The sequence below is a fragment of the Panthera pardus genome, unplaced genomic scaffold (assembly GCF_024362965.1).
Source record: "Panthera pardus isolate Hobbes unplaced genomic scaffold, ASM2436296v1 HiC_scaffold_11, whole genome shotgun sequence".
Lineage (NCBI taxonomy): Eukaryota > Metazoa > Chordata > Mammalia > Carnivora > Felidae > Panthera > Panthera pardus.
The window spans coordinates 17,230,627-17,374,805 of NW_026526666.1; the positions used below are offsets into that span (position 1 = coordinate 17,230,627).

Here is a 144,179-nt window from a genome sequence, read left to right on the forward strand (position 1 = left end):
TTTGAGGAGTCATAAAAGATATTTTGAAGGTAAGTACAGCTAATAAGATTTTGAAATGAATTTTTAAAAAAGAGAATAAAAGAAGACATAATAAGTCTTCAACTGCTTAAAGGACAGTCATATGGCAAAATTTAACGGACTTGAATTTTTAAGAGAGGACATGATTAAGAGCACCACAAATGATCATGACTGTTATTTCCACACAATGCAAGACAAAATTTAAATTCTAGCTATGAAGCTTCACCATAATATGTCTTGCCCTAGCAAGGGAGTTAGGGATTAGGTTATTTATATAGGGGACTTTTGACCAATTACTATTTGGTGGGGTTAAAATAAATGTGGTTCAGTGAGGATAGATCACAAAAGGGATGCATAAACAATAATATCTATTGATCTATTTGTCTGAAAAATTTATAAAAACTGGTATAAAAGTTGTTCTGCCACTAGACTAAAAGATCGTTCCTTATAGGGATGAGATCATATTCAACTCTATGTCTTCAACATTGCAAACAATTCGAGAAAATGCCATAAAATATTTGCTGAACTCAATTGTACTTGAATGTAAAGTAGCAGTTTGTATTGTATTTGTGAAAGAAGCTTCTTCTAGAAAGCTTTATTCAGACAAAAATCAGGAATTCAGTCTTTCCTCAAAGGTCATACACCCATGCTCTTTCAAATATAAAGATCCCAGATGAACATCTTCCTGGATAACTAATCAACTCTGATTAACTAAACGAGGAACAAAATTTAGTATTAAAACCAAATAATATGAGTTTCTTTGTTAAAAATTCACAGAAATTGTGAGATATACACAGGTTTTAAATTAAATGTGTCAGGGGCACCTGGGTGGCTGAGTGGTTAAGAGTCTGATTTCAGCTCAGGTCATGATCTCACAGCTGGTGAGTTTGAACCCTGCGTCGGGCTCTGTGCTGACAGCTCAGAGCCTGGAGCCTGCTTTGGATTCTGTGTCTCCCCCCCACTCTCTCTCTCTGCCCCTCCCCTGCTCATGCTCATGCTCTGTCTCTCAAAAAATAAATAAATGTTAAAAAAATTGTTTAAAAAATATGGCAAAACATTTTTTCCAAATAATTAGGAACACTTAAAATATAAATTTGCAATATTTATTTCCTAACATAATAGAAGTGTTCAATTTAGAGTGAGAACACATTGTGCTCACTTCGGCAGCACATATACTAAAACTGGAACGATGCAAACAAGATTAGCATGGCCCCTGCGCAAGGATGACATGTAGAGCAAGAACACATTAAGTGGTTCAAAAAATATTCATTCACAGAATTAAAATGTAAAAAATCATACGTATATTTTATTTATACCATCATTTAAAAATTCTATATACATCTAACACTTCTATATACATCTTGTAATATATATACTATTTCATTATGGAATTATATACATGAATTTATAAATAAAACTATTGAAATTTTATATCAAATTATTTATATAGTGGAGCCCACATGAGAGATTACAAGTCTACTGATTATGTATATAAATGTAGGTTAAAAAAATCCATTTTTTCCCTCTGAAATGGAACAAGAATTATTAATCTGCATCCATGATTTTGGAGAGATCTATGAGTAGAACTGAATGTGTCCGGGCAATTCCTGACAAAAATATGAAAAATTCTCTTTGTATATTTTTTGTTAATTTTTCTGGGACAGAATCCATAGTCTCAGTCTAATTCTAATAAATAATAAATAAATAAACAGATAAATAGCAAGTGAAAAACATAAGTTATACATTACAGAATGCCATTATTCAGTCATGGCATTTGGGTACCAATCTAGTGCTTCTGCGGCAGAGTTAATATCTAGTGACAAGGTTACTGGCTGGCTGCATTGCTAGCTATTCAAAATACCCCTCTGAATTTGAGAAGGAAAGGAAAATATATAATTAGCAATCATTTTAGTAGTCATTTGGGAATTTCCTAAAGACAATAAAATGAATTACACAAAATATGCCAGAGACTAAAATTTTGACTTTAAAGATTTCTCTAGTAATCTAATCTTCAGTGACCGAACTGAGTCAGTATTTTTATGTTAACTAACCATTCCCATCTTAGTCAACTGAACAGTTACGGGAGAATAGAACGATTGCTCAACCAGAGTAGTGAAAATGTGAAGACTAAGTTCAGAGGCAATGTGACCTTATAAACTGATTTCTCTCTATCTCGAGTCTCCCCAAGTTTTTCTCAAATATAAAATACATAGTCAGGGGCACCTGGGTGGCTCAGTCAGTTAATCGTCCAACTTCGGCTCAGATCGTGATCTCACGGCTCGTGAATTCGAGCCCCGCATCGGGCTCTGGGCTGACAGCTCAGAGCCTGAAGCCTGTTTCAGATTCTGTGTCTCCCTTTCTCTCTGCCACTCCCCTGCTCACATTCTCTCTCTCTAAAAAATAAATAAACAGTAAAAAAAAAAAAAATTAAATACATAGTCAAGGGAACACTGGCAGCCTAGCTCTAGTTCTCCATTTTAGTAACCGCTTTTTTTTTTTTTTTTTTTTTAATTCTCACAAGATATGCGGAGCTCACATTTCAATATGTGCCTTTTTATAGTTAATCTCTGATTGTTTTTTCCTCCTCACACTCAGGCCAAAAATATACATATATATCACATATTATATATACAATTGCTGCCATCTTCAAATCTCTCTCACTTAAGAGTTATATCTAAAGCAGCAAATGTTTCCTTTTAAATATAACCCTTTTTATACTCATTCGCCATGCACTATTCCTAAATCACTTTTGAAAGCCATCAATAATTGAATCTTCATAATTCTATAATTTCCTATTACCCTTTGGAAAATGGCCACCATAATATTTATTTAGTTATAAATACATATATAGGTATTAATACTGTGAGACCTCCAACTTGTGATAAAAATACTTTCAACTGCCCTACTTATTATTAAAAAATATTTCCTCATTCAGTATTTACAACATTGCATGACACATGGAAAATGTTAAAAAGGTATCTGGTACTTTATTAAAGGCATTTTTGCAGGATCTATATCTGATCATTTTTGAACAACTATTATGTGCAAGACACTACAACAGACAAAAATTAGTATTTCACAGCCACGTTTTGAAAAGATTTTACAGCTTATTGAATCTTATTTCTTTCACTTAATTATCCCAAGAGAAAAGCAGAATTTATTCTATTATTAAAACAGGGCTTTTAATATATTTTACATATCCCACATTTTTTCAGTATTCTGACATTTGTTTACTTATTAGATATTTTAAATTATGCCCTTTGCTTCAAAGCCTCAGAGCACAAGTTGGATAAAACTTTCATTAAATATTTAAATAAGGAGAAGAAACAATCAAACAGCAACATAATAATCAAACAAAAAGGCTCCCAGCATAAAACCACAGATCTCACTTATTGAAACAGACTCTTTATTTAGAAGAATAGTGTGTGGTTTCTTTAGCATTATGTATTATTAATGCTAAAATTCAGTACAATGCAATCTGAATTTTGTACAGGGGACAATATCTTCAATAATTAAAGAAGTAGATCAGTTTGCCAATCCTTGGCTTATCCCTTACCCAACTGGTTAAATTATTTAGGCACTTTATCTAATTATAGTTAGATAATTGGTACAATTCATTATCCTATGATGAAAACCTGTTAAGCAATAAATCCTTTCAAATAGAGTTTTATATGTATACAGCAAATTACCTTTACCAGTGTTATTCATTGGTATACTTACCAAAAGAAAGACCCTGTACTAAGACAAAGAGGTATAAGAAGAAAAATTGTGTAACATTATAAAAGTACAATGCTCAAATGCCATTCTGACTAACATGGGCAATTGTTATTTTAGAAGAATCCCGTTTTGTCCTAAAGGCTTCTGAATTGTCTCGTGAACATTTAGATTATAGCCTGGCATACACTAGATTTTCAATAAATGGAGAACTCTTTGCATTGGTTCCAAGAGATATTTTTCTGAAAGAGTTTTTATTTTAATAGTTTGTGATGCCCATTTCCACTCTTTCACTTAACATCTTTGTATCTAAGGCCTTTGCATAGATAAGCATAGGAATCATGTTTAGTATCAGAATTAAGGTTTATTTAATTTTATAACAAATTAACTACATTTAACTATCTTGAGGTAAAAGTAAGATATTTGGTAAGTAATACTGGGTGAATTTGCTTCTGTTCTTCATTCAGGAGCACACTGCAAATGGCTCCAATAAGCAGATTATTTCTGAAAACGTGTTCAATACTGTTTTTAGTACTGATAAATGTATTCCTCCTCTAATAAAAGCTTTTGAACATATGAGACTCACATTCCGAGTCAAACTAACGTAGGGATCACATGAATTGGACAGTCTAGGAAGGGTTCCCTACTTTATCAGGGACATTTTGGGACCCAATGATGGTCAAGTGATCCGATTTCATTTAAAGAGTTCTTATACTTTGGTTCAAAACAAACATACTTAATGTTGCATTATGCAGTCTTTTCCATTTTTATTCATTTTATAATTCCTTTGGTTGTTGAAATAAAGAACCCTGGACTGTGATTTCAAAATTATAATTTATTTTCCCTTAGCTTCGAATTTCCAATAAACCAAATAGAGTGTAATATGTTACAATCTTAATTAAAATAAATTTCATTTTGCTCCACAGGCTATACAGTTTTCTTTCTTTAAAAAAAGTTTTAGGGGCGCCTGGTTGGCGCAGTCGGTTAAGCGTCCGACTTCAGCCAGGTCACGATCTCGCGGTCCGTGAGTTCGAGCCCCGCGTCAGGCTCTGGGCTGATGGCTCGGAGCCTGGAGCCTGTTTCCGATTCTGTGTCTCCCTCTCTCTCTGCCCCTCCCCCGTTCATGCTCTGTCTCTCTCTGTCCCAAAAATAAATAAAAAACGTTGAAAAAAAAAAAATTAAAAAAAGTTTTATAATAAACATATATTTTTCCCATTCATCTGTATCAATTTAATCTCTATAAAGTATTGCCAAACAAAAAAAAAAACAGAAAAATCATTGTTTAATCTCACTTTATGTTCTAAGCTGAAAAACACTAATCTATAACTTTCCAGTAAAGTCTCTGCTTTATTTCAAAACAATTTCTCCCAACACAAATCAGAATGTTTGTGAATTTATTTAGAAGCAAGAAAAGATGGCTTACCTTCAAAGTAGAAAAAATTGAAGGTTTCTTTTTTTTGTTTTTTTATAAAGTTCGTATTTTTATGACTATTCTATGGAAAAGAGGAATAAATTGAACTCAACAAGCTAACTAATCTCATATAAGGATAACCAATTTCCAAGTTATAGTTCCATTGTACATAAATATAATATTAATACTCATTTTAAAATATATTTTAACATTTATTAAAAGTTAAGACTATTCAAGCACTGTTTTCTTTATTTAATTTTTTTAAGTAATTGCTACACCTAACAGGGAGCTTGAACTTACAAACATGAGATCAAAGGTCAAATGCTCTACTGACTGAGCCAGTCAGGCACCCCAAGCACTATTTTCATTGTACAAAAGTACAATTCTTCTTTATATTCCAGTATTTAGGTGTTTACATTCTAAATTTTCATACCCTAATCCCAACACTTGGAATGATAGGTCTATGGAGAACCTCTCTGCTGTCCGTGTTTCCTCTACTTCCCCAGCATACCTGTATCCCTCCTTGTCTCAAACTGACCAATGAAAGGAAGGGGGAAATGATGATTTTTTAGATGGCTAGTTCTCTTCATTGTTGGATTTCTTTTCAAAAAGGGATTAGAACATAATATCTTTAGCCAGTAATGAATTACCTGCTCTCTTTGATCACACAGATTTACATGTCTCTTGGGCTAGCCCAAATTCCACCTCCAAGAGTCCATTACCAGCCACACACCAGATAGCTGGGAAAGCAGACATGCTAAAGAGACCTGATCTGAGAATCACTGAAAACTTGAGTAAAGGATTCTGTCCATATATGAAGGCAGCAGAATGGAGAAAAACTGCACTAGTCCCTTCAAAGAAGGAAACAAATGAGGTGAGGTATTAGGTTGACAAACATCAATATAGGAAGAGAAACCAAATTAATATATACAGCAGTTCACATTTTTCTTGTCTCGGTATGAGGAAAATTAGCTCTTTCTATTCAGTTCACCAGCAAAGCTAATGCCATTGAGAAGCTGTTAGGGTCTCTGGGGTAAGCCACATGCCTTTCTTGCTAGCTCGTATTACTCACATAAAGGCTTCTCTTCCCTGTGCACTAGAATGCTTTCAGTTTACAACCCATAAATGGGGGTGTGGACTGGCTACTGCATGGAATTCTGCAACAAGTGATTTTGCTCATTAAATGGAGTAAGTGCATCGGGGTCCAGAAGATCACCACATAAAGCAGTATGGTGGCCAAGGGAAGCTGACTTTCTACCACCTCCCAAACTATTGGAAAACTAAGGGAGTAAGAAACCCACCATGAGAGGTTGCTTAGGGTAATATCTGAAGCCTCTCTCACTAACTACAAGTAAGCTGGAAGAAATTGCAGCTGTGTACCCAGAAAATACGTGGATTCTTCACTGATTTCCTTCAGCAGATTGTTGAGGCTTCCTTAGAATTCACTGTCAGTGACCCAGGGGCAGATAAAATCTGCCCTTTGGTCTTAGCAAACTTTCTCTGGCTTTTTTGGCAACTATCCAAAATCAAGTTAGGAAAAAGGTGGTAAAATGGCAAGGACATACTATTACTCAAATTTAATAGCAACTATTCAGTTTGGGGACAACTGAGAAAAAAAAAAGAGGAAGAGAAATTAGAATGTTATGCAGGCTGCTTAGTTAGAACTCTTTGCTAAAGGGAATGATCTTTATTCTGACTAACCCACAAAAGGCAAAGTGAAGAAAGGAAACTGTATGTCATTATTGAAAAAAAACAACAAAAAAAACCCAGGATGTTGAAAAAGGAGTTGTAGAAAGAGACTCTGGGGGTGCAGGAATTAGTAACAAGGAAACCAAGAAAGCCCAGAAGGTTAGGGAGTGATTGACAAGTGTCTTAAAATGGACAGATTTAATGAATCTCGGGGGGTTGGGGGGAGCAGGGTGGCAACTGGTGATATTGGTGATACTTATTATTCTGAAATTTCCTCAGAAATTTCTTGCTTTCCATTTGGTGATAGAGCAATACCGGTTGCTGGTATTTCAGATCGGCCTTTTATCTCTTCCTTTTCCTCTGCTTTTACCATACAGATAGGTCCTCTTGCTGAGAAACATGTGCAAGTTATTTTCTCTTGATTTTCCTTTAAATCTACTAGAGAGATACCTACCATGTAACTTAAAGGCTACCATAACCCTGTATTCCAGATAGTCTGTGGAGCAACTGGGTAAAAGACACCTAAATTGATCAACGATGTGCCTTCTGAAAGTAAAGTGTTCTGATAGATATTGGCAGACCATTCTGGAAAAACACTCCAAACCACATAGCTTTGGGATATGGCAGAGAGTGGAATTTTCATACCTTTTTGGAAAAACACTGAGCTGAATAAATCAGTGTGTCACTTTGGAGGATGTCTTAGTGACATGTAATCTGAGATAAAGAACCATAAAAATCATTTCCCAAAAGAGTAATCCATGGCCATATGTAAAATAATATCCTTTGTCAATATCTCAATTAGGGGGAATAAAATAGTTATAAAGCAATAAGAAAAATAAAGAGTAATTTAAATAGTGCACTCACCTGTAATACTATGCTTCCAATAAAGGAGGAAGGTAAATTTGATAAAGATGATTAACCAGTATACATTTTTGTGCAAAATTTTTCCATTAATCTCTGTAGTTCCCAATGCAGTAACTATTCTCACTTCTGCCTTGAGTAACACTGCCTGTGCAATATTTCTCTATAATTCATCTATGTTCTGATTTTTCTCTATTTCTTTCTGTTTCACTAGAGAAAGGATCTAAATTATTGCTTACTTTTCCTTAGGAATGAATTCAGTATTTATGCTAAAGTATTCCTTGGGGCACCTGGGTGGCTCAGTCGGTTAAGCATCCGACTTAGGATCCGGTCATGATCTTGCAGTCTGTGAGTTTGAGCCCCGCGTCAGGCTCTGTGCTGACAGCTCAGAGTCTGGAGCCTGTTTCAGATTCTGTGTCTCCTTCTCTCTCTGACCCTCCCCCGTTCATGCTGTCTCTCCCTGTCTCAAAAATAAATAAACGTTAAAAAAATATATTTTTGGGGCGCCTGGGTGGCTCAGTCGGTTAAGCACCCGACTTCGGCTCGGTCACGATCTCACTGTCCGTGAGTTCGAGCCCCACGTCGGGCTCTGTGCTGACTGCTCAGAGCCTGGAGCCTGTTTCAGATTCTGTGTCTCCCTCTCTCTCTGACCCTCCCCCGTTCATGCTCTGTCTCTCTCTGTCTCAAAAATAAATGAACGTTAAAAAATTTTTTTAAATATATTTTAATAAAGTATTCCTCAAGGGTCTTGAGACTTTCCTTTGCTTTTTTCTAGACATTTACAGAAAAACTTAGAGAAATTTGTCTCACCAGAAAAATTTGTAAGTATTCAAAATATAGATGAATTGCTGGTGTCCTCAGAAACTTTAAGAACATTGCAAAACTGACACTTGGGTCTTTGTTACAGTTGTTTGCTTCACAGGACATGAGTCCTCCCCAAAACTAACTGCAATTATTGCTCATGTGAAGTCTAACATTTACAGCATCTGTTGTCAGCTGGTAGGCCACAGAGTATTATAATCTAGAAGTTAGCTCACTTTGCAGACCAAACAACCTACTACCCCAAAACCCCAAAAGACAAAAATAAAACCCAAAAACCAAAGCAACAAATAGACTATTGGGATGGGGGGGAATACAATATTGTGGATACTGGGTTCAATTTTTTTTCAGAAAATGATGGAAAAGTTTGTGATAATTAACTATTTTGGTTCTACTTTTATAATCTGAGGTGGTTTTGGGGAGCCTGGGTGGCTCAGTCAGTTGAACATCCGACTTGGGCTCAGGTCATGATCTCGTGGTTCATGGGTTCCAGCCCGGTGTTGGGCTCTGTGTTGACAGCTCAGAGCCTGGAGCCCGCTTCGGATTGGATTCTGTGTCTCCCCTCTGCCCCTACCCCACTCGTACTCTGTCTCTCTCAAAAGTAAATAAACATTAAAAATAAACTGAAAATATGAGAAGGTTTTTTAATAAGTGAAATTGGGTACATCTCTACCCTGTTTTAAAAAAATTGGAGCAATTCTCTTTAATAAACATTTTTTTTTTACCTCAACAAAAACTACTGTTTCTCAGGCAAAATTGTTTGCTGATTTGTCAGAGATAAAAATTTAAAATTAACTGCTCAGATAGCAGCATTTCACATTAGAGTTCATACTGGGCAAAATGACAAAGTTTCTAAAGATCCTCCACAGATTAGATGATCCCTACTGACACTGGGGAGGTCCAGATGCTTTACTCAACCCACAAATTCAAATGCTATTCTTTTTTGGAAACAACCTCATGGACACAACCACAAATCACATTCAACTAGAGATATCTGGGCATTCCTTGTTTCAACCAGTCAAGTTGACACATAAAATTAACCGTGAAAGTTAAAAACAAAAACAAAATAAAAACTAGATTCATGTTTCTCATGAGAAGCCAACTTCTCAGGAAAACTGGACGATGGTTCCGATCCAGGACTTAAAATTTAAGTTGTCTAGAATAAGTGGTGTTGTTTACTGAATACAACTTAAAGGAGCTCTTCTAACAAACGTGTTTCTATTCTCAGACTGCTGTGTTCTGCTATGCACAGAATTATTTCCATTACTTTAAAAAGCACATTTTACTAAAAAACAAACATGTTATTTGTTACATTAGTTTGTTGTTGTTGTTGTTGTTGTTGTTGTTGTTGTTGTTGTTTCTGTATTGCCCACATGTTGAAGTCCACCAGTACCTCAGAATGACACTTTATTTGGAAACTGGGCGTTGCCAGTGTAATTAGTAAAGATGAGACCATGTTGGAATAGGGTGGGCTCCTAATCCAGCATGACTCATATCATTATATAAGAAAGAGATATATGGACACAGATTACACACACAAGGAAAATGCCATAGGGAGATAAAGGCAGAGATCAGAATTAATGCTTCTACAAGTTAAGGGGCACCAAAGATTGCCAGCAAATCACCAGATGACATGTAAGAGGGACTAAACAGTCTCCCTCATTGCCCTCAGAAGGAACCAACCCTGCTTTTTCATATTTTTTTAAAATGTTTATTTATTTTTGAGGGAAAGACAGAGACAGAGCAAGCGGGGGGAGTGGGGACACAGAGAAAGGGAGACAGAATCCAAAGCAGGCTCCAGGCTCCAAGCTGTTAGCACAGAGCCTGACATGGGGCTTGAACCCACGAACCATGAGATCATCACCTGAGACAAAGTCGGATGCTCAAATGACTGAGCCACCCAGGTGCCCAAACCCTGCTGACATCTTAATCTTGGACCTTCCAAGCCTCCAGGAATGTAAAACAATAAATTTCTGCTTTTTATACCAACCAGCATGTGGTACTTTGTTACAGGAAACCTAGCAAACTAATATACCCAGTAATGGTTCTCACAGTCTCATTTCCTATCATTTCTAAATTGTACTCCCAGTATAAACAGGATCTGTGTTTACAACTCTTAACAATGTGATGATTGACACAGTAAAAGTGGTACCATCTCCATTAACAATTTTTTATAACAACAAAGTAAAAATAATTAAATGTATTCAGGTACTCAAGCCCTAATCTCTCTCCCTCTCTCTCTCTCATATACACACAAATGTACTGGAAGGATGATGTAGAAATAAACATCTAATTAATGCACAAACAAATCTGGCATTCACAGATAGAAACTGCAAAAGACAGGTCTAATGTCATTTAATTAACTTTGGGATGCCGGTTCACTCCAAACCCAATATAGGTAGATAAGCAAAGGTGAATGTCTATTACTAATGGAGATTTAGGTGGCTGTTATAATAATGTAACTGTTGATTTAGACTCATTGCCAAAACAAAAGAAAACAACAAGCCTGCAGGTGGGTTTGTCCTTAAGACTCAGAGCTATAAGTAAACACTAGAAGATTAATCTCTGCCTTTCAATGAGTGCCTCATTATAAGACTTTAGATTTAGATGATGGTGGTATATATCAATGCATTTCACACTTGGGAAAAACTACTGAAAATTATAGAAAATTACTAATGAGACTAAATTGTCATATCAGTGTGATGGCAGTTACGATTCACTGACACTCAAAATTTATTGGACCTTGCAAGAGAAACTTCTAATTAAAAATTTAGACTTTGAGTCTCCAGAGTTGAGTCATTCCTTAGGTTTGGAAGAGACAGGACTTTATTTATTGGGCCTTACAAGAGAAACTTCTAATTAAAAATTTAGACTTCGAGTCTCCAGAGTTGAGTCATTCCTTAGGTTTGGAAGAGACAGGACTTTATAATGAACCACTGAATTGTATTTTCATAATAATTTGAGAATGCAATATTGACAACACAACAACTGATAAAATTAATGTATGGCTAAAAACATTTCTGTAATGTAGATAATAACCAAGTATCTGATTTAACTGCTTACCACTGCAATGATATACTAAAAGGTTATTCCCCCAAAGTAAATAAAGTACTGACTTTTAAAAAAATTCAATAATTCTGTTATTTCACCATTCTAACTATCTCTTTTCTTTATATTTTACTGTAGATTTGCCGGATATTTAGACTGCTGTAACCTGCCTAGAAAAAGACAGGAACAACAAAGGAAATAATAATTAGAAATTTTAATGTTACTATTTTATTAGTGAAAAAAAAGGAAGAGGCTTCCCCTCCTTCTTTTTCCAAGAGCAGTAACTTTAAAGAACTCTGTGAGTTCCTTCTCTCTCTCCTTGAAATATGTGTAAATCTTTTTTGAAACTAAGTACAAATCTTGCCAATTTTAGGACTCAGGAATGTGTTTCTCAAGGACCTAGGCACTGTCTCTTTGAAATGCAAACATCAAGGAAGATGTGCACATCTCTCCCAATTTCTGTGAGAAAATAGGAGCCTCATTTGGTCAGAAGCCTCTCCAAGTTGCAGAACTACCTCTTGACATAAAGAAATGAGAAGTTTATTTTTAAGAAAAGAAACTAACATTGATGGCCACTCCCATCATCAAGTAAATTTGAAACGATGTTGTCATTTTCCCATATTTGAATATAGTTATTGTTTTTCTTGAGAACATGAATGTAATGGATTGTATCTGCTTGGTTCTGTCTTTGAAGTCTCTTAGTGGATTGCTTTTGATGTGCATCGTATGTTGGTTTAATGTTTACTCAATAATAAAATTGTTTTTTTTTTTCTCTTCTAATTTTATGGGGAGATTTTCTGGGCTGGGAAAAGATTTCATTTTTAATTATATTTACCCAACATATGATACCAAAACTTTACATAGTTATTCCAGAAGAGCAGAGAACAGACTGACCTCACTTATAGACATGCATACAAAATCCTTATATAAATGGTAAAAGTAAGTGATAAAAATATGTACATGGATATCCAATTGCATTACTTACAATAACAAAGAGTGCAAAAACTCTTCAACAACAGAAGGAACTTTAAATTACAAATCATTCATTTTAGTAAGTATGCAGCCAATAAAGAAATATTTTAAAGAATGATGTGGGGCATAGAAGTTATATCCAGTTTTTAACCTGTGATCTGATTTTGCCTTTTTGTTTTTCCTCATCTACTAATGCTTTGGGTCTAGTCCACCTGATTTTCATACCACATTTTCAAACTGCCTCTAAAAGTTTGAGCTACTGATGCTCTCAGCCTTCTGTTATGCTGTGTCCTCTGGCAGTGACACCCAGACAGACGATGATCTGACTTTAAGCCTTTTTGCACAGTTTAATGAAAAGTATTTTTAAAATAAAGCAGGACTCATGTTGTGATTAATGGAAGATCCACAAGTGATGGTGTAGCAGGATTCTAGCACAGAGAATCGTGACACTAAAGCTTTTCTTTCCAGGAAGCAACTTTATTCCTGCCAGCACCGCTCAGTTGGGTGCCTACAGAAGAACTGAGCCTTGAATGCCACATGGCTTAGTTTTTTATACATTTTTTTTTTTTTACTTCTTTGTCTCCCATATAAGGTAACAAACACAAACACACAGCATGCAGTCTGATTAAGTGGTCTCCTGTGACAAGGTCATGAGGGATACTGTCACATACTTGCATAGCCAGGTTCCCTGGAGGTCCCCCCCCTTAGGGAGGGTACCCTACCATAAGGGAAAAGAATGTCTGCCTACAGAATTTCACAAAATATAACCATTATACATATTTTAAATCTTTTTATCATGTCTGGATAGAGTATCTGGACATAGCTCCCTGAAAGGAAATCCAAATCATACCTTACCTCCCATCCTTTTGAGACACTGAGCATGGTGAATATTAATTCATCAAACTAAATAGAGCTAATGGTTGTTAATAAGGCCCCTTCTTCTACTTCTCTCAGGAAAGCTGTTTCCAATCTGATATTTCCTTTCTTCAACTTTTTGTTTTTTTGACCATTTTACCATAAGTAATGTAGCTCCATTTTAAGTTGCCTTTGTATTTGTTTGAGTATCCAACACTCCCAACATTCCCTGGTTAATTTGTTTTAGGGCCGGTGTTAACAATTGCATACCTCCTGTTATTTCTCAAAATGCCAGGCACACGGTATATCCTTAATATTTCTGAAATAAAGGAAGGGAAAAAAGGTATGAAGGAAAAAGAAAAAGCAAAGAAGGGAGGATCTCTAGGCAAAGACTTAGGATAGATTGCACTAAAACTATAAATGAGGAATACTCCATGTCTTCAAGGTTTTTTTCTACATATTTTCCCTAAATTTAGGTAAATTATAAATTTATCCAATGGCAATCTCTAGTCTAACTTCAAATTAAAACATAGACAACATATAAAATATACTTCAGTAGATAATTTGAATGAATTGATAGCATTTCCATAAATAACTACCATGCAAGATTTTTACATGGAAGACTCAAGATATAAAGAGTGCTAAAAATGATGGTCAAGAAATTTTACTCAAAGAATGCCAGTTAACTAAGATAAATATTTTTAAAAACTCATGCTTCATCTCCAAGGTATTTAGTGTTTGAACTGACTCAAGTAGGCTTTTGGAAATCTTTTTTTTTTTAAATCAAATTTGCCATTCCAGTAAGTTTTTATAAGTATTAATACATATTGTGTGCTAGCTTCTCATGACAAATAGATTAAAATTCTTTTTGAGATATTTCTTCAATTTTTAAATAATTACATTAAATAAAGATAAAAGTCTGATTATTAAATTGATATGAGGACTCAACTGAAATGCATGAAATATGAACTATTTCAGGAACTAGTTCCTATTCATTTGGCAACAGATAAAATTAGAAACTATTCGTTAGTTGATTTGAAGGTTCATTCAATTTATCTTTTGTGAATCCTTCTTTTTATGTTATAATTAATGAATAAGATTTATTATATAATTTTTAATGTACATACAATGCTTGATAACGGTCCCAAAATCTTGTGTATCTTCTGTTCCAGACTACTCCATTTCTCTATATTATTTTATTATGTAAAAAATTTAACATAATTTCATTTTAATAATTAATGGATAAATACGAAGTTGTCAAGAAGAATCCCTTTCCTCAAGGAATTCATAAATTAGCTCATGTGACAAATAGATATTTAACATTATCTGAGAAGTAATATAGCATTACAGTTAAGAGCTTGAATTCTGGACTCAGACAACCAGTTTCAAAATCGTTTTGTGGTTACATCTTGGTGAACAAAATCAACTCCTCCCTCCCCCAAAACTGGTTCAAATATCAAGACTGATGATGCCATAGTCACACACACACACACACACACACACACACACACACACACACACCACAGAGGTATGATGTTTTATAACTCATATTATGAAGGTTTTTCAGGAGAGGAAGGCACGCATCCAATTTTATCTCAAATTTTTGAGCCGAAGGGGCTTTATGGCTTTGGTTATTTTTGCAGTCAGGGTGTGAAGGTGGGGTGAAGATTTCAATGTAAGGGCAAAGGATTGTGCTTGAACCTGTCACTATTGCCAAAAGACAGATCATGTGGGCTTTCTTACTGAGTGTTGTCCAAATGTGGAACAAGAGCGATAAAGAGAGGGTAGAGGCCTCTAAATAATGTCAGTTAATCAAGCACTAAAATGGAGTCAGACTCTTAATTAGAAAAAAACTTCATCACTTCCTAGTTATGGGACATTGGGCAAATCACTTTACTCACTATATAATCAGAATATCAAACTCTTCCTCATAGATTTTTTTTCATTCACTTTATAGATAAAATGGAGATAACACTGGTCCTTACCACATAGAGTTATTGCAGGGATTAAAAAAGAAATATGGTTATTATATTCCTTAGAAACTTTTTGGGCACAGAAAATGATCTCAGAACCAGTTGTTCTTATGGAACTGTTATGTGATAGACCCTTGTGTTAAGCAGAGTATATGGCATTTATCTGCCATCAAGAGCTCACACTGTCAATGGGAAGAGCTAAAACATAACTCTAGTACTTATTCTATAAATTAGAGAAAAGAGATGGTTTAGATTTAGAAATGGGAGAGCTTAACTCTAATTCTGGAGCAGTTAAAATTTGACATCTACATTGAAGGCTGAGTAGTGGTTTCACATGGAGAGAAAAGAAAAATATTTTTCACACAGAAGGAACAGTATAACAGAAACACTGAGATACAGAAAATGTAAGGTAGGGAACAGAATGACAATTAGAGAGTAGGCTTTGCAGGTAGTACTGGATATCCCCAAGACAACCAGTGACCTGTGAAAGAATTATACTAAATTGCCAAACTGTGCATTCCAAATAAAAATCATAGGAGATTTCAAAAACAGAATTGAATGACAAGAGAAACAATAGAAGAATCATTCTGAGAGGTATGCAATTTAATATCTACATTAGTGGAATTTTTCTATATCAAGAAAGGAAGTTAAATACATTCCATGTAATGGTAAACACAAAGAGTATATATAGCTGGATATCTCTGGAAAAGACTTACTAGACCAAGTCAGAAGGTAGATGTGCAGAGACTGTGATGAATAAATTAGTAAAAACCATGGTATAGTATTTGCAACATTCAAGTATATTCATATAAACATGGGAAGACTTTAGGACAATGGCACATAAAAAGATCAAAAGATATGGAAATACTTTGCCTATGAATGTAGTCCAAAAGTCAACTGTCTATAGAAAATCTACTGTCTACTGTATTTTACTAACAGTTTTTTTTTTCTTTTTTGCTCAGTTTACAGTAGCAAACAACAGAGATGAGGCCATGGCTCTCACAAAACCTGTGCTCTAACAATGAAGACAAAAGGTAAATGAATAAAGAGATAATTTCAGTTGTAAATGTTATGAGGTAAACAAAACAGAATGAATGATAGAAAGTGAGTTGTGGACATGTGGGGAATTTTAGAAAAGATCTTCTAGAAGTTTGATCTGAAACTTCAATGACAAGGCAAAATCTATGCAATGATCTAGGGAAGAATATCCAAATACAACATGGTTCTAGGAGAAAATGGGTATGAAGTGGTGATGGGTTCAATTAGAGTGTGGGAAATGTGAATAAAATAAGAAAGGGTAAATAGAAGCTTGAAATCAAACACAGGAAAAAGTCTGGAAAACCTCCAAAAGCGTGGAGGTTAAAGAACACCCTACTAAAGAATGAATGGGCCAATTAGAGAAGAAATTAAAAAAATATATGGAAACAAACGAAAATGAAAATACAACAATCCAAACGCTTTGGGAGGCAGCGAAGGCAGTCCTGAGAGGAAAATACATTGCAATCCAGGCCTATCTCAAGAAACAAGAAAAATCCCAAATACAAAATCTAACAGCACACCTAAAGGAACTAGGAGCAGAACAGCAAAGACAGCCTAAGTCCAGCGGAAGAAGAGAAATCATAAAGATCAGAGCATAAATAAACAATATAGAATCTAAAAAAACTGTAGAGCAGATCAACGAAACCAAGAGTTGGTTTTTTGAAAAAATAAACAAAATTGACAAACCTCTAGCCAGGCTTCTCAAAAAGAAAAGGGAGATGACCCAAATAGATAAAATCATGAATGAAAATGGAATGATTACAACCAATCCCTCAGAGATACAAACAATTATCAGGGAATACTATGAAAAATTATATGCCAACAAACTGGACAACCTGGAAGAAATGGACAAATTCCTAAACACCCACACGCTTCCAAAACTCAATTAGGAAGAAATAGAAAGCTTGAACAGACCCGTAACCAGCAAAGAAATTGAATCAGTCATCAAAAATCTCCCAACAAATAAGAGTCCAGGACCAGATGGCTTCCCAGGGAAGTTCTACCAGACGTTTAAAGCCGAGATAATACCTATCCTTCTCAAGCTATTCCAAGAAATAGAAAGGGAAGGAAAACTTCCAGACTCATTCTATGAAGCCAGTATTACTTTGAGTCCTAAACCAGACAGAGACCCAGTAAAAAAAGAGAACTATAGGCCAATATCACTGATGGATATGGATGCTAAAATTCTCAATAAAATATTAGCAAATCAAATTCAACAGCATATAAAAAGAATTATTCACCATGATCAAGTGGGATTCATTCCTGGGATGCAGGGCTGGTTCAACATTCACAAATCAATCAATGTGACACATCACATTAGTAAAAGAAAAGATAAGAACCATATGATCCTGTCAAGAGATGCAGAAAAACCACATGACAAAATTCAGCATCCTTTCTTAATAAAAACCCTTGAGAAAGTCAGGATAGAAGGAACATACTTAGACATCATAAAAGCCATTTATGAAAAGCCCACAGCTAACATCATCCTCAATGGGGAAAAACTGAGAGCTTTGTCCCTGAGATCAGGAACACGACAGGGATGTCCACTCTCACCGCTGTTGTTTAACATAATGTTGGAAGTTCTAGCATCAGCAATCAGACAACAAAAGGAAATCAAAGGCATCAAAATTGGCAAAGGTGAAGTTAAGCTTTCACTTTTTGCAGATGACATGATATTATACATGGAAAATCTGAGAGACTCCACCAAAAGTCTGCTAGAACTGATACATGAATTCAGCAAAGTTGCAGGATACAAAATCAATGTACAGAAATCAGTTGCATTCTTATACACTAACAATGAAGCAACAGAAAGACAAATAAAGAAACTGATCCCATTCACAATTGCACCAAGAAACATAAAATACCTAGGAATAAATCTAACCAAAGATATAAAAGATCTGTATGCTGAAAACTATAGAAAGCTTATGAAGGTAATTGAAGAAGATATAAAGAAATGGAAAGACATTCCCTGCTCATGGATTGGAAGAATAAATATTGTCAAAATGTCAATACTACCCAAAGCTATCTACACATTCAATGCAATCCCAATCAAAATTGCACCAGCATTCTTCTCGAAACTAGAACAAGCAATCCTAAAGTTCATATAGAACCCCAAAAGGCCCTGAATAGCCAAAGTAATTTTGAAGAAGAAGACCAAAGCAGGAGGCATCACAATCCCAGACTTTAGCCTCTACTACAAAGCTGTCATCATCAAGACAGCATGGTATTGGCACAAAAACAGACACATAGACCAATGGAATAGAAGAGAAACCCCAGAACTAGACCCACAAACGTATGGCCAACTAATCTTTGACAAAGCAGGAAAGAATATCCAATGGAAAAAGGACAGTCTCTTTAACAAATGATGCTGGGAGAACTGGACAGCAACATGCAGAAGATTGAAAGTAGACCACTTTCTCACACCATTCACAAAAATAAACTCAAAATGGATAAAGGACCTGAATGTGAGACAGGAAACCATCAAAACCCTAGAGGAGAAAGCAGGAAAAGACCTCTCTGACCTCAGCCGTAGCAATTTCTTACTTGACACATCCCTAAGGCAAGGGAATTAAAAGCAAAAATGAACTACTGGGACCTTATGAAGATCAAAAGCTTCTGCACAGCAAAGGAAACAACCAACAAAACTAAAAGGCAACCAACGGAATGGGAAAAGATATTTGCAAATGACATATCGGACAAAGGGCTAGTATCCAAAATCTATAAAGAGCTCACCAAACTCCACACCCGAAAAACAAATAACCCAGTGAAGAAATGGGCAGAAAACATGAATAGACACTTTTCTAAACAAGGCATCCGGATGGCCAACAGGCACATGAAAAGATGCTCAATGTCACTCCTCATCAGGGAAATACAAATCAAAACCACACTCAGATATCACCTCATGCCAGTCAGAGTGGCCAAAATGAACAAATCAGGAGACTATAGATGCTGGCAGGGATATGGAGAAACGGGAACCCTCTTGCACTGTTGGTGGGAATGCAAATTGGTGCAGCCATTCTGGAAAACAGTGTGGAGGTTCCTCAGAAGATTAAAAATAGACCTACCCTATGACCCAGCAATAGAACTGCTCGGAATTTACCCAAGGGATACAGGAGTATTGATGCATAGGGGCACTAGTACCCCAATGTTTATAGCAGCACTCTCAACAATAGCCAAATTATGGAAAGAGCCTAAATGTCCATCAACTGATGAATGGATAAAGAAATTGTGGTTTATATACACATTGGAGTACTACGTGGCAATGAGAAAGAATGAAATATGGTCCTTTGTAGCAACGTGGATGGAACTGGAGAGTGTAATGCTAAGTGAAATAAGCCATACCGAGAAAGACAGATACCATATGGTTTCACTCTTATGTGGATCCTGAGAAACTTAACAGAAACCCATGGGGGAGGGGAAGGAAAAAAAAAAAAAGAGGTTAGAGTAGAAGAGAGCCAAAGCATAAGAGACTCTTAAAAACTGAGAACAAACTGAGGGTTGATAGGGGTGGGAGGGAGGGGAGGGTGGGTGATGGGTATTAAGGAGGGCACCTCTTGGGATGAGCACTGGGTGTTGTATGGACACCAATTTGACAATAAACTTCATATATTGAAAAAAAAAGGGTAAATAGAATACTCCTTTACAGGAGAAACAAATTGGATTGGGGAAATGAATAGGAGATGAAAGAGAAAGAATGTGCAAATAAAATGCCAAGAAGAGAAAGTAGGAAAAGCCTAACAATATTGAGGGTCTATACGCTTTACAGTGCATTTTTCAAATAAGCTGTATAGTAACAATTCAAGCTACATGGTAGAAGTCATTTAACATATGGAAAACTGTGGTTGTAAACTGTTACGGTCTTTCTTAGAGTCACACTTCAGAATTTAAAACCAGTCTCCTGACTTCAAAGCCCAGGGTACTGGCATTTTACCTTACTTTCTCCACAGGTTTAAGTGATGCTTGGCAGTACCACTGGCACAGAGAGGATATTTAGAAAAGAAGGTTTATATACTTAGAAAATGGGTTTTATTTTAGATATCTACATGGAATTATGTCCCAGACCTTTGGAGTTAGATAACAAATAAGGAAAGGTTCCAGGCTATACTGATTTGAATACACTCAAAAATGAGAAAGTTGGAAATTAAAAAAAAAAAAAATTGGTAATACTTTTCCTCATCAGTTTATGGGCCTGAAAAAAATACTGATTTGATTAAAACATTATAATTTATTTAAATTTATTTACCATTTGATTATGACCATGAATGGCATATTAGTGAAACTTCAATGCCAAACTTTCTGAAAAAAACTAATATTTGCCTTATTTGAATGCTAAACACTCAGAAAAATCTCTATTGAGGCAATCCATTTCAAAGCAAAAATCTAATTAATTGTGAAACTCTGGTTTTATTTTATACTAGTTCTAGAATGTAAAGACCATATGAATAGTTAAATGATATTCAGAATAAAAAATATTTGCAAAATACCACAATTTAAATAAGTTTGAGTAATTAATGAGGAGAATGATACAATGAAAGAGCCTACAATATCATGGGGAAGAATTTCTTCTTTTTTTGATACATTTAAACTTACTCAGAATAACCTACATGGAAGATAAAATGGAGGACTGCAGGACTCTGGGAAGATGGCAGAATAGGAAGCACTCGGAATCTGTCTCCCCACCCAGACAACCATTGCACTGACAGAAGGTACTGATGTAATTAGTTTGGAGCTCTAGAGTCTATTAAGCCTTGCAACCTCTAAGAGAAGGCTTGGAAGATAAACTGGATTAATTCAGTTACTTTCAGCTTTTAGTTCAGCAGCTACTACCCATCCCCACCATCCAGCCCCCTGATAGGGACCCATACACGTTTCCTAGAGGAGATAATACACAGATTACAGAAGCCAGTGTAGACCATAATAACTTTATTCTCAAAATATCAAGATTGCATGATACAAAATATTTTTATTTCCATAAAATAATCTTCTGTGAAGAAACAGAATTTTAAGGATGAGTTTTCTGAATTGGTCTGAGGTATCTGGAATTAGCTTTGTAATCTGATGGAAGATGTTAATGATTATTTCCAATAGTAGAAAGGGCACTGATAGTTTATGGCATGAGCTTACAAAAGAGATAGGCAAATGTCTTCATGGATTACTCCTAGTGGCCTACTTATCATAAGCCAATTTTAACAAAAACTGAACATTTTTATTCAAACATTTGTTTTGAACATTTTTGGAAAACAAACCAATATAATGAAGTTGGTGATTGCTCCTGTTGATGGACAAAGTGGTGGGGAAAAAATGGATGTTTAGTATTCAAATTCCCACCTCAAGTGCTTTATAAATGATCTGAAGGTGTTTATTTATGCCCTAAAGGATACCTGATGCCTTGTAGCAGGTGAGCGAAAATTTCTGAAAATCAAACATGGACTTCTATCAGGTGACTGGCTGAATTACAATGCTTGACTCCTAGATTTCCAGGAAGTGTCTATTGTTAAAGTAAAAGTACTGATTGGGAAAGAATGGGATACTGTAAATTGGGACAGGGTTATGTGAGAAAACTCTAATGAAACTGGGAACACTGAGCTCTTAAATTCTGATGAGTCTTCTCTGCCAGTAGAAAAAGTCTCTCCACCTACACTGAACATGGCTTTTGTATGCCAAGAGGAAGCAATGCCCCCCCCATTCCTACTTTCCCAGAAAGTGGCTTCTCTTTCTGCAATGAAAGTAGCCTCCCTACCCCCAGTATGACCTCACTACTTCCAATGATATCAGCCTTTCCACCACAGTCTGAGGGAATTAATAATTCACAGGCTAAGGCAATTCTAATGCAGTTGCCATGTAAGATGATGCTTATTCTTCTTAAGACCAATCTTTACCTCCCTTCTATGCTTCTAGACCTATAACCAGACTCCAGCCCCAGCAGGCCCAGAAAGGTGACATACAAAGTATGACCCATGGATAGGTGTGGTATACTCCAAAAGAACTACTTGAGCCCTATTTCTTTCTATTTTAATTCCAGTGTAGTTAACATATAGTGTTATATTAGTTTCAGGTATACAATATATTGATTCAACACTACCACACATTACTCAGTGTTCATCAACAAAGTCCTCCTCTTGGGGTGCCTGGTGGCTCAGTTTGTTAAGCATCCAACTCTTGATTTTAGCTCAGCTCATAATCTCACAGTTTGTGAGATCAATCCCCACATCAGGCTCTGTGCTGGTGGCACGGAGCCTGCTTGGGATTCTCTATCTCCCTCTCTCTGCCTCTCCCTGGCTCATGCACCTGTGCATTCTCTCTCTCTCTCAAAACAAACGGACATTAAGAGAGAGAGAGAGAGAGAGGGGCACTTGGGTGGCTCAGTCAGTTAAGCGTCCGACTTTGGCTCAGGTCATGATCTCGTGGTCCGTGAGTTAAAGCCCCACGTCGGGCTCTGTGCTGACAGCTCAGAACCGGGAGATTGCTTCTGATTCTGTGTCTCCCTCTCTCTCTGACCCTCCCCCCATTCATGCTCTCTCTCTGTCTCAAAAATAAATAAATGTTAAAAAAAATTAAAAGAGAGAGAGAGAGAGAGAGAGACAGAAGCCTACTTTTAATCCCCTTTACTTATTTCACCCATTCCGCCACCCACCTCCCCTCTGGTAATCATGTTTGTTCTCTACAGTTAAGAGTCTCTTTTTGTCATTTGTCTCTTTTTTCCTTTATTTTTGTTTTGTTTCCTAAATTCTACATTAAGTGAAATTATATGGTATTTGTCTTTCTCTGACTTATTTTATTTAGCATTATACTCTCTAGAGCCATCTATATTATTGCAAATGGCAAAAATTCATCATTTTTATGACGGAATAATATTCCACAGTGTGTGTGTGTGTGTGTGTGTGTGTGTGTGTGTGTGTGTGTGTATGACCTTCTTTACCCATACACCTATCAAAGGACACTTGGGCTGCTTCCGAAATTTGGCTATTATATATAATGCTGCAATAAGCTGGAGTTTTATAATTTATGCAGACAAAAATCCAGAAAACATGTGGGAATGGACACTAGGGGTGAGATGATTGTGGAAGGAACAAAAAGTTGGATATGGCTGAAGTTATTGAGATGAGCTAAATAAATAGAGATTCTGTATTTAATGTTGCAATTCTGAGAATTAGAAAAAGTAATAGCTGGTTGGGTGATTGTCTTAAACATGGACTGAAAGGTGGCTCACAGTTAGTGAATTAAAAATGCCTAACCAATCTTGGTTTAATGTACAAGAAAAACTCAAAGGCTTACAAGGGATTGTAACTTACAAAGTTAAAGTGGATTTGTCATTTAATAACTATACTGAGAGTGTCCAGAAGACATACCTTCCACTAACACTGTGAGACGTAAATTTGTGAGGGCAGCCCTGCCATCCTTGAAGACTTCCATGATCACATTTCTTTACAGGCCAGACTTTAAGGCGGGAACTGCAGTCACTGAAACGCAATGGGAATAACTGGATTCCAGGGTAGTAGGAGTCAAGTGATGGCACTCGACCATCAAAGGCAAGGTGGATGTGGTTACTGTGATAGCCAGCAGAGTGGCAGTCAATGGCATTCAGATAAGATAATCTGTCTCTGACATACAGATGGCATTGGTTAGTTTATCATGGGATTCCTATAAGTGATAGAGATAGGGAGCCTACTAAATTTGGAATTAACCTATATAAGCAGAAAAGCTCTAGTTTAAATGTACAAAAGGCCTACTTGAATTACAAAAAAGAGCCACAGCTCCTTCATTAATTCCCAGACTTGAGTCAGTTTATAGACCAGAGCCCCTTGAACGAACAATAGGCTGGGTTCCCTTGAGAACGGATCTCAGTGCACTACCAAATATACATACTGTTAAACTTTCTCCCAGCCTTGCCCCAAAGGGACCTACAATCTTTTGCCAGGTAACTGTCCATTTGGGGAAAAGGAAATAATCAGAACTTTTGGGGACTAGTGAATACTATCTCTGAACGCTAAATGAACACTAATTCTAGGAGACTCAAAATGACACTGCCTCTGTCTAAGAAAATAGCAAACTAAATGCAAATACCTCATTCCTAGAGGGATTTGAGAGGTAAATGACACTGATAACTTGAAAGATGTAGGCGTGATGATTTCTACTACATCTTCATTTAACTAGTCTTTTGGCCTGTGAAGAAAACAGATGGATCCTGGAAAATGATAGTGGATTCTTATAAACTTTACCAGAAACTGACTCCAACTAAAGTTGCTGAATCAGATGTGGTTCGTAACATATCCCTAGTACCTGGTAACACTGATCTAGCAAATGTTTTTTCCTCAATACCTGCTAACAAAGACCACAAGGAGCCATTTGTTTTAACTGGCAAGGCCAGCAATAAATACACCTTTGTTGTTCTACCTCAGGGGTACATCAACTGCCAGACCTAAGTCACAATTTAGTTTCCAGGGACTGTGATCATGTTTCCCTTCTACAAGAAATTATACTGCTCAATTATTTTGATAACATTACACTGATACTACCTAGACAGCAAGAAGTAGCAAATACTAGTGGCACCTGGATGGTTCAGTTGGTTACGTGTCTGACTCTTGGTTTCAACTTGGGTCATGATTTCATGGTTAATGGGATAGAGCCCCACATCAGGCTCTGCGTTGGTAGTGCAGAGCCTGCTTGAGATTCTCTCTCTCTCCCTCTCTCTCTGCCCCTCTACTTGCTCTGTCTCTCTCAAAATAAATAAATGAACTTAAAATATTTTTTTTCAAAAGAAGTAGCAAATGCTCTAGACTTATTGGTAAGACACTTGCATGCCGGAGGGTGGGAAATAAAACTGGTCAAAAAATTACAAGACTTCTACCTCAGTGGAATTTCTAAAAGTCCAGCCTATCAAGTATGGTACATGCCAAGATATCCCTCATAAATTAAGTTGTTGCGTCTGTCCCCTCCCACAACCAAAAAAGAGGCACAATGACTAGTGGGTTTCACTGGATTTTGGAGATAACACCCTCATTTTATTGTGCTTCCCCAGTCCGTTTGCCAAGTAACCTGAAAAGGTGCTCGTTTTATGTGAGGTCCTGCAACGGGTCTAGACTGCAGTGCTAGCTGCTCTGTTACTTCAGCCATAGAATCCAGTCGGTCCAATGGTCACTGAAGTGGCAATCACAAAGATGGTACTCACACTAATAAATGAGTTAAATATAGTTTCAGAACACATGATCATAAATTCGACTGGGTTTTTATGTAGACAAATAGACAAAATATGCTTTAGAAAAATGAAAGTTAAAACCATAATGCAAAAACCATTTCACACTCACTAAATGGTTTATAATAAAAAATACAGACCATCTTAAGTTTTGGCAAGGAAACTTCATACCTTGCTGGTGGGGATGTAAAATGTTACAACCAATTTGGAAAACAACTTAGATTCTTCACACCAATAAAAAAGTACAGACCTTTGAATATTTTGGAATTTACTTAGTTTATATTCTATGTAAACTTATGTAAAAATAAATTGCCTACCTCAAAAGCTCCTCATAGTCACCACTGTAATTATAAATTTTCTTTGATGAAATTATGCTATTTAGAGTGGCAACTCAATGAATGAAAGACAGCAGTAATTTAAATACTGTCTTGGCTTCGAGAGGGCATGGAGTTCTGTTTAAACTGGCAAAGACCAGGGGCACCTGGGTGGTTCAGTCAGTTAAGCTTCTGACTTCAGCTCAGGTCATGACCTTGAGGTCTGTGGATTTGAGCCCCACCTTGGGCTCTGTGTGGACAGCTCAGAGCTCAGAGCCCGGAGCCTGCTTCAGATTCTGTGTCTCCCTCTCTCTGCCCCTCCCCTACTTGCGCTCTCTCTCTCTCTCAAAAATAAATAATCATTAAAAAAATTGTTTTAAATAAATAAACTGACAAAGACCAGTCTGAAAGTTTCTTATCAACTTGTTTCTGGGGCATCTAACCCCAATCTCACAGTCAAGGACTCCTAGCATATAGAAGGCTTGGAGAGGAGTTTCTCACAGAACAAATCTCCTAGACAAAGCATGACAGCCTGAGAAAAATTCTCATAAGTTTTTATAAGTGGTCTGTAGCAAAATCTGTCCAAAAGTTGCTGTTCTGAAAAGCTACCTTCTGAACTCCTCAGACCCAAGAGCCAGGTCAAGGAATAAATTTACTGAGGCCTATAATCATTCTTTCCTTATGAATATTTTATAGACTTAGTACTAAAAAACTAATGAAGACTGACAAATAGTAATGTTAACAGCAACAAGATCATTTTCCACAAACGATGAAAGTTTTTCCAGTAAGATCAGATAGCCAAAGATTTTTAATTTTTTTAATGTTTATTATTTGAGAGAGAGACAGAGAGCAAGCAGCAGAGGGGCAGAAGAGAGAGGGATATACAGAATCGAAAGCAGGCTCCAGGCTCTGAGCTGCCAGCACAGAGCCCGAAGCGGGGCCCAAACCCACAGACCACGAGATCAAGACCTGAGCCAAAGTTGGCTGCCCAACCAACTGAGCCACCCAGGCTCCCCACATAGCCAAAAGATTCTTAAAAGAAATTTTACTTCTTTAGATACAATAAATAAAGTCTCACATTTGATCTAACTTCAATGAAAATAGAATTCTGAACGGAATGAGAAGCTTAGCCATTTTTGTGGCCAAACAGACCCCTGAGTGAGTCCAAAGCTGCTTCACTGGAGAACACTGCTTTTGAGTCAAGAGTCTTGGGTTGCCAAAGCAAGGGCCTATCAAATGAATCTTGGTGTAACCTCCAAATTATTAAACTGCCCAAAGCATCACCAGAAAACCTGCTATCAAAGCCTAATGTATTAGAATTACAGAAGTAAGGAAGAATGTCACTGGGCTAGTTTTTAATATGTCAGTTTGGCTAAGCTGAATTATAGTCCCCAGAATTCCCTTTCTAGTATGCTTCTGATTCAGGTAGCTATAAATGATATTCTCTCAAAACAGGTGGAGGACAGAAGAAAAGCAGCAGTATTTTTGTAACAAGACACAATGTCTCCTATTATTCAGTTAAATATTACCAGGTATAGCTGTGAAGTGATTTGATAGATGGGACTGAAGTCCCTAATCAGTTGGTTTTAAGTGAATCAGAAGGGTCTGACTTAATTAGAAGACTTCTAAGAGAGGGTAGAGACCCATCCTAAGACATTTTAGCCTATCAACAACAAACTTTAGCCTGTGCCGTTGAGGTTCCACTCTGCTCATGATCTTCCCTTTCCTTCCTGATTGTCCACCTCCTGGATTTTAGGTTTTCTTGGACACAATTACATAAGCCAGTTCCATAAAATAAATATGCACTTATATAAAAATGCATCCATTGCTTATAATACATGAATAAATATATATTCCTTACAAGTAATACATATTTATTACATATACGTATACATACTTATGTTTGTATATACATGCATATATGCACATATTTATGTGTGTGTATGTATCCCATATGTTCTGTTTCTCTAGCTGAACACTGACCAATACATCCATCTCACCAGTCTTTGCCATATTTCAGAAAGGGGAAGTTAGAATATATATTACTCTGAGGTCTGTCTCAGCTTAAGTGGTTCAAGGTTCCAAGTGGAGAAATGAAACTACTCTAGTAAATGTTTTTAAATAGCAATTTCAGATTGGTGGATGGAGCAAAGAAATATTTTTGAGTCAAGTACTGATAAACAAACAGTTGTTTAGATGAGTTTTGCTTTATAATAAAGACTATGTAATTTATATAATTTTATCAGTTCAATATTAGACAATTATTCAAATATTGTAAAATAATATATAAGGGCACCTGGGTGGCTCAATGGGTTGAGCATCCAACTTCAGCTCAGGTCATGATCTCATGGTTCATGAACTCGAGCCCTGCATCAGGCGCTGGCTCATTATTGCCAGCTCAAAGTTCACTTTGAATCCTCTGTCTCCGTCTTTCTCTGCCCCTCCCCACCTTTCTCTCTCAAAAATGAATAAACATACATACGTGTGTGTGTGTATGTGTGTGTGTGTGTATTTTCTTTAGAATATATATTCTTTTGTGCAAGATTATTCTACTACTAACATAAAAATTGTGACATATCTTTGAATAGTTTCAAATTCTGAAAAAATCATGTAACTCAAGTACTCTAAACACATTGCTTATGCTGGAAAAATCATCCGCATTCGTTGCTATTTCTCACTCAAAAGATTGGAGTTCTTTCATTTTGGTGTAATGAAAAGAATTTTACATTTGGAATCAGAAGTTCTGAATTTGAGGCCTTATTATTTATCAATTTATCAGTTTTCTTGGTGTTTAATAGTATTTAGGAGCATTTCAAACTTTATTTCCTTATTTATAAAGTCTGAATAAGAGTTATTTTATCTACCAATTGGGACTATACAAATGATATACATATCAGATACCATACATGAAAGTAATTGTCCTTAAGCTGCTATGAAAATAGTCATATTTCATATTGACATATTCTTATCCAGTATTTTTGTCTACAAATTGTTCTTATACAATTTATTGTTTCACAAATATTCTATTTTCACTATAACCCTATGAAGAAAGCATAATTATTATTCTGATTTCACAGATAAAGAAAATGAAATTTTTCCACAGTCATGTGCATGGTGTTACTCCCTAATATTTTTAAAGATGGACAATTATTATTTTTCACTCAAAACACAGGTTCCTTGATCACACAAAATTAATTGTTAATTATATCATGGAGCAGTGCCTAAAATATGTATTGCATATTTTGCTTGGTGTCTTTGCCAAGTGAACTTAGAGGTAAAATAAACTAGAAAATATGCTACTGGCCACATACCTAGAATCCCTGTTTTCATTTCTTGCAGCTATTTCTCTGTAACAGTGGATCAGAAATTTCAAAAAAGGCTAGAGATACTCATAGTTCTCAACATGCAGTAATTGTTACCTTGATAGAAGTCATATGAATTGCAGAATTTTTAATTCTGGCTCACTTATATAAGCTAGAGGTCATAGGGTTTGTGTAAAAATAAAACAAAACAAACAAATCACGTCTACAAATGTCAAAAACACTACAATTCAGCTAGTGCTGTAAACCCCAAAACACTATCTCCATTCTTGATTCAATCTAAAGCACAAAAAAAAAATTAGATGTTTTTTTAAAACATTAAATTGGTGGGAAAGGCTTAAAAAATGATTTTTAATCAGGTGTCGTAAAATTAAATGATGTGAGGAAGTACAGAAACCTCAGTTATCAATTTTAACACTTTAAGTGACATAATCAGCCTTGATAATAATGTAAATTAAACATTAATGGAGGATATTTTTATTTATTAAGGCTCAAAAAGTAAAGATCAAAGAAGATACAATAGCATGGTAGAATGACTCAAAATCTCATAATAATGTTATTTAACATTCAGAAATATATGATCACCAAACCACCAAGTAATAATATCATCTATTAAAGTGATGTAAAGGAACTCTGGAGCTTCATTAAAAAAATGATTGGACATTTTTAAGTTTACGAATTAGCGATTACCTGCAGTAGAAATCTAAAACCTTAACCAACATAGTTCATTTGAGAATTTGAAACAGAATCATATTTATGTTGCTAGAAGTTTCTAATCTTATCTCTAGCCTATAGAAATATATGTCTTAGGATAAGAATGGGAAAACACACAACCAAGAAGACTGGGAAAAGCTTTGTCAGGAAATATGCAGAGATGGCTGAAATCTGTACGTTTAGTCTGTAAATGAACTGTTGGGATCGCAGATGCATCTGCTGAAGACTGCTTGTCAATATTTTCAATGTAATCACAGATAGATTAATGCATTATCACAATTAGGTAGTCAGTGTTCTATGGAAATACTATTTTCTCTAAGCGGAGCCAATTCTTTTCCATTCCATTTTTCATATATGTAGCAAAGTTATGTATTTTGAAAAGATTGTTTTCAAGAAGAAAAATAAGCTCTTTTAAGCTTTGAGAGCTTGTATAAATGTTCGCCTGAAGCTGTAGTGATATAGCACAATTCATGTCTTTCTGAACACATTTCAAAAGTAGAATGCAAAAGCATAAATGAAGGGCCTTATAAGGAAACAGATGTATTAAATTACTTGAGGAAATTCACCTCATTTTTAAACTTCATTAAATACTTTGAGATAATGACTGAATCAGCCTCTAGAAGAAATCTAAAACAGTGCCATATTATTCTGCCTTTAGTCATGATCTAGTGAAAATTAGTACCAAAATAAAATTTTCAAAACCACAAATTTCCTACTTATCAAATTGGAATCATTATATACAGGGGCTATATACAGTTTTCAAAATTTAAAAACATGGCCTTCATATAAATACAAAACAATGTTTTGTTCAAAATATTAATCAAGGAACCCATGAGATAGTAAAGTTGGTTCAAAAAACATTTTGAGGGGTGCCTGTGGCTCAGTCAGTTGAGCATCCGACTTCGGCTCAGATCATGATCTCACAGTTTGTGGGTTCGAGCTCTGCATCGGGCTCTGTGCTGACAGTTCAGAGCCTGGAGCCTGCTTCAGATTCTGTATCACCCTCTCTCTCTCTGACCTTCCCACTCACAATCTGTCTCCCTCTCTCTCTCAAATATAAGTAAACGTTTAAAAAATATTTTGAAAACTGAACAATTTTGTAATCACCCAAAGGAATGCTAAATTAAATACGTTAATAGATACAAAACTGGTTAATGATCTACAGAGCATTAAAAATATGGCACTAAAATTATCTTTTCTACTATACAGAAATCCACAAGTTAACATATAACACCATAATGTCTGGGTGCTAATCACATAATAAATAGCCAGGATAAACACAACTGCATTTTCCTATGTAATTAATAATAGTTTAGTAAGCCTGCTAAATGATGTTCCATTATGACAATGGAAGGAAATTGTCATCTTCTTATTTTATTCACAAATGTTACACACACAAACATACAATTTTCCCCCTTAATAGCACACATAGTGGGTACTTTGTGGTGACTACAGAAAACAGTTTTCATAAACACATATTAAGCATCTCTTTAGGTAAATCCAAATAAAATTGTAGGACATTTTAAGAAGACATGAAAGCCACTGTAGTTTATACTGAATATAAAAATGACATTATTTATATTCACTGTATACCTAACTACAGTAAACACTGAATAAAGTTTAAACGAAATATAGAAGAAAAAATCTGCAGAGGATTATTTTTTTAAAATGTAGACAGGAGGAACTAAAATATTAACATTTCATTATCATCAAAATATTAACACTGATAGGGCACCTGGGTGGCTCATTTGGCTGAGCTTCTGACTTTTGATTTTGGGTCAGGTCATGATGCCAGGGTCTTGGGATCCAGCCCTGTATCAGGCTCTGCACTGAACGTGGAGCCTGCTTAAGATTCCCTCTCTTTCTCTCTGTCTTTCTCTCTCTCTCTCTCTCTCTCTCTCTCTCTCTCTCTCCCTCTGTCCCTCTCCCCTGCTTGTGTGCCCTTTCTCTCTCTAACAAAAACTTAAAAAAACAATAAAAAAAATAAAATATTAACACTGATATGTTTGTTTCTTCACATTGATGATAGAGTTTAGGATGAAACTTTTGCTGTGGCCAGCAACTGTGTTGCCGTAGTGTTTAATGACCAGGTAGAGTAACATAAAATGTTATTTTTGATCTATGGATTCCTATAAAATCAACTGGCACCTCTAAATCTTATAGATTTAACAAATAACTTTAGAATAATTTCCAAATGATATATTAGATTGATTAAATTTCTACCTATACATAAATGTACCTAACACAAATTCTTGCTAATAATTATGATTGTAACACAATTTCTAACATAATTATGCTTAATTGATATTCTAATGAAAAAGATATGATCAGTCAATATTTTTACATGTTGCTTAATTTAACAGGCTGAGTATTTTTAACTTCAGTTTATTGGCCAATTTAGGAATATTTTTCCAATTTTTCTTAAATATTTAAAATGGACATCACAAAATAAGTTCTTTTTAAAAGTTTGGACAACTTAGAAAATTCACCTCATTTTATTGTACACTAAGATTTAAGCAATTTATCTTATAATGCTTAGTGTCATAGATGTATAGAATTGTCAAGTAAATAATATGAAATTCTCTTTTCTAAGCACTTCATATATGATAGATGCTATTTTATGTCTCCAGTACATTAAATCAAGATAGTCAATAAGATTGTAATAACATTGTTTGGTGAGACAGATGGTGACTACACTTATTGTGGTGAGCACTGAGTAACGTAGAGAATTGTTGAATTCTTATGTTGTACACTTGAAACTAACATAGCACTATATGGTAATTATACTTCAATTAAAAATTAAATTAAAAATTTATTTTAGGAAAGAATTGGGTACAACTAAAATTTTTGTCATAATATCATTTATCTCCTTGTCATAGTGAAATTGTATATAGCTCATATTATTTTACATCAGTCAGCAGATGAGTCTAGTTCAATAAATACAATAAGAAAGATAATTTTAGGGGCACCTGGGCAGCTCAGTCAATCATCCGACTTTGGCTCAGGTCATGATCTCGCAGTGCATGAGTTTGAGCCCCACATCGGGCTCTATGCTGACAGCTCAGAGCCTGGAGCCCACTTCAGATTCTGTGTCTCCCTCTCTCTCTTTCCCTCCCTTGCTCATGCTCTGCCTCTCTCTCTCTCAAAAATAAGTAAACAGTAAAAAAATTAAAAAAAGAAAACAAAGATAATTTTAGTCACATATGGTATCTCTTATATATAAGAACTTAGAAGTGGTTACAGTCACTTTTACATAGACTACCAAAAGCCCATTTTACTACTTTTCCTTTCAACAATAGCATATTTGAGGTAAAAAAGAAAGCTACCGTTTTACTTAATTTGTCCTACATTGGCAAGAAAATGAACTAAATGCTTGCAAACATGCAAATCAAAAAATACTTCCATAGAATTATACATAGTTGTTAAACAAGAAAAATTTTAAATGGTTATAAATTTTGACATACTGTATGTGTTAATATTATTCTATAAGTTGTTAACAATAAGATCATTTTATAGCTACCAAGTAATGATCCACTCTTCCAATACTTTCATGCTTTGTTTAAGAGCAACACTATTTCCTTTTTAAAACTGAGTGATAGAAAAAACTCATGAGTTATATAAATTATTTTGTCTACTCATTTCTTTGCCGAAAGGATACTACTCTGCCTTATATTTTTCAAGTTATTTTCCAATGTTAACTGATTTTTTGTCACAAACTATTTGTGAATTTTTTTCTGAAAATGGCTGAATTAACATGTAACAAATTTTGTGCTTTTAAAATTGAGTTAGACTCATTTTTCAAATTTATTTAATATTTCTGCTTAAACATATATTTTCAAAGTACGATGTCATAGATGGTATACTTTTTATGAACACTGTATTATTCTAAAGTATTATTTGCATGTCTCATTACATCCTTGTTATTATTTTAGTAGTAGCCAATACATATGTAGGCTCATAAAAATTAGGTATTACGGGCCAGAAGAATATGCTGCTTTTGAAAAATGAACTCTCAACACAATTGGCCTTTTTTTCTTTTAGCTTCATATAAGCCTTCTTAGTGGTTAAGTAACCTTTACTCCTGAATTTCAATGATACATGAATGAAAAAAAAAATGTTTTCACAAAGAGTAGGCTTAATTTTATATATTTAAGCACAGTTTGCTATTTCACAATACTGCTAGAACCAGAATAAACACTGCATTTTAAAACTTTATGGAACTAATTTATAGTGTAGGGCAGGCGCAAACTTGATCTCATGGCAGCAAAATTTTATGTTTCCATTTCAGCAATACTGCCTAACACAATAATATCAGGCCAGCAAATCTTAAATATAAGTTAAGCTAACATGATCCATTGCCTTATAAAGCTAGAGCACCCTGTGGAGTCATGCTGAATATGCCAAGTGATTTTTCAAAATTTAATCATCCTAAATGTCAGATAAAGGTGCTTTTGCTGTCATTCTTTAAAACTGGGGCAAAAATCCCGAGTGTGCCTGCAAGTTATAAAGAAACCCTCTTCTTTATACTTGTATTAAATAAACAATGTCCCTTCCAATCACCATTCATTTTGCTGGTCACAGTAAATAAAAACATATTATAATGCTATAAAGCAAATTCAAGATAAATAGTTATTTTTCAGAGGTAAAAATACAGGCATCTCCCTAGCAAGACACAAATTTCTTATAACCACCACATAAATCTAAATGTATTCTTTGGTCATTCTGGGCTATCCTGGCAGAAGTTTGGCAGCTTTAGAAATAACTTATTATGAACATAAAATTCAAATTTTCTCCTCAAAAATATTTGCAGGTGTATTCAACCAATAAATAGAAAAAATAATACGTCACAACAAAATGGAATTTATTCCAATAATTCAAGGCAAGTTCAACAATCTATATATCAATTAATGTGATTCATCATATTAACAGACCTAACAAGAAAGAGCTCAAGATCCTATCAATAAATGGAAAGAAAAGCAGTTGAAAAAAGATTAATTTATGATAAACTCTCAGTTAAATATGGAATAAAAGGGAATTACTCCAAGAAGGATATCTATACTAGCCTACTTTTAACATCATACCTTCTGTGAAGGCTTATGTGGTTTCTCCTTAAATCAGGAACAAGGCAAGAACACTCTCCCTTGCTCTTCACTCATATTCAACATTGCACTAAATATGGTAGCCAATGCCATGATCAAGTCAAATAAATTAATAGCATACAGAATTTAACAGCAGAAGTAAAATGTTTTTTATTCACAGAATAAATTACTTTCTATGTGGAAAATCTGAAAAACTCAGATAATTTTCTATAACAAATAATGAGTTTATCAAGTCCTACAATACAAAGTTAACATAAAAATATCAATTTTATTTCTACCTACTTGCAATGAACAACTGGAATTAAGAAAATAAATATCATTTACCAGAGCACTAAATAAAATTAAAACAGCAGAAAAAAAAACTAACAAAATATGTTCAGGTTACAGATGTTAAAAACTATAAATAAATGAAATAAATACCACATTCTTGAACTGGAAGACTCAATATCATTAAAAAATAAATGATTCCCAATTTGATCAGTTGAGATTCAGTGCAATACTAAGTAAAATTCCAGCAAGATTTTTGAAGATAGAAGTGACTCTAAAATTTATATGGAAATACAGAGAAACTTGAAGGGACAAAAAATGATTTTGAAACTGCAGACAAATCTGGAAGATTCACACATCTCAATTTAAATGTTCACTTGAAGGGGTAGCTCAGTGGGTTAAGCATCTGTCTTTGGCTCAGGTTGTGATCTCACCATTAGTGAGTTCTATTCCCCCTATCGGGCTATCATCACAGAGCCACTTTGGATCCTCTTCCCTCCCTCCTCTCTCTGCCCCCCACCCCTCTGTTGCATCCACAGGACTCCTGAAACAGAATGCTACGGGCACCAGTGACAGTCACAACAAAGTTTATTACAATGAGAGGCAAGGCCGACCGATCGGGACCAACACTCTTGATAAGAGTGCAGCCCCGAACAGCCGGGGTACAGAGTTTTTATAACCGATCACATCGTTTTATCATCACCTGGGAACAGAACAAAGAAACAGTTTCCAGATGAGTTAGAAACAGTTGCCTAATGAGGTGTTTACTTTAGACTTTCTGCCTCTAAGTTGCAACCAGTGGATCTCCTTGACCCTGCCTCTGATGCTCTTTTCTTTGAACTTTTGTTTCCTTAATTGGTGAAGCCTAATTTACAAGAGTATGAGGCATAGTTTACCAGAGCAAAGCAAGGCTGTTATCTCTTAACCTTCAGTGTCAACACAAAGCTGTTATTTTTCAAGCTAAACATTAGCCCTACACTACAATTTAACCCTTACACCTCTGCTTGTGCTCTCTCTCTCTCTCTCTCAAAAATAATAAACATTTAAAAAAATTTTGTAATGTTTACTTGAAAGTGACAGTAATCAAGGCTGTGGTATTGATCAAAGGCTAGATCCAAAGATTGATGGAAAATAATAGACCACAAATAGGCCCCAAAGTTAGTAAACGATGCCTCTCTCCTTCCTCTGCACGCCCCCTATATATTTCATCTATGCCCCACAAATTCCATCCATACCTGGAAATCCTGTTCGAGGTTCAGGCGGCACAGGGGACTGTCGCACATCACCTGTAGGTTTACCTTGTGGTCCACCAGCTCCTGGATACTATTGATGCCATAGTTGATCATCATTAGGTGCTCCAGGAAGAGGCCCCAAGCAATGATGCATAGGTTGTCAGGAAGCCCCAGAGACAGCAACATGTTGAGACCAAAGAGCCTGGGAACTCTGGGCTCCACCCACTACTTCAGGCCTCAGGGATCCCTGAACACCACACAAAACACGTGCTGGGTTCCCTGCAGGGCCTGTAGGACAGCTTGAAGCACAGCTTGGTGATACCCAGTTTGGTGAAGAACTGCCTCATGACGGCCCTGAGATGCCCCAGGGTGCAATCACGGGCAGCTACAATGCCCTCGAGCTGGTGGAACTCGGCCAAGTGCATAGCGCCCAGGGTCTTGTTCTGAAGTCCAGGGAAAAGGACTTGGCGCTCATGATCGGCTTTTTCTGGGTCGGGCGGCGGAGGGCGCAGCTGCGGCTGACGTCGTGCGCGGCCGGTCGTGCGCGGCTGCGGCTGACGTCGTGCGCACGCGTTTGCGTCTTCTTCCCGGCTCTTGTACTTGTACCCCGGAGCCAAGCCTTTGCTGGGTAAGTAGAGGTACTCGATCAATTGGAAGAGAAAGGAAGAACTTATTGTGGTTATCACCACAATCATTATTTTTTAAATCATTTCCTCTAGTTAAGCTGAAGTTATTTTTTTAATGTTTACGCGAACTCCCAAGTTGGTTGGATAAATATTATTAGACAAGCAAATAGCATTTGAGAATCCTGTTCTGAAAACAGTAAATTATTTGGTGAACCATCTGCGGAATTAAATCAGTGTTTCTTGGAAATGTCAGCTACATTTTACCTAAAGAGTATTAAATGCAAATCTTACTCTTAGAATTTTTCACATAATAGAATTTGTATTTTTTAAAACTTACTGGAGAATTTATAAGCATAGATATTAAAAGAAAACCCAAACCGGTATAGTTAAAAAAAAAAAACACAATATAATAAATAGCTGATTCACAAAGCATGATTACTTAATTCAATATTCATATATGAAATCATCAAAATAGTTGCATAATGTATGTGACAGTGAAGTATATCAATATGCTTACATATCAATTATTTTTTACATGAACTAATGATGCAGAATATTAAAATTTTCAAATGTAAATATCACTATTTTTCAGAAGTAGTATGTAGTCAACTTTATTGAAGTATAGTTTACATATAATATAAACACTTAAGTATACAGCTTGATGAGTTTTGGCAAATGTATGCAACCATGTAATAACCACTACAAACAAAATATAGAATAATTCCTTGGATCAAAGACAATGTATTTTTACCTTTATTCTAATTATTAAAATCAGCCTCCATGTGGATTTGACAACATGAAGAGATTTCTCTACTTTTCCACCTAGATTTCACTTTCATAATATTGTGAAACACTCATGGATTTGTAATAAAGTGATTTGATTCTATTTCCTTCAACACTACTTATGAGCCTGATGGCCCTAGGCAGTTCCTTGAATCCCTCAATTTTCCTATTATATGAAGATGATAATTACTTCTTCCATAAGAGTTTTCATGAAAATCAAGTAAGATAATACATTGAAAATATTTTAAAAATAGAAAATAGTAGACAAATTTGTATTGTTTAGTAGAATTACTAATTCAGCAAGAGATTTATACTTAACTCCTGATACAATTTCCTGACATTTTGTACATTCTGGTTTTCTACTCACCTCTAGAAATATAGGAGTATATAGAGGGTCACAGAGACCCAGAGGAAGGATGTTAATTCCTAAAGGGCACAGAAATAAACATCATCTAGAAGAACTGTTCTGAAAGCACAAAAGTGGTAGATGAGCCCTCATTCCTGCCCTCTGCGTGAAAATTAAGAGAAGCTTGCCAATGACAGGAATTCTACAGCCTAATTCTCAGCCTATGAATTCTATAAGGTAAGCAGAGAATTTGAACAAGATCTACATGGTGATTTCCATTTGAAAATGTTGAGATAATAATCATGCTGAACAGTGAACATTCTGCTAAATTTCTAAGTAGAACTCAGGAAATAATGACAAATCAGAGAGAAGACTTCATGTTAAAAGTTTACAAGAAGATATTAGAAACCAGGAAAATAGAGCACTAGAAGTGGTTGTGAATACAGTCTACCAGCGAAGGAAAGGGAATATAGTGACAGGTCATTAAGTCTGCCCCCCATTATGCCCAGGTGTTAGAGGATGCAGAACATTCTCACTTACCCACAGCGTTATAATGCTATTTTCTAAAGTGGTGCCATTTTAGGGAGTTGGAACGACTCAAAATGATATGGCGTGGATCCAATACTCACTTCATAATTGCTAAATAGTTTTCTGCAACTGGCATTCCAAATATTTTGATGCTACTGAAAAGAAGGGTGATTACATTGGGCAGTAACATGCCTTTCCTGCTCAGTTGTTAGTTGGCAAAGTAAGTTTAATGTTTGCAGCAGGCATTTAAAGGCTGGGAAATTTTCATGGTGTCAGAACTGTGAAAGCACAGGAAAAAAGTTAAGGAATGAAAATATTTCTTTCCAACATGTAAAATCTGTTACCCATTAGGGACTGTGCTTTTCATATAACAATCCAAGATGACTTAAATCCCATTTAAATATTAAGTCATTATGGAAGACGGTGAACTTGTTCTTTGTTCAACTCCTTTTAAAGCCAAATTGTACCAGTGGTTGGACTCATGATATCATTCTGTAGTATTAAAAATCTAATTGAGTTCTGCCTCTATTTAAAGAGACCATTGCAACCTACTAATAAAAATGTAATTTATCTGGCCATGTATTGAGCATCTACTGTAAGGTAAGCACTTTGCTAAGCATATCCTTAAAATTTTCAACTTTATTGAGATAATTTTTCATTCTATAGAATTCATTTACTAAAGTTTATACTTTGATGGGTTTTGACAAATGAATATGGTTTTATATAACACTGTCACAATCAAGCTACAGAACATTTCCTGCGCTTTCAAAAATTCCCTCATGGGCCCTTTGCAATTAAGACCTTCCCCTAAACCCAACACTTAGCAACCCCTGATTTCCTTTGTCCCACTATAATTTTGTCTTTTCTAGAATTTTAGATAAATGGCACAGAACAGTATGTAATCATTTGTGTCTGTCTTTATTCATATAGCATAATGCTTTTAAGATTCAGCTATGTTGTGGTTTGCATCAGCAGCTCACTCATTTTTATCAGGTTGTATTTCATTGTAAGGATATAACAATGTGCTTATCCATTCACCATTTGATGGACATTTAGATTCTTTCCAGCTTTGAGCTCTTACGAAATAGCTGCTGTGAACATTTGCATACAAATCATTGCATGGGCCTTTGTTTTCTTTTCTCTTGGGTAAATATCTAGGAGTAGATTGTTGAGTGACAGAGAAAATGTATGTTTAATTATGTCAGAAACCAATATACTGGTTTTTTTTACATTTTTTAATGTTTATTTTTGAGAGAAAGAGCACAAGCAGGAGGGGACAGAGAGAAAGATACACACAGACAGACAGAATCCAGAGCAGGCTCCAGACTGTGAGCTGTCAGCACAGAGCCCAAAGCAGGGCTCAGACCCACAAACCATGAGATCATGACCTTAGCCAAAGTCAGATGCTTAACCAACCCGGGTGCCCCGAAACCAGTGTACTATTTTCTAAAGTGACTGTTCCATGTTGCATTTGCATGCCCGGTGTACGACAGTCTCATTTGCTTAGCATTCTTGCTAATATTGGTATTCCCAATCTTTTTAATTTTAGCTATTCTAGTGGGAGGTGGTCTCTCATTGATTTTTTTTGCATTTTCTAACAACTAATAATAATGAGCCACTTATAATGGACTTCATTGACCATTGAATTTTATTTTTGATTTAAGTGTCTCTTGGAGTTTTTATACGTATTATACCTTGCTTTATTATTATTATTTAGTTGTATTATCCAGATATAAGTTTTATAAACATAAATATATATTATATAAATATAAATAAATACGAATTATTCTTCTGGTCTGTATCTTGATTTTCACTTTTTTTTAACAATGGTACAAGCACATTTTTAAAGTTCTGTTGTTCAATCTGTACACTTTTTCCATTTTTTCTATATATGGTTCATATTCTTTTCGTTTGAAGAATTATTCCCCTAATCAAAGTCTAATTTCCTCCTGTGGTCTTCTAGAATCTTTATAGATTTAGCTTTTACATTTAAGTCTCTAATCAGTTTTCAAGTTCTTTTTTTTATAAAGAGTACCTTTATAAAGGTAAGTATCCTAGCTCAGGCTACTATAATAAACTATAGACCAGGTGGCTTAACACATTTATTTCTCATAGTGCTAGAGGCTGGGAAGTCCATCATCAAAGTACTGGCATATTCAGTTATTGATGAGGCCCTCTTCCTACCTTATGGACAACTACCTTCTCCCTGTATCCCCAGAGGGCAAAGAAAAAGAGAAAATGGCCTCTTCCCCTTCTTATATAGACACTAATATCCTCACGAGGGCTCCACTTTCATGGTCATCTAATAACCTCCAAAAAGACCTATCTGCTGATACCCATCATATTGGAAATAGACACATTTTCCAAGATTATTCCATCCCCTTTGAATTACTTTGGAACAGTTATCAAAAATCGATGGATTTATTTCTGGACTCCACTCCATTGGTGAATTTATTATATTGAGGTATATTTTTCATAGAATAAAATTCATTCACTAAAGTTTATGCATTTCTGGGTTTTAACGACTCACTCTTGGTTACTATAGTTTTGTAGTAAGCCTTTATTTTTATTTTTGTGTTTTTTGAGAAAGAGAGCACCCGTGCATGAGTAGGAAAGAGGGGCAGAGGGAGAGAGAATCTTAAGTAGGCACCATCTCAGGGAAAAGCCTGATGTGGGGCTGGATCCCATGACCCTGGGATCATGACCTGAGCCTAAATCAAGAGTTGAATACTCAACCGACTGAGCGACCCAGGCACTCCTATAGTTAGTCTTTAAAACAGAGTTCTCCTCGCCTTTGTTCTGTTTAAAAACTATTTTGTTGTTTCAGTTATTCCACGTACATCACTCTTACATATATGTTTTTAGGTCAGCTTATCAATTTCTACCAAAACCCATTCAAACGTGTGTACACACACACACACACACACACTTGGAATTTTGATTTTGATTTATTTGAAACTGCAGATAATTTTTGGGAAAATTGAGATCTTTAAAATGTTGAGGGGACCCTGGGTGGCTTGGTCAGTTGAGCGTCTGACTTCGGCTCAGGTCATGATCTCAGGGTCCATGAGTTCGAGCCCCGTGTCAGGCTCTGTGCTGACAGCTCAGAGCCTGGAGCCTGTTTCAGATTCTGTGTCTCCCTCTCTCTCTGCCCCTCCCCTGTTCATGCTCTGTCTCTCTCTCTCTCAAAAAAATAAATAAACGTTAAAAAAAAAAATTTTAAATGTTGAAATATTTAATACAGTATCGTGGTAGAAATTTCCTTTGAGTCTTGTTAAATTTCCTTCAACAATGTCTAGTAGTTTTTTGTATATAAGCCTTATATATATTTCTATTTTTAAATTTCACTTTAAGTATTCTGTTTGATGCTATCCATATGGTATTTTAATGTTCTAAATTTTATTGATAATATTTAGATAAAACATTTAATTTTTAAATATTGACTTTCAGGGGCATTCTGTCAGTTGAGTGTATGACTTAATTTTGGCTCAGGTCATGATCCCAGGATCGTGGGATTGAGCCCCGCTTCAGGTTCTACAATGAGCATGGAGCCTACTTGAGATTCATTCTCTCTCTCTCTCTCTCTCTTTCATTCTCCCTCCCTTCCTCCCTCTGCCCCTGTCCCCTGCTCACACACTCTCTCTCTCTAAAATAAATTAAATAAATAAATAAATAAATAAATAAATAAATAAATATTGACCTTCAGTCTAATAAACTTTGTAAACTAATGTATTATAGTAGCTTTGTTTAAAAAAATTTTTAATGTTTATTTATTTTTGAGACAGAGAGACAGATTATGAGCAGGGGAGGGGCAGAGAGAGAGAGGGAGACAAAGAATCCAAAGCAGGCTCCAGACTCTGAGCTATCAGCACAGAGACTGATTCAGAGCTCCAACTCATGAATCATGAGATCGTGACCTGAGCGAAGTCAGATGCCCAACCAACTGAGCCACCCAGGCACCCCTTACAGTAGCTTTTAGAAGATTCATTGTTGTTTTCTATATATGTGATCATATAATAAACAAAAGTACATCTTACCTTATGATATCTATGCTTTTCTTTTTATTTTCTAATTCTTTTCCATTTCTCTACTTACTAGAAATTGAGTTTAATGATAAATAAAAATAGATAGTAAACAACATTGCCTTGTTCCTAATCTTAGGAGAAAAACATTCATCTTTCATTATTAAGAATGAAATAAGCTGTGGATTTTTCATAGTTCCCTTTGCCGGCTTTAGAAATGCTCTTTCATTTCTGATTTGGTAAGATTTTACCATGTCGAATTTTTAAATGCTTTTTAATATCTGTTGATATGATTTTTAGGTTTTTCCTTTTATTGTTTTAATAAATTGAATTACACAGAATGGTTTCCAAATGTCAGTCTTGCATATCTGGGATAAATTCTACTTATACCTGATGATTATCTTTTTAACGTATGGATAGATTTGATTCCTTACTATTTAGTGTAGGATTTTTGCATCTGTGTTCACAATGGATATCAGTGTTAAGTATACATTTTTTTATAATGGCTTCACTAGACTTTGTTATTATGGTAATGGTCACATCCTAAAATTCATTGGGAAATGTTCCTTCCTCTTCTATAATTTCTAAAAACTTTAAAAAAACAGATGTATTTCTTCCTCAAATATTTGGTATAATTAATCGATCATTAAAGTGATCTGTGCCTGAGATTTTCTATGTGAGTAGATTGTTACATATGAAGTCTGTTTCTTTAGTTGATGTGGGCAATTGTGACTATTGCTTCTTGAGGAAACTTTCATAGTGTAGGACTTTAAGGAATTTGTATCTTCCATCTAATCATTTGATTTTAAAATTGTTCATAATATACATTTATTATATATTTTTTAATGTTTATTTATGAGAGAGAGACAGAGAATGAGTGGGGGAGGGGCAGAGAGAGAGGGAGACACAGAATCCAAAGTAGGCTCCAGGCTCTGAGCTGTCAGCACAGAGCCCGACCCGGGGCTCAAACTCACAAACCGTGAGATCACGACCTGAGCCGAAGTCAGTCGCCCAACTGACTAAGCCACCCAGCCTCCCCTATTATATTTTTAATGTCTGTTGGATCTAGAGTGATGTCTTTTCTTTCATGCCTGATAATGATAATTTGGGTTTCTTTCTTCATTTTTAATAGATCAATTTAGCTGGATAGCTATCAATTTTACCAGTTTCTTTGTGAATGCAGATTTTGCTTTTTCTTTTTTAAATGTTTTAAAAATTTATTTATTTTGAGTTGAGACAGAGAGAGTACAACCAGGGGAGAGGGAGAGGGAAAGGGAGAGAGAATCCCAAGCAGGGTCTGCACTGTCAGCATGAAGCCCGATGCAGGGCTTGAACTCACAAACTGTGAAATCATAACCTGAGCCAAAATCAAGAGCCAGAAGCCCAAACCAACTGAGCCATCCAGGCACCCCAGATTTTTCTTTTTTCTATTTTGATTTTCTCTTAATTATCTCTACATTTGCCATTGCTGTTTCCTTATTCCTGCCTCTAAGGAGCTAATTTGTTATTTACTGGCTTTTTAAAGTATATGCATAGTTAATTGAATTGAGACCTTATTCTTTTTCCTTTTAATGTAAGTATTTAATGATATAAATTTCTCTTTAAGTACCACTTGACTTTATCTTGCACATTTTGATGTATTGTCTTTTCTTCTTAATTCATATCAATATATTTTCTAACATCACTGGTTATTTTTATTATGACCTATTAAACATGGATTTCTTACAAATGTATTGATTATTTTCCAAATATTTTGCAATTTTCTGTATACTTTTCTGTTACTGATTTATATTTTGATTCCATATGGGCAAAGAACTTACACTGATTAATTTCAGTGTTTTTAATTCATCAAAGCTTGTTTTATGACCATGAGTATAGTCTCCTTTACAGACTATTTCTTATGCAGCTCAAAATAAAGTATATCCTAATATTTCAGGGGTATATGATCAGTTTTAGTGATCATGGGTTTTTTTTGGTCATTCTGTAGACTTACTGTTTTGTGCTTTTTTTTTTACTTGTTATGTTAGTTACTAAGAGAGATATCAAAATCTATTACTGTATTTGTATATTTTGTTATTTTTCCTTGTACTTGTATAGTTTTCTTTTTTAGGTATTTTGAAGCCCTCTTATGAGGTTAGTACATATTCAAGATGTTTGTGATCTGTTGGTGAATATATTTTTATCATTTTGATGCTCTTTTAATACTCTTTATGCTTAGAGTGTTCTTTTTTTAAGTTTATTTATTTATTTTGAGATAGAGACAGTGTGACCGGAGTAGGGGCAGAGAGACAGAGAGAGAGAGAGAGAGAGAGAGAGAGAGAAACCCAAGCACTATAAGTGCAGAGCCTGGTGTGGGGCTCCAATTCATGAACTTTGAGATCATGAGTCAGAAACCAGCAGTCAGGCACTTAAACCAGTTGCCCCTAGAGTATTCCTTCTTCTGAAGTGTTTGCTTTATCTCATATTAATATATTATACTCAAGTTTTCTTGAGTTTCTCTTAGTGCTTACATATATATTCATTTCCTTATATTATTTTGATAACTTTGTATTTTAAAGTAGTTTAGATTTACAGAAAAATTAAGGTAATACAGAGAGCTGCTATATAACAAATATCCAGCATGTTCTGTTACTAACAATTTACATATTATGACAAATTTGTTCAAATTAATGAGACAGTATTAATAGATTAATATTAACTAAAGTTCATAGTTTGTTCAGATACCCTTAGTATTTACTTAATATCCTTTTTCTGTCCTGGATCTTATCAAGTATACCATTAGTCATTATGTCTCTTGGCATCTCTTAGCAGTAAGTTTCTGAGACTTTCATTGTTTTTAATGACCTTGACAGTTTTGAGAAGGACTGATCATGAATTTTATAGATTGTTCTTGATTTGTGATTTGTCTGATGTTTTTCAAGAATATTTATTAACAATAATACCACTACTGATGTTAACTTTAATCACTTTGTTCAGGTTATATATGTTATGCTTCTCTACTGTAAAAATAATATATTCCTCCTTTCAATACTGTACTTGTTGGAGTGAAATCCACACTTAAAGATTGGGAAATTATTCAATTATTTAAAATTGAGAAACTTGTACATTCTCTCCAATTCATTTATTTATTCATTTATTTATATCAATGTGAATATATGGGTACTTATGTTATACTTCAGAATAAAATCCAGTACTACTTCATTTATTTCTTGCTCTTGCTTTCATCAGTTTTGGGCAATTATGAAGATGTAAACATTTCCATGCTGACTTTTGTGTGGACATAGTTTTCAAATAACTTGGATAAATACTTAGGATCCTAATTGTATATTAAACTGTGTTTAGGTTTGTCAGAAACTGCCAAATGACTTCTAAACAGCTGTATTATTTTGCAGACAATTAGAGTTCCTGTCGCTGTGTGTCTTCTCCAGCAAATAGTATTGTAAGTGATGATGATGATGATGATGATAGCTGTATTATTTGTGTAGTGTGGTTGGTCTTAAAATGTCTTCATTTTGCTCTTATTTTTAAAAACATGTTAGCTAGTATAGAAATCTAGGTTGACAGTTGTTTTTTTCTTTTACCACCTTGAGGAAGTAACTTCATTTTCTGATTTTCTTAGTTTCTGATGAGAAATTTTCTGCCATTCTGTGTTCTGTTTATATAGTGTATATATTTTTTAAGTTTTTAAAAAAGATCACTGCTTTGTTAGCAATTTGATTTCAATATGTCTGTTTGTTTCTTTCTTTATATTTATTCTACTTGGAGTCTGTTTAATGGCTTAGAGTGTGGATGTATACTTTTCATCAAATTTGGAAAGAACTTGGGGCATTACTTTTTAAAAATTTGTTCTTTTTCCCTTCTTTTCTGGGACTCCAGTTACACATTTGTTAGATTGCTAGGTATCATCCCATGGGTGTGTAGTCTTCGTACATTTTTTTTGGTCTTTAGATATCTGAATTGATGTTTAATACTTTCCATTGATATTCACTGATTTATCTACTCACAGGGCCTATTGTAGGCATTCATTGTGTGCTCATGGGGAAGATTATAGATAGAGGTTAAGACTAAGATAGGCCCCTCAGCAGAGCACAAAAGAGAAGTGAAAAAGTAAAGCTTTCTAATAAAGCCAACTATTTTCATTAAATTGTGTTGCAAGGTATAGTAAGGATACAAAATAGAAATTAAATAAAAATAGAGAAATCAAGTTTATTTTATGGGAAATGTTATTTTTAATAGTAGTAGGAATTATCCATTATAGAAATAGAAGATAAAAATGATGGAGATATAAAGGTTAGTTATCAGGACAAAGTCCCAGAATAGGTGATCAGGGAGCTTGGCATATTAAACAACACCCATTTCTTCAAAGCAGAATTATGTCTTAGATGAAGATTCTTAATCAATTATAGTGTAGGGATTTAGAGTAGAAAATTCACATTTCACTGTAATACATCCATATTTAGTGGAACATACCACTAGGCAGTTCTTAAGCCATTCACCACAAGATATGTGAGCGTGGAAAAAGGGGAGAAAAGAACTTCTTCACAGGCAGCTACCTATATAGGTAACTCAATCAGCTGTCGCAGTTTAGAAAAAGCGTATTTCATCAGAAGGGATGAGTTAATGGGCAGAAGATAAGGACCATAGGTAGCTGAACTCTTCAGAAACTGGAGTTATTCCTGTAACCATCATGAAGTTCTGGGTGTCTGTCTACTTGTTTTCTTGAGGAAAATAAATAGAAGGTTTGGTCTATTACTCACAGATTTTCCTTCCATTCTCCGAACTCCCCTCCACATTCCATTTCTCATATGCTATGGAAGACACTTGGAACTTATTCTGAAGTGGGGTAGTAAATATGAGAGAACTATAAAATTATCTGTCAAAGAATTTCAAGAACAGGCCTCTAGAGGGCAACTATAGAAATCACACCCTCGTCTCCTATTAATCACAACTCAGAATTTAAAGGCCTCAACTGCCTTTCGGAGGTGATCCTGGAAACTGTGTGGTTTATCAGTTATCTATTCTCTGTGGAAAAACTCAACTTCCATTTGATAACCAGTCCTAAAATTGGCTTTTCATTTTTAAATTATGGAGGGAGCACTCCACCCAGTTTATATGTCAAAGTCTTCACTTAATCTAATAAAAAGTGAGGCAAAGAAGCCTTTCTTGGAGAGAAAAAAGAATGAAATACCAGTTATCTGCAATAACATACATTTATTTGATCTCATTTTCTCTAAATTATGAATGGAATATAAAAGGATACATAAAACATAAAATTGTTCATCCATCTCTTGCTCTCTCTCTTTCTCTCTCATTGACACACACACACACATTCACACCAAAATGTAATTTACATGTTTTTAAAATAGGACATTCATTATTGAGAGAATACAACCTTGTTGAGAATTAGAAGAGTATGAGTATCTCATTTACCTTTGAATCATCAGGACATAGATAATTCTTGGTGTTTATTCATCCAGTTCTCATTAACGGTTATTTTGAATAAATTAGTCACTATTTCAAAATTATTTTCCAAACCTAAAACACATTAGGCCATGAGGAAAAAAAAATTCTTTAAAAATATATTTTTGGCAGTGATGACAGCAAAAATCTGAATGCTCAATTTCACCATGTCCTTTCATGCTGAGGTTTAAATAAATTAATCCATATAAAGAAATTAGTATAATACTTGATAGTAGATATTGAAAGAAATTACTTTTTCTCCTTTCCTTCTCTAATTTGGATTATATAACTGTAAATACACATGGAATCCTAAAATATTAGGATTTGGGGCTGTGACAGAAAAAAAGCTATTCATAGATTTCCTGGTTTGTGAGGAAAGCAGTATGAAATAACATAGACCTTTGAAGCCAGAATACACCATCCCTTTAATAATCTGAGTGTGCTTATTTAGTGAATCAGTTAGAAAATCTTCATTCATCTCATAAATTACTTTAGGTATTTCTTCTGTCAATCTAGCTCTAGATTGAGGAATATTGCATGCAAAACAAACAGGAAATCATTAAAGAACATTTATGTGCTAACTGATCAGCTTGAACGGCCTTTTAAAAGTCAGTTTAAATGACTATTGCAATACTGGAATGGGGTAATGAAAATGAAGGGTGAAAATTGCAAATCTTGAATTATCTTCTGATATAAAAGCCTTAACAAATATACTTTATGAGGAATTTACTCACCAATGCTAGAGCCTAATTTTTAAAACCCTGTGATTAATAATAATAGTAATTTCATAAAAGTATGAATAATTTTTTTCTCATTCAGATTATAGACATATTAGTAAGAATAAACAAAAACAAAATTTAGTGGTCCTCTTTTAGAAGGAATTCATCAGAACAATTAAAATTAAGGAAGAGGTTGTTAGTTTCATCTGTAAAGATGGCTTGTATTGAATAGCTTTCTTTGAAGATGAAATAATGAAAGGCATGAGGTTTGTGTGCAGAAATGAGAAAATAGAAGGTAGGATATGGCTACCACAAATAACCATGAATCCTTTTCTGTCATCTGCAAAATAAATGACCAAGAATGATCTTGAAGGTAATGTATTTTGTCACTTGAGTGACAGTGTAGTTTGCAGCTCACAACACTAATTCTAGAGGGATAATGAAGGAAAATATAGATACTTCTGTTACTTCAAAAAAAAAAGTAGGTCAGTACTTAATATATTCAAATCGTAACTATATGAGATAACTGTCTTTCTTATAGCAAACAGCTTAGATTCCTTGTGAGCTAGTGCTTTGTGACATTCAAACAAATTTTTTATTTTTATCTCACCAAATGAGTAATGTTTCAGGCAAGCAACAAACCATAGTAGTCCTGTTTCAGTAAAGTCTGAAATTAGGATATAGAAAGTAAATTTTAAAATACTCCAAAGAGCTAATAAGTTTGCCTATAAATCGTTATCCCATTTATAGCACAGCTAACAAGACAGGGGTCTATATTCAACATTATTAGATATGAAGAAATGAGAAAGTGATGAAGCCTCTCTTCCCTTCTTCCATTATAAATAGGTAATACCTGCCCTTGTTCAGGTAACATTGCTTAAAGTAAGGCAGCACTATGCTACTCAGGAATAGTAATGGAAAAATCATAAGGGTACTTCATAGTTAGTTATTCATAGCATCTTCTTTCTTCTTCCCTGAAATGATGCTTGTTTCCAACTCAGATTTTTAGGGGTTTTTTTCCCCTTAATTCTCTCTTGCCTTAGGATCTAGCTATATCCCAATGTAATCCCCTCCAAAAATGTCCAATATGCAGTCACCAAAACTTATAATTGGCCCATTCTCTGTTTTGAATTTGAGCATAGGGCATGAAGGAAGGTTAGAATTTAACTCCAAATGGAACATTTCCACAGGTTTATTTATATATCATACATGCATTACTAAGCCAGTGTTTTGGAACTCAAATACAACAAACCATAATTCAATGCTCTTTAAAATCCCGGTGGATCAGAATTATGAAGTAATTATTATAATATTCAGTCAATTTATCGAGAAAGCACTATGTTAGCTCCTACGTGGCTTTGGTATTGGGCATAGTATAATGCATACTGTGTTTTGGATGAAATGTATTGACCTTGTGTACGTGCTGAAAGTAAATCATGTGTATTTTCTCATTGTACCATTTTATTTTTCTGTGAATTCTTTGAAACATAAACTAAGAATTTCTATCTATTTAAAAATAAGCTTGATGCTTCTTTTCCTTTGCAGCTAGTGTTTTTGAAAGCAATTACCTGTGTAAGTTATAAACCTTGTCTTATTTCTTAACATATCATTTTGAATTTTTTAATTTAATCTTCTTAGTTATTTTTTTTTCCAGGGGACTAATCTTCAAGGTTCAAAAGAAAGCCTGTACCAGACACATGTACCTTGAAACAATCATTTGTCCACTTGTGTCCAAACAGATATGCCTGTTTAGATCTACCGGTCTTCCCAGTTATACAAAAGCTTTCCAATGATGACATTATCAACACACAGGAAAATTCTGATTATTCTGCAAGGCCCTCAGCTACAGAAGTCTTGGCATGTTCTCTTTAATACCACACATTGCTATAAGTTTTTTGAGGACAGAGACCCTTTCTGTCTGACCATTTTATTCCAAGAGCTTAGGTTGTTCTAGATACATGGTAGGTGGTAATTAAAAGATAAATAAAATCCCTGGAAAGACTTACGTGAGAAATACACAAAACTACAAATCAGTAAGAAGGGTATTCCCTGAAGACTGGATGTGATTGTAAGTGTGTCTCAAATCATTTGAGATTTGTGTTCTTCTTTCATTACTATTACACTTTTCTGGCAGAGATTAAATATTCAAAATTACTTAATACTTACAATAATCTATGTTATTTATAATATAACATAATTTATATGTAATTATAAATGTAAAACAACTACATAGTATCAAGTATTAAAGAGCTATAATAATAAATTTTAGTGATAAAATATTTAGTCTGTTCTCTGGAAATATTACCAACCAAATTTTCAAGGATCCCCCAAGCATAATTCCTTTAAAGCATAAAATATATATGTTTCTTAATTAAACATTTTATATGGGATTCTCCGCTTTTAGGAATAAAAGTCTATAGTTTGATGTTATTGTCCTGCAAGCAAAACCTCATTGTAGTTGTGCCTATTTGAGGCTGCAGTGCTATCTCACAATACATCTTAATATGACTGTTATGCTTCACGCCTCTTCCTTCACACTGTTTCGCACCGCATTGACCTCTATAGTCTACTATAATAGACTTCCTGCTAACGTACACCATCATTTAAGACCTTACCCTCATGTCTCAGAATGTTACCTTCCTTTGCTCCCTTGGCAACATAAGAATTTATCAAATCGAATTCAATTTGTATTTTTTTTATGTTTCCACCTTTATATAACCTTCCACTTGGGAACTACATTGCATTCCTGTTTTTACTTTTGTTCATTTCCGTATTTCTGTTCTTAGAACATAGGTTAAAATTAAATTGGAATGTACTATTTATTAAAGCATTTAAGCATAAGAGAATTTTTGCTTTGCCTTAAATGATTTAAAAATCATTTCACATTTATGTGAATTTCATTTTTTTACTTGCTCTAACAATTATTTTTGTATCTAAATACTTCCAGTCCCAAGCTTCTATAGATTGGTGTGTTTGAGCTGGAATATGTGTAAGATTTTTAATCCTCCCTATACATGTAACAGTCGATTGAAACTTGCAATCACTTATGAAAAACAAAAAAAGTGGGATAGATAAAAAATTATATTCTTACAATAGCAGTAATTCAAAATTTCCCTTTTAGTCTCTTTAAAGATTATAGAACATTAACTATTAAACCATCAATTACAGTCAGGGTTAAAATCTGCATCAATTATTTCTTAAGAAAAAGGTTGATGATGCACATATTCAACAGATCTATATATAAAAATCTTCCATAAAGTATTAAGTGCAACCACACTTTTAAATTTTCCTTAGCGTTACAAACTGTAAATTCAAGCATACCTAAGTGGTTTTAAGGTTTAAATTGGTCATTCAATTTAAAATGCCATATCTGAAGTTGAGGTTTTGTTTCTGCTCCATGACCATTCTTTTGTCTCTGTCAATAGAATTTATCACAGTGGATCACAAAGCATAATCTTCTCAATTATTGTCTCTATCTCTGAGGCTAAGGACAGGGTGTTTCATGTTCCATTTATCCTCTTGTCGAACATTTGTTTCAGGTGGTTTATATTCATGCTTCATGTATTGTTAATTCTTTCCCATATTTCTTTTTGACACTGAAGCTGTGGACATTAATTCTGTCTTGCCAATGCTCTGTTTTCACTTTTTTTAACGTATTTACCTCCTTCAGATGTTTGGCTTTTATTTCATTTATCTTCTTTTTTTTTTTTAATCTTCCACTAGGAAATTATTCGTGTTCAGTCCGATTCAGAGAAAAAAATTCCTCATGAAATTTACATTTTATGATTTAAAATTATGTACCAGACAACAGTTTCTACCTCTCCGTTATTTTTTCCTTCAGGATATAACATGCTTCCCGAGATTTATGCAAACACTTATATCAAAATTTGCAGATACTGAAAAGTGCTTCAGAAATATTATCAATAATTTATCTTGAAATAATGAAAAGACCAACAATAATTAAAAATAAATAAAAAATTTGCTTATTTTACTGACACCAATCCACTGAAAATATGTAAAGTTTAGCAGTTTAATATTTGTGATCTTTTTGTTCCCCCAAAATATTTTTATAAGCATTGGTTTTCAGTTATTGAAAATTTAAAATATTACATACATAAAAAGTGTGCAACTCATAATTGTACAGCTTGATGAATTTCCTTAAAGTGAATTTATCTGTTTACCAATCATCTAGATCAAGAAAGAAATTCTTTTAAGAACCCCAAAAGCTCCCTCATGCCCCTTTCCTATTGCAAGCTTTCTCACCCATGGGTAACCAGTGTTCTGATTTCTTTTCTATATGGGTTCATTTTTGCAGGTCCTTAAACTTTGTCCAAACTGAATTACTGTGTTTGATTTCTTAAATTCAGTGTTATGCTTCTGAGAGGATTTAAGTGTTGCTAGTAATTACCACATTTCACTATTTAGTTGTTTGGCTTATATGGCAGATGTTCATGTGTAATATGTAATATCTTGAAAGAACAGAGACAGTTGCACAGTGTGAGTTCATTGACAATCATTAATTTGTGTCTTTCAGGATAATATGACATATTACAGTTTACTTGTGCTTTACTTAATAGATTTGGGCATTTTGTAACTTAGTGTTAATTAAACTAATTATCACAAAATATTCAAGTAACTATAAAAGATCTGTGCAAAGGAAACAATTATTTATAATAATGTTGAAGATATAATATTTATTTTTAATAACACTACTTGCTTTAAAGCTTACTTTATGGCTTAAAAGGTATGTCTCTTTTTGTCCTTTTTCCTTCCTCTTTATGTAACATCATTATTTTAAAATATGCATCTTGAAAACAGCACAGATAGTTAGGTTTAACTTTTCTTTACTCAAGTTTGACAATGTCAATCTTTTACATGGAGAATTTATTCAATTTACATTTAATGCAATTAATTATGTATATGGTTGAGTTTATGGCTACTACATTAGTATTTTTTATCAGTATATCAGTTCATATTCTTCTTTCCTCTTCTTCTTTTATTTTTATTGTTTATTAAAGAAAAAGAGGGGTGCATGGGTGACTTAGTCAGTTAAGGCTCAACTTGGGCTCAGGTCCTCATCTCATGATAGGTGAGTTTGAGACCCGCATTAAGCTCTGTGCTGATAACTCAGAGCCTGGAGCTTGCTTCAGCTTCTGTGTCTCCCTTTCTCTCTGCACCTCCCCTGTTCATGCTCTCTCTCTCTCTCAAAAATAAATAAACATTTAAAAGAAATTTAAAAAAAAAGAAAAAGACAAGAGGCAGTCTAGAAAGTGTAGCAAAGTATCAGTCTTATCAATAGTGAGAGAAACAAGAACCAAGATGAAATGCAGTCAGGCTCCTTATTGTATTAGCATTTGCTGTGGCAACACACAATCCTAAATTGATTATGGCTAACAGTAACAAACATTTACTTACTTGCTTGTGTTTAGGAGGGCTTGTGTGGGTCAGCTGTAGCTCTTCCAGCCTTTGTATATATCATCTCATTCCAAGCCTTAAATGAAAGAACAGCTCAACCATTCAAATATACTTAAAATGTTTTCTGAGATTGAGAGTACAACATGTCTGACTGTTCAGATTCCATTAATGCAAATAGATTATATGGACAAACTCAAATTTAATGGATTTGGAAAACATACTCTGTCTACAGAAAGGGCATTGAAGGAGAATATAGTTGTGAACAAATAATATCCTTTACCAAAATCTGGATTAAGAAAACAGTACAGGGGCGCCTGGGTGGCTCAGTCAGTTGAGTGTCCAACTTCAGCTCAGGTCATGATTTCACAGCTTGTGAGTTCAAACCCCGTGTCAGCTGTGCTGACAGCTCAGAGCCTGGAGCCTACTTTGGATTCTGTGTCTCCATCTCTCTGACCCTAACCCACTCGCACTCTGTCTCTGTCTCTCTCAAAAATAAATAAACATTTGAAAAAACGAAAATCAAACAAAAAAGAAAACAGTAGAAAGTCATATTTTCTGGTAAATATGGAATGTACAGTCTGAAGAGCTATCCTTATTTTAAGAGCAATGTTTTAAATACTATAAATTCTTGATTTATATAAACAAGCTTTTAAATACATTGGTAAATTTACCAAAAGTTAAGAACAAAATCCAAGACCCAAAGGCATTCCTGATAAAGAGTCAACTGAAAACCAAACAATAAGCTGATACTGAAGTGCCAATGAATTTGGCTCCGGCTCTCTCTGCCCCTCCCCCACTCGTGCTCGTGGGCGCACACTCTCTCTCTCAAAAATAAATAAACATTAAAAAATAAAACATTTTAAAGTGCCAATGAATTTGGGGCATTTTCCAAATTTGGGGACCTGGAAGCTTGGGCTTTAATGACCACATGGGTTATAAAAGACAAATACTTGGGTACAAACAACCAAGACAGAAAATTAAAATCCCTCCCCCTGATAAAAACAGGACACTCAAAGTGCTACACACAGAGAAAACATGATGGCTAGAATATTTTCTAGCCACTGGCAGAGGAAGGAAAAAAGAGGAAACTTTTCTTTTAGTTTGGGCTCTGAGTTTAAAAAATAAAATAATGTTCTGAGAGTTTAAAATCAATGCCCTAGCCATGAGCAAAGTATCCATAGCATATAAAACTGATATTACCAGCATTATTTGGACATTCACATAAATTGGTCCTGTTAGAATAGGTGGCCTAATATATTTCCACAGGATATGAAGTAGAAAGGGGATACTTTCAGTCATAACTTACAGTATTCTCATTAACAGAACTCAAAACAAATACTTTTAAAGATTACACCACTGACAAGAAATCAAACCACGAGAGTCACCAAAATCATGAAAAAACCCCAATTAGACATCTAAGAACTTCAAGCAGAATTATGGGAAAGACAAAATAAGTTAATTTGAAATGACTTATAACTAAAAAACAATAACAACAGCAACAAAAAAAGTAAAATCTGAGTAATGAAAAAACACCAAAAATAAGAGAACTTTGAAATTAAATATTACTTCTCATAGTTAAAAATAAATTTAAAACCTAATTGATTCTGGGTTTTAGTTAATAAATAGTTCAGTAAATATTTTCATACAAAGATATATGTTAATTATGCATATATATGTATTTTTTATATATGTATTAACATGTTTTTATTTCTCTTGGTTAAGTACTTAGGAATGGCATTTCTTGGGTCATGTAGTAGGTTTACACTTAATTATATAATAAATTGTGAAATATAATAAGAAACTTTTCTCCAAAATGGTTATACAATTTTTTATTCTCACCATTGGTATATAAAAGTTCTAGGCACTCTGCATCTGCATCATCTTTTAGCATTATTAGTCTTTTTTAATGTTGACCATTCTAATGAGTGAGTCATGATGCATCTTTTCATGTGTTACTATTTACCATCCGGTAAATAAAGAAACTTGGGCATATCAGCAATTAAAAAAAAAAGTTTGACATATACAGCAACATGGCTAAATCTCACAAACAATATAGTAAATAAAACAAACACAGAAGAGTGAGTGAGGTCTGATTCATTCTGGAAACTTCAAACTGGAATATCAGTGGTTTTCTGAGTTCAACAGTGGAGGAGGGGATTGTTTGGAAAGGAACTTGAGGAAAAATTTGGATGATAAATATGCTATATATGTTGATTGATAAATATTCTACATATTGCTTATTCTGTGATTTAGTAGTTTTCAAAACTCAACAATTTGTATAGTTTAGGTAATATTTTTGTACCTAAATAATGTGTCAATAAAGATTATTTAAATATTTGAAAAATCATTGTGATTGTGAATAGTTGAAAGCAGATTAGTGAACTAGAAGATAGATTTTTAGAAAATACTCAACTGCAGCATAAAAATAAAGCAATAAAACATATGAAAGAGAAATAAACACAGAGGCGAAATACTTATTTGATGAGATCATTGATGATGACTTTTTTAAAGAATTTTTTTCTTAGAATCAGATAACAAAACATATCAAAGGAAGGGTAAATAAAGATAATTCAACTTATAGATAATATTAAACACATACTAATATACCTACAGAATTCAAACTATAATAAACCTTAAATGAAGCAAAAGATAGTCAAGGACTATTCCACTGATAGTCGACATCTCAACAAATTATTTTGAAAAGGTATATATAAACATGTAGTTAAATCCGAGATTATATTGACTGAATATAATATATAATTTATTTTATTAAAAATGTTTAAAATAATTTTTCTAGTTAAAAATAGCAGGCAAATTTGTAAGGATGGTCTTATGTGCTCAATTGTGTCCCACTCAAAATTCCTATTGTGAAGTCTTATCCCCCAATACTTATGAATGAGATTATAATAGGGGACCGTCTTTACAGAGACAGTTAAGTTAAAATGAGCTCATTAGGATGCACCCTAGAACAGTATGACTGATATCCTTATAAGAAGAGGAAATCTGGACGTAAATACATACATACGAATACATATACAAGGAAGATGATATGAAGATGGAGAGTTAAGACAGCCATCTACAGGACAAGGAGAAAGGCCTGGCACAGATTCTTCCCTACCCTCAGAAGGAACCAACCTTGCCAATACCTTGACCTTAGACTTTCATTTCCAGAAACGTGAGAAAAAATTTTTTGTTTCAGCCACCCAGGCTGTGATACCTAGTTCTAACAGCTGTAGCAAACTAATACAGATGGTTATTGGAATTAAAGTATTTTATGGCACTTGTACTATTAATAAGAGATAGATAAATGTGATTTATCTTTCTTACATCAAACATTTATTTTTAACTGTTAGGGGTGAGTACTAAAATAATAAAAATATTTTTATTATAAAATATATAAAATATTAAATATATTTTTATATTTAAAATACAAAAATATATAATATTATAACATATATATTTAGGAATAATAAATGTAGATAAGTCATGAAAGTTAAAAAAAAGATGCTATAAATAATGACAGCTAAAACAGTAGTCATAATAAATATGTGTGAAATAATTTTCTACATTCATGTGAAAATTCTCAATATATATAAACCAAAAACTGGTAAAAGGACAAGTAGCTTTTGAAAGCTATCATTATTTTAGAAGATGTTATTGAACCTTGTTCAAGATGTAATAGCTCAAACAAACAAAATCAATATATACATAAAAGTTTGAACATATAATTTAAAAATTCAATTTAATAATTAGAGAATGGATGTTTGTCTATTAACCAGACTATAAGGTAACTTTCAATCATTTTAAAAATTTAAATATAGGGGACCTCTTTTGACTATAATAAAATGCAGTTATAAAACCATGAAAAAGAATTCAGATTTTAATGATGTTATTTAGGCTTTTTCCTATTCTCCCTAGAAATCATGCAAAATAAGAAAGAATAAAAAGACACATTCCTCATTTAATATACATGGAGTTGGCTTAAAGCACAGACAAGGTGCAAGACTAATCAAAGAACAGATAATATTCATTGAAGGAAATGGAGAATAAATGCCATGGATGCAGCTGTTAGAAAACACTGGATAAATAAACTTACAAAAAGGCAAGCTACATGTAGTGCGATATAATTTCCAAAATATTTGGTCAGAAGGGTATAAAATCATTCTGCAGCGTCTTTTGTAGAACCAATAGGTGCCAAAAACCGGACCAGGCTAAGCTCCTGCAACTGAAAAGTATGGTCTGAGAAGCAACGTATCAGCATCACATGGAGATGGTTAGAAATTCAAAATCACAAGCTCTGAGCCATACTTAGCCCAACTCTACATTGCAGCAAAATTATTAAATGATGTGCATTCACATTAAATTTGAGGGGCACTGGGATAGGCCAAATGAGAATATTCAGAGACAAGCCATATTTTCAAAAGGCAGTCAGTCTCCGAGGCACTGCATTTGGGGGCAGAAGAGCAGGGAGAGAGAGAGCGCTCAAAGACTTTCCACTGTGTGAAATGCTCAGCTCCTGTGTCAGTTGTTTAGGGAGAAATAAAATATAAACATTCTTAGAAACAAAACTGTAACACAAAAGGAAAATACCAGCCTTTTGAAAATCAGATTTTAATTTCACCCCTACTCAAAAAGGTTGTGAATGTATAATCTGAATAAGTTTCTCCTGCTTCAAGGATAATTATTTAAAAAAAAAAGGAAAACTAATACCATCAATACAGAGATATTAAAGTGCAAAACATGCAAAAAAAATTAACAGCTGAACAGCACTCAAGATAAATGGATGAAAACAGAGACGATATTGGAACGTGACTAAAACAATCATTGGAATATTTAACACTGTGAAGAGAAAGCACAAACCCCTGTGACAACACGTGGATGATATAAAATATGGAAAAAAGTAGGCGACAAAATGTAAGGTAACAGAAATCAGGGGCGGGGGGGAAGGAATTAAAAATGACTAAAACTGAAAAAGAATATAGAACATTAAAGATACTAATGACAAGAGTACAGAAATGAAAATAAAAATTCGCAATGAAAAGCAAAGATCATATCTGCAGTTCAAATACATGAAGAAGAAAATCAGAATAGAACAAGATAATTCTCCTGAAAGAATGGGAAATGTAGAAGTCAACAGTGTTTACATTGTATCATGGTAAAGCTTTACCCAGTATTTCAACAAGAGAATGTCCTTAGGGGTGCCTGGATACCTCAGTCGGTTAAGCCTCTGACTCTTGATTTCAGCTCAGGTCTCATGGTTCACGAGCTGGAGCCCTACATCAGGCTCTGTGCTGACAGCCTGTTTGGGGTTCTCTCTCTCTCTACCTCTCTCTGTTCATTTCCTACTAGTGCATGCTCTCACCTCTCTCTCTCTATCTCTCTCTCTCAAAATAAATAAACTTTTTAAAAAGTTTAAAAATAAGATAATATTCTTAAACTTTAAATGATATTAATAATTTTAAGAGACATTCAGGTTAAAACCTATTTATAAGCATGTGGAAGGACAACCAGGATTATCTGCTTTGATTCCCCATAATGAATTCTGCCAGGTCTACCTGTCAATGGGTTACCTGGGTGCAGAGCCTGCCCCTCCCACCCAACTGCCTGCCCCTCCACTGCTACAAGAGGATACACAAACAGTTCCAGTTCCTATAGAAAGTATGGCTTACTCCTCACTCCAGCAGGAAGAGTTACCCACAGTATCATATTGCCCCAGGTTTTCTAAGTGGAGGGCGAGTCCAATTCCCATAAATCCCCATAAGCTTAAATTGCTTTTATGCTAATGCAACTGGACTGCCCCTCTCTTGCAAGACTATGCCCACAATCTCAGCATACAAAAAGTGGGGAAGGTAGTATAGTGAAAGTGAACCAAAAACTCTACATAGCATTGAAAATATATGAGCCAAAGCAATATTCAAAGGTATATCTCTCATAACATTAACTAATAAGAGTAAATGAAAGTATGGTATCATTTTTATTGTGTTTAAAATATGCGAGGCAGTATTATATATCATTAAATTAGAAAGACATACATGGTGTATTAGTTTGCTACAACTTCTATTAAAAGTACCACAGACTGGGTGACTTAATTAGAAAAAAAATTTATTTATTTATTTATTTATTTACTTATTTACTTATTTATTTATATTTATTTATTTTTGCAATTCTGGCGGCTATAAATCTAAGATCAAGGTGGTGTTGGCAAGGTTGATTATTTCTGAGTGCCATGAAGGAAGTATCTGTTCCAAGATTCTCCTTGGCTTTTAAATAGCCATATTCTCCCTGCATCTTCACACCATCTTCTTTCTCTGTGTCCAAATTTCCCCTTTTTATACAGGCATTATTCTTACTGTATAAGGCCCTACCCTAATGGCATTGTTTTACTTGATTACTCCCCCCCTCTCCCCCCCCCCCCCCCCCGCCAAAAGACCCAGTCTTCAAATAAGGTCCCATTTGGAGCTATTGAAGATTACAACTTCAACATGTGAATTTTGAGGGGAACATATTTCAACACTAGGGTTGCTAAATGTCTCTTGGCATATGTATCATCTATCATGATTATCTCAGCGAAAGTGTAAAGGTGGAACATGGATAGTTATCCAAACCTCAATGTCCCATTGAACATCTCCACATTGATTTCTACAACCACCCACCTGCTAGGAGTTTTGAAAATCTCTTTCCTTTCCTTTCCTTCCTTCCTTCCTTCCTTCCTTCCTTCCTTCCTTCCTTCCTTCCTTCCTTCTTTTCTTTTTCTTTCTTTCCTTCTTTCTTTCTTCTCTCTTTCTTTTACCTTTCTTTCTTTCTTTCTTTCTTTCTTTCTTTCTTTCTTCTCTCTTTCTTTCTTTCTTTCTTTCTACTTTCAGGATAAAGAAGCTCTTCTTTTCTGGAGAGCTCTGGGTCTGAAGCAAAACTTGGCATGATTTTTTTGTCCTAGGCTGAGTAGTTTTAACCTCAATCTCCAATGATACAGACATTCATTTTACTGGGATTTTTAATAGGGAAATTTGAAAAGTCTTACCACTTACTAAGAGACTTAATTGTTTCAATCATCCTTAATACTTAGGAAAAGAAGAGAGAGCCAGTGACATTTTAAACTATGTTAGCACAGTTAGCTGATGCTCTTGGGCTTCCTTGGCTAAGAGTGCTGTCTCTGGCCTTCATTTCCATGAGGTCCACACTCTCCAGAGTTCATGACTTTCACTATCAAGTTTGATACAAGTTACCCTATGAGATTGGCTACTTGACTCCAGATTTTGGACTCTTAACTTTTCTCAGAAATACATCACAAATCATACATAGGACTCATGCAGCATGCCCAGTCTTATCGTCAACAAGGACAAACTCCTTTTCTTCACATTCTTGCAATAGGCTCTAAATGACCTGAGACTAAAGAATTTGTCTTCTGGAAAAGATACCAGAAGAGGAAAATGTCTTAGAATCATGTTGGAAAAGACCCTATTAAATACTTTTGAACACTAAATCAGCACTTAATCATCAGAGTATTGATCCATGGCTAAATGTGTCCTAGCTGAAAAGATATAAGACATGGACTGCCATTATATCAGGAAATGTAAAACTAGGAGTCTTAATAACACTTCAGATATAAATGGCTTTAGATGGTATATCAGTCATGGTTTGGTCAGTAGAAAGAAACCACACAATAATTTGAAGAGCAAAAGGTCAATATAAAGAATTATTAACTGTAACAGGGGATTTGAGTAATGTGGGAATGGCTGATAAAATAAAAGTAACTATAAAGAGTATAGAACAAAGCTCAGATCCAGAAATTGTTAGAGAGGCCAGGGGGGTGGTTCACTGAGGAGCAAAGAAGTCATGATGCTTGCTGGCAGAACTTACTGGGAATATGTTCTCTGGAACTTGTTCTCAGGATCCTAGAGTAAGCTAGTGGCACTCTGCTACCTTGGGAGGGGATATCCTACAGGAAGCTGTTGATTTCTGGGTACTGCTAAGCACCATATACTGAAGGTGTTGGATGCTGTAGAAGCCACCCATGCTGCAGGAGTTAGATGGTAGGGAAGCTGTGTGTGCTGCAGGAGTCACCCATGTGAGTGCGTTGAAAAATGGAAGGAAAACACTTCTTCCTGCTATGTCTCTCTAGTAATCTCTACTGACAAAGCTTAACATTATGCCAACTGGCAAAGGAAAAATGTTACAAAGACCCAGATCCCACTTCACACAGCAGAAAATGAAATGTGAATTTGGAGTTGAGAGACAATAGATAGATAATTGACACAGAACTTTGGATCAGGAAAATAATTACATGACATGAGCAGATCCCACGTAAGACCTACCAAACAAAATCTAGATGATTGTAAGCAATTTCATGCTTTAATTGGCATGTTGTTTTCTCTTTGCTTTTTTATTTCCTCTTTGCTTTCATCAATTTTTAAAATCTTAACCATAATATTTATAATGTCTCTGTTCTTAAAATTACCCTCTGTGTGTTTAATTAGTCCTTGGTCTGAGTCCATCCATTGGCTTCAACATATTTTTTTAATTATTTGACTAAATGTTAATTCAAACATTATTAGTTTGCATGCCTTTTTTTTCATGGATGCCAACAATTCCCTTTAGAACCAATAAATTATAAAAATAAATAAATTAAATAAACAAATAAGTAAAAATGGTTTCATGAGTAATTGAACTCAACTAATAGTTGATTTTTACATGTAATATAGAAAGAAAATGCCAAATAAAAACCATCCAAAAAAAAACTGTTTGCATGTCATTTCTTTGAAAGGAACAACAATGAAACAATTTCCAGGGGTCATTTGCCTTTGTCATCAAACTCTCTTACAGATAAGTCTCAGAGAGGAAACCAAAAAAGGTGATATATACTTACTAACAATAATCTTACATAGAAGTCTTACTATGTACATGAGTACTTTGGAAAATCAATAGTGTTAAGACTTTCACCAAAGTGTGAAAAGACTTTGATAATGGTACTTTTTAAATAAAATTTGTTTTTCAAAATTTCTTGTTATGTTATGGGAAGTTTTATCTGTTTTTAATGTTATATAGATTTACTAAATAGTGTTACTATATCTCTTTTTAGGAAATTTATCTGGGGGTTCCTGGGTGGCTCAGTCACTTAAGTGTCCAACTCTTGGTTTCCACTCAGGTCATGTTCTCATTGTTTTATCATTTGAGCCCATGTCAGGCTGTGTACTCTTGACAGTGCAGAGACTGCTTGGGAATCTGTCTCTCCCTCTCTGTCTGTATGCTGTCTCTGTCTCTCAAAATAAATAAATAAACTTAAAAAAAGGAAATATATTTGAAGATTTTTGTTTGAATACACAAAGCTACATGCTACATATATAGGTGCATATATATATATATATATATATATATATATATATATATATATATGCACCTATATATTTTATGTCATAAAACAGCCTTCACCATTCTGTGGGCTTATGACTCTTAAATACCTTTCATCTTCCTTTGATTAGTTTCCTTTCATTGAATTGCATGTGCTTTTTGTATCTGTGTAACCCACTCTCATTTTGCATGGCTGTTTCTGTGTCTGACACTAATACTAAAATTTATAGACCACAGATTCTGGGACTACTTCTCTACATTATCAGCATGACAGATGCCTTGTAAAATGAGTAGGTTGTTCTCTTTTTAGCAGCCAATTAATGTGTACACTTTACAACAATGTTGTTTCAGTGATGATGGAAATACTCTAAAGTTTCACTGTCAATATGGTAGCCTCTAGCCACAAGTGATGACTGAGCATTTGAAATGTGACTAGTGTGCCTGGAGAATTGACTTTTAAATTTTATTTATTTAATTAATTTAAATGGAAACTAGTACAAATGGCTACTGGTGAAGCAATGACAATATGACAATACATTACTGGAGGGTGGGATGATAGGAATCAGTAACTGAATGGAAAGAGTCCATTTTTTCTTTAACAAAAATTCAAGATAAATATTCTGGGGCTTTGTTTGGCATACCCAGACATTAATGATCTGTGTCATCCTCTAGGGAGAATATTTGCATAATGGTACTAAGTGATGCTTCTTATTTGGGAAACAACATGCTTCTGCACACTGATACGTGAATGAAAATTGAGTCTAATATCTAGGACTTCCCAGTCCCAGATGTCACTATTTTGTATGAGTAGCCTATCAGCAAGCCAGATGACTCTATGAAACTCTATATAATTGCCTCCAAAGGAAGATCTTTGCATGAATTTCATTTATACTACTTAAACTTTCATTGTAACACTCATCAGATTTGTCAGTTTACTGCTCTCAATGAGAGAAGATTGTGATTCATTCTCTAGGCTTTCCAGAGTCAGAAAAATAATTGAAAACACTACTGTTGTCTTACTATTTCTTCTTTGTAAATATGGATCTTATTAAATATAAAAGTTGAATTTGTGTTACAGTTGAGAAATACCATCTATTTAAATTTTTTTTGTGTTAAGTGACATTAGACATCAATTAATTAAGGTTAAAAAACCATAAGTAGTAGATAACTGATATATCTTCTTTAAACTATAGACACACACACACACACACACACACACACACACACACACACACACAAAGATTTAGGTGCTTCTAAATATTTTTCTGTAACCAAACTAGAGATAATCCCATACATTTAGTGACTACTACAGGTTTTATTGTGTTTATTTGATTATTTAAGTCAAGTTCAAAGATTTAAGATATTCTCTTCTACTGATGTTAATTCATTGCCCACTCCTATTTTACTTATAAAACTCTTATTTTGTTTACATATTTATCTGTTTATTCACTTTATTTGTCGTTTCCTTTTCCCATTCCCTTACCTGATCATCCATTCTAATGGCTTTGGTATGTATCATTTAACTGATACATGTCCACCTTAAATATTTAGCTTTTTATATTCAATTTGTTTATGTGCATATATTTTTATTTAAAAACTATATTCTGCTATAGATGTATTTTTTTCTTTATCTCACAGCACTTTACTTTTAAGATTTAAACACCAATCTTTACAGGCACCTTATATTTTGCTCTTAACAAGTACAAATTTCATGGGGTAAATGAACCCACTTTCCTTATCAATTGCCCGAGTGATGGAAACCAGTTTCCTCAACTCCCAGTTACCACAGTGAACATTCTTTTCATGGACCTTTGGGAGATATTTTTCTCAGAGGTAGACCATAAGGTTACATGGATGCAAATGTGTATACGTCTTGTGGGATAAATAAAAATTCCTGTGTTGTCAGAGCCCACTTGTTGACCTTCCCCGCCTTTATAAATATTGCCAGTCTGAGGTTTTAGTCAATTAAGTTAGGATTTGAGCAGCATTTAGATTTTGTTGTTGCTATCACAACCCTCAGAACACCACAGGCTTTAAATATTTCTAGAGTTCCCTTGTAATGTGTGCAGGGGCTGGTTTGTTAGTGAATTGTTCTTGTTTGCTCTGCCCTCAGTTTTAGGTCTTCCCTTTGTAATTCCTCCTCAGGGAACATCTCTTTCCTCTCTAACTTCCCTAACAATGAACTGCTGTTAATTGTTACTTGCAGTTTGTTAGCCTGGAGTAGGTATGGAGTGAATGGAGAGGATGCATTCTCTGTTGTGTTTCAGCTTTCTGCAGGAAATGTGGCCCTGGGTACCTGGGGTGGGGCTTTCTAAGTGACTCTACTCACCCCTGCTCCTGTCTCCTAAGACCTCTCATTTTCTGGGCCCAGGACCTTTACAGGTTCCATTGGGTCTTCACTTATGCCTTCAGGCAACAGATTTGCTGCCCTTCTGCAAGTAGCTTGAAGCTTTTGTTCCATAGGAAACAAGGAGAGAGTCCAAATGGGGCTTCATGCCTTTCCTTGTACAGCTACTATTTACTTCCCCAGGAGGACACCATGACACAGACTTTCTCAGGACTCCCATTCACCTCCCGTTCTTTCTTGTGAAAACCAAGAGAAGTTTGTGGTGAACAGACTAAAAACACGTACAAATTCAGTCTGTGTCTGTAGCTTACAGGACTTGCTTAATGTTAGTCTAGTCCACACGTGGCTTGTAGAAATTCATTATAAATTTTAGTTGAATTCTCTTCTTGATTTCCAGGCTGTATGGATGTCAATATCGGCCCCAGGTAATATTCACCATCTCACCATCACCTATCTTTCTTTAAAGTTCAGGTTAGTTAGTTGTCTTGTGATCTCAGTTTTCTGTTGGGTTTGAGAAGAGTTGTGTTTTTTGTCTGGCTTTTTACATTATAAATGTGAGGCTATCACTATTTTCAAGCTTCCTGCAAATGAAGCAGGAGCTAAAAGCTTATCAGGGTTCATGTTAATTTTTCTACATTGGGTGAGCATTTTTTTAAGCACTGCAAAACACATTCTGTCTCTTCTTCATTTATTAGATGTTCCAACTTTATCATAATTCTAGTTTTCATATATACATGGTCTATCTCTGAGGTCTCTATTCTATTACTGTGGCATACACCATGTGTTCTTAAATAGTCCCAAAATAATTTTATTACTATAATTTCATAGAGCATCTTTAGTAAGGCAAATACTATTCTTTGGTTTTCCAAGTCAGCTTATCAAATAGGGAACTTAATCCTTTCCTAAAAATATGTTAGGGATGCCTGGATGGCTCAGTTGGTTAAACGTCCAACTGTTGAGTTTGACTCAGGTCATGATGTCATGGTTTGTGAGTTTGAGTCCCACATCAGGCTCTGCACAGATGGTGTGGAGCCTGTTTGGGATCCTCTCTCTCCCTGTCTCTCTGCTTCTTCCTCCCTCTCTCTTTCTCTCTCCCTCTCACAAAGTAAATAAACTTAAAAATACATATTTTAGACAAATGTATTCAAAATGTTCTCAAACTGTACCAAAATAAAATACAAATGTAATTTTAAAGGAAATTCTATTGATTTATGAAAAAATTAGGGAATAAAAGTTAAGTCATATCATTGAGGAACACAGAAAGATTCTGTGCTATAGACTCATCACTTGCTCCTCCAGATTTACTCTCTACCTTTCTCTACTGTCATCTGTCTCAGAAGGCTGACCTCTATATAATGCAAGAACCCCAGTCTTTTGTTCCTTAGTTTTTCTATTTAGATCTTGTCATTGGGAGCCACCATCGGAAAATCGGAGTGTGTGAAAAGGGAGCCCAAGATATATGATCCCCTGGCTGTGACTTTGTGCAGATGGTAGTTGACCTGGCCTCATTCCTCTACTGAAGGCCAAAGCTCCTGATAGTCCTCTCCTACAGTGTTGTCTTTCATGGGCTTATAAAATCTGTTCAATCCTGTTGCCCCTTCAGTTCTCCTTATAAATTTCCCTTAAATCTTAGCAGAGCTCTGTAAATAGTCTTCAAAGTCGGTCATCAACCAAAACTCCTATACCCTTAACCTCTTCTCAGAATGAAAGCTTTGGCTTTCTCCTTTTCACTGTGTTCTGGCTTGTTTCTTTAAAACACAGTTTCCCTTACAGCTTTCTCAGATGGGACTGTTTCTTCTCCTGCTATCTAAAATTTAAGTAGGTTGCTTATAGCAGTTTCATTCTGTCTGCAGATGTTTCTTCCTAAAGCCAGGAAATTCTGAATCTTATGATATATCAGCTTATCCACTGATTTACCTACTTGTTGCAAGAATCTGTCATCACAGAGTTTACTTTATTCCTTTGAAGTTATTAGCTCTTGGCATACTGTAATTCTTCCCAACCAAATTTACCTTAACATTGATATCAATAACCATGAAAATATTTCCAAAATTCTGGCCTCTCACTATCTTGATTTCTTCCCTTCAAATAATGCTTCCCTTGCCTTACCTAGTTATTCAGCCCTGTGGTCTAAATTTAGACATCATCATTGCCAATAAATGTAATATCTCCAATAACTATTCAAGCATATGTCTTTGGGGCATGTCCTCTTTGGTTTCCTTTACCAAACTTCTAGCAACCCACCTCCAATCATCCATTGACCCCACTGAGACATGTAATTAATACCATCAATTTTTCATACCCTCTTATTCTGTCATGTATTTATTCATTCAACAAATACTTAGTTTGCATTTATTCTGGGTGAAGAATTTTCTAGTGAGTAGAAATAAATCAGTAGACAAAATGGATAAAATATGCCTAGCTGTAAGCAAGTTAAAATAATAAATTACATGTATTTAGAGAATGATAAATATTAAGGTAATATTCAATAAACAAAGGGGATTAGAAATGTCAAGAAAGTAAATGAAATTTTACATATAGTGACATAAGGCCTCACTGAGAAAATAACTTTAAGAGCTTCACTGGTATGCAATTGCTGTATAATAAATCACACATATGTGATGTTACAATTTAGTGAGTTTGACATATGCAAATACCAATGAAACCACTACCAAAATCAAAATAACCAAGACATTCAACACTCCTAAGTATTTGTTCATGCATCCTTGTAATCTGACCTTTCTTCCTCCCTCGTCTCCTCACCAAACAACCACTGCTATCTGTTCATATTGATTAGTTTTGGATCTCTAAAATTTATATAAATTGATTCCTGTAATTTTGATCTATTATTTGGCTTCCTTAATTCAGCATAATTATTTTGAGGTTCATCCATTTTGTAGTATCAGTATTTCATGTACCATTAAGAGTGAATAGTATTCTTTTATGTAGAGTCGTATATAGTTTGTTCATCTTTTACCTCTTGAACACTTTTTTTTTCAGATTGTGGCTACTAAAAATAAAGTACTATGAAATTTCATTACAAGTTATACACATATGGTTTCATTTCCCTTTGCTAATTACTGAAGAGTGTAATGGTTGAGTCATATGATAAGTATTTATTTAACTGTTTTTGAAAAACTGCCTAACAGTTTTCCAAAATGGTTTTATCATTATATGTTCCCACCAGCTGTTGTTTCACACCTATGGCAGCATTTGCTAAGACCAGTCTTTTAAAAATGTAACCATTTTATTGTATGAGTATAGTATTTCATTGTAGTTTAATCTGCATTTACTCAAGTATTAATGATACTGAACATATTTTCATGTGTTTATTTTTTATCTCTATAACTGCCTTTGTGAATTTTCAGTTTAAAAATTTGGCAAATCAAAATATGTTGCCTTCTTATTAAATTATAAAAGTTCTTTTTATATTCTAGAAATACTTCCTCTGAAAGATATATGCTGCATATATTTTCTCTTTTTCTTTCACCACTTTTTCCAGTGACATTAGAAATAACCAGGCAACCTCACTATATTTGTTAGTTTTCCAAAAATGTCCAAAAGTACCATAATGCAGATTCACCCATTCCTTGCTTCTTATAAGTGATTGATTAGGAATATCCAATGGAGATATTTTGCATGTCTCTATTGCCCAAACTATCGTGTGGACTACCAATGCTCGCCTGTCTAGGGGAAGTAGAGTTTTTAGCATCTTTAAATCTAATCACATTGGAGAGTCAATTCTAGAAACTTTAGAACCATTTCAGAAAAATTGCCCTTAAATTCCTGTTCCTCTAGAATCACTCTCAGTACCAAAACCTGTATTTTCCAGAGAGATAGAACCAGTAGAATATAAAGATATAAATAGATTAGATAGATAAATAGATACATAGATAAATGTGTGCAAATATTATAAGGAGTAGGCTCATTCAGTTGTAAAAGCTGAGAAGTGCCAAGATCTGCAATCTGTAAGTTGGAGACCAAGAGAGGCAATAGTAGAGTGCCAGTCCAAATCAGAACGCCTGAGAACCAGGAAAACTGATAGTATAAATTCCAATCTGAGTTCTACTCCAAGGGCAGGAGAAGACCTACGTCCCAGTAGGAAGACAATTAAGGTAGAAACAACAACTTTTTTCTTCCTCAGTCTTTTGGTTCAACGTAGGCCTTCCAATGATTAGATGAGGGTCTCCTCCCTCCAACCTCCAAACACTGAGTAAGGAAATCTGCTTTACTCAGTTTACAAACACAAATGTTAATCTTATCCAGAAATACCTTCATGAGCATACCCAGAAGAACATTTAACCAAATATCTGGACACTTGGTAGCCCAGTTGACACATAAAATTAACCATTACAATAATCAAGGAATTGTATGTATTGATGTTATTAAAGAATCACTTAGTATTCTTATTTGTAGGAAAGAGTTCAAATTCTAAAAAAAAAGGGTATTTTCAGTAAATAATGTTGACTAGGTTTAAACTTTTAATCAAGTATTTCAAAGATCTTTTGTTTTGGAAATCTATAAATTGATAAGTTTGAGACTTTAAGAGAAATAATTGATTCTATGGACTTGCTCCTTTTCTTGGTCAATTATTTATACCTAATTAAAAGGTTATTTTGCTATATGGATGTGACATGTGACAAAGATGTTGTAAAATATCTTAAAATTTTCTCACTATATACTGTGACTTAAAGTACTAAACGTAGGGGCTCCTGGGTGCAGTTAGCATCCAACCTCGACTCTGGTCATGATCTCATGGTCTATGGGTTTGAGCCCCATGACAGGCTCTGTGCTGACAGCTCAGAGCCTGGAGCCTGCTTTGCTTCTGTGTCTCCCTCTCTTTCTGCCCCAACCCACTCGCATTCTGTCTCTGTCTCTCTCAAAAAAAAAATACACATTTAAAAAAATTTAAAAAAAATTTTAATATATTCATATGAGTAAGATTAAAAAAATAAAAAAAAAATAAAGTACAAAATGTTCGTGGCGCCTGGGTGGTTCAGTCAGTTAAGTGTCTGACTTTTACTTTGAGCTCAGGTTATGATCTTACACATGCTTTCTCACTCTTTCTCTCTCAAAATAAATAAATAAAATATACTTTGTTAAGTAATAAGTGTTGAAACTACATTGTGACCAATGAAATTGAAATCTATAAATTATTATGAGATTTTTTTGGTCAAGTTTAACTCGAAAAATTCTTAATTTATTGGAATATATTGGTAAGTATCAACAGTTCAGGAAAGCCACTTTAGTTTGGTTCGGAGACTTTTCTTTTCTTTTTTTTTTTTTTTCAATATATGAAATTTATTGTCAAATTGGTTTCCATACAACACCCAGGGCTCATCCCTAGAGGTGCCCTCCTCAATACCCATCACCCACCCTCCCACCCCCTATCAACCCTCAGTTTGTTCTCAGTTTTTAAGAGTCTCTTATGCTTTGGCTGTCTCCCACTCTAACCTCTTTTTTTTTTCCTTCCCCTCCCCCATGGGTTTCTGTTAAGTTTCTCAGGATCCACATAAGAGTGAAAACATATGGTATCTGTCTTTCTCTGTATGGCTTATTTCACTTAGCATCACACTCTCCAGTTCCATCCACGTTGCTACAAAGGACCATATTTCATTCTTTCTCATTGCCATGTAGTACTCCATTGTGTATATAAACCACAATTACTTTATCCATTCATCAGTTGATGGACATTTAGGCTCTTTCCACAATTTGGCTATTGTTCAGAGTGCTGCTATAGACATTGGGGTACAAGTGCCCCTATGCATCAGTACTCCTGTATCCCTTGGGTAAATTCCTAGCAGTGCTACTGCTGGGTCATAGGGTAGGTCTATTTTTAATCTTCTGAGGAACCTCCACACTGTTTTCCAGAATGGCTGCACCAATTTGCATTCCCACCAACAGTGCAAGAGGGTTCCCGTTTCTCCATATCCTTGCCAGCATCTATAGTCTCCTGATTTGTTCATTTTGGCCACTCTGACTGGCGTGAGGTGATATCTGAGTGTGGTTTTGATTTGTATTTCCCTGATGAGGAGCGACGTTGAGCATCTTTTCATGTGCCTGTTGGCCATCCGGATGCCTTGTTTAGAGAAGTGTCTATTCATGTTTTCTGCACATTTCTTCACTGGGTTATTTGTTTTTCGGGTGTGGAGTTTGGTGAGCTCTTTATAGGTTTTGGATACTAGCCCTTTGTCCAATACGTCATTTGCAAATATCTTTTCCCATTCTGTTGGTTGCCTTTTAGTTTTGTTGGTTGTTTCCTTTGCTGTGCAGAAGCTTTTGATCTTCATAAGGTCCCAGTAATTCATTTTTGCTTTTAATTCCCTTGCCTTTGGGGATGCGTCGAGTAAGAGATTGCTACGGCTGAGGTCAGAGAGGTCTTTTCCTGCTTTCTCCTCTAGGGTTTCGATAGTTTCCTGTCTCACATTCAGGTCCTTTATCCATTTTGAGTTTATTTTTGTGAATGGTGTGAGAAAGTGGTCTAGTTTCAACCTTCTGCATGTTGCTGTCCAGTTCTCCCAGCACCATTTGTTAAAGAGACTGTCTTTTTTCCATTGGCTGTTCTTTCCTGCTTTGTCAAAGATGAGTTGGCCATACATTTCTGGGTCTAGTTCTGGGGTTTCTATTCTACTCCATTGATCTATGTGTCTGTTTTTGTGCCAATACCATGCTGTCTTGATGATGACAGCTTTGTAGTAGAGGCTAAAGTCTGGGATTGTGATGCCTCCTGCTTTGGTCTTCTTCTTCAAAATTACTTTGGCTATTCAGGGCCTTTTGTGGTTCTATATGAACTTTAGGATTGCTTGTTCTAGTTTCGAGAAGAATGCTGGTGCAATTTTGATTGGGATTGCATTGAATGTGTAGATAGCTTTGGGTAGTATTGACATTTTGACAATATTTATTCTTCCAATCCATGAGCAGGGAATGTCTTTCCATTTCTTTATATCTTCTTCAATTACCTTCATAAGCTTTCTATAGTTTTCAGCATACAGATCTTTTATATCTTTGGTTAGATTTATTCCTAGGTATTTTATGTTTCTTGGTGCAATTGTGAATGGGATCAGTTTCTTTATTTGTCTTTCTGTTGCTTCATTGTTAGTGTATAAGAATGCAACTGATTTCTGTACATTGATTTTGTATCCTGCAACTTTGCTGAATTCATGTATCAGTTCTAGCAGACTTCTGGTGGAGTCTATCGGATTTTCCATATATAATATCATGTCATCTGCAAAAAGCGAAAGCTTGACTTCATCTTTGCCAATTTTGATGCCTTTGATTTCCTTTTGTTGTCTGATTGCTGATGCTAGAACTTCCAGCACTATGTTAAACAACAGCAGTGAGAGTGGGCATCCCTGTCGTGTTCCTGATCTCAGGGAAAAGCTCTCAGTTTTTCCCCATTAGGATGATGTTAGCTGTGGGCTTTTCATAAATGGCTTTTATGATCTTTAAGTATGTTCCTTCTATCCCGACTTTTCAAGGGTTTTTATTAAGAAAGGATGCTGGATTTTGTCAAAGGCCTTTTCTGCATCGATTGACAGGATCATATGGTTCTTATCTTTTCTTTTATTAATGCGATGTATCACGTTGATTGATTTGTGAATGTTGAACCAGCCCTGCATCCCAGGAATGAATCCCACTTGATCATGGTGAATAATTCTTTTTATATGCCGTTGAATTCGATTTGCTAGTATCTTATTGAGAATTTTTGCATCCATATTTATCAGGGATATTGGCCTGTAGTTCTCTTTTTTTACTGGGTCTCTGTCTGGTTTAGGAATCAAAGTAATGCTGTCTTCATAGAATGAATCTGGAAGTTTTCTTCCCTTTCTATTTTTTTGGAACAGCTTGAGAAGGATAGGTATTATCTCTGCCCTAAATGTCTGGTAGAATTCCCCAGGGAAGCCATCTGGTCCTGGACTCTTATTTGTTGGGAGATTTTTGATAACCGATTCAATTTCTTCGCTGGTTATGGGTCTGTTCAAGCTTTCTATTTCCTCCTGATTGAGTTTTGGAAGAGTGTGGGTGTTTAGGAATTTGTCCATTTCTTCCAGGTTGTCCAGTTTGTTGGCATATAATTTTTCATAGTATTCCCTGATAATTGTTTGTATCTCTGAGGGATTGGTTGTAATCATTCCATTTTCATTCATGATTTTATCTATTTGGGTCATCTCCCTTTTCTTTTTGAGAAGCCTGGCTAGAGGTCTGTCAATTTTGTTTATTTTTTCAAAAAACCAACTCTTGGTTTCGTTGATCTGCTCTACCGTTTTTTTAGATTCTATATTGTTTATTTCTGCTCTGATCTTTATTATTTCTCTTCTTCTGCTGGGTTTAGGCTGCCTTTGCTGTTCTGCTTCTATTTCCTTTAGGTGTGCTGTTAGATTTTGTATTTGGGATTTTTCTTGTTTCTTGAGATAGGCCCGGATTGCAATGTATTTTCCTCTCAGGACTGCCTTCGCTGTGTCCCAAAGCGTTTGGATTGTTGTATTTTCATTTTCGTTTGTTTCCATATATTTTTTAATTTCTTCTCTAATTGCCTGGTTGACCCACTCATTCGTTAGTAGGGTGTTCTTTAACCTGCACACTTTTGGAGGTTTTCCAGCCTTTTTCCTGTGGTTGACTTCAAGCTTCATAGCATTGTGGTCTGAAAGTATCCATGGTATAATTTCAATTCTTGTATACTTATGAAGGGCTGTTTTGTGACACAGTATGTGATCTATCTTGGAGAATGTTCCATGTGCACTCGAGAAGAAAGTATATTCTGTTGTTTTGGGATGCAGAGTTCTAAATATATCTGTCAAGTCCATCTGATCCAATGTGTCATTCAGGGCCCTTGTTTCTTTATTGACCGTGTGTCTAGATGTTCTATCCATTTCTGTAAGTGGAGTGTTAAAGTCCCCTGCAATTACCACATTCTTATCAATAAGTTTGCTTATGTTTATGAGAAATTGTTTTATATATTTGGGTGCTCCGGTATTCGGCGCATAGACATTTATAATTGTTAGCTCTTCCTGATGGATAGACCCTGTAATTATTATATAATGCCCTTCTTCATCTCTTGTTACGGCCTTTAATTTAAAGTCTAGTTTGTCTGATATAAGTATGGCTACTCCAGCTTTCTTTTGGCTTCCAGTAGCATGATAGATAGTTCTCCATCCCCTCACTCTCAATCTAAAGGTTTCCTCGGATCTAAAATGAGTCTCTTGTAGACAGCAAATAGATGGGTTTTGTTTTTTTATCCATTCTGATAGCCTATGTCTTTTGGTTGGCGCATTTAATCCATTTACATTCAGTGTTATTATAGAAAGATATGGGTTTAGAGTCATTGTGATGTCTGTATGTTTTATGCTTGTAGCGATGTCTCTGGTACTTTGTCTCACAGGATCCCCCTTAGGATCTCTTGTAGGGCTGGTTTAGTGGTGACAAATTCCTTCAGTTTTTCTTTGTTTGGGAAGACCTTTTTCTCTCCTTCTATTCTAAATGACAGACTTGCTGGATAAAGGATTCTCAGCTGCATTTTTTTTCTGTTCAGCACATTGAAGATCTCGTGCCAATCCTTTCTGGCCTGCCAAGTTTCAAGAGAGATCAGTCACGAGTCTTATAGGTCTCCCTTTATATGTGAGGGCACGTTTATCCCTTGCTGCTTTCAGAATTTTCTCTTTATCCTTGTATTTTGCCAGTTTCACTATGATATGTCGTGCAGAAGATCGATTCAAGTTACGTCTGAAGGGAGTTCTCTGTGCCTCTTGGATTTCAATGCCTTTTTCCTTCCCCAGTTCAGGGAAGTTCTCAGCTATAATTTGTTCAAGTACCCCTTCAGCACCCTTCCCTCTCTCTTCCTCCTCTGGGATACCAATTATGCGTATATTATTTTTTTTTAGTGTATCACTTAGTTCTCTAATTTTCCCCTCATACTCCTGGATTTTTTTATCTCTCTTTCTTTCAGCTTCCTCTTTCTCCATAACTTTATCTTCTAGTTCACCTATTCTCTCCTCTGCCTCTTCAAGCCGAGCCATCGTGGATTCCATTTTGTTTTGCATTTCGTTTAAAGCGTTTTTCAGCTCCTCCTGGCTGTTCCTGAGTCCCTTGATCTCTGTAGCAAGAGATTCTCTGCTGTCCTCTATACCGTTTTCAAGCCCAGCGATTAATTTTATGACTATTATTCTAAATTCACTTTCTGTTATATTATTTAAATCCTTTTTGATCAGTTCATTGGCTGTTGTTATTTCCTGGAGATTCTTCTGAGGGGAATTCTTCCGTTTGGTCATTTTGGATAGTCCCTGGAGTGGTGCGGACCTGCAGGGCACTTCCCTGTGCTGTGGTGTATAACTGGAGTTGGTGGGCGGAGCCGCAGTCAGACGTGATGTCTGCCCCCAGCCCACCGATGGGGCCACAGTCAGACTGGTGTGTGCCTTCTCTTCCCCTCTCCTAGGGGCGGGATTCACTGTGGGGTGGCGTGACCCATCTGGGCTACTTGCACACTGCCAGGCTTGTGGTGCTGAGGATCTGGTGTATTAGCTGGGGTGGGTAGGCAAGGTGCATGGGGGTAGGAGGGGCAGGCTTAGCTTGCTTCTCCTTAGGTGATCCATTTGAGGAGCGGCCCTGTGGCTGAGGGAGGGAGTCAGACCCGCTGCTGGAGGGTTGGCTCCGCAGAAGCACAGTGTTGGGTGTTTGTGTGGAGCAAGCAAGTTCCCTGGCAGGAACTGGTTCCCTTTGGGATTTTGGCTGGGGGATCGGCGAGGGAGATGGCACTGGCTAGCGCCTTTGTTCCCCAACAAACTGAGTTCTGTTGTCCCTTGGGCTCAGCAACTCTCCCTCCCTTTGTCCTCCAGCCTTCCCGCTTTCAGAGCAGAGCTGTTAACTTATGACCTCCCAGATGCTAAATCGCGCTTGCCGTGGGAACACACTCCATCTGGCCCCTCCGCTTTTGGAAGCCAGACTCGGGGGCTCTGCTTGGCCGGCAGGCTGCCCCTTCACCCCGGCTCCCTCCCGCCTGTCCGTGGAGTGCGCACCGCCTCGCCGCGCCCTTCCTACCCTCTTCCGTGGGCCTCTCGTCTGCACTTGGCTCTGGAGACTCCATTCTGCTAGTCTTCTGGCGGTTTTCTGGGTTAGTTAGGCAGGTGTAGGTGGAATCTAAGTGATCAGCAGTACGCACGGTGAGCCCAGCGTCCTCCTACGCCACCATCTTCCCTTTGTTCTCAGAAATTATTTTTCTGACTGCTGATTCCTCCAGAGGGCTTCAGTGAGTACTTATAAAAAAACTTGGAAAAGAAAATGTTAAATTAATTAAATAAGGAAGCCAATAGACTTAGGTGGTTATAAAGCCCAGACTGCCTGCCTCTGGTTCGGAGACTTTTCAAAAAAATCTGGTGGTGGGGAGACTCTTTTATACATTTATCTACTTACACAAAAGCACAAGTGCCTGTTTTACTTTATCATTGAGAAAGGTTAACATAATTGAAAATGATATTAGTAAAAGTTTTAGTGTCTGTCATTTAAAACAAAGAAAAATATTGTTCATTTTAAATATAATTTTTATGAACAAGTTACCCCTATGCTAACATATTTAGAAATTGCTACTCACACAGTTCAGGATTTCAGATAATTAAACACATATTCTCAAAATGAAAACACTTCATCGAATCTGAATCATTTAATATAAAACTAGTTGCATAACTGCCATTATGTTAATTTTGAAATAAAAACCAAAGTTATCTTTTTTGAGTTTGTTAGGACACTGTAGTCAGGAAAATATGGTTTCTTCAACCCTAATTTTTTTCAGGTAATACACACAGTATCCTGATATATTCAAGTATTTGACATTAAATACCCGTAATGTAGAGGCATTCCAACCAGGTTAGGATTTATGGACTCATAGTCAAAATCCCTAAATCTACAGACAGTGCCATAAATAATGATAAAAACGAAAAATGTAATACCATCTCAATGTATATAATTTTAGAGTTAAATAGGAGGCTTTGTCTTGTTTCCTATCATTCTTCATATTTTGCTGTCTGTTGATAATTGTGGAACATCTTAAGACATTTGAACAGTTTTCTTCTATCTTTGTCTCTTCAATCTCAGCTTCCTTCCCTGTTTTTTCACTCTCCATCTATTGGGTGCTTCACAAAATTGTTTATTCTGTTTTCTTCACATGACTGTATAGGCTCCCTGTATATTTACTCCTGTGAAATAGTGATCACAAAAAAGTCTGTGTACAAGGACAAATCATATCTCTGTTTTGCTATCCGAAGATTAAAATCTATGAAGAGACTGATCATATGGATGCTACAAGCGCCTCAAAATCAATAGATTTACTCTTGTCATTTGGTCGTCTTCAAAAGTATCCCCTTTCTTTCCTCATCCTGGTTCATTTATTGAAAGCCATCTTTAACTTTCTGTTTAACCATAATATCCAAATATAGGTACGTGCTGAGATGCTCATTCCTTAATATTTTTTACATCTATCTCTTCCCTCCCCACCCCCTGCCTAAATTAGACTTCCATCATTTTTGGCAGGATTTTTGTTAATTTTCTGAACTAGACTTCAAATTCCTGCTTTGTACCAATTGGCCAGTTTGATGTTTTCTAGTCACCTGTGTGTGTGTGTGTGTTTGTGTGTGTGTGCATGTGTGTGTGTGTGTATGTGTAAATAAACCACCAAATATTAGATTTTCTTCAATATTTACAACAAATCTTTTTCTTTGATATGGGAATGATGTTGTAAATCATAGTAACAACAACTTTAATATTATCTATGCTTTATGTTATGTAAGACAATTTAAAATATGTCATCTCAGTTATTTCATAGTAAGAATTTTCTTTAAAACATCAAAGGGAAAACTTCAAATTCTGAAAACAACAGCATATAAATCATTGTTGCAGCCTGGCCACCATTTAGTAATGAATCCCAGTGAAATTAATGCTCATGAACTTTAATGACCTCATTTGAAAATAAACAAGTGTCCTAGATAACCTCAAATATTTATTCCTGATCTAAATTCCTGCTTGTGAAGAGATTGGAATCCAATCATTTGCATTAGAATGAAAACCTGTTGAGTATCCTAGGTATCAATTATTCTAAGTTTATATAGTTTTTTTAAAGTCATGTTTCAACTCAGTAGTCAAGTTACATTCCTTTAAATGTCCTAATATGTTTAATTGATTTAATGTGACTATAAACTGAATAGGAAATGAAACTTTCTTTTTCTCATAATTAAACCATTGCATCTTTCCTTATAGGTACTACTAGGTAAATGAATCTCATCTTTTCTACACATGTATCCAGTAGTGCTTTGTCTCAGCATTAGCAAACTAGATGAACTCAGCGCTTTACTGTTTTTACTACCTAATATTTTAAATTTAGCATGTCTCCAAAGGAGTAAAACTGGATCACTATAAAACCAATCCTATTTGAACAATTTTACACTGTCATGCTTGAAAGTACGGGAAATAACCAGAAAATGAATGTTATAATTCACTTTTCCCCTGTAAGATAATTTTAACACAATCACTTATGAATATCATTTAAAAGCTTTCAGATAATCCTCAGGTAACTCTTATGGGTTGATTTCTGCACTCTATGTGCCTATGCAAAGCATTATAGTGTAAAGGTAGGAACCATAAACTGATAATTTGCATATTTATACACCAGAGATCCACTGATTCTACCAGAACTAGAATACAAGGTTTTTGGGGTTTTTTGTTTTGTTTTATTTTTTGTCTTTTTTTAAGGGCCACCAGCATTTTAAAACTACCTGTTCGGAAAAATAAAATGATTAATTTTTTAGTGAAAAAGGACAAAAGTTAAGTGTGGAACAAGAAAGAATGAGAGAGAAAGACAGAGATTTAATGAGAATAGAAGAAAAAGGAAAGGAACAGTCCAGATTTGGTCAGTAGAAAAACAAAACAAAACAAAACAAAAGAACAAAACACAACTCACATAAAGGGAGCTAGAGACCATAATGCTAAGTGAAATATGTCAAAGAAAGAAATCCTGTATGATTTCACTCATATGTGGAATTTAAGAAACATAAAAAACCAGCAAGGGGGTGAGGGGGAAAGTGAGAGACAAACCAAAGAACAGACTCTTAACTTTAGAAAACAAACTGATGGTTATCAGAGAGGATGTGGGTGGAGGGATGGGTGAAATACATGATAGGGATTAAGGAGTACACCTGTTGTGATGAGCACAGGGTGGTGTATGGAAGTGTTGAATCACTAAATTGTACACCTGAAACTAATATTACACTGTATGTTAACTAACTAGAATTAAATAAATAAATAAATAAATAAATAAATAAATAAATAAATAAGAAACACCATTCCTTGCGTCAGAATGAACCAGAATAATCCCAGAAGAGACTGATGATCTGAAGTACCAAAGAAAAAATAAAAAAGAAAAGTGAATCAAATGAAAATTCAGTCTGAGACAGTTCATAACTAGGAATGGTTGTTGGAAACTGGCACGAATGGGACTTAGTCAACCACAGTCAAGTATTTCTTCAGCCTGTTCCAAGTGGTTATAGCTGATTCTATGGTTCTGGTATATCTGCATTAATGCCCCATGTCTGACAAATTAAGCATGTGTTTCTGTGTTACTCTCATGCATATGCCAGAGATTGTCTCATCAATTCATACATTCATTCAACTTGTTCTATAGGGATATGAGAATTTTATTAGCTTAAGCATTATAATTTGATTTCTTAAATGGAATTCTGTCTTATGGCCATATATTTTAAAATAGGCAGGCTATTTTTATTTCTGGTCCTATCCATGTTAATTTATTCACACTATCGTTGCATTTAAGTAAAATGATGGTAAATGAGATAAAAACATAGAGTGACATTAACTAAGACATCTTACTCCTAAAATTTCTGAATGATAATCTATTTCTAGATGCATTAAGAAAATTTTTATGAAAAACACATCAACAGGAATAACTTCTCTCTAGTTTGCTATTTGAAAAGTAACACTTATAAAAAACTTCATATTCAGTATTTCACCCTCACTAGCCTTTAATAAAAGTTTCCAAATAGTGAACTTTGTACCATTGGGTGTGCTGAATTAAAAATAAGAAGTGACATACAGATATTTACAGTATAAGAAATAGTGGAAATCTATTATATTTTATTTTGATTTTTTTACTTTATTCTCCCAATTTTAAAAGAATCTTGCAAAGGTATTTTATTTTAAAAATACAATGTTTATTATCTCAATGTTTAAGATATGTAATACCCAGCACCAAATTTTGTTGCAATAGATAACCTGTCGAAGAAAATGCTAGTGACCTGTCCATTTTTCCTGATTTTTTTGTCAGTAGAATTTGACGTGTTTGGTCAACAGCAATCTCATACCTGACAACGGATCAGGATTGTTCTAAGCCAACTAACATTCTGATGTTCTTTTTCTTTTTTATTCTTTGCTGCTAGGAGAAATGATGTGATCTAGTTCTAGCCAATAACAGGTGAAAGGGAAGTCTTTTAGAAAGAACGGGTTATCCATTATTACACTGTTAACTAACTTGGATTTAAATAAAATTTAAAAATTAAAGAAAGTAAAAAAAATGAGTTATCTTGAAAAACTATTGCTTTCCTACTAAAAAAAATAGGCTGTCATCATTTTCTCTGAATGTATTTTATTTCTGCCTTAAATAGCTATGTGAGGCCTGGATTTTTAGCATGCATACATCTTGCAAACACAGGTAATATAATCTAAAGTAATTTGCAAAGATGCTGTTGAATATCTGAGTCAACATCAGTGGAAACATAAAGACAGACTTCTTGATATTGGAAAATATTATTTAATTAATCCACTATCAATTGGATTTTCTTGTATTTTGCTTTCCAAAGAACTTCTCTCTAATGCAGCTATAACCATTGAAATTTGGCAGAGGTGTTAATATTACATCATTGGTATTTGAATTTATATCTATATGTATAAACACATGTCCTGTATCTAAAACCAAATACTTGTCTCCAAATAGCAATTACTTTATTTTTCATATCCTAGTATACATCTCTCAGGTATGTACCTGCCATTCTCAGACTCGGATATTTCAATCTGAAATATGCCTGGATATTTCATCAACATCTCAATTACTCATATTTATTTGGTATTCTTAGATAGCTGATATGCAACTAAACTAAAAGATTTTGATTGTTGGGGCACCTGGATGGCTCAGTCGGTTGAGCGTCAGACTTCAGCTCTGGTCATGATCTCATGGTTCATGGGTTCGAGACCCCCGTCAGGCTCTGTGCTGACAGCTCAGAGCCTGGAGCCTTCTTCGAGTTCTGTGTTTCCCTCTCTCCCTGCCCCTTCCCTGCTCTTGCTCTGTCTCTCTCTGTCAATGAACGATGAATAAATGTTAAAAAAATTTTTAAAAATTTTGATTGTTTTCTGTTGTAAGAAGTTTCATATTTATGTTTAAAGAACATGGACATGAATAAAGGATGCCAAATGAATTGTCAAGTTAGAACCATCAATCCCTCATATTTTCCTGATTCCCCTTTTACTGTTGTTCATTTGATGCAATTTGAAAATACCCCTGGTTCTGAAGACAGTGGTAGGTAGTGACCACTGAAACTATCAGTGGACCAGTCAACCTACTCTGCATTGCCTAAGAAGCTTAGAGAAAATGCCCAGTTTCTGATAAAAGTTCAGTAGATTAACTGCTATCTGAAACACCAAAACAGAATTTTAGGCAAGAAATGTTGGCTCGGGGCAGTTTAACCTAAAAGTTAGGGAAAAGGACATATATACATCAGTGTTCAATAGGTTATATTTGATGTGTGTATGTGTGCATATGTATATGCATTTGTAGTTGTGTGTCATATGGTTAGTGAATATTTTGGTTATTGTCTGTTTTACCACTATTTCTAAAACATGTCTATACTCCAGTTTACTTGAAAAGATATAATATATTGTGTAACTACTAAATTTTTTTGAATCACATTCCTTTTCTTTTTTAATTTCTGTTGTTTGAACTTTCTTGTCAATTATACCAATTTTAATTTAAATATGCTCAATTTTATAATTTCAGAAAGCTCCCTCTTTTTGTAGAAAAACATGTAAAATATATGGATTTTATTATTTGATCAATTAATATAATTTCTGAAGTATTCTTTATTAGTGAAGAAGAAATCATGGAAAAATATCAATATTGATCAAAATCAGTATTATCACTATCAATTTCTCAAATACATAAAGGCGTAAGATAATTAGAGATAAATATAGTTGAAATTTTTCAAACTGTATTAAATATATGAATTAATATCATAGCATATTTAATTCTGCAAGCTTATATTTCCCAAGAGAAATGGGAAACATGTTTATAAAACAAATAAACCTTGATTTCTGACGGGCAGATTAACAAAATAGTAAGTTTTAGAAACCTTTTGTCACTGTTCTTACTCAAGATCTATTAGTGACTTCTGTTTGCTGCCCTAATCTTTAGAGTAATTATAAAAGGATAAACCTGTATTGGTAATCTATACCTATCAGGAAACCTTGTTGATTTTAACTGAACAATAATGACAAAAAAAGGTTTTCATTTCGCTGAACTAAACATTTGTAATTAAATCCGAGGACTGAAAAAAGATTAAACACTAATTAGGTGTAAATTATGGATTACAGAGACTCCATTTTATTGAGTTGGCATCAAATCCTACCAGTATTCAGAAATAATATTCATTTGTTAATGATGTTTATTAATTGGTAGTCATAGACAGTACATAGTCATCACTGACTGTTTTACTAAAATATTTCAGGAGCATTTAGTCCCACAAGTATTTGGATATCATTTTTGAATTTTTTCAAAGAACTCTTTAAAGATGGTCTCATGCTGTCATACAATGTGAACAATAATTGTTGAAAACTATCCTGTGATGGTTTTATGAGCTTCCAAAGGGCAAAATCAGAATTTTTTTAATTCTTAGATCTCCTTACTAACACATACGATCATTGAATCTATCCATTCTATTTCTTAAACATTTATGGAACAGAACTGCACTCCATCAGTGGAGCGGATCAGATGGAGGGAGAGCACCCTCCATCACTGTGCTCTCACCTTTAGCCAATATCTCATTATTATTTTCATGAGTTTCAGCAAGAGCCTCCTAGATGGTTTCCCTTTCAGGATCTTTCCCTTATCATTCATTCAATCTACTGCTCCCAGACCGTTCTTTCTAAATTACAAATATGATCATGTTACACTCACGTTTAAAATATGTCAGCAGCTCTTTATCCTAGATAAAATCCATGTGCAATTGTCTTTAGTGATTCAGACCTTGCCTATACTTCTACCCTTATCTTCTGTTGTGAGATAGATGGGTAGATAGATGATAGATAGATAAATAGATAGATAGATAATCTTATGCTTAATAGTTGGTGAACTCCTTTGTGTTTTTTGAACATATGACTTTACTTAAAAAAGGTGTTTTGAGAAGTGATACATGAGCTAATTCTTAGGAGATAAATGTAATTTGGTAGATATTCATTAACTGTACCAAAACATGTGGTTTTCCCTAAACAGGGCAAACTTTTTACACTCTGGAACATGTCATTCCCTTGGTCCCTTTGTCAATAGCTTTCAGAATCCAGGTACTTTTACTTAGTTTTCTTTTTAGCTCATAAGCAAGTTTTTCAAAGAAATAGCTTGTTATGTTCTCAGTGTTGGTTTGCTGTCCCTAAATAACTAAAGTCAGTATCTCTTTCCACCCTCCACCCATCAATGTGTCTCCCTCTAAACATTTTTATCCATCCTTTCCCCTTTTCTATATCATGTAACTGATCTAAAATGAATTTAGTTAAAGATCCAATTTAGATTATTAATGGCATTTAATCCATGTTCCGGTATATCTCAGGTGTCAGAATTAATCACCCTAGTTTTATTTCTTGAAATGTCACTGACAAATTTTGGATGCATCACCATGGTGGTCTCTTAAAAAGGTTGGGACATGTCACCTCCTTTTCTGTTCTCCAATAAAGTTTGTTCAAGACTGTCATTTCTTTCTTGTGGAATGGTTTAAAAACATATTTCTTTAATGGGTAACTCTCTATTTAGATTTTCTATTTCTTTGGGGTGCCTGTGTGGCTCAGTCGGTTGAGCGTCCGACTTCGGCTCAGGTCATGATCTCACGGCTCCTGGGTTTGAGCCCCGCGTCGGGCTCTGAGGACAGAGCCCAGAGCCTGCTTCATATTCTGGGTCTCCCTCTCTCTCTCTGCCCTCTCCTGCTCATGCCGTCTCTCTCTGTCTCTCAAAAATAAATAAACATTTAAAAAAATTTAGATTTTCTATTTCTTTGAGCTTTGGTTTGATCTCTGTAGATTTTTCTATTCCGTATATATTGTCAAATATATTAGCATAGATTTACTTATTTTCTTAATATTCTTTACAGATTTTTAAATCTGTAGCAATACCCATTTTCTATTTCTAAAATAGGCAACTTGTCTTTCTTCTCCTTTTCTTACATATTTTTAAATGTTTGTTTATTTTTGAGACAGGGGGAGACAGAGCATGAGCAGTGGAAGGCCAGAGAAAGAAGGAGAAGGAGGATCTGAAGCAGGCTCTGTGCTGATAGCACATGAACCCAGGAACTGTGAGATCATGGCCTGAGCCAAAGTCAGTTGCTTAACCAACTGAGTCACACAGGCACCCCTTTCTTTTCTTTTTCTTAATAATTATTGTTTGGGTGTTATCAATTTTATCAATCTCTTCAAAGAATCAGTAACTGACTTTGTTCATTGTTTTGTCTTTTAGGGTTTTTTATTTCCTTGACTTTTGCTCTCAGATTTAAAATATTTCTTCTGTTTTTCTTCTTTCTTGTTTTGTCTTCCTGTTATTTATTAACTACTTAAGATCAAATGTAAATGATTGATTTTTATCTTTCTTCTTCTTTTATAACATATGAATTCAAGATTCTGTACTTTTTTCTTTAGGCACTATGTTGGCTTAATTCCCCAAATTTTGATGTGTTATTCAGTCACTATATTTCAGTTCTTTAAAAATTCCTGCCATAATTGTTATTTCTTTGAGCAACAGATACATTTTATAGAAGTGCTCTAGTTCTAAAAATAAAACTTTTTAAAATAACCTTTTCTTTGTATTAATTCTATTGTGATCACAGAATATATTCCAGGTAATTTCATTATTGTGAAATTTGTCAAGGGTCCCTTCTTCATTTCATCATATGTTCCACATATATTTAAAAAATATTAAACCTCTGTCATTTTTTGGTCTAATGTACAATCTTACTAATCAGACTATGTTTGTTAATTTTGTTGTTTATGTTATCCATATCAGTAGACTTTTTTCCTGCCCTTAAAATTGAAAACATGGGGTTCCTGGGTGGCTCAGTCGGTTAAGTGTCCGACTTCAGCTCAGGTCATGATCTCACAGTTCGTGAGTTCGAGGCCCGCGTTGGACTCTGTGCTGACCGCTCAGAGCCTGGAGCCTGCTTCAGATTCTGTGTCTCCCCCTCTCTCTGCCCCTCCCCTGCTCACACTCTGTCTCTCTCTCTCTCTCTCTCTCTCTCTCTCAAAAATAAATGAACATTTAAAAATTTTTTTAAAAAAATTGAAAACATATCATTAAAATTTCCCACAGTAATTGTAGATTTTTCTACTGTTCATATTGGTGCTATCATATTTTTTTACATTTTTTAAAGCTATGAATTACATATAGGATTATAATATCTTTCTATTGTATTGACCCACTTTTAGCTATGAAATACTACCATCCATCACTGGAAATGTTTCTTGCTTTAACATGCAATTTGTCTGATATTAGTATAGTCTCTACATATGATTTTGAATGGATTTATTTGTCATCATTTTAGTCGATATTTCTGTGCTCTATATCTAAAGTTGTTTCTGTGAAACAACATTGGAGGTTTTTTCCATTAATTCTGACAATCAATCTGTTATTTGGAATATGGACCACATTTATATTTAAATCAGTTGCTGACATGTGGGTTTATATTTATTATTTCACTATTTATTTTATCATTGGCCAACCTAGTTTATATATTCTTTGTTCTCCCGTTTTTACTGACTTTCAACTAACAAAAAATAATTATTCAAATTTTTATTTAATCAATGTCTTATTTATAATATACTTTACGATTTTTAATGGTTACCATGCAGATAAAAAAGCATTTCCCTCACTTAAAATACTTTTATTTAAAAAAAGACTTAGTGTTTAAAACATGTTGCATGTGTATCTTATGTTCTGGTACCTCTTCTCCACATTATTTGTTATTTTAAGTACTTCATTTTTAATATATTCTTAATATGTTTTGTCTTGCAGGTAATTAATCTCTTGAACTGTGTTCAACTGTTATGACAACTATTAGTCAAGATTTGAATTTCAGATACTGTAGGTTTTTTTTTCTTTCTGGAGATGTCATTGGATTTTTTAAAATAAATTCTAATTTTCCTGTATAATTCTCTATTTTCTCATCTATTTTCTTCATCTCTATTTTCTTGCTCTTATAATCAAATTATTTGTAAGTTCTTTATGTTAAATTTATTTCTGAATAAACTACATATCTGCTCTATTTCTATTTCTTCTCTTGATTATGTCATATATCCTTGCTTCTTCCTCTGATTTATAATATCTTATTATACACCAAATATTGCATATGAAAATAATATGCATTCTAAATGGTATTATCTTCTACTGCAGAGGTTTCCCCATTTCTTTGTTTGGGAGATAAGGCTAGAGACTTATCATCTCAATCTAATTAAGGATTGTATTCGATCACTATCGAGGTGGCACTTTTAATAGAATTCACTTTAAATCTGGTTTAAGCCTGACTCTTGGATATGGCTTTCAAGCCCTTTGATTGAGACTTTTGTGGATCATGATCCCCTTAGCTATGGACATCTATGTGAGATTGATCTCTTTCCTTTAGGATTTCCCACCCCAGTTCTCTAGCTTCCTACTGTTAGAGCTCTAGAATCTGGCAGTGTGTTGATTGGTGGAACGACTTATGCTTGAAGCTGTCCTTCTCACCTAGTAGTTTTGTTCTCTAAGTGCTAGGAAACTGTAAGAAATTCTACTCTGCCTTTCGAAACTTGGGTCCAATTTCTAAGTCTCTCTCCTAGCCAGGAAGTCAGTAAATGTTTCAGGGTGAAATAACTCTGAAGTTTCCAATCTATTATTCAAATGCTGTATTAGTCTACTTATGCAACCATAACAAGATTCCACATACTGGGTGCCTTGAACAACAGAAATTTATTTGCTCACAGTTCTGGAGGGCAACAGTCTGAGATCAAGGTGCCAGCAAAGTTGGTTTCAACTTGCAGATAGAGTCTTTACACTGTGTCCTCAGATGGCCTTTCTTCTGTATATGCATGGAGAGAGAGAGCTGTGGTGTCTCTTCCTTCTCTTATGTCCTTTTGAGCATCCACTGAGGGAAAGTGCCTTTACTATACCTCAGAACACAGTTTGGAAGGAATTTCTAGCACTCCAAAAGTCAGAGGGTAAAATATATTTGGGAATTGAATACTTTTTTAATCCTCTTCAAATTGCATTCATTCAGTCAGTTATATGGCACCTACTTCATGTTAGACATTGCTATGGTCTGAATAGTTGTGTCTCCCCAGAATTCACATGTTGAAATTCTACTACCTGAAATGATGATATTAGGATGAGGAGCCTTTGGGAAGTACTTAGGTCATGAGCATGGAGCCTGCATGATTGAGGTTAATACCCTCAAGATAGGCCCCAAGGAGCTTGATAGTCCCATTCAACCATGCAAGGATACAGTGAGAACCTGGAAGTCTACAGTCCAGAAGAGGGGCCTCAGCTGACTATGTTGGCGCCTTGATCTCAGACCTCCCGCCTCCAGAACCATGAGAAATAAAGGTTTGCTATTTATAGCCCTCCCAATCTGTAGTATTTTGTCATAGCAGCCTAAACGGACTAAGACAAGCACCTTCCTAGCTTCTGCTTGGGGATGTGAATGTAACAGACTCTACCCTCATGCTTATAACATTCTAGTATGAGATAGATACAATAAATAAAAATCAATATATTAGCTGATGGTTGTAAGTGTTCCAAAGAAAAATAAAGCAGAATGAGGGAATGGTGATAAATAGGAAAGATACTTATTTTGGGTAAAACACTCTGAAGAGGAGACATTTGAATGAGCCAGGCAGATATCTGGAAGGTTACATGACCCGCAGAAGAAATACTTTCGAAAAACTGCCTTGTAAAATTCCTAAAATGCTTCTTCTGGTCTTCCCTTTAATTAAGGAAAAATTGACTCTTGGAGTGGGGTTGCATTTTTCATCTTAGATAAAAATGTTAATTCCCTCTTGGCTTTAATTTATATCATATTCTCATCATTCATTATTCTTCAATAATGATATAACAATGGTTGTTACTGCACAATGAAAGTTAAGCAAAATTGTGGGAGCTAATATTTATTCAACCCTTATTACACATTTCTAGGAGAGAAAGGAGGTTAATTTTACATACCAAGCTTAATTTCCCCAAATGAAATATCCTTTATTCATTTGGTAGAGGAAAATATCTTTAGCTTCATTTTTAAGACAAAGAAGAGGCTCAAACAAGATAAGAGATTTTCTTAATTTTGTGCACATAGAAAACTGGAAACGTGGAAACAGTATGTGTGTAGGACTGTGCTAAGGAGGGCAGATATAAATATGAATAAGGCTTTCACCCTGTTCCTGTGGGATTCATGATCTATTAAGACAGACAGACATATAAAGAGACAGTTAAACTATGACTTAATATGCAGGACAGAAGTTGCTCACAGAGTTGATACAGCAGCGTGGTAGATGAGCATCTGAGGCTTCCTGTATAAATTCAGAGCTCTGCAGAGTAAGAGTGAGGCTGATGAGTTTGGGACCCAATAAGAGAGTATGAAAGAAAGAAGAAATTGCCAGATCAGAACACAGGCATGAAGGGGCTGCAGACTCTGGTATGTCAGATGATTGAAGACATTCCGCTCGCAACTGGACCAGGGGACTGTAGGGTTAAAGCAGGAGAGAGAAGTTGCAACAGATGTTTCTGAAACATTTATATAGCAAATTCAAGAGCTTAGACTTTGTATTCCTCACAGTGATGAGCTATTCAAAGTGTGTAAGCAGTGATATTCTTTGGATTTTTGTTTTATAAAGATGAGTCCATTGATTTTGTAGGGGATATAATATAAAATGAGTAAACTGATCTATGAATAGCTATTGAAATGTATTTTATACTATATAGTTGAGAGGTCACAGCAAAGCACCCATCTTATGTGTGAACAATAGTTGTTAAGGATATTTCCTTTTATGTGTATACTTTTTTCCTTCGTATTATTTTTAATTTAGCTGATAATGGAACATATTCTACTTTTTTCACACTAAAATGACTTAAAATGTTTGTGTGTTAGCTAGTGCTTGAGTTTTTAATTAAAATTTATGATATTGATTATGTTTATAGATATTGATTTTCTTAGATGGCAAATGTTGGCCTGAAGGAATTTAGTTTTGTTTTCTATTAAGCACTAAATATAGTCATAAAAATGTAATGAAGAGTTAATTAGTTTATGGCATGTATTGGACTTATCAACAATATTGAGACATAAATAAACTTTTAAGATCGTATTTTTCTATTTTATCTGCTAATTACTTGAAAATTTAGTTAACACATAAAGGATGACCCACTCTTTGATTATATTTAATTTGCAAATACATAATACCATACATAATCCTATAGTGTTCTGAAAATTCATCAAATTAATATATTTAGTCAGGCTTGTGTTAAAATGTCCTTTTGCTCAACCCGTGCAATTATTTAATTCAGCTTTTAGCTGGGACTAATACTCAGAACATCAGAATGCTTGATTCATCAAATAAGCAATTTTTAGCATATTTATTCATAAGAGAGTAGAAAAAATGGCCCTAACTGAATATGTATTTTAGATTTTGAAAGCCATATAATTATTTAGAGATTATTTTCACTATCAAAACACATAATGATTTCATGATATAACTGTGATACTATAAGTAATGAATACATTTTTAAAAATATTGTTGTATAGGCTTATTTTTAGCTATTTAGTTTCTGCCTTTTCCAGTGAGATGATCTTAGGATAACTGAGTAACTTTTGGAATAGCAATAATCAATTTTATCTACACAACAACTTTTCCCCTTATTATTTTAGTTGGAGATCAAAGGACAGCAGAATCGGGCTTCTATAGAAATGTTTACTAGTAGGCTGATTGTTCCTATGAAGACTTTCTGGAACATACAGCATGTTAGATAATCTGCACACAAGAAGAAATATATAATATAGGCATACCTTGGAGATATTATAGGTTCGGGTTCCAGACTGCTGCAATAAAGGGAATATCACAATAAAGCAAACCAAATGAATTTTTTTGGTTTCCCAGTGCATATAAAATTTATGTTTATACTACACTGCAGTCTATTAAGTAGCAGTAGCATCATGTCTAAAAAAACAATGTATATACCTTAATTAAAAAATATTTTATTGCTGGGGCACCTGGGTGGCTCGGTCTGTTAAGCATCTAAATTCAGCTCGGGTCATGATCTCATGGTTCGTGAGTTCAAGCCCCATATCAGGCTCTTGTGCTGACAGTGTGGAGCCTGCTTAGGATTCTCTCCCTCCATTGCTCTCTGCCCTTCCCCCGCTTGTACTTTCTCTCCCCCCCCATCTCAAAATAAATTAAAAAAGCATTTTACTGCTAAAAAATGCTTTCAGCAAGTCATAATCACTGATCGCAGATCACCAGAACAATATATAATGTATTAAAAGACATTATATTATATATTAATTATATATAATAAAAATATAATAATAATGGAAAAGTTTGAAATACTTCTAGGATTACTAAAATATGACATAGAGAAATGCAATATCTACAAAGCACAATAAAGTGAAGTAAGGTCTGCTTGTATATACAATTATTTTATGATTCATTGTTTTAGTTAAAATTAATGAGTTTAGTGTATTTTGCAACTGACCACACACAAAAAAGTCTTTCTTTTTTTTTAATGTTAAAAATTGAGAAGCTTTATATTCATATGATCATTTACTTCAAAAATATTAATTGAGCTTTTACTATGTGTTTAGTTGTATGCTAGGCACTGGAAAGATAGCAGTGGACAAGAACCAGTCTCTGCCTTCAGTGAGTCAACAGTAAGGTAATGAAATAAGTAAAGAGACTATTTCAGTACACGTAAAGATATTTAAGATATAAATATGAGAATAATAATGAAAATGATAGATTAAAGATAAACACATGAATATATACTTTTGTTTTAAAAACAAATTAAACAGGGATGCCTGAATGGGTCAGTTGGTTGAGGGCCCAACTCTTCGTTTCTGCTGGGGTCATGGTCTCACAGTTGGTGGAACTGAGCGCTGAGCTGTGCTCTGTACTGACAGCACAGAGTCTACTTGGGATTCTCTCTTCTCTCTCTCTATTTTTCCCTCTTTCTCTCTTCCCCACCTCCTTCCCTCTCACTCTCTTTTTCTCTGTCTCTCAAAATAAATAAATTTTTAAAAAACAAACTAACCAAAATAAAGTCTATATGCTATAGATATCATGTTACTTAATGTCTGAATATGGGCCATTATACAAAGTTTAATCCCCCCAAATTAATACCAGCTAATATGTGTCTGGTACTCAGACTTGCTAAACTTTGTTCAGAGAGACTTATTTAGGGTACCTGGATGGCTCAGTAGGTTAAGCGTCTGTCTCTTGATAGCAGCTCAGGTCATGATCTCAAGGTTGTGGGATTGAGCCCAGTGTTGGGATCCATGCTGAGAGTGGAGCCTGCTTGGGATTCTCTCTCCCCTTCTCTCTTGGCCTCTCCCCTGCTCACATGCTCATGTGCATGCATGTACTGTTTCTCTCTCTCTCTCTCTCTCTCTCTCTCTCTCTCTCAACATTTTAGAAAAAGAGAGTCTTCCATATTTTAGTCACTTGTTTCTCAAAATAATGACATTAGTACTACTGTTTTCCCTACTTTGCAGTGTAGTATACTGAAGTTCCCAGGTGTTAGACAACATCCTCCAAATAAGCTAGTGGCGGAAATGACAGATTTGCTTTGTTCGTTTGGGGTAAGATTATATGTGCTTAATCATTTAGCTGTTGCAAAAGGTAATAGATGTGCTGCTCTGGTGGACTGAATATCTTGGTTAACAGTGCTGAGGGCATGATTTGATAAACAGAGTTGTTTGAAAAACCCAATTTCATTTGATTAAGTTATCCTAATCTATAACAGATAGTGCCTTTTTATCAAGGAGAGACTTCACAAATAAGTTGATCAAAAATTTGATGCAGCATTTGTAAACTGCATGATAAAGTTTGAATTATTATATTTTTTCTAATTGGAAAACTTTCTCTGGCCTTTAAAAAAAGATTAAATTCTAAAGTCACCTAAACAGTCTCTGTGTGTACCTCATTTTTGTAGTTTATTCAACTCATAATTCAACACCTATTGGTAACTTGTACATTGGAAAATGATTAGAAAGTGTTGGGCATTATCCTGATCCCTATGGAACTAAAAATCAAAAAAGCATAACTTTCTACAGAAAGGTGTGAAAGAAAAGGCTCTAGGGAAATTTTACAGGAGCTAAGTAATTCAGTCTACCACAATAATGTTGCAACATTAACATTATAAGGCTTTTTTTTTTTTAAATTAGATGTTAGTTTTGAAGTGTTAATATATTAAAACGAATGCACATTATCTCAAATAGTCACTAACTTATGGATTTTCATTTGTTACAACAGTATAGGTTTTAGAGAATCAAATATGCAAATGTTGAGTGATCTCAAGAAAAAATTCTTAGCATGATTAATTGCCAAATTCTTTTATTTTCAAGAATCAAGATGAAACTGTTTTTATTAAGATTATTCATGTCCCTTTAAAATGGTGAATTGATATACTGAAATTAAAATGGACAAAAGCATAGCAAAGTGTTTAGTGAGACCAAAGTGTTTGTTACGTTATTTAGGATAAAACAACCACCTCTAAAAGTGTGCCACTAATTAAAGAATGGGGGATGCCTTCAAAGGATTCATCATAGTGTGCTACTAAATTCATGTACAGCATTTTGCCTAAAAATGGCCACTGATAAATACAACGGAAATATTGGACATTTTTAGCATATTATTATTTTAAGATTTGGTGGCAGTATGATATGGAAGGGACAGCCCTGTTTTTTAGGGCTAGACAAAACTGACTTCAAATTTTGATTCTTAAATGTGTAACAAGAAAAGGGAAAGTAAGTCATTGCCACTATCTTAGTGACCATTATGTTCTAGATGTTATACTAAGTGTTTTGCATTTAATTTGTATAAAAAAGAAAGAGGATTTCCAATGATACTCAAGAAAAACTTGGGGAAATAAACCCTACCTTAAAATGAAAAAAAACAACTGTGTAGTAGGAACTCAACAAGAGAGGAATCAAAGATATTTTTTGTTGGGTGCCTGGATGGCTCAGTCAGTTAAGCCTCCAACTCTGCATAAAAAGAGAAATGAAGCCATGGAAATTCAAAAAAGGGCATTTTCCACGGAACTAGGTTCAAAATTGTGTGTATACTATTTGGAAAATGTCCTTTTTTGAATTCCCATGGCTTCATTTGTCTTCTTATGTAGATACAGCTGGGGATAGACAAGAGCTATATTCCCACTGTTTTAAAAAGTTAGAAATTGTTCCAAGGTTTTTGGCATTCCTGAAAGCAATTCCTTTGGGATAATTGGATGTGGTTTTCCCAAAGCTCTTTCTTCAAAGATTAGTTTTTATGGAAAAATTGGTTGATGGCTGATAAAGAGCTTTGAAAAATGACATATAAATTACATTATTAAATGATTTAGCTAAAACAGGAGAACACCTCAAAGTCATGATTGCTTCCATATGTCAGAGGAATCCCCCTTGTGTGAGGAGCATACAAAAAGGACCATTTCAGAACAATTGAGAGAACTGTCTTAGCTACACCATTTCTTAAAATGTAAGGAATATGTGTAATGTAAATTGCTTAGAAGTCAGATACTAGTGGTATGCCTGGGTGGCTCAGTTGGTTAAGTGTCCGATTTTGACTCAGGTCATGCATGATCTCGTGATTCTTGAGTTCAAGCCTGGCATCAGGCTCTGTGCTGACAGCTTGGAGCCTGGAGCCTGCTACAGATTCTGTGTCTCCTTCTCTCTCTACCCCTTGCCTGCTCACACTGTCTCTCTCTCTTTCTCAAAAATAAACATTAAAAAATTAGAAGTCAGAAACTAGTCTAAGCATGTGACCTAATTGTTATTATTAGATACAAGAAATGTGACAAATGCTTCTAGGAATAGAGCTTGTGAGTAAAGCTGTCATTTTGAAAGAAAGGGTAGTAAAAACTAGAGTGTTAGAGACCCTGAGTCTGCAGGATGATCTAAGGTAGACAGCTGTTCGGAGTTTGTCGACATCATTGAACAATTTGGCACAATGGGACTTAGAATATTCCTATGCTGGAATTTTTTTTTAATATTTTTTAATGTTTATTTATTTTTGAGACAGAGAGACACAGAGCGTGAGTGGGGGAGGGTCAGAGAGAGAGGGAGACACAGAATCTGAAACAGGCTCCAGGCTCTGAGCTGTCAGCACAGAGCCTGACGTGGGGCTCGAACTCACGGACTGCGAGATCATGACCTGAGTCGAAGTCGGACCCTTAACCGACTGAGCCACCCAGGCGCCCCTGATGCTGGAATATTAAGTTGTAGAATATTAATTTATATAATGTGAAAGTAAAGCCATTGGCTTTTTCATAACAGATTTTAAAAGCAAACTATAAGCTCCTGTCATCGCAAAATAACTATCTACCCGGAAAATAGAGGATAATAAGAAATGTGATGGGAAGGGGGCAGCGTAATGAAGTTATGCTTCCATCCCCACATCTCAAGGAGAATAACAGCAGCAACAACAAACACACAAGACTTTGTCAGGCTACTCATATGACTCATACAATAAATTCACTGAGAGTCCTCATCATACTGGCATCAGAGAGAGTATCCAAATTTCACAAATGCATTGGAAAAATAAGCAATATGATTGTGGGGACAAGTGCTCACATTCTCACTAACCAGACTTCCAGTATAAGAATGACAAAAACAGGAGACCTATGAGGAGGTAAAAACAACATTTACTTCCTGTATGGATTGTTGTATCAATTCTTGCTATATTTTATTTTATTTTTCGTTTATATGGAAGAGAATTGATGACCAGCGCTCTAGAATTTGCACAAATGTATCATAAGCATATTTCTTCAGGCAGCAATAAGAAATTTAACACTCCATGGTTTGAGGATTTTGTGGTCTTATGCTAGTAAGTGAAAAACAAACACTTATTTTTGGTAAATTAAGGACCTTGTTGTCACTGAAAACTATAATTTCTTTAGGTGACTTATTGTAATTCTCTTGTGATTACATAGTTAACATGGAAACAGATTCAGTAAATTTACTCAGCATGATTTAATACATGAAGATTAATTCTTTTTCACTAGAGTTAAAATCAAAGTTTTTTATGGCTAGATATTTTTCAATTCTATTTATTTGCTTTTATAAAACATGAAGCTCCTAAAGTGTACCAATAGTGAGAATCATGTTGAGGGGGCTCATGAATGGAAAACGGAATCTATAATAAATTACTAACCTTAACTTTCTGTTATTATTTAATTATGTTTTTCCATTGCCCACATAATATTATGGAAATTATATGTGTGTATAGAAATACTCCTTTTGAGCTATCAAGATATTCTTTTATATTTTGATGTTAATATAACGGTAATGTTCACATTCATTATGGGAACTCTTCCCTCCCAGTGATCTGTTTACCCACAGCACCTCAGCAATTCACTCACATGCTGGAGTTTCTAATTAAACTAATTGCACTTCATCTAAAATCACGATTTCATTTGAAGCATCAGCTTTGAAAGGTTGCCATCTTCCAACTTTTCCTTTATTTTTGATGTGAAACATATACATGACTACCTTCCTAAGATTCTCTACCTGATTAGAGTCTCTACTGCAGGTATACCAACATCTACGTTTATTGCCCCTGCTATGACCTTACTACCTGCCGTATTCTTAGATTTCATAGTTCATCATTGTCTTCACCCCTTTATCTTTATGCACAACTCTCTTGTGTATTGTATTTTACTTACTCCAAAAAATTCCAAATCTGACTAAACACATTTATTTATTTACAGAAAGTCTGAATTCTAGCAGCTGAACACAATTAGAATAAAGGCAAGCCATATAAATTGCTCTTACTTTAAATTTATGAACCACACGTTTCAAGGGACCCTCTGCTGAAATCTCACTTCACCCTTCTTAATAAACTTAATCTTCAAGACTGAAATGAATATGTTACACCTTGTTCACCATACTCAGACCTTCATATGCCCTTCCTACCTCAACATTTTAATAACATCTTATTTCCTGACTAAAATAGAAGGAATTTTAGAATAACTACCTAATCTTACCACCTCCAAACTACAAACCTATTGGTATCATTATTTATATAATATTTCTTTATCTCCTATTAAATATATAAACTGCCTTGTCTCCTTTCTGAAGCCAAATTTTATACTTGTTCACAGAATCTCAATATCTCCGATTACAGACTTCATTCCAGAAATTAGCTCACTATTTCATATATCCTACAATTTTCCTTCCCTTCTATGTGTTTTGTCATCATATAGAAATGTGTTCTAGTATGTTGCCGTTGCATCAGTAAAAGGAAGCCTGTAAGCGTGCCTCCCACTTCAGCTACTTCTCTGTTCTTCTGCTCTTTTTATAAGCAGCTTAAAACAAAGTACAGTCAATATTTACCACTCTCTTTTTTCATACCCAATTCCCCTTTAATCCCTCCAAACAAGGCCTATAATAATTCTCTTTACGTCTCCAATTGCTTTAATATTCTTTTTAAAATTAATTGATTATTTTTAATTTTTCTCAGTAACATGTGATCCAAGTGTCACTTCCTCCATCTTAGAAGACATTATTCCCATGTGTGCAGGATACTACAGTCGTCTATTCTGTTACTTTCACTGGCAGCTTTTTACAATCTATTACGTTTTTATCTGGCTAATGCTTTTTCACTCCTGAACTTTGTGTTCTCAGAGTTTATTTTTGCTCCTATGTATCAGGGGTCCCCCCAAGACCACTCTCAGGTGCAACGAGGGAATGACTCACATAACTCATATAGCTATTATATTCATGGTTATGGTTTCTTATGGCAAACAGATACAGATTAAAATCAACGAAGACAAGAGGAACATGGGTCAGAGTTCAAGCACAAGCTCCCAGTTACTTACTCCAAGTGGAGTCCTACAGACAGTACTTAGTTTTCTCAGCAACAGTTGGTGATGATATGTGTGAGTATTGCTGACCACAGAAAAGCTCACCTGAGCTTTGATACCCAGGATATTTGTTGGGGGGTAGTCATGTAGGCATGGAGTGCTGTGTAACTGTCCTTAGTTACTCAGTCTCCATCTTCTCTAGAGGTCAGACTGATACCTCAGTCTATTACCCAAGACTACATAAATCACAGTTAACATAAACTATCTGGCATGACTCAAGGCTCTGCGTATACAAAGGCATTTTTATCATGTAAGATATTCCAAGTGCTTAGAGGTTAAATCCTAGGAAGTGGTCAAGGGCTAGGTTTTAGTTTGGAATGTGCAGTTTGAACATCCTAAGCCTGCTGAGATAACTCTTTACAGAATACTTTCTTTTCTATCTACACCTACTTTATTTGCCTCATACAATTCCATGGTTTAAAAACCATGTATATCTAAGTTAACAACAGACTCCACTTCAATTATCTCCACTAAATTCCACACAGACTATTTCTTAAAGATTTAATGATTGGCTCTAATTTTTCTCTGCAATTTTCAGCTCCTGTATACACACTCTTGCCATAACCTTGTTATTGATATAATAGAGCTCATGACTTCTTTACTTTGGATTTGGCTATGTGTCTTCCTTTGGTAAATGGAATGGAATGAAAGTGACAATGTACTAGTTCTGAGTCTAGGCCTTGTCCCCTTGTGTTTTGCTTTGGACTAACTTTCTGGTACCAGACATGAGAAGCTGAGCTGCTTCTTTGGCCCACAGGCCTGCAGTAGAAATCAGAGCCACTTCAGAGTGTCTGAAGCAGAGCTTCACAGCCTAGCCCAGCCTAGATCAGCTGAACCCAAGCAGATCCACTGATTCAGAAGCTGAGTAATTGTTGTATTGAGGCTCTGGGTTTGAGAATTGTTTCTTAGAATTATTTTGAAAATAGTTGACTAATACATTTTTTAAAATCTTTACTGGATAATAAATATTAAAGTAATAATCAGTTTCATGAACATCTAAAAAAGGACAGTGTTATTTTGATGCCAAGAATAAGCAACTTCTTAATTCTCAAATTCCTTATCTGTAAATTAAGGCAACAGTAACACCTACCTCAGATTTTTTTGTTAAAATCACATATATTAATTTATGTACAGTTCATAGTACCTTGTCTACCATTCATAGTGACAGATTATCTGTTATATTGAAATCATTTTGTCAATGCTTTGTAATCTCAAAGTTAGTTTATCTCAAAGTTTAGTTATTCTAGATTCTCATCTTCAACCTCCTCATCTTCATGAAAATGTGAAAATCTGCCAATATTAACACTTCAGTAAATATTGCCATCATACATTCACTTTCTCAAGCCAAAAACTGGGAATTCTCTGTTCCTTTCTTTTTTCTCACATTTTTCATCACCAAGTTTTGTTACTCTATTTCCAAGTCTTATGATCAGTGCTAATAACATCTTTAAAACAGCACATCTATTATCAGGAATATGTCAAAGGCTTCCAAACTGATCTATGATTTCTGTTGTCCTCTCTTCTACTGGAGTACCTACATTCAGTATTCAGTGTCACCTTCAGATATATCATTCAGAAAATATCACACCATACACAAAATCATCTAATGGCCCCTCTTGTCATTCACAATGAAATCTACAGTATTATATAGAATTCTAAACTCTATGTACTGTATTCCTTTTATACCAATTCTAGAGGGGAAAGGGGGAGACTGATATAAATAATCACAGAGCATACTAAATATGTATTAAACATATTTAAATATGTTTACATATTTAATAATTTAATAATTACGGAGCACTTAAATATATGATAAACATCACATAATAAATATAAAAAAAGGAAGAGAAGTGGACCTTTGTGATGGAATCAGGGGACTGATAGGCAATTATGTGAAAGGAGATTAAGCTAAATTATGCCTTGGCCAATTGAATGCAACTTTCTATCTACTTCATGCATACAACCTGGCAACATCAGATATCTAGAAAAAATCCACAGCAATGCTGACCACCTCACTCTAAACTCATTATCATTTACCTCAAATGTGCCCCGAATGCTGCCTGCCAATCTCACAATATTGTCCTAGTTCATTCACTCTCACTCTCTGGTCATTAATTTCATAGCCTTTTGTCTCTCATCAAATTCCTTCCTAATTTATTATAGCTCTCAGCTCCTGACCTTGCTTTCTCTTTTCACTGAGAAAATGAAAACTAAAAAAAAGGGAACTTCCTCTCTAATTCCTACTGCCACGTTCACCTTAAGCCTCCCATCTGTGTTCATGTTCTCTGTAGTTATGCTTTTTACTTATAGGTAGACAATACTGTTGCAACAAAAGTCAAACTTTCTAACTAGTACTCTCATTCAAATAACTGTGCACAACCTACCCCCAACATAATCAAAGATAACTATGTAACAATTCTCTTGTCTTATTCCCTTTACACCAGTTGATATTTTCCTCTTGAGTGGATCTTTTACATTCTTCCCACAAACACAGTTAACAAAGTCACTTGACTTTTTTAGATACCACCACATTTCTTTTTTTTTCTTCCTTTTTCTGTTTATCTTTGTGGAAAATCTGTTAGATTTTCTCCAATATTTCTGCTCTCATTCTCTCTTCAACCTACTTCCTCTAGACTTTCAACACCCAAGCTACACTAAAACTGCCCCTAATTAAATAAGTAACGATCCTTCTACGGCTAAACCCAATGGCTAAAATTTAGTCTTGAATTCATTTGACTGATTAGTAGTACATGGTCCAGATCATTTTCCCCTTATTTTTCCCTCCCTGAAACCTCTGCACTGACCTTCAAAAACGAAAACCCAAGTGCCCTCCTAACTTTCTGTCTGGTTCTTCCCACCCTCCTTTTTATGGTTCTTCTTTATCTTATTGACCTTTAACCATGGAGTCCTCAAGGACTCAGTTCTTGGGCACCTTCTTTTCTGTTTACACACATTTATTGAATGAGCTTATCCACTTCCATGTTTTTATAAATGATATAACTACACTGATTTCTTTCCAAACTATTGATATTTCCATTTGAATGTCTACTTAACATCAAAACCTGCTGTTCTCTCCAGGCAGGTCAACTCTTTCTGTTCTTTTCTGTATCATAATAAATGGTAACATCGTTCCACTAGTTTTTTTTAGGACAAAGACTTTGCAGGCCTTGTTGACTTCTCCTTTTCTTCCACATCCTGTATTTGATCTGTAACCAACATTGTAAGATCTATATTCAAAGTATATTTAAAATATCCAATTAATCCATTTCCACATCAGCCATTGCTACTACTCTGGAAAAAGCAATATAAAATCTTTCTTGAGTTACTGCATACTTAATAGTTAAATATTTCCCTGCCTCTAACATTGCCTTTTTTAGTCAGTTTTCAACATTCATCTAGATTTATCCAATTAAAACATAATCTCACCCAGTCACTCCTCTGCTCAAAATCCACTAACAGCAAGGAACTGCCTGGTTCTCCCAACCTCTTAATTCTTAGAATTCATCCTCCACTAACCTTTTCTTTTAATCATTCAGCTCCAGCCATATAGGAGTCACCTTTAACCCTTAGAAACTTTGAACTTGTGTTTTTTCCATGGCTGGAATCTCTCCTGGTGATTTTCTCAAATATCTGTCCCTTGTCCCTTTCAGGTCTAAACTGATGTATCACCTTCTGCCCCGTGGCTTTTCCTGACTATATGCATTTCCCAGAGCTGCCATGCAGCATTCCACAAACTGGGTGGCTTGGAGAACAGAAATGTATTCTTACACAGTTCTGGAGGTTAGAAACCTGAAATCAAAGAATTAGTCAAAGGTTAGTTCTTTCGGAGGGCACTAAGAGAGAATCTCTCCTGTGTCTCTCTGTAAACTTACGTTGAGCACTGATCTTTGGCATCCCTTGCCTTATGGGTGCCACACTTCATTTGCTGCCTCCATCTTCCTGTGGTAGTTTCTACTTCTGTATCTTATGGCCACATTCTCTCTGTGTGTCCTTTCTCTCATTAGGACATCAATCATATGGGATTGAGAGTCCACTCTATTCCTGCATAACCTATTTAGCTAATTACAGCTGCAACAATCCTATTTCCAAATAAGGTCACATTCTGAGATGCCGAGGATTACATTTTAACATATCTTTTTCTTGACGGACATAAATCAACCCATAACACTGTCCATTCCATCTAGAATTGCACCTGGCATTCTCTGTTGCTTTTCCTAATTTATTTTTCTCTGTGATATATATCACTGTCTTACACTCTATATATTTTAGTAATTTTTTATGTTATTGTCTGTTTCTTCCCACTAGCTTTTAAGCTGTATGAGGGAAGAAGTTTTGATTTATGTTGCATTATGTTGTACTCTCAGTGCAAAAAAAAGTGGAAAGTAGTTATTCTAGATTCATGATAAATATTTGTTAAATGGATTGATGAATGAAATTTAAAAGGATTAATGAAGGAACGAATCCCTAGCCTATGTCATTCTTTATTCTAAGCACTGGAAATATAAGGAAAAAAAACAAGTCATATGCAGTTTTGTCTCTTTCCAACACTGGAATATATTAAAAATAAGTACATCAATCCTTACCTTCTTAAGCACAGGTTGACACCAGCAATGTTTTTTCACCAACAACGTGAACAATATTCACATAAAATTCAAAATATTCTCAGCAAGATGTGCTATTTATTATTCACAGTTAAGAGGACACCACCCAGCATAAAACCTATGTTTATACGTACTTATTAAGTATTAAAGTACAATCTATATTCATTTTTCTGATATGTGTATGATAACATGGATGGATCAACCCTAATGGAAAATCACTTGACACTAATGCTTCCTCCACAAACCCCCAAATCCCATACCAGTAATGGAAGCACTAAAACTGAGAGTGTCATGTAATATAATTTTATGTTGACATCATTGTCCATTTTCTTTTGTAAGTTCGCTCTTTCATAGGCATTCATGATGTTAATGCATCTTTTATTGCTGTATACATTGTAGTCCTGGTGAATTCTTAGTAAGACTCAGACTTAAAACTATATATCGCATGTGTTTACTCAGAAGCAAAAAACTAGTTTGAGTTAATGGTGAATTTTATCATTTATCAAAGTCATCTGAAAACTATTCAGAAAGGCTCCATTTTTATTCTCTATCACTTTTATGGCTGGAGGCAGTAAGTTTATTAAATGTGGACAGTATGTTTTTTTTTATTTTATTAAACCATTGTGAAGTATAAAGATAGAAGATTAGAAAAGAAAAAGGAGCCACAAGATAATCTGAAATTCGTTAGACATACTGGATCTGTACTTTCCCACTTTTAAAGTGATAACAATTATGACAGATTTAGGTGAAGACTTTCCCTTGGAATATTTTAAATTTGTTCTTAATCATCTTACTAAGCACAAATATGTACAGTAGAATGTGTTCCTTAGTATAAATAAGTCAAGGGAAATGTAGCATAATGAAAGTCATGCTTTAGAGGGACATTTGATCTGTATTCTTCTTCCTCTTTTTCACTCCTATCACTAGGTCATGTCACTTAAACTTTCTAGAATTTGGTTCCCTGATCAATTAAAATGGCAGATGTAACATTAGTTTAATCCTTATAATATGCCCTTGAGGTTCTGTTCTAGAGATTTTACAGACATTTTGTCATTTCATTTGCATAACACACTGGCATGGTATATAGTATTACCCCTTTTTATAGACAAATAAATCAAGGAAGTTTCTAAAAAGTAAAGCTAATGGTAGGTTTGGGGTATAAATATATATGAATATATATATGTTCATTCATATATATATATATATGTTTTATTTTTAGCAGAGTTATTCATGAATATAGTTAAAGCTCTTTTTTAATGTTTTGTTTATTTTTGAGAGAGAGAATGACAGGGGTGGGGTGGACAGAGAGAGAGGGAGACAGAGGATCTGAAGGGGGCTCTGCACTGACAGCAGAGAGCCCAATGCAGGGCTCTAACCCACAAACCGAACCTTGAGATCATGACCTGAGCAGAAATCAACCCAACCTGAGCAGTTGGGTGCTCAACCAACTGAGTAACTCAGGTGCTTCTCATGAATATAGTTTAAAAAGCCAGTGTTCTAAAAAATCTTTTAAACAAGATGACTAGACACTGCTCCATTCCTTACCATCCCCATTTCCTGCTTCTCAGAAGCTGTCATTTTTTCTTTCCTTTACTGTTTCTTTTGGCATTTATCTCCATGTCTCTTAATTATGTTCTTAGATCTTAATTTGCTAACTTTTCAGGGTTATATGCCATCTAATATTTTGTTCGTATGGAAAGCAGTAGCTTATCTTTATACTCTACCAGGCCCCCTTCACCTCTACCTGCAGCACACATGCTCACTTCTTTCACAATCTACACAATGTTTTGAGTTTCATAATTAACGTATTTATATACTTAGGACTATGTAGCATTATTCCCGGTTGATTTCCATAATGCTAAATAAATATATGCATTGCTTTATATAGTTTTTGTTTGCCCAGCAGTTAGTCATTGTCTCATTGGTTTTATGTAATTTTCTATACACCCATCTTTTGTTTATTCATAAGCTATCTTTCAGAATTTGAAATTTCATAAAGACCAAGGATCAACTTTTGAAGGGAGGTAGGCATGTGCCTTGGAACCTTCCATTCTACTCCTCAAAAATGGACTTGTTGCTTTCTGGGCCAGTTACACAACAGCACTTCTGTATCGTAGTATGTTTTTATTTTTCTTGTTTCCCTAACTTTTTCTTTCTTGGTTTATTCCTTTTTCTGCAGAATAAGTGTTAGTAGCTTTTTTCACAAAGGACTATAGGAGCTTTGCCCTCTTCAGTGTGATATAGTCTACAATCACATCTGATTCTTATTCTGCATACTAAATTTTTAGTTTTAAAATTTTGGAAACTATTTTGTATACTATTATCTTAGAATGAATTATATTAGAAATAATTACCTTGCAGATTTTTGAACATTTGTTCCCTTGCTTCTGGGTTCTAGTGTTATTTCTAAATCAGATGCACTCTTGTTCCCAACCGATTTTATACAACCTTTAATTCTCTTGACTGTCTGTCTGTCTCCCTCTTTCTCTCCCTCCTTTTCTCTCTCTCCCTCTAAGATTTTTCTATCACAAAGTTTCTAAAATTCAATGCTACTCTTTTTCATAAATCATTTTAATTTGGAAACTCATGCTCTTCAGTTAACTTTTATATTTATTTTTGTTTTAAGTTCTAAAATCTCCCATTTCTTTCCTGACTCTTTCTAGTGCTCATTATTTGGACATTTATACTTCAATCTGTTATTGGGTCTATTTTTTACTTTTTGGAAAGTACTCACAACTTTAAGTTTCTAATAACTTTGGAAATTAAAATTTGTTCCAAATTTCTACTTACTTTTCCTTGAATACTATCAGAGCTTTCAAGACAAAGTGGAAAGATGAGTATAATTTATGGATCATTTCTTTTAAAACAAGCCATTTGCCCTATACTTCTGCTGCACTCTTCCCCTGAGTAGTTCAGTGGATGTGAAAGTGAGCTCTTCTACCATCTAGATGAAGATAAAACCCTTGAAGGGAGGGGAGAACAAAGGAAAAGACCCTAGACTTTGATGACTAAGTAGAACAGCTCTGAGGTGCCTGGGTGGCTCAGTCAATTAAGTGTCCGACTTCGGCTCAAGTCATGATCTCAGACTTCGGCTCAGGTCATGATCTCACAATTCGTGACTTCAAGCCCTGCATCAGGCTCTGTGCTGACAGCTCAGAGCCTGGATCTGCTTCGGATTCTGTATCTCCCTCTCTCCCTGCCTCTCCCCCACCCCACTCTCCCTCTCTCTCAAAAATAAATAAACACTAAAAAAATGTTTTAGATAAGTAGAACAGCTCTGTTTGCCCAAAGCTGTTCAACTCAATTGTTTTGTAAAAGAGAAATAAATACCCAGTTACTGCACTTTTTGGCACTTTTTGTATTAGCAGTTTAGTCAATATGTTGATTAATAGAGTATAAAATACTAAAAACCATTTGAAAAACCACGTTGCTTTTTCTCCTAAAAGTGAACCTTTATATAACCTACTAGAAAATGACCACAAACATGTACACATGGTAGTATTTGTAACAGTTTATTCATTTGTAAAACTGAAATCAACCCAAATACCCATTGGCAAAAAGAGTCATATAGTTACATAATGAATCACATAAACATTCCTCAACAGTTGACCAGACTTCATTTGTACTACTTCTAAAAGGAAGGGAAAACTTAATATAATATTAGAATATACACAGAGATGATAAGACACAAAAAAGTTGGATAATGTTTATCACAAAAGCCAGACTAGACTAGTGATTCGCCCTAGGGAAAAAGTGTACAGAGGAGGAAGAAACACGAAGTGGCGTTCTAAGGAACTATGTCCTAGTACTTAGTCATGTTAAGGTAAAATTAGGATTTTCTTTTTAACTATTTTTTAAAACAAACATTTTTACACTCTTTGTTATGTTATATATTTTACTATAAAAAGAAAAAAATTGTTTGACTATCATTGTTTATAAGATGTGTTTTATTTACATATATATCATACCTGTCTATTTTATCTGTGTATAATAGTTGGTATAATATGCGTTTGAATATAATATATATATATATTGTATGCAGCACAAATTTTACTGTGCCAGTTAGAAAGGATAAAGGATGCCATGAAGGAGCAAATGTTAATTGGAAAAGTTCTTAAAAGGCAGTTGCATTACTTAAAAAATCCAATACTCTAAAGCTTCAATGAAGTTTGTATAAAATTAGTTTGAATCTGGCAAAGAGGGCTCCTCCTGTGAATCACAGTGGTCCCTCATGTAACACAGGTAGGGAAGTACCTGAGGGAATAAAAAAGGCACTGTGATTAGAGATCTCTTTTAACCTAGGGAAAGTACAATTATGAAAAACCCTGTCGAAAAGCTTTCCAAAACCCTGTGAAAGCCATAATACTCTCTGGAAGCTTGGAGAGGCATTTTGCTTGCCTTTACTTAAAGTGCATGACAGTCAGAGTCTGATTCTGGGAGAGACTTGATTTTTGTTTGGCTCAGCAGGCAATTCAATTAAAACACAATGTTTGGTTGAAAGGGTCTGTTTTTATGCAGCTGCGGCTTTCTTCCATTTACGGATATTTAACTGTAGTATTTACTTTTTTCTCTGTCTATATACACAACATATATCTTTTTTTATGAGCTATATTCCATCCTGTTTTGTAAGATTTCTTTTTCTTAAAATGGCAACTTCAATTTACCAGACCACATTGAATAAGTTGTTCTTTTGCTTACAAAATCATCTCATTGTAATGGTCAGATTATGTAATGATCTATGATTATGTCTCACAATATTCCTATATGTGAGTTAACTAAAATAGTTTAAGAGAGAACAGATTGGAGAGAAGGAAATTAATATTTATCTTAAATTACTAATATTTCATCAGAAATAATCCTTTAATTCTCATCCAGTCTAGAGAGGAGTGATTATTGAGGATGCTTACCTCTTTGTAACACTCCATGCTATAATCATTTTAAGTTTGAGAGGCCCTAACCATACTGATTCTTTTTTAGAAGCAAAATATATAAATTAATTCTCCTGGATAACATCTGGAGTCTAAATATGACAAGAGTCATTAAAAAGCAAATCTTGATAAAGTTAAAAATTGATATTAGACACACATGAGTAAATTTAAATTAATTACTTCTGGATCATGTAAATGTATTGAGTAAAACACATGAAAACCTGAGTAAGCCAGTTATGAAATATATTCTATGGTTTTCTCAAGAGGCAAATTAACAAAGATTTTCTTTGTTACAGATTTCCATGTAATATTGTAAAGTACAGAGACCTAATGACATCATCTCTCTACCAATTCATTCTCTGTTTTCCCTGTATGCCTTAGGAAATGAATGAAGGGATTGCAAATAAAGTGGCAGTAACCTCCAACATCACTAAAAATTAGGGAAAGTTAGTATGTAATACGGATAGGATGAGCTTGATGGAGGAAATGAATGAGTACTAGATTCGTAATTATCCCCTATGAGAGGCAGTAATGTTACCAGACAATAAAGGAGAAAATGCCACAAGAAACCATGTAATAATCACAATATAGAAAACAAGAGCCAGTGATGAGGACATGTGGGACACCTTGAGAAAAAAAGGAAAAAACAAACAAACAAAAAAACCCAAAAAACTCAGTTGCATGTCATTTCATCCAGTAGGACTCAACCACAATTGAAATGTCAGAAGTGAGAAGTCTTGGGGATTCATAAAGGAGTCCACCACAGATCTGACTCCATCTCACCCCCATTTTCAGGCTCCTAAATCATTGATATAGCAATGTAAATTTACAGCAATTGGCAGAGAAGGATTTCAAGAATTACCAAATTAAAGAACAGTGAGAACAGGGGCACCTAAGTGACTCAGTCAGTAACTGACTCTTTGATGTCAGCTCAGGTCATGATCTCACGGTTGGTGGGTTCAAGCCCCGCATTGGGCTCCTCTCTCTCTCTCTGCCCCTTCCCTACTTGAACTGTCTGTGTCTCTCTCAAAATAAATAAATTAAAACAAACAAACAAACAGTGAGAACAAAGGAAAATCCACTCATCTCAATGATCAGCTAACCTCAGGCCATTATTGACTTTTTTCTGATTCAAGAATGAGTAGGGGTGTCTGGGTGGCTCAGCTGGTTAAGCGTCAGACTTGGGCTCAGATCATGATCTCACAGTTCATGGATTCAGAGCCTGCTTCCGATTCTGTCTCCCTCTCTCTCTGTCCCTCCCCCGCTCACACTCTCTCTCAAAAATAAATAAACATTAAAAAAGTAAACAAACACCAAAATTACAAGCTGAGACTGATGGAAACAAACCACAGCAAATAAAAAGTAAGAATTTCCTTTACAGTAATGTCTACTTGGAAACCCAGAGTAAAGGATGGCAAAATATTTTCCCTAGAAATATTGGTACTGCTGTGATCACATAGAGCCTTCAAACATAGGTAATGCCCCATTTCTAGGCCCATTTGAAGGGAAAATCTTTCATGTAAATCTATTAACTTTAGTTATACCAGTCCACTTATCTCACTTCATCTACTCATGAAGGCAAAAATTGAGAGGAGGAGGGGTGCCTGGGTGGCTCCGTCAGTTGAATGTCCGACTTTGGCTCAGGTCATGATCTCACAGTCTGTGAGTTCAGCCCCACATCGGGCCCTGGAGCCTGCTTCTGATAGCTCTGCACCTGGAGCCTGCTTCTGATTCTGTGTCTTCCTCTATTTCTGCCCCTCCCCCTCTCATGCTCTGTCTTTCTCACTCTCAAAAAAAAATGAATAAATGTTAAAAAAAAAATTTAAAAATTGAGAGGAGGAGAGTTTCTATGTCTTGATTTGTTCAGAGACATTTTCCTAACCAACCATGACTTATAAATAGAACCATAACGTTATCAATTTCAGGAAAAATGAAATTAAGTATACACTGATGGTTAAAAACTTCACAAGACAGAACTCTGTGTATGTTTTTAGCTTAAAATTTATCTAACAGAAACCTAAAGCAAACATTAAACTTAATATTGAAACACAAGAATTCAGAGTGTCCAAGGGTATCCCTGTGGATCAACATCACTGTGGGGGAGGAAAGTGAATAAACTAAAGAGGGTATGTTTGAGACCCATATGTAATACCTAAACTCACATGATAGCGCAAAATAAGGTTTAAGATCTCACCTTTCTCCTCAGATATGAATGACTAACTAGGCAATGATGTAATATGAACCAAACATAAAGCTCCACAGACACAGACAGGAATATCTGAAGAGCACAAGCACTGTGAAGAAAGAGAACAAAGCAAACAACTGCATTTATACAGAAAGTAGAACAACATTTTAAAAAAATGTAAAAAATATGCCAACAAAGGTTAGAGATGAAGTTACAAACTAGCAGCAGGAAAAAGTCAATTTAAATTATTGTGTGCAAATTTTAATTGCTGAAATAAAGATCTCGATAAATGTGTTGGATAGAAAAATGGATTTGGTCAACAGGTAGAATTAATGAACTAGATGATGAGGTAAGGGATCTATTCCAAAATAATTGAGTTAGAAATGTCAGCATAAATTTTATGAGTAACAAATAAGAGAAAAAAATAAAGGAGGATGATGTTTAATGATACAATAACTAGAATTTCCAAGAATTAAACATAGAAATAACGAGCAGGTTATATAAGGGCAGATCCACTATACACATGCATGCACACACACAATCAGAAATAATGTTTTTAAATTTAAGAACTGCAAACAAAACATGACAATTCCAGAACCACCAAAAGGGAAAAAAAATTCACCAACAAGAGATACAAATCACTTCAAACTTCTCACTAAATGATATTTCAAAGTACTTAAAGATATTAATAATTCCTTTTTAAATCACTTGAGCATCACATTTTACACACAAGTAAACTATCATTTGAATATCTTGAAAAAGTTCTCAGAAATATAAGTTCTCAGAAAGTTTATTACCCAATGGTATTTTTTGAATGCACTCACAAAGTACATGAGCAAAAATAGAAATAATTCCAAATAGAGGAACAATACTATGGAAAGTGAAGGTAAGCAAATAACTCAGTAAACTTCATTGTCTAAATAAGTAGTGCCAAAAAAATGATATTAAGAAAATGGTTATCAAGGGTCATTAGTGGATCATAATGTTTGGGATGAAGATATGGTAGTTAGTTATAAGTATTGGAAATCTAAACTAACATGCAGGTGTATACAATGGAGAGTAATACACTAATGAAAACCAACAGAAGAATAAAAATAAATGTGTGAATAACAGAGAAAATGCAGGTGAACAAAAGAAAATTAAGAAATGGGAAAACATAATATAAAAAATATATATAAAAAATGTAGGGGCGTCTGGGTAGCTCAGTCGGTTAGGCGACCAACTTTGGCTCGGGTCATGATCTCACGGTGCATGAGTTTGAGCCCCGCATCAGGCTCTGTGCTGACAGCTCAGAGCCTGGAGCCTGCTTCTGATTCTGTGTCTCCCTCTCTCTTCATCTCCCCTGCTCATGCTCTCTTTCTGTCTCTCAAACAATAAATAAATGTTAAAAAAATTTTTTTAATGTAAAACAGGGGTGCCTGGGTGGCTCAGTTGGTTAAGCATACAATTTTGGCTCAGGTCATGATCTCATGGCTTGTGAGTTCAAGCCCCATGTAGGGCTCAGCACTGGCAGTGCCTAGTCTACTTGGAACTGTCTGCCTCTGACCCTTCCCCCACTTTCTCTCAAAGTAAATAAACTTTAAAAATATATATAAAACAAAACTAAGTTAACAAAGAATACTTCCCAAATAATAATTACAATGTACATAAATTAATTAAACTTGCTATGGAAAGATGAATTCCAAATTATATTAAAAACAAATAAATAGGGGCACCTGGGTGGCTTAGTAGGTTAAGCGTCGGACTCTTGGTTTCTGTTCGGGTCATGATCTCATAGTTCGTGGTTTCAAGCACTGCGTTGGGCTGACAGCATGGAGCCTCCTTGGGATTCTCTCTTTCTCCCTTTCTTTGCCCCTCTGCTGCTCACACTCGCTCTTTCTCTCTTTATTTCAAAATAAATAAATAAACTTAAAAAAATAAATTTGCAAAGATCCAACAACCAATTATCTTTGTTTCTGCAAAGATACAGAAAAAATAATTACTTACGTTGAATGGAATCATTCACACACACACACACACATACACACGCACACACGGAACCTGAAATAGCTTGTAGAAAATGTTAACATCAGACTAAATATAATTTAAATAAAGCTTTAAAGCTAAAAACAGAATAAGTAATGAAGAGGTGTGCTATCTACTGATAAAAGACCTACTTTGTCAAGAAGAGATAATAATCACATTAGAATGAATTACCAAAATGTCTCTTAATAGGCAGTTACCAAAATGACTCTCCGCTAGCCCCTTTAAATATTTTTCTCTCCTGCCAAATACTGTAGTCATCTTATATCTATGGCCTTTTAATGAGCCCACTAAGTGGTGTCTGTGTGACTCAGTAGGTTAAGCATCTGACTTCTGCTCAGGTATGATCCTGGGGTTCACAAATTCAAGCCCCGCGTCAGGCTCTGCGCTGACAGCTCAGAGCCTGGAACCTGCTTCAGATTCTGTGTCTCCTTCTCTCTCTGCCCCTCTCCCACTCACACTCTGTCTCTCTTTCAAAAATAAATAAACATTAGAAAAAATTTTTAAAAAGAAACGCCAGCTTGTTTACAAACAAAGTATCTTCAATGAACATAATGTATGACAGATTCAATCCATGAGTCTCAGAGATGAGAGAACATTCAGAAAGCCATTCTGGGGGCATTCTGAAAGTCAATTAGCAGGTTACAGAACGTGCACAAAGTTAATGCCAGAATCATGAAAAGAATCAGCAATGTGCCTTTTTTTGGAAGTGATGTGATACAAGGTTTCAGAAAAGCTAAAGAGAAGATAGGGGTTATGTCTTTTAAAATCTAGTGTGAAACAACAGTTCGGGAAGTGGCTCTGAAAGAAAAGTCATATGAATAAGCCAGAGGCACATTGGGTAATAATATATATTCTCAAGCATTCACACATGTGCTATCCCTGGGGTGGGGTGGGGGGGAAGCTACTTATTTTGAATTTCAGCCAGTATAGAGACTTTTTGGTAAAACAGTTGGTGGTTAATCCATTTTAATATAAAAATAATCATGGCTAAATATAAGAATATAAATATTAATATTTAAAATATAAAATAACTTAAGTAACAAAACCTAGAGAAATCTGCCGGGAGAGTGGAGATAGAGAAATGTATGCAGGTGCTCCAGTTGTTATCTTTATTAGTGGACAATAGAGTTTGTAATGACTTCAACCATACAAGCTAGAAGATTTTAAAGGAGTAATTTTAGAATAAACATTTATAGTAAAGAGTCATTTATTGGAAGGCTAGCGACTCTCTCACTTTTACTTCAGATTGATTCTCTTCAGCAAAATCCAGCTAAAGGAAAACTTGGCATACTTGATCGAAATAAGCTCTAGTGTGATCCATGTTTAATTATTTATATGTCTATACATACAAAAAGCAATTTAACAAATATTTATTGAATACTGTTAAGACCCCCTGTCTTTCCTTGGTGCTGAGGACATAGCAGTGAATAAAATGAACAAAAGTCATCGCTTTTAGAATAAAATGAACAAACATGGCAAGAGGTAAAATATTCACCAAACAAGTTGTGTATTTAATAGTATATTTGAAGGTGATGGCAAAAAAGCAGGGAGGAGGATGGCTCGGGCCAGGGAGAACAAGAAGGTTAAGTCCAATAATGAAGGTAGGCCAGACTGAGCAGTTGGTGCCTGTGCCAGGAGGAGAATCATGGGAAGGCAGCAGCAGTGAAGAGATCTCCTGGTCCAAAAAAGTGGGCACTGGAAGAGGCCATCAGAACTGGAACGGGACCAAAAGACAGAGAGGGGTATGAAATGCTGCCAGTACAGAGTAGAGGGTTGCAGAATATAGACAGTTTAGGGACTTGTAGGCCATTTAGAGCATATTAATTTTCGATTCTGAGTAAAAAGGAGAGCTACTAGAGAATTTTGAACAGAAGACTGACATTGACCTGTATATCTGTCAATCCATCTATCTACTCCTATATTTATATATGCATGCATCTATGTTAATTGAACTTGCCTGAGTCACATAACCACACTGTCCTAATCTTTTGGCTGGGATTATTATTTCATTTGGATTCATATGCTTATACCTGTGGTAAGGCAGAGTTTTATTCTAATCACTAATAGCAGATCCATGAAGTAAGTGTGAAGGAGGTAAAAATTGCTATTACTAGAAAAAAAATTCAGGGGCGACAAAGTTGACTGAACAATCATGAACAGCAGCTATCTATAGAGATATCTGAAACAAGGGTGGGAAGCAGGTAAGGGGGCTAAAGATTAGATCCCCTTGAGTCCACAGTGGCTCTCTAGCATGGACCCCTGACCAGCAGCACCGCCAATCACCTATAAACTTGGAAAAATAAATTCTCCAGTTTCATCTCAGATCCACAAAAGCACTTAGTCTGCGTGTGGGACCTAGGACTCTGTGTTTTAACAAGCCCCCCTGATGATTTTAATATGCATTGAAGTTTCAGGATTGGTGGCCTGCATAAATAGAGTACTTGATGCTTATATGTAGCCTCAGCTTACCAAGACTGGCACTTTGTGATAAAAGTGCCAGCAATTAATAAACTAGGATTTCAATAGTGTCTCTAGTCTTGGATGGTAGAGCGAAGTGTTATAGAGAAAGGAGGTAGCTTGCTAAATATTTTGGACTCAGATTTCATGCCTTCTCCCCTAAGGATACCCTTAAAACCAAAATCCAAAGTGCATGTACACATACACTGGGCACTGTGCTACATGATGGGATGTCTAGGACTAATAAAACTTAAATATAAAATATTAAATGTATAACTGGAAAATGGTGATAAAGGAAACCACAGAGAGTCCAAAGTATAGTTAGAACACAAACAAATAAAAACAAATACTTAAACATAGCAGTTATTAAGGTGTAATAGGAACGGGATGCCCAGTGCCCCAACAAAGCTTAAAAATAAGTCAGTAACTGACTATACCTATTTCTGACTGACACCCTATGTGGAAGAGATAAGATCCAAGCTGAGCCACTTCAACTTCGCAGGTTGTCTCCATGAGCATGCTGGGAGCTTGTCTCCTCTTCACATAACATGCCAAGGGCTGGCAATCACCACTGCCTAATTATGGAACTCCACTGAGCAGAGAGAGAAAACTGTTAGTCACAAACAGGCTATGCAAATCACAGCCGCCCGTATATGCTAGGTAAAATATCAGAGGCAGATAAATGTTATTTGAATGATGGAATATTTATCTTATTTTCTTTATGGTTTTCATATAACCTGATTTGTGCAGTATGAAAAAAATATATTTTGTAATTTTAAGGAATAAATCTTATTGAAGTATAACATGTATCTTGAGAAGTGTACAGATCCATCTGTAGCTGAATACATCTCCACAAAGTGAACATTCTGTGTAACGATGATATAGAATGAGACATAAAATAGTACTGTTTTAAAAGCTCCACTTGTGTTCTATCCCAGTAATTGGCCTCACAAGGGTAACTACTATGTTGACTTTTACCATTATGTTAGTGCTACCTTTTTTTAAACTTTTTAAAATAAATTTATATGATACCTGCTCTCTTTTGTCTAGTTTATTTTGCTCAACATATTATTGTGCATAGATGTAGTTTCTCTTAATGTTTATTCGTTTTTGAGAGAGAGAGAGAGTGAGCAGGAGAGGGGCAGAGAGAGAGGGGGAGAGAGCATCTGAAGCAGGCTCTGTGATGAGCCTGATGTGGGGCTCAAACTCACGAACCATGAGATCATGACCTCAGCCAAGGTTGGACGCTCAACTGACTGAGCCACCCAGGCGCCCCTAGATGTAGTTTTTTGTTTAAGTCAAGTTTTTGTTTTATAGTTCTAATTGATCACCCTATTGATATTCACTATATTAATAAGTCACAATTATCCATTCTGATACAATGCACATTTGCACAGTGAGTGCTTTCCTATTACTAATGATGCCATTATGAATATGCACATGGATATCTTTTGGCACATTTATGCTTGCATTCCTGTTAGCTGTATACAGGGGAGTGGACCTTCAGTGTCATAGAGTATACATAATTCAACTTTAATGGACACAGTCAAAGCATTTTGGAAAGTGACTGTACCCATTTTTACTCCTACCATGAAACTGAGAATTTCACTGTCCTGTGTCTTTTTCTTAAGTTTTATTTTTTTAAAATAATTTCTACACCTAACATGGGGCTTGAATTCACAATCTTGAGATCAAGAATCACATGCTCTTCCAACTGAGCCAGCCAGGCACCCCACTGCATCTTAATCAAGATGTAACTTGAATTTTCCTGACTACAAAGATGTTGAAATGGCTTTTATAATTTACTTGTAAGTTTGACCCTCTTATACCTGTGCATGGTCCCACCTTACCTAACTCGAGCCCATCATTCCATTTCAGTTATTGTCATGAAAAGCAGATGCTTGCTGGTTTAATCTGATAGTACAGTGCTTCAACTGCTTCCTGTATTTTTGTTTCCGGTCATGGACATGGGGTACGGGGGAGATGCCTAACAGAACCTATCAGCCATTCTGATAGCATGTGTAATGGAGTCAGAAGCATATGGACCAAGCTATTGACCCAATAGCAGGAGATGAGTTAATAGAAGATATTTTTTAATGTTTATTTATTTATTTTGAGACAAAGGAGAAAGAGAGTGTGATAGGGGAGAGGCAGATAGACAGGGAGACAGAGAATCCCAATCAGGCTCCAGTCTCAGCGTGGAGCTCGACACAGGCTGGATCTCACAACTGTGAGATCATGACCTGAACCAAAATCAAGAGTCCAATGCTTAACCAACTGACCCACCCAGAGACCCCAAAGAAGAATTTTTTTTTCTCCCTTTATTTGGACAGACAATGTTGAGGTATAATCTACCTGAGTTCTCACAAAGTCCCCAGAGAATTGTTCCCAAATTTGTCATAGCAGTAACAGACTCAATAACATGCCTTACTCTTCCTTTCCTGTGTCACACTTTCCAGGGCCCTAATCATATTCCTTTGCTTTCCTAAAAGAAACTACTTACACACCCATTTTGTTTGTTTGCTTGTTTGATTGTTTGTTTGTTTGTTTGTTTGTTTTCTTTTATGGGAGAGCTCAAGCAAAGAGAATTGGTCATTTGGAGATGATTCAAGATTTTGAATCTTGAATCTATGTGTTCAAGATTTTGTAAGCGTTTACTGTTTCTTTTTTCAAATATAGCCTGCTAAAAGATAGTTGCATCAAATCCGTGGAGTGTGTTAATGTTACCTTATTTGGAATAAAAAGGTCTGTGCAGATGTGATTAAGTGAAGGACTTTAAGATGTGCAGATATTTCTGGATTATCCACATGAGTCCTAAATACAGGGACAAGTGTCCTTGTATTGGAAAGGCAGAGGAAGATTTAAGACAAAGGGAAGAAAACACAAAGTAAAGACAGAAGCAGAGATTGGAGTAATGTGGCCACAAGCCAAGAGAACCAGGGAATGCCCAGAGCCACCAGAAGCTGCAAGAGGCAGGGAATGATACTCCCGTAGACCCTGAAATGGGAATGGGATCCTGAAGAGATCTTGATTTTGGAGTTTTGCCCTCCATAACTGCGAGGTAATACTTTTTTCTTTTTTAAGACACCCAGTTTGTGCTAATTTATTACAGCATCCCTAGGAATCTAATGCGATACTCTTTATATATTGTTGATATGAGTGGATATGAGTTTTTTGTTTGATATACATATGATAGTATCTTATAAATGGTATCTTTTGATGAGTGGTTGTTCATCATTTTAATATACTTTAATTATCAATCTTTCCTTTATGGTTATTGGTGTTTTGTGTTGTGTTTAAGAATCTTTTGCCTATTTAAAGGTTTTCTTTAATTACTTCTTTGTTATCTTCTACAAGCTTTAATATTACAACTTTAAAACTTAACACACCGAATATCTCAGGTTTTGTTTGTTATTGTTTTGTGTGTGTGTGTGTGTGTGTGTGTGTGTGTGTGTTTAAATTTAGCTATTAGTATTACAGATAATCCTTGGAAAGCAATGTATTTTTTTTCCTTTGGTTGCTTTTAAAATTTTTCTTGTTTTATTCTATTTTGTTTTGTTGTTTAAATTTGTTCTTTTACCAAGAATTTCACATGATTTGCAGAAATATTTTTGTGTGCTTTGTTCTATTTTACCTTGTCTGGTATTCACGTAACTTTTTGAATCTGTGTTGTGTGATTTTAAGTCATTTTTAGAAAACTTGTGGCAAATAATATCTCTTCAAATATTACTTTTTTCTTTCTATTTCTTTCTCCCCTTCAAGAATTCAGGAATGCTAGATGTTTTTTAAAAACTATTTCTCATATTCTCTTAGGGCATTTTCTGTACTCCCCATTTGATTATTTACAGATCAGCCCTGTAAAACTTAAAAAATTTGCAGATGCCTTGAGGTGAAGCTCAGCACAGAGGTCAAACTCTCTTCCCGGAGCTTTCTTATTTATTTGAAATGGTGGCATTTTAATTTCTGCCCAACATGCATGATGCTTCTCAAATAATTTCATGCAGTTCTTCTAGTCATGTTTGGTGGGAGGATTAGTCTGATCTATCATAATCTAAAGCAAAATTACTACTTTTTAAATTTACATTTTTTCATTGAAGTGTAGCATATGTACTGAAAGAATACAAAGTGCATAGTTGTGCATAGACGTTTCACCAAGTAAATACATCCATATAACCACCTCACAGATAAAGAAGCAGAGGTTTCCAGCGATTCAAAATATGCTCTTGTGCTCCCTCCCTTTTACTAGTCATGAAAGAATCATAAATGTACGTCTTTATATTACTTTTGTCTGTTTTTGAATTGAATTGTGGACAAATAAAATCATATATTAGAATAGGTATATTAATTCAATATTGTATTTGTAAGATTTATCCATATTATTGCATGTAATCCTAGATTGTTCAATTCTCAGTGCTATAGTATATTCGATTATTTAAATGCGCCACAATTTATTATTCATCCTTCTGTTGGTGAACAATTGGGTTGTTGCTAGTTTTTGGCTCTTTTGTATAATGCTGCTATAAAATCCATGCATGTGTCTTTTGATGGGCAATAATGTGCATTTATTTTGGTTATAATAAATTTAGTTATAATCCACTTAGAGGTGGAATTGTTGGATCATAGAATGTATTAATATTTATTTTTCATAGTTAATAGATAGCTGAATAGCAAATAGACCAGAGAGGTTCCTGTGGTTGTACCAATGTACATTTGTCTTACCTGCCAAGTATTAAAATTACAAAATTTTTCAAGCATGCCTCACACCTTCGTCAAAATTTGCTTTTCTTGGGCACTTTACTATTAGACATTTGTATGTGTCCATTGGTATTTTCTTGTGATTGAATTTGCATTTTTCTGAAGAGTAATGAATATTTACATGTTGATTTGCAATTTGAATTCATATTTTTGGACTATCATTTAAGAGTTATGTCTGTTTTTTTCTAATAAATTGCCTACCTTTTTCATATTAACTTCTAGAAATTCTTTATTCTAGATAGGAGTACTCTTTTGAATATATGTGTTGTAAATATCTTTTCTCTATCTCTGAATTGATTTTCAGTATTTAGTAGTGTCCCTAGATTAGTATAAAGTGTTAGACATCTTATTTATTTACCTCTTTTTCTTCTCTAAAGTTTATTATGACCAACAATTAATCCTCCTGGAATCAATGTTTATATGTTTGTGAAAAGGGAAAAAGAGATTAATTTCTTCTTAATTGATATACAGCTGACCCAGAATCATTTATTGAAGAATTTTTTTTCTTTATTGCACTACAGTAATACCTTTTTCATAAATTGGAGGACCGTATGCACTGGTCTATTTCCAGATCATCTGTTTTGTTCCAATATATATATTTTTAGTGTATTATTTCTCTTTATTAATTGCTAAAACTTCCTAAACAGCCTTGATTTCTGATAGAATGAGTCATCTAAATTTTTTCTTCTCACTATACATTGCCTTAAGTATCCTAGCCCCTTGCTATTTTGGAATTAGTTTTTAAATGAGCTTTTTAGCTTATACAAGAATATTCCTCTGGAGTTTTGATTGCCACCTCATTGATTCTACGGATAAATTTAGAGAGAATTGAATGTGTATAATATAGAGTATTTTGATGCTTGAACATGGTATATATAGGTCTCCTTTTATTTAGCCCTACTTTATTTCTCTCAAAAATTTTCTGTAGCTTTCAGCATAGAAGGTAACTCATATTTTGTAGTCTATATCTCCAGTTGTTTGGTGTTTTTAATGATACTGTAGATGATATCAACTTTATAATGTTACTGTTTAGCTTCTTGCTGATTTATGAAGTGCGCTCAATTTTCGAATGTTGACCTTGTGTCTGATGACCTTTCTAAGCACATAATAATATTAATACTTTGTCTATAAGTGCTTTTGGATTTTCTTCTGTATCAATCATTGTCCATCCAGGAAAATAGAGACACTATGTGTTATTTTAAAAGAAATAATTTACTATAGATGGTTGCTTAAATGACTATAGAGAGACTGAAAATTGAATAGACAGTAGGAAAGCAACTGCAAGAAGTGGCAAAAATACATGGGACAGTGGGAACAAAGAAAAGAGATTGGATAATTCAAATATAAATTATTTTAAACATTGTAGCTTTGTGGATTCTTATACAATTTTGTTAATTCATTCATATTTGCTTTTGTTTTATTGCTTCTTTTTACATCATTTGCTTTTAACTAATGTTTCTAACTTCCTAAGATATTTACTTATATCATTAATTCATTATCTACTTTTCTAATTTATAATTTTCAAATATTTTTATTTCACAGTTTAACTGTCTCTGTAAGCTCAATTTTAGATTCAATCCTAATGTTTTGACATTTATTCTTTTAAGGATTGTTCGGTTAAAAACATTTTCTAATATGATTGTTTTTATTTCTTAATTTCTAAAGACTGGCAGTTTTCTAAATTATTTATATTAATTTTTATAAAGCTCCTTCCATTTTGGCAACTGGAAGTCATCTACATTATTTCAATTCTTGGAAGTTTTTTGAGGCACTTAAATTTGGGAAACATACCATGTGCAAGTTCAAAGAATGTGTAGTCTGTGATTTCTGTGTTCTGTACATAAAAGGAGGCCAAACTTGTTAATTATGTTTTTTAGAACTTCTATATCCTTGCTTTTTCTGCTTTTTTTTTCAGTTACTGAAAGAGGTGTGTGTAAGTTTCCACTGTAATTATTGATTTGTCTATTTCATTAGCTGTGTCTACTTTTGCTTTGTATCTTTTGAGTCTATGCTAACAGCTATGTACCTATTCAGAATTGTTATTGTTTTTCCTGTTAGTGTTATTGTTTTATTTTTGTAAAGTTCACTGGTGATGAATATCTCCAATCCTAATTTACCTTTTCTCCAATTTTTTTTTATTTTCTTGAACAAATCAATCAGTTATTTCAAGGTCTTTAACTATCAAATCTAGTATCAGGGTCACCCATAAGTCTATTACTATTTTTTGTTTAAATTTTTAAGACTTAATTTTGAATAATATTTTCCAATCTTTTGACATACTTAGTAATTTTTGTTTGAATTCTGAGTACCTAATAAATTATAGAGGCTGGTTATGATCTTTCTCTAGAGAGGTTCACCCTTTCCTCTGCTAGACAGCTAGAGTGGGGGATAATAACTGTAATTCAATTAGAGACTGAGCTAAATTGAGTGTGGTTTGCAGTTTTACTAAATTTCTGCTTACCTAAATTGTAGCTCTCCAGGGATTAAAAGCTGAGATCCTGATTTGTTGACATTTGCTATCCTTCTGGTGCATTCCAACCTATAATCCTTGTCTCTGTTGCATGCTGAGACTGCTAGCAACAAAGCTCTGCTTTTCAAAAGCAATCTGCAGTTTTTCCACCTCCCAAAAGTAGCCCTTTGCCAGCCAGACCAAAGCCCAGATACCCACGCTCTTGCTCTGTGTCCATAATTATCTTAGGTCATCAAGGAAAACACAACTGCATTCTCTTCACATTGCTGCAATCTTTATCCTCCAGAAGCTTAAATTCTAATACTTGATGTTTCAACATCACTGTATTGTCTCTTAAGTTTATGTCTTTTTAAATTGTTCTAAAATGGCCTCTTCTTCATACATGTAAGTAAAAGTCCTCTTTCCAGAATTTTTTTTCATGTTACTAAAATTTAAATATTTTATTTTATATTTTAAAGTGTATTCATTTTGAGAGAGAGAGAGTACACAGACTGTGAGTGGGGGAGGGACAGAGAGAAAGGAGAGAGAAAAAGGAGAGAGAGGGAGAGAGAATCCAAGCAAGCTCCATACCATCAGTGCAGAGCCCAACAGGGGGGCTCCACCTCACTAACTGTGAGATCATGACTTGAACTGAAATCGATTTGGACGCTTAACCATCTGAGCCACTCAGGTGCCCCTAAAACTTGAGCATTTTAAAAAATATTGTTTGATCCCAAATTTGACACTAAGATTATTAACACACACACACACACACACACACACACACACACACACACACACACAATTGTTTCTCCACTATCAATTAACATTGAAACTTATTAACAACAGAAATGACTTTTCTCTAATCCTTTCTCCACATTGAAAAAAACAAACTTTTTCACAGATAAATTGGATTCAATAATAATTGCAAATGAGAATTATCAAATTTAAGATATTTTATACAAAATGGAAACATGTTAGCTCCATATATATGGTGCTGGGGATCATCTGCCTCCTACCTAGCTACATGCAGTGGGTCATTCATTTTTGCTAGAGTTCTGTATTCCTCCAGCCACCTTTTGTCATTGCTCCACTGTGTTTTCTTTTATTACTAATGCCATTTTTCTTTCTTTAGCTGACTTGTTATTCTGGCTAATTAAAGGTAGCTACAATATATCCACAATGTATTAGCCTTAAAGCTTTTGATCCAAAAAGAATGACAGTACCATGCCTCTATCAAATCTCATAGAAAAAAAATCATTTCTCTCTAGACTACAGGGAACTTGGTGCCATGTTTGGTCATTCTTTCCACTCTTATGGACATGTATTTGGCATGACTGATTACGGCTTCAATGATTCATAACAATGTGATTAAAAAATCACATGAGATAGGGTTGAAGAAGTTATTTGAGAGAGTATTGGGCAGGCAAATAGAATGGGTGACTGTTGCATCTGTTCAGCATTCTTTGCTACTTCCAACTATTAAAAGTATTCTTGTCCCTGATAATTATGTCCAAACTATTCTCTATGCTGCATCACATATAAAACATTTTGTTTTGTTTTTGTTCATTTGTTTTTGTTTGTTTGCTTGCTTGCTATATACATGCAATGCTATTTTGACTCCCAGTGCTCTTTATGTGACTGTATTTTATTTTTTATTTCCCCCCACTGGAACTTTTTAAGTTCATCACTTATTTTAAAGTTTTCTGTAGTATCACATTGATGTGTCGTGGTGTGATTCTTTGTTCATTAACTCTGTTGAGCTTTTATTGGACCCTTCTAGGAAAATTCTGTTATTTAATATCTTAGAAATTTTTCTTAGAAATTTCATATTTTCTTCGTTCTCTATTTCTGGTATACATATAAGTTCCATCTTAAGTGTCCTGCACTTTGATGTAATTTCACCTACTATCTTCTCTTGTTTTATAATACTGCTTGTCTATCTACTTTCTCCTGTATGTCCTAAACTGTATTATATAACATTTCTTTCAATTTTTATTAGAGTAATAATATTGTTAGTTTTCGAAAGTTTGCTCTTTTGAATTTCACTTTTTTAGGGGGAATTTTATCTTTGACTCGCGAATGTAAGTTATTTTCATTATCTCCATATATTAACAGTAGTGATTTTAGTTCTTTTTTATATTTTTTCTGTTTCTTGCATTTTTGTTTCACGTCCAATTTATTTTTCTTCTGTATATATTGTGTTCTTTCTCTTTCATGTTAAAACTGCCTTTCAAATATTAGATGATTGATTATCTCCCTATATTGATTAACAAATCAATTTAATATGAGAAGACATTCTCATACATTGATGGAGCTGGTGACCTGCTGGGTATTTGGATTAATGTTGAGGCAAGAATCAGGCTGTTTCTTCTGGGAATTCCAAACATCAATAGACATTTCCTTCTGATTCAGAAACTCACCCCAGAGAAAAGTATCCAGTATCTTGATAGGACAAGGAATGGGGTGATGAGAAAAGTTGGTGGTAATCTAGTAGCTTGTATCTCATTCTGTAATGTCCAAATATTCATTGCATCTCAATGAGTCACATCAGCTCACAGCTAATTTTAGAGATAATCTCTATTGGTTTTTCCACATAGTTAAAACTGTCTTCTGCCCAGGTCTGAGAGAATCATTTGCGGGCTCTGCAGGTAGAGGAATGGAATCAGGGAGTTTCACTATGCACTCTTTAAATATTTTACTCAACACCTTCTGATTTCAGCTCCACCAAAACCTTGGCCTCTCAGTCCTTGTGAGAAACTGTATTGTAAATTACTCTGCTTTTGTTGGTTTGTCTCTTGGTAGTATTAAACCAAATGGAGAAAGCTAAAACACAAATCATTCAGGATTTCTTACCTAATTTTCAAAATTACAATTTATGCTTATGCATCTTTTGTTTTATTCTCTTTACTGCTTGTTGGTTTCAGGAAGGAGTAAAAATAAATGCAAATACTACTTCCAGCATGTTTAACTACAACTTCTTTCCTTTTTATATTATTTTAATTTAGACACAATAGATTTCAATTATTATTTTTAAATTTCCTGGACATGTGTTATTATTAGTTTTGCTTAGAGATCTTTATCTAATTTCTACCAAAGTTATTTTGGAGGACAGTATATTTTTTAGATCTAAGTTGACAAACCGAATGGAGAAGAAAAAAGTATTTAAATATAATTAATTGTAAAATTGATTCTAAATTCTCTCAATTCATTAGAATACTCTGTGAATATTTTTTAAACAACCAAACCACTCCCAAGAGCTCAAACAAGAATAAATAGATCTGAATTTTATGATGATTGTCATTCTTACATATTTTTTAAAGTTTCAAATATTAAATTGAGGACCAGTGTTCTATAAATGTGTAAGTATACAAAAACATTCCATTGTAAGTGCCTGATAACATTCTGGTTTGATGCTCATGGAGATTTTACATATTTTAAGAGGAAGAAGACAACTGAGTGCTATCATCTCATTTGCTTTCATCCTATTGGTATACATAATAAAGTTGATCTGTAGAAATCTTGATACAGAAGTATTATACCACACTTTCACTTACTTCAAAATACATCTCATATAATTGTAAATGATTACAATAGTAACTGAGCATTTTAAATATGTTGATTCCATCTGTGAATATTCTTGAAGATTACTGGATAATTATAGTATTTTGAATCATTGCCAAAAGTCTTAATTTAAGTCGTTGTTTTACTTAAAATGTGTTTGAGATCCTATATCCCAGATGACAGCTCAAATTTATGAAGGCCCCTGTAGCACTGTTGGGCCATCATGGTTTGGAAGTCAGACATATTTAACTGACATTGGCTCATTATTTATTTAAATGTAGGCTAAAAGATATTTTCAAATTGGCTCTATGCTGTTTTAAAAATTTACAAAGTTTTTTTTTTTTTTTCTTTTCCTCTCTCTCTGAGTGGGGACCATCTGTTTGTCATGGAAAGTCAGAAAATAATCTTTGAAATGAAATTTGTACTCCAAAGTCTGACACCTAAGTTAAGTGGAGTTTTGAAAACTAATTATCTATAACATATCTAATTCATTTATATTTTAATTTCAATCTATCAATGTCAAATAAAATAAATTATTTCAGTTTCAATTTCTGATGATCTTAACAAGCTTCAGATTGCTGAACTGGAAATTATGTCGTGCTGTGGAGTGATGGTCTCCTGGATTAGCACAGCTGCCAGGATTTCATTCCTTTAAAAAAAAATTAGTACATTACAGAAGCTCAATATCATTAATTTTGGCATGGAAATAATGTCATAAGCAACTTCATAAAAAGAAATGTATTTCTTGCTAGGAAAAAAAAATCACATATAACTGAGTGAATCATAGAACTAACATTGCATATGAATAAATCCCAAGTTAAAAAAAAAATAGGTCAAGCAATTATATATAGAAGAACTGGTAGAAAACAAAACATCTTAGATCAAATGTTACCCAGTAATTAGAAGCAGTGTTTGTGTGTATGGAAGGGAACAGATAGTGGAAGACATTACACTACTGAAGCATTTGAAGCTCCTTAGCATCTGTCTTAAATTTGATGCTTGAGGGACAGAAGCTGAACAATTTCAAGAAGGCTGAGATATGAGATTCAAATACCACACCAGTGAAATATGTGACCTGCTGTGGAGTCTGAGCTCTAAATTTTGACAAATTTAAAATAGTTCATCCAGTCCATGACATTAATGTTACTGACAGAGGAATCGACATATGGTTTTAGGAAATATAGCCATTGGGTAATTACTTTGATGATTCTTTCCTTGTAAATAAGGACAAATAGGGATCAAATCCTCAAGCTCTTGAATGTTATCAGAAAACCTACAAGATTAAAAAGAGAAATAGTAAAATAAAATAAAAATGAAGCCCTGTTTTTTCAATTTGGAAGCTGCCTATCTAAGATTCAAGGTTGGCTCTCCTAGCTCCCAATTCCCTAACAGAGACAATTCACTTCACTCAGTTTCGGGAACACAGAATGCATCTATTATATGAAGAAAAGGCAATTGCCACTTTATTTACCATCATGTCTCCAACATCTAGGTTGGGTGGACACATGGTGGCTGTAAAATATCTTGGGGATCTATGGAAGACTGGATGGATTAATTAAGACCCTCAGACAGGAGGGAATGGATGATATGCAGAACTCTGTACCCCTTAACAGTGACTTTGCATAAATTAAGGAGAACCTGCATCACAGAAAGTTTTTTTTTTATTCAAAGGACAATACTTTAAAAAAGGACAATACTTGGTGCCACTGATAAGACAAAAAATTGATAGTGAAAGATGTTTTATATTTTTATATTTATATTATATATATTTTATTTAAATTCCAGTTCATTAACATACAGTGTAATATTAGTTTCAGATGTACAATTTAGTGATTCAGCACTTCCAAACATCACTGGGTGCTCATCACAAGAGCACTCCTTAATCCCCCCCTCCCATCCTCTCTTTAACCCATTTTCCCAACCAACCGCACCTCGGGTAACCATCCCGAGGTCCTCTATTGTGAAGACTCTGTTTCTTAGGACATCTGGGTGTCTCAGTCAGTTAAGTGTCTGACTCTTGATTTCGTCTCAGGTCATGATCTCGTGTTTGTATGTTCAGCCCCACAATGCGCTCCACTCTGACAGTGTGGAGCCTGCTTAGGATTCTCTCCCTCTCCCTCTCTTTCTGCCTCTCCCCCACTCATGGTCTCTCTGTCTCTCAAAATGAATAAAGTTTTTTTTTTTTTTTTAAAGTTTGTTTCGTGGTTTGTCTCTCTTTTTTCCCCCTGTGAGCATTTGCTTTGTTTCTTAAATTTCACATATGAGTGAAATCATATGATATTTGTCTTTGACTCATTTCACTTAGCATAATACTCTCTAGCTCCAAGCTGTTGCAAATGGCAAGATTCCATTCTTTCTTATGATTAATATTCCATTGTATATATACACCACATCTTTATCCATTTATTAGTTGATGGATATTTGGGCTCTTTCTGTGGTGTGGCTGTTGTTGATAATGCTGCTATAAACATCTGGGTGCATGTATCCCCTCAAATTAGTATTTTTGTATCTTTTGGATAAATAAATACCTAGCAGGGTTGTTCTATTTTTAAATTTTTGAGGAACCTCCATACTGTTTTCCACAATGACTGTACCAGTTTGCATTCCTACCAACAGTGTCAGAGGGTTCCCCTTTCTCCACATCTTCACCAACATCTGTTGTATCCTGTGTTGTTAATTTTAGCCATTCTGACAGGTGTGAGGTAGTATTTCATCACGATGAGTGATGTTGAGTAGGTTTTCATGTGTCTGTTGGTCATCTGGATGTCTTCTTTGAACAGATGTCTATTCATGCCTTCTGCCCATTTCTTAACTGGATTATTTGTTTTTTTGCTGTTGAGTTGTATGAATTCTTCATAGATTTTGGATACTAACCCTTGATCTGATATGTCATTTGCAAATATCTTTCCCCATTCTGTAGGTTGACTTTTAGATTTGTTGATAGTTTCCTTCACTGTGCAGAAGCTTCTGCTTTTGATGATGTCCCAATAGTTTATTTTTTGTTTTTGTTGCCCTTGCCTACAGAGACACATATCTAGTAAAAAGTAGCTGTGGCCTGCCTCCTGGTTGTTGCCTGCCTTCTCTCCAGGAGCAGTACAGTGCCTTCAGGGCTCTATCCCAGCCAAGCCTACTGACTTTTAAAACTCGAGGATTTAGGGGTGCCTGGGTGGCTCAGTCGGTTAAGCGTCCGACTTCGGCTCAAGTCATGATCTCACAGTCTGTGAGTTCGAGCCTCGTGTCGGGCTCTGTGCTGACAGCTCAGAGCCTGGAGCCTGTTTCAGATTCTGTGTCTCCCTCTCTCTCTGACCCTCCCCCGTTCATGCTCTGTCTCTCTCTGTCTCAAAAATAAATAAACATTAAAATTCAAGTATTTAGGGACGTGCTGTGGACAGGGGCCTGCACTAGTCATCTGGAGCAGAGTCTCACTGTGCTGGAACTTCAGCAGCCTTGACCAAGAGGAGCAGTGGTGGCAGATTGCAGAGGTGTGGGACTTGGTATAAACAAGTTTAGCGGCCAGTATGAAGGCTGAGCTGCTTTCTGCAGTTGGCTCTGTGTTTTTATGCTGAGGGGCTGGGGGAAGGGAAATAGCACCTGCAGCTCTTTGTCCCCAGAAGGGGGTCTCCATGAAAGCTACCCCTCAGGGACACACTCCAAGAAATGTGAATAATCTCCCCGATGTGTGCTGCAGACACTCTTGAGATCACTGTTTTCATGCCATCATTCCCTGGGGTTGTTTGCCTGTCTTCTGCCCAGGAGTAGGGCAGCGCCCTCAGGACTCATTCCCAGCCAAGCCTGCTGACCTTTCAAATTCAAGGCTTTAAGCCCTGCTGGTGGCAAGAACGTCTGAAAATCAACTCCCTCTTATTTTCCCAGCCAACAGCTTTGGAGAAGTATTCTCCTTGTGCATTCCCCTGTGCGCTCCTCTCTCTCTCTCTCTCTCTCTCTCTTTCTCTCTCTCTCTCTCTCTCTCACCTTTCTCCATGACCATGGCTCCTTCCCCTTCACAGCACCTGCCATCCATACATTTCTCCTCCAAACCACATCTCTGCACTTCCTACCTTCCTCCTCGTTACCTCTTCTCTGCCTCTAGTTGTGGTTTGTTCTGTCAGTCATTAGGTGTATTTCTGGGGTATTTAGAATGATTTGATAGTTACCTCGTTGTGTTCAAGGGACACTGGTCAAGCCTAGGGTCCTCCTACTCCACTACCATGTTAGCTCCTATCTGAAAGGCATTTTATTTTTCTTTTTTAATGTTTTTATTTATTCATTTTGAGAGAGAGAGAGAGAGAGCGCATGAGCACACATTAGCAGAGGAAGAACAGAGAGAGAAGGAAAGAGAGAGAAAGAATACCAAACAGGCTCCCCACTGTCAGCACAGAGCCCGATTCAGGGCTTGATTTCAAAACCATGAGATCATGACCTGAGCCGAAATTAAGAGTCAGATACTTAACCAGCTGAGCCACCCAAGCACCCTTGAAAGGCATTTTAAAAAAGATAGGAGCGTAGGGGCAACTGGGTGGCTTAGTCGGTTAATCGTCCAACTTCGGCTCAGGTCATGATCTCACAGGTCAGGGATTCAAGCCCCACGCTGGGCTCTATGCTGACATCTCAGAGCCTGGAGCCTGCTTCAGATTCTGCATCTCCCTCTCTCTCTGCCCCTCCCCCATTCATGCTCTGTCTCTCAAAAAATAAATAAACATTAAAATTAAAAAAAAAAAAAGATACGAGTGTATGTAAATTTTCCAATAAAGTTCATTGGCATAAAGGAAAAACAGTGTATGATTCACTTTTTAAAAGAGTGGATAAAAAATCTTATTTGTATCAGTACTACAGATAATAAAAACAATTATTGATATTATAAAGAACAGTTGGGATTCTTTCCCAAAACTCAACTATCAGTGAAAAACCAAAGGATATTAACTCAGCAACATAGTAAAATACCCAGGACTATAGAGCAGTGTCTGCTGTGTTCTGGAATCTTGAGAAAAAGATATTTCATATATTTTTAGTACGCTAACACCATAGAATGTTGGTCACGCATAACTTGTTTTTCAGTAAAATAACTTTGTTCCTCAAAAGGGAAGTTTCTATGTATATGGGACTAATAATAACATATAACATTTAAATTAAAATTATGGAAATAAATAAGTATATTATAATAAGTTAAAAACTTACCTAGAATATTTATTTGAAATATTATAATAAGGAGTTACACCTTAGTTTTACATGTGTATACAAAAAAAATAAAATGAAGAAGTAAGGTATGAAGTAATTCTGAAAAAAACACAATTTCTTAACACAGCCTTTCTTCTTTGACTCAAAATTAAGAAAAGAAGATAACTACATGGCCACCATAAATAATGAAATTGTGTTATAATTAATTTGTGCATAATAATCAAACTGAATCCAGGGATAGAAGTTAAACGCTGTAGTAGTGAGATATATTAGGTCACACTAAAAAGAATTTAAACTTCCTGGTAGTAATTTTGGAAGTTAAAGTTGTAATAAGAGCAGGATTATAGAATAAGAAGTGGATTTTTTTTTAATTTTCAAATGGAAATCAGTGTTTTCTTCTAAGCTTCAATACATCAAATATTACTATTCTTCAAATTTTATTCTTCCACCTACCCCCTGACATGTTTAAGAAAGATCTATAAAAATACTTTTAAGTGCACAGAATTTGACTATTGAAACATCATGCAGCACAAAAATTTGACTTCTTTCTGTTTAAAAGAACTCTCATCTGAATGGTGCTAAAGAATATGAATAATAAGAATCAAAAGAACCCTTTCTTAGCTTTATGCCATTTTTAAAAATCTATTATTGGCAGAAGAAAAACAGACTGTATACTGAATATCATTACATCAGAAGAGCAAAATGATAGCTTTTTATGTCAATTATGTTATAATACCTTTTCATCAAACATTGAATTTTATTAGAGTTCTCCAATGTAAATACTGAGACACCACTTAAGACCATTTTATATATATATATATATGTGTGTGTGTGTGTGTGTGTGTGTGTATGTGTGTGTGTGTGTGTATCTCCAGTTTCCTGAGTTAGCGTCTTAGCTTAATTATATTTTAAAAGGGTTTATGACATTCCAGAAGCTTAAGAATCATTATCATACGTATTTAAAATTTCTAATTTAAATATTGAATAGATGTGTTGACAAGATCATATTTCACATTGATAGTTTCACATCAATAGTCTCTTATATGACTAGCAAAATACACTTAACATTTAGTTATAGATGCTTCTAAAAACTAAAGTTGTTCTGTTAAAAAATTTAAATCGTATGTCACCTATAAAAAAAAAACTAATGAGTAATTACTTTTGGAAAAATAAAATAACGTAATGACTTCAGGCTTTTTATTATTGTTATTATTTAATTTGAAAACCAGGATTAATCATAGTTAATATGTACCACTTTCTAGCAATGCATACATTTCCTACTTGGCTTCCCTGTCAAAATATAATCCAGTTTCTACTTAATTTTTTATAGTAATGGGGACTTAACTTGTCCTGAATCAACCGTATTTATTTCTTGACAGGTTAATTTGTACATGGTTCTATTTTATGTTATGGCATCTTATTTTATTTTTGAACCAAAATGTATATAATGTCACATAAATCACAGTGCCAGAAAATTTCATTTTCCCAACAAATATTCTCATATTATTGAAGTGGGCTTTGGTCACATTCAGCGTTCAAACAGCCTCATTAGTATTTAGTCATTCTGAATTTACAGTTTTACTTCAATTTCTCACCTGGAGAAATCTATTCAAATGAAGTTGTCCCCCTCATTTTCCTAAAAAAATCCTACTTTGTTTTTACTATTTTAACTCTTATTCAGTTTCAACTTTAAAAAAACAAAATAGGAGATATGGATCTTCAAACTTAACATGTTTATGTTATCTTATGTGTAGAGTATTTCATAGTTTAGTATTCTCTTTTTTTTTTCAGAGCCTTTAGCAGAGTTGGTTTGAATTTTTAAAACATTCAGTTCAATTTAAGTATTATTTCAGCCTAAAACATTGTAACTATTCATTTCACGAGAGAATGTGTAGATATATTAACCATGAATTGTAGTATATACAAGTAGAACTTGTTGCTAAGTAACAAATACCTATTATCAGGGGGATGATATTACATCTTACTGAACACAGACAGAGCCAGGAAATGATCTCTGAGGAAAGGGATCACTCACAAGTCTATCACAAACCTCCCATTACAGATGGTAGAAGAAAATTAATGGTCTAGGTTTTCTGGCTTAATAGGTTTCGGTCCCTGTCTTCTGGAAAACATGCATTTCAATTTTATCTACTCTGAATCGCTATGGCACTTTAAAAGATTAAATATTATGGGGTCTACAGAATAGTAATTTAGAAATAAAATATTCCTTTTGCAGGTGCAGCCTGTCAAGTTGCTAACATTTAGTTAAGCTTTTACAGTCCACAGAAAAGCTTTCTGGGAAAATGAAGCCTGTAATTGTGGTAGTCACCTTAAGCCATGCTTTGAATAATTTTCAGAGGCATCGCCAATTTTCCCCTAGATCACATATGATAGCTGGTGCTCAGATATATACACTATCAAATATGCACAAATACAATAAATAATGAAGAAATGTTGAAGTTTCTTTCTCACAAGAATTATTTTATGGGAGTAAATTCAAATATATTTAAAGTTATTTGTAACAATATCCCTGCCCACATACAAGTATGAATCTTCATAGTAAATAAGGAATGATACCCTAATTTCTAATATCCTTTCCTTCATTAATTCATCACTTCAACAGGTATTTATTTAGTGCCACTGTTTGCTCTTCCTGAGGCATAGTTTTGCACATGAGTAGTCATAACTGTATCTGCCCAAACTCTAACGATCATTATTCTTAATGTTAAAACGGCAGAAAAATTTCCTTAAAAATCACAGCAAGGCCTGGGGCACCTGGGTGGCTCAGTTGGTTAAGCATCTGTCTTAGGCCCAGGTCATGATCTCACCGTCCTTGAGTTCGAGACCTGCGTCAGGCTCTGTGCTGACAGCTCAGAGCCTGGACCCTGCTTCAGATTCTGTCTCCCTCTCTCTGTGCCCCTTCCCCCCTTGCTCTCTCTCTCTCTCTCTCTCTCTCAAAATAAGTAAACATTAATAAAAATCACAGCAAGGCAAAGACCACTATTATCACTTCTAATTAATATTGTGGTGGAATTTCTAGCCCCTGAAAAAAATGACAAAAATATATTAAATGATATAAAGATGAAAAACAATAAACAAAGCCTCCAGTGACCACATTAACACTGCAGAAAACTTCTAAGTAATGGCAGAATCTAGTGATAATGTTTGCTGTAAGTGGATAGCACAAAAAATAAATGCCTTTCAATACAGCACCAATAAAGGGTTTAAAAACACAAATTCAAAAATATAATTTTACAATCATATGAAACATTAAGGAATATAAAAAATAAAGGTATAATACATACAGGACATTCATAGTTAAAATATAACACATTATTAAAGGTATCTCAAAGTGGTTTTTTTGTGTTTTTTTTTTTTGTTTTTATTTTGAGGGAGAGAGAGTGAGAGTGAGTTGGGGAGGGGCGGAGAGACAGGGAGAAAGAGAATCCCAAGTAGGCTCCACACTGTCAGTACAGAGCCAACGTGGGACTCAATTTCATGAACCATGAGATCATGACCTGAGCCAAAATCAGGAGTCAGACTTAACCAACTGAACCACCCAGGCACGCCTCAAAGTGCTTTTATGAGGATATTAATGTTAGTATGTTGTGAAAGATGAGATGGGCATAATGAACCAACCCTTTTCTGAATAAGAAACACAAGATGAAGGCTTATCATGAGAAGGATATCTGCTATACCTACCAAATATCAAGATTCATTATAAAATTATTGTTAAGAAGAGAGTTTGCTATTATGGTAGGGATAAAAACAATTGACCAATTAAAGATACTACAGATCCTAGAAATACACCTATGATACCCTAGACACATGGCAGGTAGCTTTGGAGATCTCTGGGAAAGAAAGGGCTATCCTAAAAATGGTGGTGGGACAATAGATTATTTTTATGGAAGGGAAAGGAAAATAAAACCCTCATACTATATACAGATATTAATTACTAATAGATTAAATACTAGGATGTTATTTATAAAACTAAGCAAATAATTACTACAGTAGAAATTTTATTTGTCTTAGGCTATGATAGGCTTTCTTAAGAAACAGAAACTATATAAATTAGAGGAATAATCAGTGAATTTCACCACATAAAAGCTGAGATTTTGTTTATGAAAAGACAGGAGCTAGACAGGCTGAAGCTTGATTATATATATATATATATACACACACACACACACACACACACATACACATATATATACATACACACACACACACACACACACACACACACATATATATATGTATATATATATATATATATATATATATATATATATATACATATATATGTCACAACTATATCCTGTCTACAAGAGACACATGTCAGTTTAAGGACACAAATAGGCTCGAAGTGAAGGCATAGAAAAAGATATTCCAAACAAATGGTAACCAAAAGAAAACAGTAGTAGCTATACTTCTATCAGAAAATAATAGATGCAGGGGCGCCTGGGTGGCTCAGTCGGTTAAGCGTCCGACTTCAACTCAGGTCACGATCTCGCGGTCCGTGAGTTCGAGCCCCGCGTCAGGCTCTGGGCTGACGGCTCGGAGCCTGGAACCTGCTTCCGATTCTGTGTCTCCCTCTCTTTCAGCCCCTCCCCCGTTCATGCTCTGCCTCTCTCTGTCTCAAAAATAAATAAACGTAAAAAAAAGAAAAAAAAGAAAATAATAGATGCAAAAAATTAGACTCAAAATGGATTAAAGACAAACTCCTAGAAGCAAACATAGGATAGAAGTTCCTTTGTATTGGTCTTAGCCATGATCAAAAGCACAAGCAACACAAGCAAAAATCAAGTGGAACTACATCAAACTAAAAAGCTTCTGCACAGCAAAACAATCAATCAACAAAAAGAAAAGGCATCCTATGAAACAGGAGAAAATATTTGCAAACCATATATCTGATAAGGGGTTAACATCCAAAATATGTAGAGATATACAACTCAATTGCAAAAAACAAACAACAACAAACAACAACAACAACAACAAAAACTATTTTAAGATGGGCACAGGAACTGAATAGACATTTTTTTTCAAAAACGTACAAATGGCTAACATGTACATGAAAAAATTCTCAACATCACTAACTGTCAGAATAATGAAAATCAAAACCACAATGAAATAACATCTCACACTTATTAGAATGGCTATTATCAAGAAGACAAACTGTTGGAGAAGATGTAGAGGGACAAGAATCTTTGTGCATTGTTGGTGGAAATGTAAATTGGTTTAGTTCAGCCACTATGGAAAACAGCATGGAGGTTCCTCAAAAACTTAAAAGTAGAAATACCACATGATCCAACAATCCTGGGTATATATCCAAAGGAAATGAAAACAAGATATAAAAAATATATCTGCAATATTATCATACAGATATTTGTGTGTAATGTATATAATATTCAATACATGTATATAATATTCAATAGCCAAGATATGGAAACAACCTAAGTGTTTGTCAACAGATGAAAGAATAAAGAATATGTGACTATATGTATATATCAATTATGAGAAAGAAATCCTGCCATTTGTGACAACATGAATAAACTTGAGGGCGTTATGCTAGGTGAGATGAGTCAGACACAGAAAGACAAATATTGTAAGGTATCTATCAGCTATATGTGGAATCTATAGCTATATGTGGAATCTATGGAAAACTGAACTCCTAGAAACAGAATTGTGGTTACCAGGGGCTAGGGGGTGGGGCACTGGTGCAATGTTGTTCAAGGGTACAAACTTGCAACTAGAAGATAAATAAATTCTGATGATCAAATGCACAGAATAATGATTACAGTCAACAATACTGTGTTATATCCTTCAAATCTGCTAAGAGACTGGATCTTACATGTTCTCTCCACAAATTAGCAGTGATCATTATGTGACATGAAACAGGTATCAGCTAAAGCCTTGTGGGAATCATGTTGCAACATATAAATGTATCAAGTCAACACTTCATATAAATTAAACTTACACAATGTTATATGCCAATTATATCTCAATAAAAACTTTAAATATACCATGTGTCACTTAATGTACTTTTAAAATTTCTAGTAGCTTTATTAAAAATGTGGTAAGAAAGAAACAGATAAATTAAATGTGATACTATATTTTAGTTAACCCAACCAATCCAAAATATTATCATTGTAACATGCAGTCATTACTAAAACATTATTAATGAGAACAGTCTGTCACCATAGAAACAGTATACTAAAATAGAAATTTCACGAAAGTAAGAAAAGAGGGGTAGAGTGTTTGAATCGGGCTTCAGACCCCAGTGAGCACTGCCTCTGAAAAAAAAAACAACAATAAAACATAAAATATAAAGGATATAAACCAAAATCTTCAAAGCTAACTCACTGGGATCGCCTTAAAGAGTTACAAATCTTCCTTCTTATTTATATGGATGCTATCCTGAATTCTCTGAGCTCCCTGAAAAATTTAAATCTTTAGCTTTGCGTATCATTTAGACTTCATTATTGGTTAAAGCCATTCAGTGATTCAGTACTAGTCTCTGACTTGTCAAAATTCCTAACTAAATTTTAAGCCTGTTTTTAAAGTTGACATGATTATAACATTTCTATTTTCTTCTGTTTCTCTTCTTCCATTTTTGCTTCCAAAGCATCAATTGACTATTTGTCATTTGTTTTATCTTGTTTTCAAGATATTCCTCATATCTTGACCATTATATCTTCAAAAATGATTTTTAGCTAATTTAGAGTTGGAAATATATTTATGCTTCTTATAACTTCTTATTATGAAGTCACATGTTGGAAAGGGGAAAAAATGGAATATAGTTTCCGTTCCACCTATTTAAAAAAAATGTTTATTTATCTATTTTGAGAGAGTGAGATAGAGTGTGAGCAGGAGAGGATCAGAGAAAGAGGGAGACACATAATCCGAAGTAGGCTCCAGGCTCTGTGCTGTCAGCACAGAGCCCCACGCGGGGCTTGAACTCACAAATCAGGAGATCATGACCTTACTTGAAGTTGGATGCTTAACCGGCTGAGCCCCCCAGGCACCCCTCCTCTCCACCTATTTTTAAAAAGTTTTTCCCACCTCATATTCTTTTCCCCCTAAGAACTTTTACTCTATATGTACATTCTCATCCACATTCAGGAGTTTATATATATTTTCTTTAGTTAGCATTTTCCAGAGATCTCATTTATGCCAGATGATAGTATAGAAAGTGAAATAAAACACAGTTCATTCTTATCAAAGCTTACTATTGAATTATATTATAAATGTACACTAAGTTGAATACATTTTTATGAGAACAAATTAGTACATATATTATGGTCTTTGAGACTAAAAGATAAATAGTTCTGCTTGGGGAAAAGATAAGATTTCTTCAAGCCAGTATAATTGAAACAATCTTTGAAAGATGAACAGTCATTGCTAGGAGACTAGGGGATTAACTTCTGTCTGTCATCAATGACTACCATGAATCTGACTCAGTCAGTTCTGTGTATTTTTATATCCTTACTTGTAGAATTAGTTAATACCTATTCTCACCTAGTGTTCCCATCTTATAAGCCATTGTGACAACATCTAATTTATTATCACCTTAAATTTACCTGTATCCAAGATGTGAGTACCACACTTTATGTGGATGATATTTAGAAAAACATTAGAAATAAGTATAGTTGTGTTATTTCAGATGAATATCCTATTAATCATTTAAGCTACTATCAAAGTTTTACTGAAAATAATCATTATATTGGCATGCTCATGGGTTATACTTTATAAGTATTATCCTGATGAAAACAAATTTATTTCTTGTTATTTTCTTGGATTTATTTGTTTTTATTTTAGTGATTTATATTTATACCCAAATATTGAAGCAGACTGAGAATCCCCTGACCAATATGTAAACTTTGAATTATTCCTTTTGTGTCCTTTACTTATTAGAATGATAGCATTCCTTAAATATTTTGGATATTGGGATTGAACAACCATCAAGCTAAGCAAATTCATTGTCTAAAAAGAGAAATTGTGTTATTTTAAAAGAATATTTGAGGGGCGCTGGGTGGCTTAGTTGGTTAAGCATGTGACTTCAGTTCAGGTCATGATCTCACGGTTTGTGAGTTCAAGCCCTGCATCAGGCTCTGTGCTGACAGCTAAGAGCCTGGATCTTGCTTCATATTCTGTGTCTCTTTATGCTCTACCCTTCCCATGCTCATGCTCTGTCTTTCTCTCTCTCTCTCAAAAATAAACATTAAAAACGAATTTCAAAGAGAAAGTAAAAATATAGAGTAATCCATGGGATTGAAAACTGATTTTATGAAACCTAGAAGTCATGAATCAGTTGATAAATAGCAATCTCTATGTCTAAACATGTATTTAGAATATAGGTTTCATTTAAATATCTGTAGATGAAATGCACAAATAAATAAATGTTTTATAAAGTTTTTTCTTCTTCCCTATCTAAAACTTTTCTTAGCTACTCAGAGAAATGTGAACACTTACACAATTTTTCAAATTTGTTAATTCTTGCTTTAATAATGTACTTGAATTTTAAAGTGTATAGGAAATTATAACTTCAAAAATGTCATTCTATATTCACTAGAAATATATAAACCTATAGTATTCTTTTAAAATATATTTGTATATGTGGGTGTCACTAATACCTTCCTTAATATTTTGTCTCAAAAATAGTTAATCATGATCAGGAAAGTCAAACATGGTCTTATCTTTAAAAACTTTCATCCAGCTTCCCAACTTTAGGTCACCTACATCTTTGAGAAATTGTATTGTTATTCAGCAAATATTGACTCCTCTATGCTTCTCTATTGAGGCGGAAGATACTACCCTGATCCACTGACTTTTAGCTAATGAAATATTAGCAGGTTGATGCAGACTGATTAAATGTACCTGTATAAATTAATAAGCCTGATGTGCATTTATGATTCTCCATGAGAAGAGTATGTTCTAGCTAGAGTCTGATCTAAGGGGAATTTGGAGATAGGAATGTTAGCTACAGATGAAAACCTAACTCACAATTTGGAATTTAGGCTTGAAGAAAAGCTATTCTATCTGACTTGCATAAAAGTAGCCATTCAACTCATGCATCACCCTGTGCTCATCACAACAAATGCACTCCTTAATCCCATCACCTATTTAACCCATCCCCCCACCCATCCTCTGGTAACCATCAATTTGTTCTCTATAGTTAAGAGTCTATTTTTCAGTTTGTCCCTTTTTTTTTTCTCCTCTGCTCTTTTGTTTTGTTTCTTAAATTCCACATATGAATGAAATCGTATAGTATTTGTCTTTTTCTGACTCAATTACTTCATTTAGCATTATACTGTCTAGCTCCATCCGTGTTGTGCAATGGCAAGATTTAATTCTTTTTTATGGCTGAATAATATTCCATTGTACATGTATACCACATCTTCTTTATCTGTTCATCAGTCATCGGACAGTTAGGCTCTTTCCATTATTTGCCTATTGTTAATAATGCTGTTGTAAACCTAGGGGTGCCTGTATCCATCCCTTTGAATTAGTGTCTTTGTATTCTTTGGGTAAATATCCAGCAGTATAGTTGCTGGACCATAGGGTAGTTCTATTTTTAGCTTTTTGAGGAACCTCCATACTGTTTTCCAGAGTAGCTGCGCCAGTTTGCATTCTCACTGAAAATGCAAGCAGGTTCCTTTTTCTCCATATCCTTGCCATCACCTGTTGTTTCTTTTGTTGTTGATACTATATGCGAGGCCTTATTTTTAACCACAACTGTATTTACCAGTTTTCTTTTGTCTTTAATTATAGCAGACAGAGAATATAATTGTTAGTGCTGGTCTAGGGGAAAGCATATAGTAGGCAAAATTAGAATGTCTGGAGTCTGACAACACTCTGTCTACTCACTAATTGCACTGACTTATTTTCCTCCTAATGTCTTTATTTACTCTTTCCTTTATTGGGAGTTAATCTACATAGTTAGGTGCTACTTCCTTATTGGTATCAACTTTTAGGGATGCTGGAACCTCCTTTTTGAGCTAAAAAAAATCTACTTTCCTATTCTGCATGTATCAAAGTACCTTTGTCTTCTTACCGTGTTCTTCCAGGGCAGTAGGAAATGTCTATAGTATATCTGACAGAGGTTTATTTTACTATTGTGTGTGTATATGTGTGTGTGTGTGTGTGCGTTTGTGTGATGTGCAATAAAACTATAGTATAAAGTTTAAAGTAACTGCACTTACATATAACACCATTGGCTAGAAATTGGATATTGTCAATAAACTGTGTATCTTACTACATCACATCCCTCTCCTAGATTTAAGTACTAATTCAAATTCTGGATATATCATACGTTTAATATTTTATAATATTATTGCTTATGTATGTACTCTGACAATTATTTTAACATTGTTAAAGTTTATGTAAATTAAGTCATCCTTTATATATTCTTTGGTGATTTCATCTTTTTGTTCAATGTTAGTTTTGAAAAATGCATCCATGTTGCTATGTGTAGTTAAAGTTTTTTTGTTGTTGCTATAAAATATTGTATGGAAAAATTATAGTTAACTATTATTTCCAGTTTCAACTTATTAAAAAAGAAAGGTGTTTAAAAACAATGGTGTTTCAAACATGCTTGCATATTTTTCTTGGTGTACATGACCAACATTTTTCCCTAGAGTTTGATATGTTAAAACGATGTAGATATTAAATTTTACCATATAATTATAAACTTTTTCCAAAATGGTTGTATGAATTGATAAATCTACTTACAGTGTTTCAAATTATTGTACACATCTGTCAACATTAATATTGTTAGACATTTTTATTTTTCTAAATATTTTGGATTTATAATAGTATCTTGATGGTGGCAATTGGAATTTGCCTGATTCCAAAGATTTTGAGCATATTCTCATAATTTATTGAACATTTTTATTTCCATTTTTGTGAATTGTGCATCAAGTAGGTTATTTTTATGAAGTCCCTTGTCTCCTTTTTTATATTAATTTATCAATGTGTACTTTACATTCAACAAAAAGCATTCATTAAGTTTCCTATTGGATAAATTATGATAAATGGATATGACAGCGTAATGGGATATTTCTATTGCCCAAAAAAATTTCCTCTGGTTGTTTGCAGTTATTTCCCATCACGGCCCCAGACAATTACTGGTAATATTTCTATTACAATCACATTATTTAACCTGTTTACATTTGGATCCTTCCTTACCTGGATTCTTTTCCTTAGCATAGTGTTTTGAGATCCATGTTGGTGTGTGTATCAGTGGTTTGTTCCTTTTTTCCTGCTGAATATTATTCCATTGTATGAATAGTTCACAATTTGTTTATCCATCCAGCTGCTGACTTATATTTGAATTGTTTCCAAATTTGGGCTATAATGAATAAAGCTGAAATAACCATTTCTATATGTCTTTTTGAGAACATATGCTTTCATTTATTTTACATAAATAACTAGTTAAAATAGTTAAAATAATGAGTTTAAAGCAATTTATGTTTAACTTTTAAAGAGACTACATTTTCCAAAATGTGTGTTAATACTTTAAATTCTTATTAATAATAAATAAGAGTTTTCTTTCTCTATGTCCTCACTACCACTCAGTATTACCAGTGTTTTCTAACTTTAGGCATTCTGCTGGACATATAGTGGTATCTCACTGTAGTATTAATATATATTTCCTTGATGAATAGTTACAATTAGTATTTTTATGGGGTTATGTATATATATAGCTATATAAATAAAATTTGTGTATATATTTTATTTATATACATATTATATATAGAAATATACTTATTATAAAGTAAATATTTAGATACATATATCATACACACACATATATGGTCAATTTTCCTTATTCAATGATTCATATTTCAGAAATCTCCTACTTGCTAAAATTTATTTGTATCTCCCAAAATCAATACTCATAGTCATTTATAGGCATGTAAAAACCAGTAAAAAAAAATTGAATCCCCCAAAATGGACGTTCCCAGCTGAATGTGAGCAAAGCAATCCTCTGCCTACTTGTTCACCTCTCATACTATAAACAGTGTCCATTTTGCACTCTATTTAGTGCCATGATTTTTGCATTTTTATGCTTTTTTTTTTTGATAATGTTGCTGTTTAAAATTTACACCAAATGTAGTGCTGAAGTGTTGTGCTGAAGTCTAGTGCTAATAAGTGTAAGAGGGCCATGACAGACATGACAGAAAATATGTGCTGGGTAAGCTTTATTCATTCATGACTTACGTGCTGTTGACTTTTAAGGTTAATGTGAATGAAATAACAATATGTATTTAGTAGGCATCATTAAAAAGAAACACACATAAAACAAGGTTATTTATTAATCACTTGATGAAAATGTTGTGACCAAGGCTCACAGGAAGCTAATCCTGTATTTCTGGTAGGATCAGTCATTCAATATTCTCTGATCCAGCATTTGTGGGAATTTTGCCATGCACGTGCCTGCATGCACACATGAGTGTATATATTCTTAGTGAAATGTCTTTTCAAATATTTTGTTCAAATTTTTTGTTTGTTTGTTTCTGGGCTGTTTTATTCCATTGGTTTATGTGTCTGTTCCTGGGTTGATGCTACGCACCCTTAGTTTCTGGAGGTTTTATGTCTTGGTATTTAACAGGGTAAGTCTCTCACCTTGCTCTTCAGCCAGGGGCTCATTTATTCCTGGCCTTTGTTTTTCTACCTAAGTTTTGGAATTAACTTGCCAAATTCTATGAAAAATTCTGTTGGAATCTTAACTGAGATGCTTTGAAGTTATCAATTAGTGTAGGGGAATTGCCGTGTTAACAATGTTGACTCTTCATATCCAAGAATATGGTAAATCTTTCTGTTTGCTTAGATATTCTTTAATGTCTTTGAATAAAGTTTTATAATTTTCTTCTTAAAGGACTTGATTTATTTCAGGAATTTCCTGAAATTTCTTTTTAATTTTTTTAATTTTTTTTTATTTTAATTTTTTTTAATTTTTTTTTTAACGTTTTATTTATTTTTGAGACAGGGAGAGACAGAGCATGAACAGGGGAGGATCAGAGAGAGGGAGACACAGAATCTGAAACAGGCTCCAGGCTCTGAGCTGTCAGCACAGAGCCCGACGCGGGGCTCCAACTCACGGACCGCGAGATCATGACCTGAGCCGAAGTTGGCAGCTTAACCGACTGAGCCATCCAGGCGCCCCCTGAAATTTCTTTTTAAAGATATCTTTAAATCTTCACTTTTTAATTTCTTGTTTCTAATGTATAGAAATACAATTGATTTTTTGCATGTTGGTTTTACCTAGGAACGAAGTGAAATATTTATTAATTCTAATGATTTATTTGTAGATTCTTTTTGGTGTTCTACATAAGTAATCAATCACCTTCAAATAAGAACACTTTTTAAAAAAATTATTTCTAACTCCTATATAGGTTTTACCTTTGTTTTATTTTATTGCACGGGTCAAGATGTTCAACACAACATTAAATAAGGGAGGTGAAGCTGACGTACATATCTTGTTCCTGATCTTAAAGAATGCTTTTGACATTTTACTGATAAATATTAGG

At 34.8% G+C, this 144,179-nt stretch overlaps 1 non-coding gene across 1 annotated transcript; it reads left to right on the forward strand.

Moving 5' to 3' along the window:
• Positions 1-1,169: 1,169 nt before the first annotated feature.
• LOC128775964 (U6 spliceosomal RNA) lies at positions 1,170-1,276 on the forward strand. Its single transcript, XR_008420942.1, has one exon. It is a non-coding gene; the product is annotated as a U6 spliceosomal RNA (small nuclear RNA).
• The last annotated feature ends 142,903 nt before the right edge of the window (positions 1,277-144,179 follow it).